We start from the raw sequence: 130451 nt of genomic DNA on the forward strand, positions 1-130451 counted from the left end.
GCCAACAGCAAAGGCTCACAGTTTATCAAGTTATACAAATAATTGTGATGTTGATGATGATGATGATGGTGATAGCCATCAGAAAGTTCATAATGTGATACTAGTAAAACATGCAAAAATGTATCACAACTGTGTGTCTTTGTTTATTTTTGGCACGTGACCCTGAGGAGCCTGAAAAGCGATTTGATGATAGGTTTTGCACAGATACAATTCTGTTCTCATTGCAAGAATTAAATGATGCATTGAAGCCTTTAATAAGGGAGCTCCCACAAGGAAAAGACTTGCCCTAAATAATACAAACAAGAAGACCTTTACCATAAAGGCTTACTTCATTTACATAAGTCAGTGGAAAACTTAGTGGCACGTTCTGAGATGAACTGACTCAGGGACTGTTAAGTAGTCTTCACCATTTCTACTGATTACGGGGCATCTCCTCCCCTTAAAACTACAGTCCTAGCAACCCACAACGAGAAGGTAATTACTAGCTTTGCAAGTGGGAACATTTTCCTCCTGTGGCCTCAGACCTCCGAGTTCACCCTTTTGGAATGTTTGCTTTTAGTCACCCACAACATACACAAAATGGATGAAAACTAAACTTGAGATGTCTGTTATTGCAGCCTGTGTCCCTCTTTGTGTGGAGTTGGGGACATAGGGGATAATGTGCCGTGTACATGTCTGTGTATGCAAGTACATGTGATTGAGCACACACAAAGGCCAAAGCAGTATTTTGATTGACCAGCTCAATCTCCATCTTATTACCTTGAGACAGGGTCTCTCCCTGAACCTGGAGCTATAACAGAGGCCAGTAAGCCCCAGAGAACCTCCTGTTCCTGCCACTCCCCTTAAGAGCACTAGGGTTACACTAGGCCCTGCCCAGCATCTTCAGTGAGTGCTAGGACCAGAGCTCAGGTCCTTATGCTTGCAAGCAGGTGTTTTTCCCCCACTGAGCCTTCTCCCCAGTCCACTGCTTCACTCTAGGTAGCATTTAGAAACACCATGCTAGTCAGGAAACCTCAACAGGCCCTATAGTTTACAAGCACACGACAGGAAAGCAAGATGGGGAATAGATAAAAGCCCAAGGAAAGCTAGGGAAGAAGTAAATGTATGGTCTCCCCCCCCCCCTCTCCCCGACACTTGCCCTGGTGAAAAACAGCCTGCAAAGCATTGAGAGGGAGCCAGGACTCTTCTTCCCTCACTAGGGAGCTGTTTTCACCATGGAATTTTCCTTCCTGACTCTCACACTGCATTCCTCCTTTCAAATACTGTATACTCTCCCTGCTTCTAGGCCTTTCCTTGCTAACACAAGGAAAACACTCATCTTTACAAGACCTATATAACTTACATGTTTGATAAGATGGAGGTTGCTATTCAATAGTGAGTTATAAAGTCGATTCAATGAATCATAGCACTTTTTCTCCTCTCTTTTCATTTTAGGGTTACTGCCTCACTATGTAACTCAGGCCTAGGATGGCCTGGAACTCACTGAAGAACCCCAGGTTGCCCTCAAACCAGCCATTCTGCTGCCTAGACCATCCCAGCATTCTAACTATAGACCTGCCCCACCATGTCCGCCTTCACTTCAGCATTTCTATCTCAAACAAAATTACACTTGACTGAGTGAACAAGCTCAGGAGTCTGAAACTATTTCTATCAAAAATCAAAATCTAAGCAGCTTGAGGAATTATGCTGCTGGGAGAGTAATATTTCTGCTAGGAGAATAACAATATGTTATTAAGTCACAGTCCAAGATATAATTACATTTGAGGCAGTCTCACAGAGTAGAACCCAGTTAACAAAACACTGAATGCTATGGATAGTAAGCACTATGGAGGCGGGGGCAGATTTTATCATTCCAAGTCACCTGACAAAAATCCCTGGGATTAAAGGGACTTTTAAAGTAGGGACCAGGAAGCCTGGACTAGAAGAGAGCTCAAGAGGAGCTAGAGTTAAACCTTTTAAGGTTCTTTTGAACAGAGACTGAAGAAGCCATTGTAATATAGTACAAGGTGGTAAATCTTGGAAATATAAAGGAGGACATAGAATACAAAGTAATTGTGGTCTGAATGATTGGATTTTGGTGTGGATGTGAACATGAGTTAGATAATTCCAACATTTCCAAAGTAGAGTCAGTTGGAAGTTTGTGCCAGTAACTCTAATGCCAAAACAAACAAACAAACAAAAACCTCCCAGCAGTCTTAGCAAGGAGAGCTAGGTGATAGTATTAATATTTGTTATTATTTTAGCCTGTTCTGGATACTGACTGTTCTGTTTTCCTTTTCTGTTGCTATGACAAACACCATGCCCAGAAGCAATTAGGGGACAAAGCAGTTTTCCATCTTATACTTCTAGTTCACAATCCATTGTTGAGAGAATTGGGGCAGAGATCAAGGTAGGAGGGTAAAGGTAAGATCTTGAAACAAAAACTATGGAAGGAGGTGGTGCACGCCTTTAATCCCAGTACTCGGGAGGCAGAGGCAGGCAGATCTCTGTGAGTTCGAGACCAGCCTGGTCTACAAGAGCTAGTTCCAGGACAACCTCCAAAGCCCAGGGAAACCCTGTCTCAAAAAAAATATATAGAAGAATGCTGCTTCCTGGCTCACTACCAGATTTATTCTTAGTAAGCTTTTTTTATAGAGCCCAGAACTGTGTGTCTGTGAATGGTACCCCCACAGCAGGCTAGGAGTTCCCACATCATTCAGCATTTAAAGGCTACAGACCAAACTGATGTAGGTATTCCTTCAGTTGAGGTTCACTCTTTGAGGTAACTGTAGGTTGTGTCAAATTGACATTAAAAACTAATCAGGACATCAATGTTAGAGGAATATAAACAATATCCTACCTTTAAAATGCTGACTACTTGGGGAAACCAAAACCATTCTTCATCAGGGTCTTAAAATATTGAAAGGCTTCCATGCCAGTTGGCAAATAACTACCTGCACACCCTAGATTTTGTACACATACACTATACTTACACACACACTCACTCATGCGTGCACATACATACACACACTTTCACTCATGTATGCACACACACACAACCACTGAAATGTACTCAGTAAACATGAGTTCCTTCCTTTTTAAAGAGCAGCCATATTTTAGACAATACAAAGAGGCAAACGAAAATCCTCCTAGTCTCTATTGTCCATCTGCGCAGCTTGGTATCATTTAAGGTCAATTGTTCAAGGGAAAGAAAGGAAACCCATCAGCACCAAGGGCAAGAGAGCTGTCACCCTGTATTTCTGTATTGTGTCCCAGGAGCTGTTCCCTTAGAGGAAGAAGCCATCAATGCCTGGAAATGGCAGAGGTTTCCGAGTGTTTAAAAGGACAGTGTCTGCAGCATGACCCTGCTTCAAACTACATAGAAATAAAAATTGACCAAGAATAACAAGTACTTCCTTACTTTCTTATCTGATAAGTCAGAGTCATTGTCTGGCTTGTGGTTCCTTGTTTAAATTGGGTTATTAAATCACAATGTAGTTGGCCAAACTTACTGGATGTAGACAAACATAGCATTTTTTTTATCATATGTCGACTCCCATGGAAATTTTCTATAAGGTGGCTCTTGTTTCATGGCTCAAACACACACACACACACACACACACACACACACACACACACACACACACACACACACACACACACACGAGGTGGGGGTCAGTTCCTGTGATACTTAACTAAAACTTGATGTTATTATCTTATAATTTTTTTTTATTTTCAAGGTACTATTTCCTCTTAGTCAACAGAATAATACAGCCAGGATTCTAACAAGATTTTTTGAGGAAACTAGCTGAATTTTTCAAACTAATATCTTTTTAAATTATAGCACATTCTTTAAAAGATTAGTAGAGTCACAGCCGGTCAAAGTATGGAGAATAATTGGCAGTGGAGCTCTTAGCCATAAATGATACATCCATATCATGTCTTCCCCCACAAGGCCCAGTGCAGTGATTTGAATGAGAATGCCCCTAGAGGCTCATAAGTTTGGTCATCAGGGAGTGGCACTATTTGAAAGGATTAGGAGGTGCACCCTTGCTGGAAGACGTGTGTCAATGGAGGTGGGCTTTGAGGATTGAAAAGGCCATGCCAAGCTTTGAGTCCCTCTCTCTCTCTCTCTCTCTCTCTCTCTCTCTCTCTCTCTCTCTCTGCCTAGGCATCAGGATGTGGCTCTCAGCTAATTCTCTAACACCTGTCCACCTCCTGTCATGCTCCCCACCATGAGATAATAGACTAAACCTCTGAAACTGTCAATCCCCTAATAAAATTTTTTTTTCAAATAAGAGTTGCAGTGATCCACGAGGGTGGGCCTAGGCCCTATCTCAAAGCATAGGACTCTGATGACACCCTATGGAAGGCCTCACCATCCAGGGGGAGCAGAAAGGATATATGATAGGTAGGGGAGGAGGGGAGGAACAAGGGAACTGGAATTGTCATGTAAAACAATCTTGTTTCTAATTCAAATAAAAAAATCTGAAAAAAAAGAGAGTTGCAGTGGTCATGGTGTCTCATCATAGCAATGATCAAGACACTCATAGAAAATTGCAAAAGATAGGATGGGGTGGAAAGATTGTAAAATCAGAGGTTGTGGTGAACTGGGACAAAACAACATCTTCTGGACAGGACAGGACCATGTACCAATGAACTTACAGCAACTGTGGTTGTCTATACAAAACCTGCACAATTTAAAACCAGTCAACATCCCAGTATGGAACAGGAAGAGGCACCTGTGTCCCACTACCAACAAAGGGCTATTAACAGTTGATGACTGCTAAGAGAGCATCAGTATTTTTTTTAGGGGTATTTCCCCTAGTAGGTTTTACATTCTTCACTGGATGACGGCTCATCAATACATGTATATAGGCAGTGTTAAATGGACTCAGAAGTTTTAAAGAGAGAAATTTTTAAAAAGATGTCATTGAGTTGGGAAGAGGACATAATGGGAGTTGGAAGGAGAAAGTGGTGGAGAAAATAACCAAATACATTGTCTGTATATATGAAATTCTCAAAGAATGAATAAAATATTATGCTAAAATGAATAATTGTCCTTAAAATCATGAAGTTAAGACCATTGTCCCGACTGTTAACAAACACAAAATGCCTGGGTATAGTTAGCTGGACCTGACTACTCAAGATACACATTTGAAAGCAGAACATAAGTAGGGGATGTGCAATAAATAAATAGAAATAGCCAAGAACAGAGGCTGGGCATGGTAGTATATGTTTGTGATTCCTGCACTCAGGAGGTAGAGGCGGGAGGATCAGGAGTTTGAGTTAATCCTCTGCTACATGGTAAGCTTGAGGCCAGCCTGGGCTACATGAGGCCTGGTCTCAAAAGATTAAAAAAATTAATTAAAAGTACTAAAATAATTACATTTTTCAATTGGAGAAGTGTTTTGTTAGTAGAACAATAAACAATTATCTGTGTCGATTCCATGGTGGTAATTTTGCTCCTTGATTAGTGCTCCTTAGTCCTGACTCACCCCTTATTGTGATAGCAACAATGTGTTTTACATTTTATGCTTTTTTATTCTTAAATGTGCAACAAGGCTCCAAGAAAACACTTCAGCTGTAAGTGGAAAGCGACGTGATGGCAATGATGATAGGGATTTTAATGGTGCCAGTGTAATCTCACACATGAGAAATGACTGACTTTTCCCCAGATTTCTTATTTCCTCCTGTATCAAGGGTGGGATGGAAAATGTCTCTAGCCTTTGATTTTTATCTCCTTGCATTTATTTCTGCATCTCCTCTTTCTGTTGCAGCTTGAAATTTCTATCTGCCCATTCCTTGGCCTGTTGCTTTGGCTATCTGGAGGGCTTTTTCTCATTACCCTTGTGGCTTATCATGGCACTCATCACCTATTTCCCAAACTTCCTCTCAAATTGGAAATGGAAAACACTTACACTTTTTATAGGCTCTTCTACTGGAGTACCAGAGGATGCTATCAAGCCAAATACAGAATACTAAGAATACAAAAGGGAAAAAGACCAGCCAAATTGCCCTAAAGTCAAGATTTCACAAAACAGGCAGCATTTCGAATTAGATAGGTAGACATGGACATGTCTTAAAAAAAAAAAAGATGGTAAAGATGGAAAATATGGGTGATATTCCCAAAAGGACCTCTCAAACATTAAAATGCATGGGAGTTCATACTCCAGGATGCTACACCAGCAAGGTGTGGCAAGAACAGCAGCCTGGAGGAGAGCATAAAGCCAGAATTGTATGGTGAGGAACAACAGATTCTAGGCCCAAGAGTTTGGCCTTTATCATACAAGCAATCAGTGTTGTAAAGAGGATGCAGAGACTATTCATCAGTTAAGAGCACTGACTGCTCTTCCAGAGAGAGGTCTTGGGTTCAATTCCTAGAACCCATATGTCATTTTACAAACATCTGTAACTTCAGTTCCAGGAGATCTCATGCTCTCTTCTGGCTTCCTCAGATACAGGTACATAAATGGGACACAAACATACAAGCAGACACAATGCCTGTAGCCATAAAATAATGTTTTAAGTTATGAGGGATTTCTAAGCAGGAGAGGGACAAAGCAATGGGTTATATCTTTCCGGGGCTACTCCAGAAAACATCCTTTCTAAGTATATAAAGACCTCCAGAACTAGCTTGGTTTACTGGACTGACATAATTACAAACAAAGACACCATTTTCAAATTTGATAAAAAAACAAAACCTTAAATAGAAGCCAAGCTTTAACTATAATGATATTTTTATTATTAAAAGGCATAAAAAGAGTTGAGAAAGGCAGTGTATGCCTGTAATTTCAGAACCCAAGTAGGGACAGGAGTGGGAGGCAGAAAGATCTGGAGTTTGAGGACACACTAGTCCACCTTTGTGGGGAAGTCAAGACAGGAACTTCAAACAGCTAGTCATACCACACCCACAGCCAAGAGCAGAAGAAATGAATACACACATGTTCATTTGCTCATACTCAGATCAATTTCTCCCATCATATGCAGTTCAGGATTCCCTGCCTGAGGAATGTTGCTGCCCACAATGTTCTGTGTCTTTCCTATCAATCAATTAACTTTACTAGGACAATACCCCACACCACAGATAAGCCTATACACCAATCTAATATAGACAATCCCTCATGGAGACTCTCTTCCCAGGTGACTTTAAGTTGTGATATTAGACAAAGTTAGCTATGACATTTTCCTAGCCTGCTCAAAACCTGAGTTTAATCACCAGCACTGCCCCAAAAGGGGATAGAATAGGTAAAGAGATAACTTAATGTATTTTGTGTGCTCTATTAAAAAGATTAACACGCCAGGCATTGGTGGCTCACGCCTTTAATCCCAGCACTCTGAAGGCAGAGGTAGGAGGATCTCTGTGAGTTCGAGGCCAGCCTGGTCTCTAGAGCAAGTGTCAGGATAGGTTCCAAAGCTACACAGAGTAACCCTGTCTCGAAAAACCAAAAAAAAAAAAAAAAAATTAACACAGAGCTAATTTCTAACCCCATAGCAGTTCTAGTTAATATAGAGACCTACTAGTAGAAATAGATAGCTACTATGAGTATGCAATAAATATATGTATACGAGCTTTTCTTTAAAATGTAATAAACCTCAATTATAGTTAAAGAAAATTTATTCTAAGATAATAGATATATGGAACCTATGACCTGAAATATAAACTACATCCAAACTAGTAAGTAAAGATTGCTGAGTTGAGCCAAACAGATTTTGCAAACCACCAAAAAAGGAAACTGACACAGTATTAAATTACATTTCTAAAGAGTGAAGTCTCTGACAAGGAAATTACAATGAAGAAATATAAGTAGAAGTGCATTCTACCTCTTCATTCTCTTCTTATAGCTTCTTTTCATCATTCCCAAAGGGATTTTAGAGATGATCGATTCCAACAGTCTTCTTTTAGTTTGACTTTTAGTGTTTTAGTGATAGGATGCTGAACAGACAACCCCACGCCCATAAAATGAATAAATGCTCCTAATGAAAAGAGGTCTAAGAGAGAAGAGGTTCTGGGTCCCCTAACGTTCACCACTTACCACTTCCCTTGGGGCTGGCTCCCCCAAAGAGTCCTCTATTTCCTTAACAACATATAAAACACACTGGAGTTTTACAAAGACAGAAACTATGCTGCTTAAAGGTCTGAAACAGTTGCTCCAGGAAAGGACTTCCATTTCTTGATATTTCCTCTCCTTCATCACTCCCAAGTTTTTGATTAAAAATCATTTCCCGTAAATCATTCTGGAAAGCCCTGGCATGCCTCCATCCCACATGCATCACAAACTTAACTCGGGTCTGTCCCCATTCATTAGTAAATGCCTGTTTAAGAAATGTGAATTTCTTCCGGCATTGGTGGCACATGCCTTTAAGCACTCGGGAGGCAGAGGCAGGCGTATCTCTGTGAGTTCGAGGCCAGCCTGGTCTCCAGAGCGAGTGCCAGAATAGGCTCCAAAGCTACACAGAGAAACCCTGTCTCGAAAAACCAGAGAGAGAGAGAGAGAGAGAGAGAGAGAGAGAGAGAGAGAGAAGAGAAGAGAGAGAGAGAGAGAGAGAGAGAGGAGAGAGAGAGGAGAGAGAGAGAGGAGAGAGAGAGAGAGAGAGAGAGAGAGAGAGAGATCTGAATTTCTCTGCTTAGAAACACATCAGCTCTTACTTAACCAATATTAACCACCACAGCATGTGAGCTGTCCGAAGTTAACAGAAGTAGCAGGCTGGATTCTTGATCTGACTCTTCACTGGCAGCACCTGACACTCTTTCTAATCCCAATGTCTTCCACATACATGCCTGCCTCTAATCTGACTCCTAGAAATGCAGAATTGTTAGGACTCCTTGTCACAGGACCTGAGTCCTCTTCCATTCAGACTTGTGAAATAATGCTCCATGCCTAAAGCCAAGCACCAAGCATCCACAACGCGCTTTTCGTGAAACTCTGGACTCAGGTTATAGGCAAGGGACCTGAACACATCCACCTCATATCTGAGCACAGATCTTCAGCCCCCATGAGGAGTCCTTGTGTTCAGCAGTAGAAGGAAACATATCCTGTCAAACATCTACTAAATGCCCAGAAAGCCAACTTAGCCCAGATACAAAGATGACAGGCATTCCAGACTTGATTGCTATTCTGCATTATCTCAAAGGTACAGGCATTAGAATTCACCTTTAGGGGCTGCCACGGGGCAAAGGATGATTGCTCTGTTAAGCTAGGGGCCCCGGGCTGGCACCCAGCGATTTGAATTTGGAGAAAGTAAAGTTCGGGTTGAGGCCCTTGGCTGAGCGCAGGGTTAGTGGTGGCCAGCTACAGATGAGCAAAAATTTAAAGTATTGGGGGGCCTGACCTCCAGAACTGGGAAAGAATACATTTCCGTTGGTGGGGGAGGGGCGGTATTAAGTAAGTGGTCATGGGAGGAAATTTTGAATGCCTGGCTTCTGTGAACGGTGAGCGAAAGACTGAGCAGGTCCTAGGCATTAAGAAGTCTGGGTTTCAGGGTGGGCTCTGGCGTCTGGTCTCTGAGATTAGATGATCTAGTGGTTGGGATCTGGGACCTTGAGCTCCCAACCCCTATTACCTTCTGTTCGAAGTAAAAAACTGAGTAGTTATTGGCCTCATCTGGTTGGAATGTGGGGAAGACTTCCAAGTTTAGGCTGGCAAGGGCCTTTAGGGCTGGATTGACAGCTGTGGTGGCCATAGGTGCCAGGAAAGGCAGGAGCAGGAAAGCCAGGCCGCCCATGGCTCAGGCTGGCCAACAGGGCGGGTGGCAGGGAGAGAAGGCCACCGGCAGAAGCGCGCGCACCTGCCCAGCCCATAGCTCCCGGCTGCAGGCTCTCTTGAGAAACCAAAAACCAGGCAGCTCGATTCCCTCTCACACCGTCTATCCTCCTTCAGCCTACCTTCCCTTTGGTCGTACTCCAAGTCAGCCCTTATGCAACCAGGACTCGCCTACGGCTTCCGGATGCCTACTGCTCCTTCAGTCAGGCTTTAAGATTGCCTCATTGAGCCGGGTGGTGGTGGAGCACGCCTTTAATCCCAGCACTCGGGAGGCAGAGGCAGACAGATCTCTGTGAGTTCAAGGACAGCCTGACCTACAGCATGAGTTCCAGGACAGCCAAGGCTACACAGAGAAACCCTGTCTCGAAAAATACTAAATAAATAAATAAATAAATAAATAAAAGATTGCCTCCTTGTTGTCACCACCAAGTCGCTAGCACCACCATCTCAGCCCCATTGCAACATCTCTGCTTTGAGTAAATCCTACATAATGGCACCAATAAAGACTCCAAGGCAATTTACTGGCAATCATCACTGGGCATGGTAGCATAATGTGACATCCCTTCACTCAACCAATCGTGTGCACCATGTATGATTGTCATTTCTACTCACAAAAGAGGAAGCAGGTTAAGAGAAGTGAAAGAAACTTAGCATGGCGGCAATGCAGGTAGCAGGATCGAGCAAAGCTAGACAGATGTCTCTGCCCTCCTGCAGGCTGTTCCAGCTCTGCACCTCCATTATGCCTGCCTAACTGGATCCATAGTACTCTGCTCTCTGGTCATCCCATCCTCCTCATTGCCCACACAACCCATCCTTTCTGAAGTAGCTGGGTCTTCCATGCGGACCCTGCCAAGCCTCTCTTTTCCTTCATCCACCAAAAATGGCAGATCCCTCCTCCAACAGTGCTTTCCTTCCTTCCTGATGGCACCTGCTTCTATGCCTTTTTCCTCCTGTCACCAACCCTTAATCCCTCAGCCCCTCCTGTCCAAGAGGGTTCTCACCCCTTCTGGTCCTCCTTCCTAAGCCCTTCCTTCTAGCATGTCACTGGTCCAGAATTGCAACTACGCAGATGGAACAGCTGCTCCACCAATAGGGGAAGAGCATCCCTCAGATCCTGTGTCTAGGCCAATTTGACAGAAAATGATCAAGGTGCCCTTCTCTTCTACACTGTCACCCTCAGAAAGCACCTCGTCTTGGTTCTTTCATGGTACACTCAAATCTTCACTTGTCAAGAATCTAGATCATTTATCATGTTGCCTGGATTGCACTGTTGTGATTTCCCACTGACCTTAATCACAGGACATCGTAACACCAAGAAATTCAATAAAATACCTCCTGTACTACAGACACACTTTTCCTTACCTCCATTGGTGGAGAAGCAGCCCAATTTCCTTTATATAGTCTGAACCAACCACTCCTGCTAACACTGTAACTCCTTTATTAGTGTGTTGACTTAAGCACACCAGGACCTCAAAGAATCCATGGGATGGGTGGTCTTAGTTTTCAGTTCAATGGATTCTTGGCTGTGCCTCCTGATAGAAGCACTCCCACCTCTGAAAACAATATTTCTAGGCCATGAGAACATAAGGTCACAGGAACAAGAAACAAAAATTTAGCAAGTTGATTATTTTTCACCTCTTCATTCTATTTCCATCCCTTGGTTTTTAAACCCACAAGTCCTGGCTATGGGGGAAGCAATACAATAAATTGGATTATAATTCGAAGAATACACTGCTTTCTGGAGAAACTTCCCCAGTCCTCCAGATCACTGACATCCAATTGACACTGTAACTGTCATTATGAAACCTACTGTCCTATCTAGTCAGCTGCTTCAGAGCCATAAGGAGTATGGTAAGACCAGTGGATTCCATGAGCATGAGACCACTGCCACACTTCTTTGGCTATGAAGTCAATTCTTTAGTCAAAAACAATGCTGCATAGAACACCATAATAGAGGTTAAGGCAGTCTGTACATACATGGATGGCAATTTTGACAGAAGCATTATGTGTAAGAAAGGTACCTTTATACTCAGGATAAGTATCTATTCCATTCAAGATAAAGCATTGACCTTTCCGTTATGGAAGTGGTCCTATGTCCCCAGGTCATTGGCTGGTCACCTGAAGGACTGGTGCCTTGTTGGGAGGTTCAGTATTGCTCTCTCTGCTGATAGTTCTGGCACTCAGCAGCATCTATAGCCAGGTCATCCTTGGTGAATAGAAGTCCATGTTGTTGAGCCCATTCTTAACCTCTACCTCTGCCATCATGATCACTTTGTTTATAGGCCCATTAAATGACAGGGGCAACTGGGCAAATTTACTGCTTTCTATGCACAGAAAGGGTCGTCCTATGTACTTGATTATTTTGGTGAACATTTAATATGGGACACAAGTGTCTTCACATCTGCTGCTCACTTTGAGATATCTAGTTATGTACCCCCTCCCCAGATGTCTTTCTCACCAGCTTTTCAGTCATATTGTTTCCAAGTCCCCAGCCAGCCAGTCAAACAATTGATTATAGCCTGCAAATCAATAGTTAGTCATATATCTGCCCGTGTGTCCTTCTAAACAAAATGTATGGCTATGTGCACTACCCAAACTGAGAGGCTCCCTGGAGATTGTAATATCCAAAGAAAGATGTGGAGGATGAGAATAAATGTGTGAAAGAAGGCAAAGAATGCACTGGATAAAGGGAAGCATGTATTCAAAGGTGCCAGAAATATCATCACAATTGGGAAAACAGTGTGTGCCTCTCTCATTTGGAATAGCTGGAGGGTGAGACTGGAGTGATGGGAGAGCTTTCTCTGCCTTTTCCTTTCACGTCATGCTATGTTACTTACATGCACAGGCATGTTAGTAGAGTGTGGCAGCTGTGAAAGAAAGGTTGAAATGTGTTGGAAGGCAGGTGCTAGCATGCCTGGAAATACTGAATGACTACAATGAAACAAAAGCTCAAAAAGGTGCCCTTCCCAGGTCACCAGAGCATCTCATTGACCTAACAAGCAGTCTCCTCAAAAGGGCTATTACTCACCTCTTAAACTTTGGAGGATGAGGGAAGAGAGGAGGTGAAGAAGGAAAAGGAAGAGGAAAAAGAAAGGAGACATCATTATCATGAGAGTAATGACCTGAATGCAAACCAGACAAATGAACATCAGTGCAGCAGGAGGGGAGAGCAATAAGGTGAGCAGGCCAGAGTGAAGCTGGTAACCTGCTGAATTCCCAGATCATGGAGTAATTTACTGGTTGGTCCTAAACCACTACATAATTATCCTCACAGCCCCCACGCTGATGTGACGCCTCCTGTGTGTTATTAACACTGGCAGCAACCAGCAGGGAATGGTGGGAGCAGAGGGGAGAAAACCAAGTTCTCAGGCTTCTGAAAGAATGTGAAGGCCCCTGGCAGGGCCTTCTGAGAAAAACCACATTGGGAAAATAGAGCAGCTTCAGTCTAAAGCTCTTGGCACAGCCATCATATGAGCCCCATAGAGAGTATCCAATGAATGGTAACTTGGGTGGGAAAAAAAAAAAAAAAGCAGAATCCAAGCCCTGGGATTTGATTACTTTGTATCAAAAAGCTCTGCCCTGACCTCTCCAGAAACTGAAATATTGTGAGACCTCTCCAGAAAAAAGTCTATGGATCAATGTAAAACACTTGGTATGCCAACTGGATTTCATTGTCCAGAGTGTGGCTAGGGAAACATATAGTCAGGTTCTCATCCCTCCTGGTCGACCACAGAAGCCATTCCACATTACCTGGCTAATCCCAGTCTGTTCCAGTTGCCTCTCCTCCTCCCTGTCCTGCCCTTCACATTGTCAGTCTGATAGAAACAAGAAGCAGCCACAGCCTTCCAGGCCTTCACTTAAAGGGGCCAATGGAAACTAAGGAACAGACAAGGAAAGACATCTCCAAGTTCTACCTCCTAGGCAAGCCTGATTTCCAGTTTGGCCTCGGCTGAAACACACCAGCACCATTGGAGAAACCTTCCATGTCTGACAGTTCCCAGAGCCTGAACAAATGACTCCATTCCCATTTCCTGGAATTACTAGTTACATCTCTCCCCTCCCCTTTCAATTCAAGCCACCAATTTCTATAAATGCATCTCAAGATAATCCTGTAATTCTCATTTAATGTTCACATCAACTGTACCATTCATCTAAAATGCACAAGTATACTTGTGCAATGGTCCCATTGCCTACACAGAAAGCTGACAGACAAGTATTAGATTCCTAGGTTAGCTGGCTACACTGGTTTATAATCTTGATGACGACATTCACAAACACTCAGCCTGATTTCCTCTTGAAAAGATATGCCCAACAAATCCTAAGAGACTCCCATCCTCAAATATTTAGAATCCACAGTTGAGAACATATTCATCAAAGATAAGCTATTAATCAGACGATTAAACACTTTGCTTACTTCTTCCACAAAGGTCAGTGAGGGAGATTATAACCTGTGCATGCTATTTTTTTTCATTGCTATAAAGACACCCTACAAAAGCAACGAAGGAAAGAAGAGGGAAGGAGGGATGGAGAGGGTCAGAGGGAGGAAGCAAACGTACATTTGCTTTGGTTCAGTTTGAGGGTAGAGCCTATCATGGTTGGGGAGTCAGGGCAACGGAAGTAAGGCCATTGGTCCCATTGCCTACACAGAAAGCTGACAGACAAGTATTTATGATCAGCTGACCTCTCGCTTTTTATTCAGCCCCAGGACCTCAAGCCCATGGAATGGAGGCACCCACATTCAGAATGTGTCTTGCCTCTTCAGTTAAAGCTTCCTGGAAATACCTTTATGGACACACTCAGAGTTGCATTTCCATGATGATTCTAAATCTAATCACGTTGACAGTGCCTATTAAGCATCACAACCTCACCCTAGATGTCCACACAGCTGATCTCAAACTGTTTCACATTGCCCCCCACACAAGAGTGTCTCTGACAATGCAATTCAACCTTGTTGTTCCTTCCTGGAAGGCCTTTTCTCCTGAGTACTCAGTGCACTTCCCACTCTACCCTGCAACCTGCCTGTGGTCACCTCCTCTAAGAATTCTTTTGTAACTGGGATGTACTGTGGGCAAGTTAGGCTGGGACTCTATTTGTCTACCTCTTACTAGCTATGACACTGGGAGAAAGTGACTGTGCTTCAGCACCTATGAAATGGGAAGAGAAGAGTTACCACCTGCCACAGCTGTGGATTGAATGAAGAAACTCAAGTGAAGCATTCGGTTCCATTCCTGGGAAACAATGAACACTATTCTAAGACTTGGCTGTTATTGTTAATGACCCAAGTGAACCAATCACTTGCAATATGCATTTTTCAAGATGTATGTCATGCCTCCTTGCCTCCTCCTTGCAAGACTGGGACCCTGTTAAATTAGTTATTCAAGTCTGTTTCCCAGACCTGTGCATTTTGCCCAGCATGTAAGTCTCAAAAAGAAAAAAAAAAAAAAGCATCACTGAGTTAAATTACACATCTAGAAAAAAGTATATTTCTAGAATAAGAAACTGAAATTTTAAATGAAATAAAAGGAAAGCGAAAACATGCATGTCACATGGGAATGCTTCAGATAACCGTCATGTTTTCATGTTGGTTCCCCATTTTAATTCTCAAAATTGTGTCCTGTGACAGGGCTTATCTCTAGCGTATGAATGAAAGAGCTGATATTTAACTGTGACCCACTCACGGACCAATGTGACAATTTCACCTCTCTGTCACTTTTTCCCTTCTCATGCTCCCCTTCTTCATCTGCCCTAACAGGGAGTAAGTAGCTAAGCCTTTCTTCCAACTCAGGTATGAAAAGCTAAATGTCCACAAATGCTGTTACCCACTGCTGAGAACAGTGCTTTCCGAGATGCTATTCCTTGTGGTAACCACAGTCCTCACTTCCAGGAAAGCACAGGAAAAGACCCACCCTGTACAGTGGATCTGCTCACAGTACTCAGGAGAGACAGGGATATTTCAGAGGGTGCTTCATGCATCTCTAGGCTTCTCCTGTGTCTTTGTGCAGCTGAGAAGGTGAAGCATACAGCTGCTATCAAAATCTCCAAGCAGTCCCTTCCTCTGGAGACAGGCATTTACTAGAAGAAAGAAGGACCAATAGCTTCCCAGAGCATTGTTCAGCCACATTAGAAAGGGGATTAAGCAGATACATTCAGCTATTCTAACAGATTTTCTTTAAGCCTTGAATATGCCTCTCACACTCAGATAATCACATTAATTTTAGCATTAAAAGATCCCTTTTATAGAAGGTACCTAAACCGTTTAAACCACCCAGAGAGGGCGCATATTTTATCAAGCACCAAGACAAACAAAAGAGATTTGCATTCTCATGTTTCCCTTATTCAGAGAGGGGAAGGAGAGAGGGAGGAGAGAGAGAAGAGAGAGATCAAGGTAGAAATGACTTTGCAAATGGCCAGTAGCTACATAGCCAGTCCCTGGGCAATCAGAGCTGGGAAGGCTAATTGAAAACTCCCTCAGTGTAACAAAAGCCAAAGGTAATACAGAGGCTGAGGTGGAAGTGTAAGGAGAAGGTGGAAAGCCGGTTGGCTTTCTGCTTCAGGAAAACTGCATTTGGAAACAAGGAAAAGTAAAACAGCTCAACACTGAAATCAGCTGCTACTTACTAGCTCTGTGGCCAGGGTTATAATCTCTTGACTCTATAGACACTATAAAGAAGTTCTCTAAATTTATTTATTCCAATTGAATCTGGGTAGTTAAGGTAAAAGATAAAGTCATTTGAATTCTGTATGATTCACATTTCCTATGTGTCAAAGTAGTCACATGATTAATTATAAAGATATTTTAAATATTTTTGTTGTTTGTTTCTACAGTGGGGTCTTGCTTTGTTGCTCATAATGGTTTTTGAATTCTTGGGCAAAAGCTATCTTCCTGCCTGAGCCTCTTGAGCATCAGGGTTTACAGGTGGATCTGCCACACCTCGGATAAAGATTTAATAGGGCTTATTTTATATTTTGATTCTCTTTCAAGTTAAAATTAAACTTAAGGACATTTAAGTAAGGTTAATATAGGTTAAGGCTGTTGTTGTATACATAAAATGTACAGAAGTAGAACCAAATTATACTTGCATAAATTTTTTGGCAATTTTCTTCTTCAGAAATTGCAACTTCAACTTCACCTAACAGCTAGCATCAAATGTCAAAGTATCTTAAAGTTCCCAAACTAGTAAGAAGATTTTTGTGGAAAACAGCCTAAAATCCTAAAACAAAAGTAGTAATGTCCTCCATTAAACCTTGTCCAAGCCTAAGCATCGGTTGGACCACACCAGGACCACACCAAAGTGGATGGGAAAAATCCCACAAGGCCTTGTCCTATGCAAAAAGCTACAGACAACTAAGGAAAGTTGAGAGATGGAGAAAGTCTTCCCCAAGGAAGAACACAGCAATTGGTTACTCAGTACCAAATGGTCAACCCTGAAAACATTCACACAAGTAACATTATACAGACTGTGAAGGCTACATTTAGGAATATATATGTATATAAGCATGTGTATAGAATAACAATTAATTTTTAAAAAGAGGCCATGAATTTGAAAGAGAGCAAGGAAGGGCATATAAGAGGGTTTGGAGGGAGGAAAGGCAAAGGAGAAATGTTGTAATTGTATTATATTCTCAAAAATAAAAGAGGTTTAGTAAAATACAACCTTGTTGAAGATCTGGGAATTGTGTTTAAAAAGCAAGAAATATTTCCAAACATATGGTAAGAATATGACTGAGAAAATAGTAAGATGCTAGATGGAAGAGATCTTTCTGCATACAAGAAACAGTCTCTCTGTGTCCCTGAAAGGTCTGGATTCAACCTTATTTTCTATTCTAGAAAAGCATTTTGGGAGAAAGGTCTCAGTATAAGAATCACTTGAAAATTTCAACCTCTTAGAAATGGGAAAAGCCCATCATTTATTAATGTCAAATATGCTGCCTATATGCATTACTCTGCTTGTCTTCTGGAAGCTGTACAAGAAAGTCCCCATGCACCTGTCACTTGGTGTTCTGCCACTTAGGACTCTGATACCAGTAATAATGAGTAGAACATAAATTTCCTTTTCAAAATAAACAGAAGTACATTCTGCTTTCTCAATAGCTGATTTGTCAATTTTTAGAGGATTTTTATTAACAGAATTTGTTCAGTTCTAACAGCACGTTTGGCAGAATTTAGGCAGATCACCACAAAACTGACCTTAGAAACAAAGAGAAATGGAGCAGGAGAAGGCCAGATTTCTTCCTGGCAGTACCACAATAGCAAATCTCCCAGAAATAAGGAAAGCTGCCAAAGGGGAAAGAGAAAAAGAAAGGACTTTCTGAAAGCAGCCAGCCCAGGCACACTGCCTTCCCAACAGCTGGAGGAGATGGGAGCAACACACAGGTAGGTCTGCCTTGTTCTTTATTGCAGCCCAGTTCAAAGGCAGTCATTGAGCTCAAAGGAAGTGGCCCCGTTTCCTGGATTGGCATCACACATCCTACCAGCTGCAACTGCAGCATTTTTGATCCAGCTTGTGCTTCTCATTTTGTGGCAGGAATAGGGACCAGAGACTTCAGTCTCAAAACCAAGGAGACATCCCTGCTTGAAAAGGCAAGAAGTGGCTCTCCCTCTGGTGAAAGTCAGGAACCAGTTCTGATTGCATGCAAGCTGCCATGATGACAAATTCTTCCTGGAGATGATACAAAGACAAGGAGGACAGAGCAATCATCTGGGTGGGATGGCTGTGCCCACCCCTGTCACTCTTCTGTCTCAACCTTGGTCCCCAAAAAATATGACAAAAGAGGGAAAGCAATTCCATACAGAAAACAAAGGGGTGGGAATGTGAGTGTAGTAAACTTAAAAGAAGAAAACAAAAAGGTTTTTTTTTTTTTTTTAAGGTTTGGCATTTTTATAGAAATCTGCGATCCATTTCTTCATGTGTTTAACTTCCAGTGATCGAGATAACAGCACAGTGGAAGGATCAAAGGCAGTGCTGGCTCGGAGATCTAAATGATGGGCCCCATTGGGGATATTGATAGCCACCAGGGTATCTGTAATGTCTTTGGTCACTCCACCTCCTGACCATGGGTCTAAGTCACCATTGCTGCAAATGAGGGGAAGAGGAACAATTAATATACCTTCATATTGCTTCCAATTTTTCAATTTCATAAGCATTACTCATTTGAACACTGTATCACTTTCAAGGTTTCATGTATAAGTATATCTTAATTTCCCCTGAGTATATCTAAGAATAGAATTTCTGAGATATGTGATACAACTTAACTTCTTCATGAATTTGGATTTTTTTCAATGTGGATCTAAACTGGGATTAGAGGAGAGTGTTACCACTAGGGGGCTACATATCAGTATTCACTGTGGTCTTGATTTTCACATACACCCCCAATTGATATTGATCATCTTTTCATGTGTTGTTAGGCCACCTGAATATAACATTTGGAAATTTTTCCATTAAGATTATCACTGTTTTCCCTTGTGGTCCTAATTCAGCTCATGAATACCCCCCCTCCTTGCCTGCATGTCCAGACTTCAGAGGTGCCATGTACCCAAGTTCTAGAAGTACTAAAAATATTCCTAAACTTTCACATTGTTGTTGTCACTGAAAAATACCTGTGTACACAGACCCCTGTGGCTTTAGTAGCTGCTAAGGGTAGTGACTAGGTAAGCTGATGGAGAGATTCAATGAGCTTCATTCAAAACACTACCTTAAAAATGTTATCACTGGGCATGGTTGCACACACACACCTGCAATCCCAGCACTGGAAAGATGGAGGAAAGAGAGTCAGGAATTCAAGGTCTTCATTGAACATAAGGAGTTCAATGTCAGTCTGAACTACATGCAACCTTGTTTCAAAAAAACAAATGAACATCATCTTTCCCAATATGAGAACATAAAATGTCTTCCTGTTAAAATGGATATACCTAGATAAGAGTTGAGAGATTCATTAATCTATGGGTATAATGATATGGCAACTCATTAGGAATTGGTTTAATATGATGTCTATTTAGCAGCAGTAGTAGGTTCTTCCATGTAGTCTAAGACCTGTCTAACATAGGTTCTCAGCTAATAATGGTACTGGGTATGGTTTCCACTTTATGGAGCCAGCCTTAAATTCAGTGAGAAAGTGGCTGGTTATTCCCATGATGTTTGTGCCACCATTGCACCACTGGGCAAGTCTTGCCTACCCAGTCATTACTGTAGCTCACAGGGTTCATAGCTGGGCATGACAGACAATTGATTTCTTCCTCTAGTAGCTTGCATAGCACTTTCCAGCATTATGAAGGTAGGGACGAAGCTTCCAGGTCCATACAGCTTGATTTTGCCATGTCTATTTACTCAAGTATGTGGTATCTTACCATCAAGTTCTGGAGGATAACCAAGAGCAATGGCAATAGCCTGTTAACATCTAAGGGCTCTTTGGGACCTCACCAACAACTCCAAAATAATTAACTAATTCCTGGATTGGGATTTTTATTATTAGACTTTGACATCTAACAGGGGCATTGCTGCCCAATTATAGGGAAACTCTAATTATTATATGTATGTGTGTGTGCACAACTCTGTGTGTGTGTGTATGTGTGTGTGTAATTTTATAGTAGTAATTTCCACAAAGCATTTTTGAAAGGTCTTTAGTGGTTTTTTTTCTTCCCATACTTAACCTCCTCTACCCTACCCTTATGTCCTTTGTGTGTGCACGTGCATCCATGCACTCAAATGCCTTTAGCTGTGAGTAGCAGTGAGAAGAACAATGAACTAAGCCAGAAAATGCAAGTTTTATATCCTTACTACCTGCATAATTTTCAGTAAGAACCTACAAGAACCTCAATTCTCATGTGTACTATAGAAAACAAAAATGTTTACAAAGACTGAGAGGCACAAACTATATATACTACATATACCACAAAGCATAAACACTACAATCAACAAATTTTTATAATTACTACCATATTATACAGAGATAAAAAACATTAATATCACTAAGGGATGAAATACTAATAAAAATAGATGTAAAGTATTTCTGAGAAAGTTAGTCAAAACATTAATTCAATCAGCATATGTATTTGTGTGTTCTGGTAGGGGTGTGTGTGGTGTGTGTGTGTGTGTGTGTGTGTGTGTGTGTGTGTGTGTGTGTGTGTGTGTGAACACGTGGGGGGGGGCATGTGTGTGTATACAGAGGCTAGAAGTCAATGTCAGGTGTTTTCTTCTGTCCCTCTCTTTACTCTTTTGAGATAGGAGCTCTCGTTGAACTTAAAGCTATTTTGGTTAGACTGGCTGACCAGAGATCTGTCCTATACCCCTACAGCAACTAGGGTACAGGCATTCACCACTCTGCTCAGCTTGTTACATGGTGCTAAGGAATGGAATTGAGATCCTCTCACTTGTACAGGAAATATTTTCTAATAGGAGAATTACCAATACAGAGTCAGGTAAAAATACAAGGGTATTTATTAGGGAGAAGCCTTACTTACAGAACGACCTAGCCAACCGGCAGGGCAGGAGTAAGTACAGCAAGCCGAAGATGAGAAGGAAGAAGGGAAGTTCCACATGTGTGCTCCAGACTATTAAACCTTCCCTCCTTCACCCTGGCATACCTGTAGCCAGCCCCTAACAGGCATGGTTACGGTGTCCCCTACAATTTTCCACACTGAACCATCTCTCGATCCCATCAACCAACTCTCTCTAAGCAAATGTGTAAATAAATATTCAGGTATATTGAGTACATCTGTATTGAAAATATATATATATATATTTATATATATGCTGGTTTTTTTGAGGGACTCTAGATACCTGGGTAAAATTTTCAACAACTAGCCTCACATAATCACTAGTAATCATTAATTTGCCTGGGAAAGGCTGTTAGTTATCCAGTTCTTCATGGGGTCCCTTCTTGAACTTATACTTAAATAACCGAAAATCACTATTGGAGAAATAATCTATGGGTTTTAGAAAATACAAATCCTCCCAAGAAAACCACTGTGCAATGAAAAGAATTGCCAAAGTAGGACTATAATGGCTACTATTTATTAAGGCTTCAGCTACCCAACCTCAGCAACCCAAGGTGGGTTCAGAGTACCCACCTTGTATCTGGCACTCACGAGCAAAGTGGAATGGCATCACTATTAGATTCTATGTTACTTTATTACCTAGCACTTTCCTAGTTCTATTTTCTCAACCTTTCTGCAAGTGTCTCCATCAAACAACAAGCTCACCTGAAAATGATGTTTGAGTGTGAACTGATGTTTTTGCCACCATACAAAGTAATTATCCAATTAAGCCGTGGTTTCACACCCCACTGGTTAAAACAGTCATTAGAAAACTTGTCGAAGTCCCATATATAACTTTCAAACATGTCATCAACACCATTAGAACAAATGGGCATGACCAATTCTGTGCAGGACTGAAAAGCAAAGCAGAAAAGGAAACAAAGGGAAAATGAGGTGAAAAAAGATAAATTATGCAAATTTATTCAGCTGCTAAGTTGTAGAGCTAGGGTCTGACTTGCAATTGAACTTCAGCCCCTATCCCACCCCCAACTTCCCTGTCACACAACCCCTTATTTCTCATAGAAAGACTTGTCTGAGACATCACAGAAGTCAGTACTGTTTTCTTTCTTCTTCCCTCTTTTCTTCCTTCCCTCCCTCCCTTCCTTCCTGTCTGTCTTTCTTTATTTGTCTTCCTTTTTTCCTTTCTTTTTCTTCTTTCATATCTTTGACCATATTCAACCCTCAATACAACCCTGGCGGTCTTACTGTGCGGAAGACAGAATGGAGCCTCAGAGTCAAGTTAGAGGCCCCATCTTTTATAGCTTCCTTTTCTGGACTTCTCAAGGTCTATTATAGTGTTAATTTATCTAGCTTTCTCATCAGGCCATATTTTATGGTAAAAATCATACAAATTATTTATTTTTATATATTTGAAACATAAGAGAATGTGATCAATGATAACCATTCATTATATATTTGCTAATGATTAAATATAGGAAGAAAGGAAGGAAAAAATGAAGGAGAAGGAAGGAGAGAGTCATGTTGCAACTTCACAGTGGCCAGACTTGGATGCAAGTGAGGTAGCAAAATGACTGGTAGTATATTACAGTGCAATAATAAAAGTAAAGAGCAAATTGAACTCGGGAAATCATGCATGCTCACCTGATAGCCCCAGCCAGTGGCACCTAGACTGCTAGTAGCTGTTTGTGAAATATTCAGGCATTGTGCTTGGCCTGAATAATTATAATATATATTCAGAGCTTGGAAAATATTCTGCAGCAGCACTGTATCAGATACATTAGGATTTTTCAAATACTGGCACACTACCTAAGAGGTAAATATGGGAAGAGTCAGATATAAATAGAAAATTAGTTTAATAACAAAGAGGAAATATTATCTCAATTTTATCATAAACCATTGATAAACATCTTAATGCATTGCTTAGCAATTTCTACCTCTGAAGAATTACTTGCTCTCTCAAAGAAAAAAAAAAGAAAACCTTTAACTTCACCATAGGGTAATGAAATAAATCAGTTATTTGCATGGCATGCAAATGCATAGTATGCAAAGTGACCTTTATCTCTTCTAGTTCCTTCTTCACTGCCTTTGCTCCAGTGTCCAGTAAAATCATTCTCCACCACACCACGCTCTTTCCCTCTTTCCTCAAATCTCTTTTTCCACTCATTAAATCTATGAATGTCTGGCCAATTCATCCTTCGTAACACCCTGAAATATCTTCTCCTCTCTGAGGTAACCCCTGCATGTGTTTGCCAGCCTGGAAGAACTAAACCACTGTCCTCTCGATGCTTCACTACAATCTGCATCTGTTTGGATCTCAGCCTCTATAATACTGTTTGCATGCATCTGATATCAGAATGTCTCCCTCAGTGCTTAGCAAAGTCTCTAATAACTAAATCTTTGCCAGGTGATGGACTATATTTTCATAAGAATGCAAAAGTTTTAAAAATTTCATTTGTGTTTGTATTTGTGAATGCATGTGGGTGTATATGTGCAAATGTAGGCCAAAGGGCAACCTTGGGTATCATTCCTTTGTTGTTATCTACCTTGTTTCATTGCCTTGGACTATCAAGTAGGAAAGGCTGGCTTGCCATCTCTTATTTCCTTGACAATGGGATTATAAACATGGGCCACCATATACTGCTTTATCACTTTCATTTTATGACAGAAGGATCTCACCATATAACATCCAATATTTCATTTTTTTCTAATCATTTTTTGTTTTCATTCTCTCTCTTTTCTTCTGTTGTTGTTTTTACCTTTGTGGTTTTTCCCTTTTGTTCATTTTCAGTGCAATTATTACTTCATAGTATTTTTACAGTTTTTGTTGTTCCCTTCCTATATTTATCTACTTTTTTTCACTATTGGGCATTTTTTTTCTTTTCCTTAGTTTCTTTTACTTTTTTTGCCTCCTTGTTTCCTTCTTCCTTTACTCTTCCCTTTCAGTATATTCTGAATTTACTTTTTGTTTTTTTAAACACATTCTAATTAAAAAAAAACTTTATTTCCCTTTTTATATTTACTTAATTTGGCTTTTTTTGTTATTTTTTGTTATTGGGAAACCATTTACTGTTTTTCCTGTTGTTCTCTTTATCCTGCTCTGTTCATCAAGCTCTTGCCCTTTTCTCTTCCCACCATAATATTATTTTCCACTCCTTCATTTTCCATTTTTATTTAACTTTACTTTCCATCTATGTCTACCCTTTCTCCATTTCCCTCCTTTATCTCACTCTTTTGTTATTTCTGCACTTACCCTAAATGATTTTTAACTTTATACCTCATTCTACAAGAGTCTTGCGATATTCAGTTTTATGGTCATTAGTAACAAAGTGGATTTCTACATCTTGAATGGTTTGATGTAGCAATACACATTCTTAACCACAGAGCCATCTCTCTAGCCCCTTTCCCCCTTATCTTTAGATAGAATCTCTAAACTAAAAAGTGCCAAAGAAGCCTCAGAGTTCAATTACACCACAGTTAGATGGACTTAACATAAACTTATAGGCCAACAAATACATCTAATAAATACAGTGTTCTTACCACCCATGAAATCTTCTCTAAAAGTACTATTTTCTAGGCTTCAAATCCAATCTTATAGAATATTAAAGATTCTAAATAATTTCTTGTATATTACCAGATCATAGTGCAGTAAAACTAGAAATCAATAGCAAGAGAAACTACACAAAAACATTCAGAGAGAACATTACACTTATGGATGACTAGAGGGTCAAAAAGAAATTAGTATTAAAATTCTAGAATCAAATGAAAAAGAAAACACAACTTAACCAGAATCTTCAGGATATAACTAAAGCAGTTCTAAGTGGTCCTAGTTATGAGTGATTATATTTTAGTCACAAATCTTTCACATAAATAACTTAATGACATACCTTAAGGTACTAGAAAAATGAGAGTATTACACATCCAAAAGTAGCAGATAGCACGAAATAATAAAGATCAGGGCATGAATTAATGAAATGGAAACTAAAAGAAAACCTCATAAAATCAATCAAGGGGTTGAGAAAAAAATATAAGCCAGATTGACAAAACACCTAGCCAAACTAGGCAAAGAAAAGAGGGAGGGGTATTAAGTTAACAAAATTGGAGGTGAAAGAGGGAGGTTATTACATATGCCAATGAAATCCAGTCATTTGTGGTTTATCTTCATTGTCACATTAATTAGGCTTAGAATCACCATGGAGACAAATCTCTGGCTAAGGATATAAGGTGTATCCAGTAAGGCTTCATTGAAGAAGGAAGATCACCCTAAATATGAGAAGCACCAACCGATAGGCTGGAGTCTCTACTGAATAAAAAAAGAGGAGAAAGCTTCCTGGAAAGGATACAGTGTGACCAGCTGCTGCTGTGCCTCCATGATAGATGCATCCCCAGAATGTTAGACAAAATATAGCCCTCCTTACTTAGGTTGCTTCTTGTCAGGTAGCTAGACACAGCAATACGAAGAGTAACTAGCATACTTCAAAAGAAGAAATGCAAATGGCCTATATATGTGTGTGTGAAGAAAGGATGTGTGTGTGTGTGTGTGTGTGTGTGTGTGTGTGTGAGAGAGAGAGAGAGAGAGAGAGAGAGAGAGAGAGAGATGGGAAAACAAATACTGAGAGCAAGAGAAATAGTCTACCCCAGGGAAAAGCATACCAACTGGAGAGGTGGTGCTTTTGAAAACTGCTCTCCCATGACTAATTCTAGTTTCATCTTCAATACCCACTTTGGAAATATCATCAATTATATCCTCAAAACTTAACCATGAATTCAGCCAGGCTTTGGTTTTAAAACTAAGACAGACAGTCTTAACAAAGGAATATTTAAAGGTGAGCATATGTAATACATACTCTTACCATGAAAAGAACTTTAGCATTGTGAAAGATCAAAAAATGAGTGTGATATCTTTTCACACTGGAAAAATAATATCATAAAGTTATCATAATTTACTACTCCCAGTGTCTTCAAATCTAACATGTTAAATGGTCCTCAGCAGAACTCCATGCATTTACTTTTGTGCTACAATACAGAGGAGACAGGGGGCCTTGGAAAACAGGCACCCTTGTTTAGGATCACAGGGCAGTAAAGCTCCAGGCCATGCCCTGGCCACCAGCATATGAAAAGATTCTCTTGCATGCTGCTGTTTGGCATGTGGGTCATCATTTATGGTAAGTGTAGCATTTAGAATGCCTTTAACAGCCCACTGAATCATAGTACGATGACAAAAGCTACCACTTATTCAGCTAAGTTAATGTAGTTTGGATCTAGGCATGATAAATATATCACAAAGATGAGATATACTACACATATAAAGTACAGCACAGAATTTGGCACATAGTAGTTATTCCATTAACACCCCAACTATTGGTCTTATTTCTTATTCCTATGATGCTGTAACTGATGGGATTTATCTCCAGTTCTTGAATGAGAAAACTGATGTCGAAGACATAGCTAGAATGTCTAAGTTCACATATCAGAAAGCTGTAGAAACCAGGATTCCAGCATACGATCATTAATCTCACAAAGTCGTTAAGTAACAGGAATTTTTTTCTGATGTTGAAAGTAATAAACTACATATAAAAAGAGAGAGAGAAATATTTTATAAAAACAACAAAAAAAGACACTTTTTTGTTACCGTGACAGGCCAAGCAGGCAAGGGCTGTAAAAAGCTGGCTTCGTAAGGGTAGTCTACCATGGCCAGGTTCACCCAGGTCTCAGAGAGCCACTCTTTTAAAGTTGTGATGTCCTCAAAATTCAAGGGGCTACACAGGTGAAAGGTTTTTGTGAGCCATTGGAGATCACTACCTGAAAATAGAAGAGGACTGTTAATCTAGAGATCCACCAATCATTTATTCTTTTCTTGGAATTACAGAAAAAAAAAAAAAAACAAAAACAAAAACAAGTTTCTACATTACTTCTCCAAGAATTTTTCCAACATTCAACAAAGTATTTTAGGGCAACTAGATAGAACCATATAGGATATACTAAAATTAACATTACTCCCCAGTTAAACATACTATTGAAATAAATAAGAATACTAAACAATGCATAAACTACAACTAAATTAAACATAGATGCACTTAATAATTAGAACAGTGATTTCAACCTTCCTGATGCTGTGATCCTTTAATACAATTTCTCATGTTTCGGTGACCTCCACAACCATAAAATTATTTTGTTGCTACTTTATACCTGTAATTTTGCTACTATTATGAATCATAATGTAAATATCTGATATGAAGGACAACTGATATGTGACCAGCGAAAAGGTTGAGACCCACAGGTTGAGAACCAATGAATTAGACTGAACACAAGACAGCAAACAAAAAACTAACAAACAAAATCCCACATACTGTGTAACTCTCATTACAAAGATGCAAGAATCAGAAAATCAGCCTATGGTTCAAAGTGAGATTCCCTGTGCAGGTTGAGGATTACTGAGGACAGCAGCAGGGGTGTATGCGGTGCTGGCTTTGTCTTTTCTGGATCTCGATACTACTGATACCAAGAACTTGCTTTTAAAATTTTATTCATTCATATGTTTTGATTGGTATGATTCTCTGTTAGTATAGCGTGTGTGTGTGTGTGTGTGTGTGTGTGTGTGTGTGTGTGTGTGTGTGTGTTATGTTTAATATGTGGCAGTATTTGGCTAGGGAGAGCCCTCAGTAGGTAGACTGCCAGCCACACAAACATACATACCTGAATTTGAATTCCTATAACCCATATAAAAACCCAGAAGTGGTGCTATATGCTGGTAACTCCAGTAAGGCCATAAGGGTAAAAGATTAGCATACCCCTGAAGTTCATTGGCCAGCCAGCCTAGCCTATTGATGAGCTTCGGTTTCAGTGAGAGACTATGTCTCAAAAAGAAAATAAAGGGGAGGGGGGCTTGAAGACAGGCATCAAAGGTGACCTCTGACTTCCACACCCACATACATGCATACCCACTGCACATATACAACAGTGATCACATATCATACCAAAGGGAACATACCAAAAATACACATCATATATACACACAGAGACAGACAACACAACAAAGACATGACTATTTACAAAAAAAGTTTTTAAAGTGGCAGTGTTTTTCCCCCTGGGGGCAGGTATCTAAGACAGAGCTTCTCTGTGTGGCCCTGGCTGCCTGGGAACTAGCTCTGTAGGCTATACTGGCCTCGAATTCACAGAAATCTACCTACCTTTTGCCTCCTGAGTGTGGGGATTAAAGGTGTGTGGCACCATCACCCAGTAACAATATGCATTTTTAATAAGCTAAAGGTTAAAGAAAAACAAACAAACTGCAAATTCATTGTCTTAATGAAAGCTTACCTGTAGTTGAGTGTCGGTTAATGGCTTTCCAGGATCTGCGGATGCTCTCTGAACACTGTGGACTACTTTTCCTAAAATCTTCAGTTACAATCTTCATAAACACACCACAGGGAACCAAATCATCAAACTGCCAGATAGGGGCAGAAGATGCAAGAGCTCTTAATGATAAGAAAATGAGAGGAGAAAGAGAGAAATGTAATTCATCTACTCATTTTTTGTTCATTTATTTGTTTTGCTTTTTTAAGTGTGTGTGTCTATGCACATATATGTGTTTGGCGTGTGTGTGTGTGTGTGTGTGTGTGTGTGTGTGTGTGTATGAATGTATGTCACAAGTGTGAAAGTCTTTGTGGAGGCTGGAGAAGGGGTCCCAGCATGCAGCATGCTTTACTAAAAACAAATTGCTAATTTCTTCTTGGCTGTGTCAAGCATAAATGCACTTACCCAACTACTAAGTGAGGATATTTCATCCTGAACCAGGCTGCAAGCATGCCACCATAAGAGCCCCCGATGGCAATAACAGGTTGATTTTTAGCTCCTGGGACAGTTCTTTTCAAGTGTTTGATTAACTCTGCAAAATCAGCCAGAGCTTGTTCTGATGTCAGAAAATCCAAGTGTTGGGCATCCTATATATATATATTTTTTAAGAACAAAGACAAAGGAACCAGGTATAAATGTGCAGATAATGGCAGCTGAGGTACAACATAGATTCACAATAATTTTTATTCCTTGAAATAGATTTCTAGACAACTGAGTTAAAATCCTGCATCATCCACATCAAAGCAATCCAGGAGAAGTAACTAAGTTCATTAAAGAACATGATATATTTTCTAATCAAATGAAATTTTATTGCTTTTAAAGGTTTTTTTCAAATGAAATACAGAAGGCAAGGCCTAACACACATTTAAACATTGAATATACTGTCCTTAAAGGACAGAGATCTCACTATGACCTCCTTGAACATTTAGGCAGTTTGATTCCTCTATCACAGCTCTGATTTTTGCTGAGAAATGTTATATATATATATATATATATATATATATATATATATATATGAGACAGGGTTTCTCTGTGTAGCTTTGGAGCCTATCCTGGCACTCGCTCTAGAGACCAGTCTGGCCTCGAACTTACAGAGATCCGCCTGCCTCTGCCTCCCAAGTGCTAGGATTAAAGGCGTACACCACCAACGCCTGGCCAAATCTCCTTATTTGTAATCAAGATAATATGTTTGAGGAAGATTTATAAAAAGAATCATCCTAGAAAGGAGATCCTAGGCAGGTATTTCCCAGCACCATACAGTAGCAATCCTCAGGTCCAAACTGCCTCCATTGTCCCCAGCAGCTCAGCATCCTCCAGAATAAACAGTGATGGTTTATGGGAGTCCCCCCTCCACCCACCCCCGCTTTTTTTTTTAGGACACAGTTATTTTTATTGTTGTTCTTCTGAGATATAACCACATTGTGAGGGGTGCTTTTGAAGGATACACACAAACACACACACACACACACACACACACACACACACACACACACACACAATCAAAGCAAAGCCAATACCAAATGAAACTACTCTGGAGTTCAGTGTCCAGGTCCTGGCAATACATATTGGTAGCAACTTGCATGGCACTCGCCCTTTTGCAATTTAATTTCTTGCTTCATTCTCAGGATAAGGTGGGGGTGTTTGAGGTAAAAAAGAAGACAGTATTGGGCTGGGCAGATTTCCTTGGTCAATAGCATTTCTTGATCTTCCAGAGAACCTGGGTTCATTTCCTATCACCAACATGGCAGCTGACAAACTGTAACTCCAGCTCAGGAGATTGGATCACACACCCTTAAAGGACGCTTCTTAAGCCCTTAGCTTATGTTTTATGGGTAGATGTCAATGATCTTCTGAGGTTTGAGGTTATTTTTGTTTCTGAGTAAAATAAAATTGCAGTAAGAGTTATCACTACAGTGTGTCTGAAACTTTTAAAACTTACTGCCAAGTCTTCAACTCTAAAAACTTAATTTTCCTTCTTGCCTGGAGTTCACCAGTTCTACCTGGACAGAACCTGTTTTTCTTTACCACTTTCACACAAACACACAACTACAAAAAGGAACAGAAACAACTGCCAAACCCAAAGATCTGTTGGAAGCCAGGGAGAATAGAGGAAGTGTCTTGAAAGGACTTTCGAGATCTAGTCTGTCAGACAAAGGCAGCAGAGGTGTGAGCTGGCAGCATAAATGAGGGATTCCAGGCCCCAGGTCCAAGCTCCTCTGCTATGGAAGCCCTGCAGTGATCTAGACAGTGAAGAATACTTGGAACACTGACAGACATGTGCCCCTCCCCTTCTCCAGCCCCTTAGCCCAGAGTTTCACCTCAGTGGTCCCCATAGCTTCTTCAGCAGGACTGCTGGCTGTGGAGAAGTGAACTCACTCTATCTGTTTCCTTGGATGAGCTTAAGTACTAACTTGTCATTTGCCTGGCAATACAGCCCTGCCTTGGCCCTACCCTGAAAGTGTCACCATTTGAAATATCACAACACAACTTGCAAGCATGTTCTTCCAATAGGACAACAATATTCTCTGCCCAAGCCTGTCATGTGTCCTGTCTTTGTTTTCTTTCCCAAATGTCATTTGCTGTAGATGGTATTTGCTCAAAAGCCTTGTTGAGGTTGTAGAATTAATAGAAACATTTAGCAATAAAAGTGATGGAATATGAAACTAAATACGCAACTGTTATAATTTTATTTCAATTCCTGACATGTTTCAACAACTAAGATGTAATGGAATACAAACTAAATCCTGAGAAAAGGATCCCAAGCCAAAATAAACTCTCTCCTCCTTACCAGAAAGATTATATATTTGCTACAGCAATAAGGGGAAATAAACTCAGCTGCCAATCACAGACAGCTATAAGACTAGAAGGGAAACAATATATCAACGGAAGACAATGATCCCTGAGTAAAAGGAAACCCACTCAGCAAGTTCTATGAGGATTTAGCTCTCTGTGTGGGTCCATTTTCTTCTGCAAGATGAGGAAGTGCTGAACTCAACAGGCTAGTAGATATTGTTCAAATGCATCTATAAACTTTTCACACTCCTTTCTTGTAAATATATAACCTAATTCATTACTTTGGACTTGGGCTATACTTTAGTGACTAAGTTCTAGTGAATAAAAAGTGGTAGAAGTGGTGGTCGTGACTACCTTCTAATGACCTGTTCACTTCAGCTTCCATCTTGGCTTGCAGTGTTGAGAAGTTAGCAACTACATCACAACACTACTCACACAGGCACACTGGACAATGTAGGTGAGCATCATAGGCCTCTTGCCAGTGTCCATGGCAGTTTATCATTGCTCTGGTGACCTTCTATGAATGGATTCAAACCTACAGATACTTACCACTTTGACATTTTAGCCTAAAGAGACCCTGAAGCAGAACCTCCCAACTAAGCTCTTCCTAATTCCTCACTCATATGAATTGTGAAGTAATGAAAACTTTCCACCATTCTGGTGTGTTTGCTCATGCTTGTGACTCCAGCACTGGAATAGGAGACAGAACAAGAGGACTCTGAGTTCAAGACCAGCCTGCATTACATAACTAGACCCTATCTCTACACAATCCAGCACAAACAATAAGTTTACAACTTTTGAAGTCAGGACAGCTTCATACACATAGCACTAGATAACTGACACAGCTATACACTTTTGTCAGACCTCCAATCTAGGTCTCACTCACATGACACCTCAGTCAATTAGCATATTTCTATGTCACAAAGTCCCTAGCATTCCTTTTCTCCTGTATGCTTCACCTACTCCATTAACCTTCACCATCCTCCGAAATTATGCTGACTTCTCATCTCCTATCTCTGTTATACTTTTATATGACACTACATATAGTTGAGTGCAGTTGCTTTCAAGAGCAAATACTCACACAAGAAGCCGATAACCAGATTTACACTCTGAGAAACCCAGTCTCAGATGCCTGAGACCTGGCCTGAACCCGGGGAGAGAGAGAGAGAGAGAGAGAGAGAGAGAGAGAGAGAGAGAGAGAGAGAAAGAGAGAGAGAACCTCTCCTCCTCGCTCTTTGTCCTACCCTTCCACATACCTGTGACCACAACCAAACGGGCATGGTCAGTGGTACAGGTATCCAGGATCTCTCCCTACAGACATGGTTTTAAAGGCCTTGGAGTATAAGACTGAGAGGAGAGCTTGGCAGGAGTGTTTGCTCTGTTCTCTGCCTTGGATTTGATTCTCAGCACAAAAAGGAAAAAGGAAAGAGAAATTTTCTTTTTTTTAAGAAAAATTTTCATTTCACCCAAATTATATATATATGAAGGAAAGATAAAGTACAAATTATTGAGTTTTCAACCAATTCAAGTTAAACTGATCTCACACTTTGTATAATTGTTCCAAACTTGAACAAATAACTACCAAAAAGGGTACCCAAAATCTTTAACCTTAAATGAAAAATGTGTACTTACCTTGAATGATTCCTCACCAAAGGGAAGGGACTCCCCATAGTATCGATGTTCAGCAAACACCAGCATAGCTTTCAGCTCCTTAGCCACATCCCACATGAACCCCTGGGAAGAATTCACAAATTCACAAGTAAATTAGGCCATGAAACATGACATTGAACCTTTGCAAACCATATGAGATAGATGTTAAATCAGAGTAGAATGAGCTCTGAAAAACTGTGCAATTTATGTGTGTTCCACAGAAAAACCCACAATAGCTGTATCACACTGTATAGAGTGGAACAAAGACCAATGTACTAGTCACTTCATATCTTCTTATTCTGACCCTCTGACCCTGGGTCAATACTAGAATGTCAGTCTTCAAACAACATTGTGCTTAATATTCTAGGAAGGAGGTAAAGATATCTAAGCCGCCCCCCAAAGACATTCACAGACAACAAAAAGGAATTAACAGACAAATAAACATATTAAACTCCCTGGGGATTTTAATCTTATATATTAGGAAATCAGCTAACAGCAGCTGTTATTAACTCCTGCTTCCAATGTGTCAGATACTGTTCTACCCACTGCATATAATAATTCACCTAATTAGCACAATAAACAGGAATCAGGCACTGTGGTTTTACAGACAAGGACACTGACACACAAGCTCAATATTCACGTAGGTGGCAGAGCCAAGACTAAAATACAGGCTGTAATGCAGAGCAGTCACCAAGGGCCACTAGATTCCTTTACTCCCCTTATACTGATGGCTCCTCACCAATCATTTGCTGCCTCTTTCCCTTCTACTAGACCTCTGAAACCTTTCTAAGAAAGCATCCCAGGCACACAGCATCAACTGATTAGACATTTAGCATGGATCAGAACCGTGTCTTTCCTGTGAATGCTGTTGGTGTTTAACAAGTTACTATTCCCTAACAAGGCAGGGGAACCTCAAAATGAGCAATCTATAAGGAATTAAATGAGCTACCTGTGGGATAATGGGCATGTTAGCCTGCTACCTACGGTTTTCAGGACCCCCTTCTCTTTCACAGAGCTGCTCACCCCTGGCACATAGCCCAGGCCCAGTCACACCCAGCTCAGGCCCACCCTCCTCTGCATGTGCAGGCCCAGCAGAGCTGTCCATCTCCCCTCAAACCAGAGTGCTTTAGGAATTCCTCTGCTGCTGCAATAGGAACTCACATGTACAACTTCCACCACCAGACTTCGAGTGTCTTAAGAGTAGGAACATACCTCTGTGGAGCTTTGACAGGAAGCAGATTAACTGAACCGATGGATGCATGAAGCAATTAGCCGTTAGTTGCTTGCATTCATTTCAAGGTTAATTTTTGTCTTTTAAGACCAGAAAGTTCCTTAATCTTATTAATAATTAGTCTTTATAACTCTAGGAGCTAGGAATTCTTACTATAACCACTGAACAAAAGAGAGCTGAAGCTGGAGTTAAAAGCTTGCTCAAGTAAAATAGCAAATTGGCAGTCAGAACTGAAACCTCCTCAGTCTGCTTACTGCTTCTCAAAAAAAATAATGTCCAGAGGTAAATATGAAATTGAAATACTATAGTTTGAAGGAAGATGCCAAGCACTGGGGATGTCTAGGATCTGCCCTTCTAGGATCTGCTTCTGATGCTTATATATAACTGTTCCTCTCCTACATGGCCCTTCCTTTCCACCTCTCTGAGGACATGGATACCCAGCAAGTGTTCAATAGGGTTGCAGAGTCTGAGGAGCACTGGGTTCTGAAGACTTAGCATCTCTCTTCCTGTATTAACACAGAGGTACTGGCCAGGAGAAGTTGCCTATGGGTTTGCAGAGAAGAATAGCTAAAGAAATGAGGATCCTGCAAGATGCATAACTTTAATACTAACACTCAGGAGGCAGAGACAGAAGCAGGTAGATCCCTGGGTTCAAAGTTAACATGGTCTATATAGCAAGTTCCAGGACAGCCAGGGCTACATAGATAGACCTGCCTCAAACAAACAAAAACCAAAACAAAACAGAAAGAGAAAGGGCAGTACCATTTATACAAAATAGCCCCAGGAATCTGGACACTTAGTTCTCCTGACATCATTTCTCAGGATCTATTTTATTTTCAGTATATTTAAATTATTTTATATCTTTTTTTCTCTTTTGGTTGTTTGGCTTTCCAGGTTGGGTGTCAACTATAGAGGCCAGGCCAGGATAGGCTCAAATTTACAGTCTTTTGTCAAACCTTCCTGAGTGCTACATAAAGTAGTGCACCCCCATGTCCAGGGGATTCAATTCTTGACAATCTGAAGAAAATAATCACAAATGAGTAATGCAGTAACAGCATAATTAAATTCATGTCTTTGCTGTCAACTCAGTTCAGCTCAACAAACATTTACCAAGATCCCCTGAGTATGGTGCCATGCCAGACACTGGCACCAGAGTCTGCACTATTCCCTACTTGACAGTAGTTCACAGACTAGCTTCTTGGTAGAAATCTGAGATTTTCTAGTCACAGCACTCGCATACTGTAAAGGAGATTTTCTTAGTTCTGCATTCCTTCCAAATTAAGTTTGTTAATAGATACACTGTTAAAAGTTGCTAGAAAATATAGTTAATGAAACAAGCTAATAGATTATGCTATTTTAATTCTTACAAACTAAAAACCAGTAGAACAAGAAATTAGATGAAAATGCAGCTACTTTACCTCTGCCCTTCCAATTTGACAGTCAAACTTTTATATTTTTTTTCTTATTTGCATTGTTTTGTTTCAGTCTTACTTACTAACTAATAAATATTTATTGAACATCTATTATATATATAACACAGTTCTTCACTTTAAAAATTCAATATTAACAGATCCAGTGGCTAATGGAAGCAGAGGCAGACATCCACAGATATACACTGAACTGAACTCTGGAACTTAGTTGCAGAGAGGGAGGAATGAGGATCGAAGGGGTCGGTACCAAGCTGGTGAAACCCACAGAGACAGCTGGCCTGAACAAGGGGGAGAACATGGACCCCAAATTGCTGTCTGGGAGGCCAGCACAGGACTGATCCAGATCCCTGAACATGGATGTCAATGATGAGGCCTCCACACTCTAGGGGGCCCCTGGTAGTGGCTTAGTATTTTTCCCTAGTGTAAGAAGGGACTTTGAGAGCCCATCCCACGTGAAGGGATGTTCTCACGGCCTGGACACATGGGGGAGGGCCTAAGCCTGGCCCAGATGGACTTTGGGGAACCCCCATCAAGGGCCCTACCCTGCCTGGGGAGGGGAGGGTAAATGGGGTAGGGGGCAGGTGGGGATCAGGGGGAGAGTTGGAGGAAAGGGTTGAGGTGGAGGGGAGGGAGAGGAAGAAGGGATTGACATGTGAAGCAAGCTTGTTCCTAATTTGAACTAATAAAAAAATTAATTACAAAAAAATACAATATTAAATAAACATACAAAAATTCCTACCCTTACATTTACATTCTATAGGTCATAATCAAACCAACTATACACAATAATGTCCCATGCCTGCTGGCCTTATAATTAAATTCTCCCAAAAAAGTGGTTTTGTCTATTTGTCCATCTGTGTGTCTGTGTTGAGAGAGGAGGGCTTCACGAAGTGAGGTCTGGCTTTGAACTACAGGGTAGCACAGGCTGGCTCTGAGTTCCTAGCTGAAGGCCCTATCTAATTCACATTGTTCATTCACTTTTGAACCTCTGCCATCTTTCTATTTGAGTTTAGTTTATTGTATTTCCTGTTACGTTTATTTACTTATTTTGGAGAGGGTACATGCCATATCACACCTGAGGAAAAAAGAATGTGTTTGAGTTGGTTTTCTCCTTCCATCATGCAGGTCTCAGGGATGAAGTCAGGCCATGAGCCTTGCCAGCTGAGCCATCCTCCTCAGTCTTTTTACTTTTAAAGAACTTTACAATTAAAAATGGTAATTCTTGGTCATGTATACTGCTAAACATTTTCTCCCATTTATCACTATTAAAGGTACTATTTCAGCAGAAATAGCTCACCAATGTGTACATACCGTATTATTGCAAAACCAGACAATGTCCCCTTCATTACCAGTGTAGAAAAGTATTGTGCCACCATTTGCCTTCCAATGTTTATCAGCTATTAAGTACCGCTGTTTAAAAGTTCGTGAGTTATAAAATCCAAAGTGGTCAACCTGTGGTAAAAACAAAACAGGCAAGGCATATTTCAAGGAAAAGTAACTGAAATTGACATTAAGGTGACTCACTCTCCCATTGAAATCAACCTACACTACAAAAATGATCAAAAGAAAAGTTCATTTGGTCTTACTTGTACTAATGTCATTAATTTTTGAAATTACTTTTCTTATATACTAGGTAAGACAGTATTTGTTATTGTGGTCAAGATTTTTCAGTTAAAAGAAAAGATATAATTACAAAATCAAGTGGTTACTTAAAAACATAATAATGTCAAATTTAAAATTTTTAACGATTTATTTTATGTGATTAATTTTAGTGGAGAAATAAAAACTATATATACTTGTGGTATTATAACATGATATTCTGAAATATGTATATATTATAGAGTGGATAAATTGAACATAACTATCACCTCTCATACTTATGTGCTGATGTCATAACCAATTATCTTAGTACTTTTCAAATAGTCAATCCATGCCATTAGTTTTCAAAATGCCTTACTACCTGAATTTTTTCAGACTTTTAATATAAAAGTCAAGAACTAATTTGACCACTGAAAACATCTATGAACTGTGTGATTCCAATACTAACAGACATTCTAAATGTTGGGATTTTGATGTCCAATACAACTTCTGAGAAAAAGAGCCAATAAAGGAGCTATGGCTTGTTACCAAAGTGACTAATAGACATTTGGGACAAAGAATTACAAGAGAGGTCTATGTGTCCTTCTGCACAAAATGGCAAAGGCATGCTTAAAAACAACAGAGTTGTAGCTGGGCTTTGGTGGCACACACCTTTAATCCCAGCACTCCGGAGGCAGAGGCAGGCAGATCTCTGTGAGTTCGAGGCCAGCCTGGTCTCCAGAGTGAGTGCCAGGATAGGATAGGCTCCAAAGCTACACAGAGAAACCCTGTCTCGAAAAAAAAAAAAAAAAAAAAAAAAAAAAAAGGAGGCTCACATTTTAATAAGCTTAGCATAAAACAAATTGACCATAAAAAGAATAAAGATAGTAATTGAAACATTCAATTCATGAAAATCATTAGTATATGTACTAGGGATTCTGAGTGTCAACTTGACATAGCTAGAGTCATCCGAGAAAGGAGCCTCAGCTAAGGAAATACCTCCTTGAGATCCAGCTGTAAGGTATTTTCTCATTAACTAAAAGTCAGTTAATGCAGAAAGATGACTCAGAGACATGATAGTTCTGAAAAGTTACTGATTCAGGAAAGAGTTTTGAATGGCATTTACAAACACCAGGAAAGACAACAGACAACTAATTTTCATATGATGTAACAACATCACAAACAAGACTCTTGTCACAGGAGTTCTCATCACCTTAATCTAATGATCAATATTGACATCACAGATGGCCGGGCAGGCAGGACATATATGCCTTCTCATTCAGACAGCATAAAGCACATATACCCTATGATTCATTCTTGCCAAAAAAAAACTTCCATTTTTATCTTAATCCTGACTTTAGAATTACTCCAAAAGAGGATATACAGAGAATGGATGGCAGAGTAAACTGAAGTCTCTGAAAGGCAACTGGGCAAATCTGAGGGTGGTACATTTTACAGGGCAATGGTTGGCCAGAGGACTGCTTTAGATTAAGTGAGTTTTAAGGAACATAATTACCAGGGCAATGCAATCTAGGATTGGACCCTAACTTGAACAAATAAGCTGCAAGTGATAAACTGGAGTGATTGTGTTGATTTTAATATGGACAGCAAATTAAATGATATGAAATCCTAGACAGAAGTAACCATATTATTCTGGATGTATGAGAAAATGTTTTTATCTTTTACAGTTGTACCATGGAAGATTTAAAGGATAGAATGTAACACTATCTATCACCTTGTAACTACTCTAGCATGAATAAGCAACATGAATTTACATGAACTGAAGTTTCATCTACACTGAAAGAAATAACATACTTAAGGTACCTGGACTTTGCAAAATAGCTAAGCCATGTCAAAAATTTTTTAAAAAGACAGAAAGAACACTTTGGAACTCTGGATATATTTTTAAGGTTTTATTTTTTTTTTACCTTTTGAAATTGTGAGCTATCACTTAAATATAACTATCAAAGCTGTTAAGATGGTAACATTCAAATACAACTACAAGGAAAAGATATATATATATAGATATATATATATATCTATATATATATGTCCTTTAGGATGGTAGGATGGTGAGGCTGAATATCTCCATGATTTGAAGGGATGATATTAAGGACGCTGTGCCTGGTCTGAAGCACACTATTCCCAAGAGGGAATACTGAAGATGAGCAAGAGATAACCAATTCCAAGAACTATTCTTACAGTGTCAAATGCTCCTTTTGGGAACCCCCCAAAAAGGAGCCAGAAATACGCTGTGAAATGTCCTTTGCACAACATGAATTTCCAGCATCCTCCTGGCTCCTTCCCATCATCAGAACACCAACTACAGGTACGGACCTGTGTTTTCAGTATTAAGAGGACACACACAAACACACACACACACACACACACACACACACACACACACACACACACACTATACACACACAGGGGACAGTGTGCCCTCTGCTGTCCAGACTAAGATCCACATGTCACTTTCCGAAGCCTACAATGGGAACTTGAGAAATCACAGCATGAAAGAACTGCAGAAGCAATCTGACCTGCACTGCCCTAAGCAAGCTGAGCTCAGAGGGCTCAAATGCCTTGGTCAGAGTCAGCAGAGATGGAACATCGGATCATTTCTACAACTGCCTTAGTGACATAACAAAAGTTATGCCATGAAAGCCTCACAGGCATGACCTGGGAAAGGAGGCACATTTCTGGTCACACACAGCAGTTCTTTCTAAAATACAAGAAAAGAGAGAGAGGTGGGGTGAGAAATTCAAAAGATGTTTCCTGCTTTACTGTGTGGAAATATGGAAAGGATCTTCAAGCAAGGAAGGCCAGAGGGAATGAGGACATCCTCTAAATAAAATCTGTGGATACATGTTTGCATTTTTAATTGGTCAAGAATAAAGCATACATTCAGAAATAATACTACATCTATTAAGCATAGTTGGGTGACAATTTGGGAACAGCGAGGATAGAAAAAGCACAGAGTACCTGCTTCATGCTATTAATAATGTCTTATGATAGGATCATGACCCTCAGAGAGGTCACATAATTTCTTAAATAACACATTATTTCCCACAAAAACTCTTTGAGGATATTGATAAAAAAAGAGAGGGGTAAGTTGTTCTTAAATTTTTTGGTTCCTGTTCTATGCTGATGAAACAATAGACACCATGGGCCACAGTCTTCACTTTGTTATTTCTGAAGAATTAAACTACCTTTCAGACCAGTGAGATGGTTCATCAGGTAAAGAAAGTTGCTGTCAAGGCTGATTACTTAATCCTATTTCCAAAACCCACATGGTGAAAATAAGGAACTGATCCAAAAGGATAGCTCTAACCCCAAGCAAACACACACCCACACACACCCACACACACACACACACACACACACACACACACACACACACACACCATAGTCACAAAACAATGAACAAAAATATAAAACATCAGTTTAAATAACCAGAAAACTCCTTTTCTATAATGCTACACTTCTTTCATAAACATTAGAATGTAAAATGCCACAATTTGCCAAAATTTGTGGGGTTTTTATTGATAGCCATTCTGAGATGTAGTCCTCATGTTATTTTGATCTGCATTTCCATAATTTCTAAGGAAGTTGAACATATTTTCATATATTTATTGGTCATTTGTGTTTCTTTTAGGAACTGTGGCTCTAGTCACAATAACTAAGACATGGGCCAAGATGTCCATCTACAGATGAATAATAAAAATGTGGTATACATACACATGAAATTTTACCCATCCATAAAGAATAGAATTGTTTTTATTACTTGCAGGGAAATGAATAAGGATCATTTGGTTAAGTCAGTAGTTTTCAACCTGTGGGTCATGACCCCTATGGGAATTGTTCAACCCTTTCACATGTGTTAACTAAAACCATCAGAAATATCAGTCATTTACATTATGATTCATAACAATAACAAAGTTACAGTTAAGAAGTAGCTATGAAAATAATTTTATGGTTGGGAGACACCGCAACATGAGGAATTGTATTAAAGGGTGGCAGCATTAGTGGAAAATCACTGGGTTAAGTGAAATACATTAGACTCAGATAAATGTCACTTGTTTTCTGTCATATGCACAACTTAGTTTTCCATATAATATATGGAATATGTCACATATATTTTATATTATATTATATGTTTTATGTGCCTGTTTTTTACATGTTTATATATATGCCTGTTTATGTTATGACTATTTCATTATGTATTATATAATGAAAGAGGGATTATTTGGATAGATGAGAAAGATCCAAAGAGAATGGAGAACAAGACAAGTTTATGTATACAAAAAGAAACACAAGGACTAGAGAGATGGCCCAGGGGTTAAGAGCACTGGCTACTCTTCCAGAGGACCTGGGTTCAATTCCCACCACCCACATGGCAGCTCACAGCTGTTTGTAACTCCAGTTCTAGGGGATCATGCATCCTCACACAGACATATGCAGGAAAAACACCAATGAAATTAAATAAATAAATAAATAAGAAAGACAAATATTGCTTGCTTTCTCTTGACTGCAGAATCTAGATCAAAATATCTGTATTGATAGGTGAAAACAAATAACATGACAGCAACAGGGAAAGTCTATGGGGACAGGTAGGTGCCCGGCACAGTGATATACTTTATTTCAGTATGGTAACTAATAAAATGAAGATGGGGACTGGGGATCAAGCACAGAGCTTCCATGAAAATTGCTCTACCACTGATCTTTATTCTCAACCAAGAAACTGCATGTGTAAGGAAAGAACATCAAGAACAATACTATGTCATGCTGCTAAAATATGAATCATCCTCACCCGGGGAGAATTCTCTGCAAATCACACTTGTGATAAACACTAATTTAGAAAGCATGCAATGCTCTCCTTGTAGATGATTGTACTAAAAAAACATTGCTTTATTACACTGAAAAAATGCATGATTTTTAAAGGACATGGGGAAAATGAACTTTACAAAAGTCCCCATGTGAACAGTATCCGCCAAAGGAAGCAACTAAAGAAAGCAATCCTAAGTTCTTTTCCTCCTGGGGAACTCCAATATCAAATTTTCAATACTGATTCACTATAAAATGACCTCCCGGGAATTCTTATCATCATCTTAAAAATATACTCTACAGGCTACTCATTGTTCAGAGCACTGTAAAAAAGATAAAGGAAGGGGAAAGGACATCCTCAGCCAAAATCAAAACTTGGAACAATAACAGCAACTTCAAAAGGGATGCTGTGGCTTCCTTTGATTACTTTCAGGTGCTCTGGCACTACATCAACATCTTTGATGAAAACTACCCAGAGTCAATAGGATGTACAAACAAATGGCTGTCACTGGCTAAACACACTGACAGGACAAGCAAGTCTTGAGTCACCACCTTAGGGCAATTAGCAGAAAGGTAAGGGTGAACAAGACACACATGGTCTTGTGGTCACAGTGCTTAATGTCTGGTAGCAGATCACGAGAAAGGTGAGCACACAATCAAGTACACAGTTTTATTCTCAAAGAATCACAGAGGGACAGGCTAGCATCAAGCCCTGGGTTTGAGTCACTGCACCCTAATAAAACAAAGCAAGCATGTCTTCCAACTACGCTATTACAAACTCCATGAGAGAAAAAACAAAGTGGCACTTACTGAGGTAACCTGACTAAAGTACAATCATTAGTCTGCCATTTATACTTAATAAAGGCATCCCCTCCCTTGAAAACTACAGGGCTGACAATCCACAATGAGAAGGCCATCATCACCATTCACAAGTGACATTCTCCTCCCATGCCTCAGACCTCATGAAGCTCATCATTTTGGAAAGACCATTTTTAGTCATCCTCAGATGAGATCCTGCTTTCTTCTTGCAGAGTGCAAGTCATGTGCAGGTAAACAAGCACATGAACACTGAGGGAGAGCAACAAAGAAGAAACCAAAAACCTGAGGAAAGCCAGAGGGTGGAAATGTGTATTATACCCACACACACTTGTTAAAACAAACAGACTTCATTGTCAAGGAAGAAAATCAGTAAGCTATTAAGGTCGGTGGGAATATGGAGCAAGAGACACAGCCCTATGTGCCACTCAGCATCCTGAAGAGGTCTTTCCAGATACTTCACCTCTACACAGGCAAGGCTAGGATTTACGACTTTGTCATAGAAAAGTTTTATCCGAAGTTTATATTCAGGCATTAAAGGAGAAAGGTACCTAGGGAAAAGTCTATACATACCCGAGAAGGGTGTGGGGGTTCAAAGAGAGTCTTGCCATTAAGTGTCTTACCAATAGCCATACACGTAATTTTCATACAGTATATGCAGCATCTGTATCAGTCACTTCTATTACCTCTCCTGTCCTATACTCACTCCACTGACCCCTTCCTATTTCCAATTAGTACCCCTTCTATTTTCACACCACATATCTGGAAAGGGGCATGCATATGCCACACAGCTCATGTATGGAAGTCAAGGGACAACTGTGGGTAGTAACCCTCACATTCCATCTTAAGACAGGGTCTCTTTGCTTTCCAATATTATGTGGACTTGGCTACCTGGTCCATGAGATTGCAGGGTTTTCCTGTCTCCACCTCCTATCCTGCCATAAAAGCCCTGGGACTACAGAGGCACTACCATACCTGGCTTTTTGTATGCTTAGGGGATTCAAACAAAAGTTTTCATGTTTGTGTGACATTATCTTTGTAATGATCCAATGTTTTTCACTAGGGCTGCTTACAGGAACATAGGCACCTTTTCAGCAACTACACTACTAAAAAAATGTTTCTCCCTCTTCTATAAACCATTACTACTTATGAATCCACAGGGAGGGTGGGACTTCAGGAGGTTGTACATGTCCATCTTGTGCAGGTAATCAGTTTCTGTGAGTTCAGAAGTCCAATTGCCATGCCATGCCCAAACTACTCCAATTCTTTCTCAGGCTTACATTCTTTCCACACCCTCTACTGCAATTTCCCTTGTGTCTAGGATAGGGCAATACAGATATCTCATTTACAGCTAAGCATTCAATCGTCACTTATTCTCGCCCCTTGACGAGTTATAAGTCTCTGCAGTTACTGTTTTCCCCTGTAAAAAGAAGCTTCTCCGAGCAAAGCTGATGGCAACATTATTCTATAAGCATAAACATAATTATTGAGGATACAATTTGACAGTTACATCATGTCCATTTAGCAAAACAGCATCAGTAACTTCCCTACCAGGGACTATGACCTTCCTAGACAAGGGCTTTTCACAGGTTTTATAGTACCAGACATGCAGTCTTTCCTTTGAACAAACCCATCGGAAAGGTTTCCTTCTTCCATAGCAGACTTGCCACTACTAGACTAGAGGACCTGGCCAACTGGCACAAAGGGTCCACAGCTAAGTAAGACTCATGATGACAATGCTCCCCCAGCAGCCTATGACACCTCTGTCACAATGAAGGCTTGCAAGCTGGAAGGAAGCCTCCATCTAGTTCCAGTTTGCTTTCTCTATGTCCTGTAACCAGTGGTTCATCAACTATAGGATCTTATAATCTAGTTGTAGTGGGCAAACAACATCCATGCCATTTACCTTCAATGTTTTGAAAGCTTAAGGGGCCGCCCTGACCAACTCATAGGGAGGCAGCCCACTCCTAACACTGGGATTTTCACTTAATAAAAGTTAGGTTCTAAGAACAGCATTATCTACTTGTCCAGGGTACCTCCATTCAAACTTTTTTTTTTAAGTTTTAAATTAACTTAGCAAGTGTCAGGATTGTTTTTGGCTTTTCATACATCTTAGCTTTGGCTAAATCTCCCTAAATTTCATCCTGTCCTCCCTTCCTTGTCCCTACCTCGCCATTTAAACCTTAGAATTCTTATTTAAAATCTCTTTATAAAAATACTGTCACAGCGGGGTGGTGGTTGCACAGCCTTTAATCCCAGCACTCTGGAGGCAGAGACAGGCAGATCTCTGTGAGTTCCAGGCCAGCCTGGTCTACAGAACAAGTTCCAGGATAGGCTCCAAAGCTACAGAGAAACCCTGTCTTGAAAAAAACAAACTACTGTCACTATGAAGGCAATGTTTACAGTAAACTTGGCTAGTAATAACAACACACTTGATTCTTGGATGGTGAGAAAGTCCACCTAGAGGGGCTCTTTCTGCTCCTGATGCCCCCTTAACTTTCCTTGTGGATCTTGTCTAAGAGATAAATACTAAAATCTCTTTTCCTCAAACAGAACCATCTTCCTGCAAAGGAAGTTGTTTTCACCATAGAATTTTGTCTCCTCTGAATTCCCAAGTTCACACATCTCTTTTCCAGTACCTTATGCTCACCCTGTAATAGACCTGTTCCTAGCCTTATTTTTCTATTATGAAAATAATTTATCAGGCTGGAGTTAACAGTTCAGTGGTTAAGAGAATCATTTATCTTCATATGAGCTAGACAGTGTTTTATAAAATGGAGGCTATGATTCATTAGTGAACTATACAATCAATTTTGTGGGTCATGTCATCTTTTAAACAAAACTCCATGCCACTGAGCAACCAATGTACAGGTTTACAAATTATTTTTATCTTAATAGAAAGTCCAAGTACATTATGCCCCTGTGAGTGTAACTCTATATAAAGAATAACTACCTGTTAAATCACATTCTAAGAAATAATTACAGTTCAGACAGTCTCATAAATTAGAGCACATTTAACAGTAAAATGGATACCACAGACAGTAAATTCCAGGGCAGTGTAGGGAAGGATAGCTCCTACCTAACTGGATCAATTGGAGAAAGTCTTGTAGGAGAATTAAGATTGAAGCAGGGTTCAGTAAGGCTGGACTAGAAGAGAGAAGCTAATATGAGGCTGAAAGAACAGAGAGACTGAAAAGCTATTACAATGTAATCCAGAATTACATAGAACAGCAGGTAACCCCAAGTAATGTAAAGCAGTGGCATGGACTAGGCTGGGGTGTGGCTTGGTGGCACAGCACTTGCCTAGCATGCAGAAAGGCCAGAACAAAGGAAGGCATCGACCTGAAGAGGATGGCATAAACCCAGAGGAAATCATGAAAGGTTTTAGTGACTGGATTTGACTAGGATAAGAGAGACATGAAACATAGCAGAGTGGTTTTAGAAAGGAATGTATCAACACTAATAGTTGTTTATCATCTTTACTAGTCTGGGATACCTATATCTGAGAAGGATGCTAGAAAATATAAGCCTTCAGTCTTAAGGTGTTCAACCTGAAGAACCAAAGTCAGTTTTCATCAAGGTCTTACTTGTTTAGATAGAGTTTAAAAATCACTTGCATTAGTATTTCAGGTATCCATGAACTGAGCAAAGATGAAGAGTCGAGACATCTTAGAAGGCCAAGGAAAGATGATTCAGAGCTTACAATCAAGCCATGGAATGCATGTCATCACCTAGAGTTGCCTGTGCATGTTAAGTGTGTGTCCAAAAAGATGAGCCTTGGTGCTACAGAACTTCCAGGTACACAAACAAGATAGAGGCAGATGCACTCAGGTTCAGAAAGAGGCTCGGTATGCATGGGCTCCTGCCTAACGAAGAGTGTTCATGCCTTAGAAATTAGAACACACACTTGGGCAAACGCAAGTCCCCTCTTAGCAGAAACTTCTCATTGTCATGAAAAGCCAAAGGTCAAAGGAAAGAAAGGAAGCCCATCAGCACCAAGGACAAGAGAGCTGTCACCCCTGCTTTTCCTGTATGTATCATGTCCCATGAGCTGCTCCCTCGGAAGAAGCCATCAACATCAGGAAATGGCAGAGGTTTCCGAGTGTTTAAAAGGACAGTGTCTGCAGCATGACCCTGCTTCAAACTACATAGAAGTAAAATTGACCAAAAATAACAAGTACTTCCTTACTTTCTTATCTGATGAGTCAGAGTCATTGTCTGGCTTGTGGTTCCTTGTTTAAATTGGGTTATTAAGTCAGAGTGTAGTTGGCCAAACTTACTGGGTGTAGACAAATATAGCATGCTTTTTATCATATGTGGACTCCTATGGAAAACTTCGATAAATGACACAACACACACACATACACACACGGGGGGGGGGGGAGATATGAATTAGTAGTAATGGTACCTAATAAAACTTAATAACTTTTAAAAATATTTTCTCAAAACCAGGAATGTTCTGTAGCATGATGGGAAGAGAGAGGAATTAGAAGTCACTCGAGGGCATGAAAGACCTGCCTGGACAGAATCTCCACTATTGTTTCATCCCCCAGACTCCCACCTCAAATCCCATTATCTATAACCAAAGGAAGACTGGGAAATGGATTTCATCACAAGATAATGTCTGTCCCTTAGGCTCCATTCCAAAGAGAAACATTTAGAAGTTAATTTCTGTCTTCAAAATTAGGAGCCCTCCAAATTGTCAACATTCTCTCACATCCGTTTCAGAGTAAGCACCTGAATCACACTGAATTATCAGTGGCCAAATTCCTGATATTTCCCTGTGCATGTTAATTGATTTGTGTATATTTTTTCCAATTTAATCTGTGTTCTAATTTGTTCCAATGGACCTTCAGGGAGCAAAGAAAAATTTCTTTTTCACATCTCCAAATAGCATGTCCTAAATGCAGCAGTGCTCAAAGAAAGTTCCCAAGGAAATCTGACATTACAACCTGTTTTTTACCTAACTGATGTGTCAGTCTATAAAGCCTGATTGGGAAGAAGCATAACACCATGGGCTTGGCCAAGGCAGGGACAGCAGGAGACATTTCTCACCAGTGTTAGCACAGCAACTTGAGTTAGGAATACATGTGAGGGAAAGTGAAGATTTGTAGTTAGCTTTGGTTTGCAAATAAGAAAAACAAAATCATGTTTCTTTTAGCTCTCTAGTACACTTGAATGGGAGAAAATTAACCACCATATAAGTATTAATGCATACATGCATTAATATGTATATACACATGCATGCCTTGATCATGCTAAATACAAACTCCACCACTGAGATACAGCCCTTCCAGCAGTGACCTTTAAGAAGACATTTTTCTTTCTTTTTTTTTTTAAATTTTGTGTATAAAGACATATGTGTGTACATTCATGTGTGGAAGCCAGAGAACAAACCTCAGACGTCACTCCTCAAAACCTATTCACCTTGTTTTGAGACAAGGCCTTTTACTGGCCTGGAGTTAGCCAAACAGGCAAGGCTTGGTAGCCAGCACCTCAAAGGACCCACCTGTCTCCACCTCCCCACGCTGGAATGACAAGTGTACATCATCACACTCAGGTTTTAAGAAAAAAACATACAAACAAACAAACAAAACGTGAGTTGCAGGGATCAAACTCAGGTCCTCATGCTTCCAAGGCAATCACTAAGTTGACTAAGGTATCTCCCCGATCCACATTTTTCTTAATGTTTTCATTTTTACCCTATCAATTAGCCACAATCTATATACCAAACCAAGAAAAGCAGGGAATATTAATTTGTTACTTTCTGAATCTGGGAAGAGGATTAAAATAAACTTCTAGCTACAGCTTGCCAACTACTAAGAACAGATAAAGATATTTATCTGATATTTCAATTTGCTCATCAAGAAGAAACCAACACTTGGGACATAAATTTACATAACTATCACTATACCCCCCCATACATACAGCTCTTTCCTATTTCAATGTATATTGAAGTGGACAAGCAGGAAGGTACAAGATACAGATTAACTAGATGTGTGAAGACAATATATGCTAAGTACAATAACATTCAGTGTGGCATGGAAGAACATGGGTACTGTCAAGACAATGGACCAGTTTTTAAAAAGGAATGAGAAGGCAGGTGTGGTGGCACACCCTGAATCTAAGCACTTTGGACACAGAGACAGGTAGAGCACAGTTTGATGCTAGCCTGTGGCATGCACTGAGAATCTGTCTCAAGAAGAAAGAGGGTGGGCGCTAATAGAAGGATACAAAACAAACACCCTAACATAAGGCAAGAATAAGACACCTGCCACCATAAGAGTTCAGAGCTAGCCTGCTATACTCTACAGATTCTGAAATGACTGGCAGTGGCGGTGTCTGCCATGGAGCTTAAGACACGGATGAATGGATGAGGCTGATAAAGGCAGGAAAGGCTGAGAGACAATGGAAGGTAACAGTGTGGGCTGAGGAACAGAGACGGGAAAGGAATGAACATGTGTGGAGAACAGATTAGAAACTGGAGCCACAGATTGAAAACCTGTCAACACTACCAGATTCTATTCTACCCCATCTTTCCCTTGGCCTAAGACAGGGTCTCACTATGTAATCCAAGCTGTCCTGAACTCATGACACCCCTCCAGTCTTAGTCTCCCAAGTGCTAGGATTACAGACATGAATCACCAACCTAGGCTCAGGATAGTCTTCTTAATATAGCAAACAATAAGGAACCATGGCAAATTCTGAGCAGAAGAGTGACTTGATTTAGATGATTAATGTAACCCATGAAACAATAGCAGAAAGGGATCTATAGGGACAACAACTGGTCTTGTTTTCCACAAGTTAGGGTGTCACAGCAATGGGGTTTTGACAACAGTGGGGGTACACAAATGAAAATAAAAGACTACAGATGGAATCAACTCAAACAGCACAAGTGAAAAGATTACAACAGAAAGGAGAGCCCAAAATAACTGACACCTCAGACTCTAAGATCTTCTTTCTGCTCAGGTCCAAGGTCCTTTCCTCAAACTGTCCTCATACACAAGCAAACTGAACATTGTTGTACTTAGCTTTTCTAACTGCTGTACCACACACACCACCACCACCACCACCACCACCACCACCACCACCACCACCACCACCTTCTTCCCAGCTACTTGTTTCAAGATAACCATTTTAATTACTCTGTGTGTATAGGTGTTTTGCTTTCTGTGCATTATGTGTGTGAGGTACCTTTGGAGGCTAGAAGAGGGCATTAGATCCCTGAAGTGAGGTTAGATGGCTGTGAGCAGCCATGTGGATTCCAGGGATTGAACCTTGGTCCTCTGGAAGAGCAGCCAGTATATTTAACCACTAAGCTATTGCTCCGGTCCCACAGCTATAATCTCCTTAATATTTATTTGCTTGTTATATTTTTGTTGCTCAGGCAGAAAAATGAGCTCATTGGGAAAAGTCAAATTGCTGTCTCCAAAGCTATGTTTGATGTATATAAACACATCGTAAATGTTTCATAATAACTGTCCTGAAAAGAGAAAGACCTACAAGAAGCTTCACATAGAAATATCAAAAGGCAGACTGGAACAGTGATTAAAACAGCTAACACTCTGTGGTTCAGTTTCCCCATGAATAAATTAGAGACATTAGTACCAAGATGTCACAGATAGGGTCACTTTGAAAATGAGTAAGTCAATATGTATAAAGTGCTTGGAACACTGCCTGGCACACAGAAATAGCTCAAATAGTATCTATTATTTACCACTGGGATTACTAGGAGGGTGAAGATGGGGAGGAGACAATTAGACTGAGCACAGAACAGTTGAAGTGAGAGACCAACTAGAAAGGGTTTGACAATGGCCTAAAAGCAGTCGAGGAGGAAACAGTGGGATTAAGTGTATGGTGTCTTCCTACTGCAGCCAGAAGGGACTAAAAGCAGACAGATGGGAAAGGTCAAAGGGTTGGAGCAAATGCAAGCTCTGGTCTGATTTCTGTGGTTTTAACTCCCTTTCAGAGACACCCAAATTCCTCTTGGAAATCTTTCTTGTTCCTTTCCCCCCTCTATTCCTCCTATAGTCATATAGAAATGAGGTAGGAAAAGACACATTTTTTTTCTCTTTTTTTAATTCTTGCCCCAAATGTAAACAGAAGGCAAGGATGTAAAATACTAAGGAAAAGTACAAAGTAGCCATGGATGCACATTAAAGGAGAAACAAGTGTGGTTATATCTTCCCAGGCCAGTGCCATGGTACTGATGGTCCTCAGAGTGCCCAGGCTTAGACTCCAATGCTATCATACTGCCTGACAACCAAAACAAAGCCAACTTTTTTTTTTTTTTTCGAGACAGGTTTCTTTGTATTGCTTTGGAGGTTGTCCTGGCACTCTCTCTGTAGACCGGGGTGGCCTTGAACTCACAGAGATCTACCTGCCTCTGCCTCCCGAGTGCCGGGATTAAAGGCGTGCGCCACCAACACCCGGCTAAAGCCAACTTTTATTATACCTTTTTAAACAAATTATTAAATGATTCAGGTTCTTTATAATTTAAAAAAATAGAGAAGTAGAAAGTATAAAATGAGATTTCACCTATTGCTGATTCTCCAACACTGCTAAAAATTACCCTTCATTCTCTATGCAGTTATAAAGATAATTGCAAACATATTGAACCCTGTCAAGGAATGGAGTGGCTCCCTTAATATCATCCCCTTACTGCTCCTTGAGGTGGGGTGAGTTTGCTATTTGCTATTTGCTTCTAAGTCTCCCTTCTTCCTCCCCAACTCCTGTCTTAAAAGTCATCATGGAGCTAGACAACCTTGCCAGCCCTCTTGCACCATCACTAGTGACCCTGCTCATTTCCTCTCTTCCATGGCAAGTTATCTCCTTGCTTACTACCATTCCACTATAACACCTTTGAATTTTTTTTTCATTTATCTTGTTGCATTTTGTTCCATCCTCCAATAATTTTGTCTTCTACTTGGTCACTACCTCTTTTTCAAATCCTAGATCTTGTCATTCCCAATTACACCAATCTTGCAGTACTGTGAAGTTCCTCTTTTCATTACAATTCACTATTTCTATCACAAAATCCTTCAACCTCATTAATGTCCTTTTCCTCACTCATCCTCACTCCCCTGCTTATATGGCTTAAATCCCATGGCCAATCATGTCCTTGTTGTTGGCCTATGGCCATGCCCACTTAGTTAACTGGGCTGGCCTAGATCAAGTGATCCTCTTGCCCCTGCCTCCAGAGTATCAGAAAATGCAAACACACTTCACTATACTAGCTAAGATGAGCATCTATAAGAAAATGTCTTCACTAAGTCCTCTGTTGTTCTTCTCCATCATGACTTTCCAGCTTATCTGCATATTGACACAGGTTCAAATATGTTTCCTGCTCCACCTTTTTTTTCTGAACTCCTGACTCAAGTAGCAAGTCTAGGAACAAGTTCTTCATCTCCTCCCATCCCCAAACTATTTCCTCCAAAGCCTTCCCCATCTTAGCAAATGACAATTTCATCTTCCAATCTCTTCAAGTCAAGAAACCATGAAACGATCCTCAACTTCTACTTATCACTACACATCTAATTAATTCATCAACTATACCTCTCAACTATATCCTAAAAAAAATTCCTGAACTTGAATACTTCTCACATTTCCACTAATACTCTACTAATTCAAGCCAACACTGTGATCTGATTTTTTTTCAGTGGCCTACTCTTCCTGCCCCATCCAGTTCCCCTCCATAGTCCATTCTTAACACAATAGCCAGATCACATCTGTTTTAAAACATCAGTCAGAATGTCACTCTTCTGCTATTGATACTCAAAAGGCTTCTCACCTAATTCTTAATACTTAATTATTTACACAGTCAAGGTTCCCATGTAGTCTGTCCCCCTTTTCTACCTTACTACCCTGTCTCCTACTTATCCTTCCCTTACAATGTACCCTAGCCACACTGGCCTTAGAATTGTTCTCACCAGACACACACTTATCTCTGAATTTGTGTATTTGTTCCTCCCTATGCCTAGAATACTGCATAGAAAGTTCTTCTCCCAGTCACTAAAATAGTGCCTAGAATAAAACAGGCACCCAATAAATTTGAAGACACATTTGCTGTGGTCTGGATGTAGTTTGTCCTCTCCAAGAATCCATGTGCTGGAAGTTTGGCCATGATCAAAGATGTTGGTAGTTGGTGAAATCTGTATAAGGTGGAGCCTAGTGGGAGGTAATTAGGTCATTTGAGGCACTCCCCTCTAAGGGATTAACTCATGAAATGAGTCTTCCTGAGACTTGTTATAAAATAATGGTCTCCTCCTCTGTGTTTTCTGGCTCCCTGTGTTCTCATATATCTCCTCTTATTAGTTCCTGCCATGATGTGATGCAGTCACCAGAGTCAGTGGCTTAAAATATCATACAGCATAAACTATCAGCTCAAACTATCATACTCAACATGGTTTAATTACAGCTTCAACTATCAGCTTAAAGTATCATACTCAACATGGTTCTATCAGTTATAAAGTATTCACCTTCAGGTACTTTGGTATAACCGTGGGAAATGGATTAGTGTAATACTGTATACTCATTTTGTCAGTTTTCATTTATCATTAATGCATGAACATTTTTCCTATATTGTCAGATATACCCTAAAACCATAATTTTTAATTGCTGATAATACCCAATTTTACAAATACACCACAAACTAGTTACAATTTTGACTTAAAAAACTAGTTGGTTTACAAATGGGATAAACTGGGATGTGTCTGTCTTTGATTTTTTCTAAATTTCAAAAGTGTCACTTGTAAATGGGCATCTACCTTAAAAGACAGTTATGGAGGCTAAATAAGAATGTGGAATATAAGCAGAGATTCACCAGATCTTTTATTATTATTATTATTATTATTATTATTATTATTATTATTACAACATATAGCCATCACAATGTAAATGAAAGACCGAAGACATTGAAACAACAGAGTAAAAAGTGACAAAATTATAGTTCTTTAATAGCTTGATCAAGGCAACTTATACAACTTCAGTTAAATCCTGTATTTCAAGAAAGAGTTTTAATAATTCCAATAATTCCAATGAAAGACTAAGAGTTTTAATAATTCCAATGAAAGACTAAGCATGCAGCTTACTGACAGAGCACTTGCCTAGCACAGATAAGACACTGATGAAAAAAAGAGGTACATAATATACAGAACATATATTCAATAAATGTTAATTCTTTACAATTACCAAATAATAACTACAACTTTTAAATATTGTGAGCTACAACAAAAATATTTTTATAATTCTCCCACACACATATATTTCTTAAATATAATAAATATTATCAATATAGAACTATTTTTACTTGTAATTATATGTATGTGTGTCTCTGTGTAGGTGCCTGCTGAAGCCAGAGACATTAGATCATTGTGGATCTGATGTCACAGGAACTGTTATGAGCCACTTGACATGGATGCTGGGAACCAAACTCCAGTCTTCTGCAGAGGCAGTACTCACTCTTAACTTCTGAATCATCTGTCCATCTCTCAGAAATTACCTTTTTGATGAACAATTATCAAGCAATAAAATTTTGTATAAATCTCTATTTTTTTATTCATTGAAAAAGATACGAAAACTAACTATGTATACCCGACAGGTCAGTGAGCCATTACAATGATAAGGTGAGCAAGGAAACACTAAACAGACGTCACTTCACAGATGTCTTTTGAGGCAGACTGAAGCCACATGAGTGCTACCAAAGCACATTTTGTCAGTGTTTTTAATTTATTTCAGATACAAATTTGAGTATGTACAAATTGAACAGTCAACAACCACAATTTGAGGACCTTTAGAATATAATAATTTCCACTTCTAGGAACTTCCCCATGGCATGGCCATACCTGATTATGAAAGATACTGGTATGTGCTCAGTATGAAGACTGGTGGGTAGGCAAATGACTAAGTATAGCAGTCATGAGTACTATCTTTACCTCAAGGCACTCCAAAATTCTTGTCTCTCTACTCTGTCATTCAGTACAATTGATTAATGTGGGGGGAAAAATTATCTGTGTCATATTCACTTTGAAGCATTTGTTTGACTTCCCATGCTTCCTTTTTATACTTTTTTAGTCATCATGAAAACATATGTTGAAAGGAAGACTTAGTCAGTCTCTTGCTCATTACATTGGAAATACAGTAAGATGGAATATATTTTTCTTATGTGAGGTCACTGAAATTTTGAGGTTTTATTATAGCAGCACAACCTAGCTTATTCTGACAGGTATTACAAAATAAGAGAATGACAGTTATATTAGAAGTAGAAACTCATTGGAGTTTTTCCAGAAAAACAAAATGTTACAAATACATGGTGTAACTCAGTTTTTTCGTTTGTTTGGTTGTTGTTGTTTTGTTTTCATGGAGGGCAAAAGGTCCTCGAAGAAAAGCAGGATAGTTCAAACACATGATTGTCTTCACCCTGGTTCCCCCAATCTTCCTCTCTACCTCATTATCATTTTCTCAGTAGGTAGAACCCATTGGTATGGGAGATGTAACCTGTACTTTACTTTACAACAACCTAGGTGACTTCTGTGCTATTGGTAGGTCTAGTCCTGACTCCCACAGACTATTAGGTTTATCTCAGTCATTCTCCTTAGACTCTATTCTTCAGCACTGTTTCTGAGTCAACAGTACCCATCTTTATAGAAGAGGCCATATGTACTTTGCAAAGAGTTTCAATGTAAATATGTCTTAAGCTTTGTTATACACATGGGATTAAGTTAATTATCATCAAGAAAATTGTGCTGAGCTTAATTTAAATATGACTAAAATAAACTGCCCAGTGTCGGACTTTGGAAGTTTGAACCAGCACCAGCCAAGTCGTGTTGAACCAGACTTCTTTCTTGCCTCATGTGGGTCATTACTCTGCTGGCCCTAGAGTTTGCAGAGATCCCCACACTCAGTCCTGTGACTTAACTTTTTTGAAGGCATATTCTTCCCTATAAAGTAGGATAATAGAATCTACCTCATAGTATGGCTATCAGGATTAAATAAGTGTATGTTTGAATATTCACCATATTACCTAAAACACATAAAGCTTTCAGTAAGTATTAGCAGATTTTTACATTACCAATATATTAGACACATGCTGTATATTTCATTTTACTCTTCTGCTTCTTTAATTTATGGTCTATGTTTTCATTCAAAGTTTCTTATTAAGATGTACTATGTAAATCAAGTCTTTGTCTGTAGTCTTAGAAGGGAGTCTGAGGGAAGAGGATCTCAAATTCTAAGCAAGTATATGATCAGCAGCAGGACTCAGTCTCAAAAGGCAATGGGGGTAAAAGCCTACCTACCATGTAGTAGTACTGTGTGAACATTAGAAGTGAAGATAAATAAGACATATCATAAGGACACCTCCTTTCTGATACTTTCTTCTCCAACCTGCCTATAACCAAACTGAAGTTACAAATATGCAGTAGTAGAAATGACAAATGTTGAATTGAAATGTACTTTGTAGTTGTGGCTTGTTTAAAGTTAAGATGAAAATACTGCATAGGAGCAACTCACCAAGGGAATTAATGTTATGGTAAACCCTGGAATCTGTACCACACTACTGCTCCTAATGCAAAGCACTACAGACTAGAGGCACTTGATGAATGAATTAAAGGTGCATGGGAGATGGGCACAGTCAATCATATTCTAAACATTAGTAAAGCTAATTGAGAAAGTTAAGCAGCTGGCCAAGGTCATGTAACAAGTTAGTTGAAGGGCTGATTCTAGAACACACACTGAAGTGTTCTGTATCTAAATCCCATAGAGCACAAAATATGCTAACAACAGTGAAAACCCTAAAGTTAATTTGTATTTAGTTACATTTTAACATTAACTGATAAAACATTAGGCACTCAGCTACTTGAAAGAATTACTATTTTTGTAGTCTTATTAATAAAAGGTCATTCTAACAACATCCATTACCAAATTTTTCTTCCACATTTTGTGGAGGATACTCAAAATAGAAGGAAAAAAAAAAACAGAAATGGTTTGGTATTCTTTTTACATCTCTACATGAGAGAAAAAAATCATTTCAAGAAAGAAAAACATTAATTCCTATCTTAGCTTGTAAAACAAGGTTATTAAAATAAAATACAACAGAAAAGGTTCAGAGAGATTTTCATTTTTTCCAGAATAACAATTTTAGCTATAAGGAATTATTAAATATATTATTCTGAATGGAAAGAAGTAAATTAAAGCATTAAACAACAGAAAGATGAAAATAATTGTTGCTTAACATTTACTGACTACCCAATGATTTACACTGTGCTACATAAGCACTTTGCACATATCACCACATTTCCTAACAAACCTGGGACATGTGGAGTACAGTTATTACCATTTTGCTAATTACATAACTGGGGCTACATCCAGGCAACTCAACAATTTACTCAGATAAAGCAAAACCAGAATTCATTCTCAAAGCTGTTTATCTCTAGAACCTGTGCTCTTAATTATTAACATATTTAACTTCGACTCAGTTCTCCACTCTCCACCATGTAGATCAAAGTTAATCCATCACATCTAAGAGGCCAGCTCTATAACCTTCAAGACTCTGTCCAGAAACGACTCCATCATCAAACATAGCAATAGTTAAGAATTCATAAACACTAGTTATGCTCCAGGCCTAAAGGAAAGGTCATCAACAGAAACCAATAATGAGAAAGAAGAGGGAAAAGATAATTATCAATATCCTCTTCCAAGTAGCTCCTTACAGCTGCATTTCAGTGGACATCAGACCACTGAGACAAAAGTTGGGAAGGGGAACCCCAAACAGGAACAGAAAGCAGAACTGAAACAATGTACATACATCAAAATACCCCAGCTCACTAATGCCCTCACCCCACAACTAAGGAAAGAGATGTGTAAGGCCTGCAGGAGCCAGTGGCCCTGAGATCCATGCTGGAACAAGGTACAGACTAACAGAAATGCTGACCAGTAGTTAAGAGGAATAGCTGGGTGCAGATGATCAGTAGTTCCCAGAAGAGGCCCAATCACTGCAGTCCCAAATTAGGCCAATGTGAAAGGCATAACCAATCCAATGGCTGATTAAGGAGATCATATAAAGTAACCAAGCAGAAATAAGAATGAATAAGAAATTCAAAGGTTGGAGAAAGCCCTCATGAGCACAGGTAGAATTAAGAAATCTGGCCGGGCGTTGGTGGCACACGCCTTTAATCCCAGCACCCCGGAGGCAGAGGCAGGCGGATCTCTGAGTTCAAGGCCAGCCTGGTCTCCAGAGCGAGTGCCAGGATGGGCTCCAAAGCTACACAGAGAAACCCTATCTCAAAAAACCAAAAATAAAATAAATAAAATAAATAAATAAATAAATAGAAATAATAAAATAAATATTTTATTATTAAAATATTTATTAAATATTTTAAATTTTAATAAATAAAATATTATTAAAATATTATAAAATAAATAAAATAATAAAAAAATAAATAAAAAGAAATCTGGCGGAAAGAAGCTGTTCGTTGTGTTTGGGATCATGGTGACCCTTGATTCTATTCCTTGCTTGGTAAGACATCTTTTGCCACCTATAGCTAGAATGACATGTTGTCTTGAAGCTTTGTCCTCCACTTAAGAATACACTTTTATTAAGAATGTATCAGTGGAGGCTAGGCAGACAGTTGTTAGTAAAGAGCCTGAATTCTGAATCTCCCACATACCCACATTCTCTAAAACACTGGATATGGCTTTTGCCTATAATCCTAAAGCTGAGGAGGCAGAAACAGGAGAAGCTCATTGGCCAGCTAGCCAAGAGTGAAAAATCCTGTCTCAAAAAGGATTTTTGAGAGCAATTAAGGAAGAAAACCCTCTGCAAACATCCACACATATATACATATGTACCTGTATGCACATGCACATACCCACACTAACATGTACATATACTACACAAGTATACACACACACAAAGTATAAACAGGATAGAGATGTAGCTCAGTTGGTGCTTGCCTAACATTCTCTGTACCACATAAACCAGACATGATAGTAAAAGTGTCTAAAAGTATAAACTCAGTACAAGCCTAGAGTATGAAGTTTTACTGAGCAAAGCCAAACATACTTGCCAACTACTGAAAATGTTTTTGTAAAAAAAAAGTCTTAAATTATATTAAAAGGAAGAGAGGGTGGGGGGATGGCTCGGTGAGTAAGAGCACTTGTGTGAGCATAAGGACCTGAGTTCAGATCAAAGCACCCACATTAAAAAGTCAGCCATGGCCCCACACCTGCCTGCAACCCCAATGGATGAGGACAGGGGGATCACTGGGACTAACTGCCTGCTAAACATCCAGGTTCAATGAGAGAACCTGTGTCAAGGGAGTAAGGCAGAGAGTGATAGTGCATTCCACCTGACCTCCTCCTCCCCGATTCACTAATGCAACACACACACACACACACACACACACACACACACAGAGGAAAACAAAAGACAAAGGAAAATAAATTAGCATCATTCTATTCCTCTACCTTTCCACTCCCCTTGATGCATTATTCCCAAAGAGATATTGGAGATCATATGTTCTAAAACTTCTCCCTCTAACTTTACTGTTAATAACTAGATGCTGTAAAAAGTTAAATATGTGTAACAAAAAATTCAAAAAGTTCCAGTACAAACATTAGAAATAGTTCCATGGTGAAAGGCCCTGAGTTCAAAATTTTTTTACAATAAATAAAAAAAAGTGTTTGCTTTTAAATCCCAATAAAAAGAAAGTAGGCAGAGGGGCGTTGGTGGCGCACGCCTCTAATCCCAGCACTTGGAATGCAGAGGCAGGTAGATCTCTATGAGTTTGAGACCAGCCTGATCTACAAAAGCTAGTTCAGGACAGCCTCCAAAGCCACAGAAAAACCCTGTCTCGAAAAACCAAAAAAAAGAAAGAAAAAGAAAGCAGACAGAAGCAAAACACCTCAAGTGTGCTACTAGGGTTCCTAACATAGCCTTCATTTCAGTTAGACTCAGCTAGCCTCCACAGCAGCTGGCTCCACAGAAAGGGATTTCTAGGGAAAGTACAGGATGCAATGGTGCTGACTCCAGCTTCTCGATTTACAATGAGGAAACTGTACCACAGGAGATTAGAGGAGCTGCTTCAGAAAGATTTCTGCTACCTCAGTGAAATTTAAAATATTTTTTGATAAACCCAAATTTAAATTTCTAGGTTGTTTTTGGGGGGAGGGGGCTTCTAAATTAAATTGTCCTACAACCCCATGCCATCCCTCTTCCCCAAATCCCTATTCAAACTTCACATCAGTAACCAGGCATCGATAACTTAGGACAGCTACTCTGCTAGGGGTACGTTACCTGCTTTCATTTAATCGTCACTACAGTGTTCAGTAAGTCAAAAAACGGGCTCAGAAACTAACTGTAACCTGTTCAAGATTACAAAGTTAGGCCGGATCTTGCTGTGATTTCTAAAGCCAAGCTCAGACTCTTGCACTCTTTCTAATCCCAGTGCCTGGCACATTCATGTTTACAGTGACTCCTAGAAACACAGAATTAGAAGGGTTCCTTGTCATTTCAGAGAACACAGGTACTTTTCCATTCAGAGTAATAGGGTAATGCCTCATGCTGCAGCCAAGTACAAACAAAGGCACTGGAAACTCTCAAAACTGACCAGAGACCTGATCCTTGCACTCACCTCAGGTCTGGATTACAGACCTTCAACCTCTAAAAGTAACACTTCAACCGAGAGAAGCAGTTTAGAGAAGAAAGCAGGCTGGCGCTTTACAGTGCTAGTGTTCTATAATAGGTACATCAGATTTCGTGTTGAGCGAACTAGAGGTCAAGGTTAGTCTCCACACATTAGGATTAGGGTTCAGAGACCTGGGGGTCAAGGTTGCTCTCCATAATTTGATTTTGGCCAAGATTAAAAAATAAATAAATAAATAAAAACAATTTAGACTGAAGCATCCTCTGAGAGCTGGTTGTGAAGAGTTAAAAATATGTATCCCGAACCTCCAGAACTGGAGAAGAAATTTCTCTTGGCCTTTGTTGGGGAACGTGGGAATATTTTTATTGATAAATTTTAAATTAAGGCTTAAGGTCACCCTCCAGAAATGTGAACTAAAACCAAAGCAAGTCCTAAGTATTAAGAGTTAGAATTTGAAGTGGGGGCGGTGCTCCATCCAGCTTTACGAGCCAAGCAAGGTATGGGCGGTTGGGACCTGGGACTTGGAACCCCCAACTTCCCAGCCTCCGCTTACCTTCTGTTGGAAGTAAAGAACTGAGTAGTTATTGGCTACAGCAGGGTCGGATGTGGGGTTGGTTGGAAAGTACTCGCTGCCGAAGGACTTTGGCCCAAGCTGGATCATCATGGCGGCCCCGAATGATAGGAAAGGTAGGAGCAGGAGAGCCCGGCAGCCCATGGCTCGGGCTGGCAGCCAGTCTGGGAAGCTAGAGAAAGAGGGTCACCGGCAGAAGCGCGCAGCCTAAGCCGGGCCCAGCTCGTAGCTCCACCCGCTGCAGAGTAGCTCCTCCCCGCGGGAAACCCAAAGCCTGGCAGCTCCTGGCTCCAAAGGCATGGCCTCCTCCCCGCCCACCTCCACTGCGGTCACCCTCTGCGTCGGCCTTTAGCCCGCAGGGCTTTGCCCCATCCTTATCTATGCCTCCCCGAACCCTATCGTCACTCTAGGTCACGCCATATCCCTGCCTTTACTGACTCCACTACACTGTCCCCACTGCAACACCCCAGCTCTCCGCAAAACCTACATAATGGCGAGGGTGGGGAGAGGGAGGGAGGAGAGAGACTTACTGACAATCTTCACCAGGCATGACAACACACGTGACCTCTCACTCAACCAGAACAGCAACCCTGCACACCATGTGACTGTCATCTCTACTTAGATGAGGAAACAAGGACCGGGACTCGACACTGGGTCTCTCGGGCAGGCAGCAGGAAATAGAAGATCCCTCTGCCCTCCTGCAGGCTCCATAGTGCCCGCCTAGCCACAGCCCCACTATACTCAGTCCTCGGGCCACCCGGTCGCCCGTGCAGACTAAGCCTAGTCCCAGCCGGAGAAACTAACCCATCCAGGCCCCGCCAGGCTGGCCGCGATGGCGGCTCCCTCTCCAACAGCGCCCCCTCCTGTCCACCCCGCGGCGCCAACCTGCACCCGCTCGCACGCCCTCGGCGTCCGCCTGAGGGGCGCTGTCACCCCTTCCCACGCCTCGCGCCTTCCCGGCTTCCCCCGCACATCGCGGGAAGAACTACAGTTCCACCAGTCCGAGAAGAACGTCCCTCAAAACCCGTCTCTACCCACGGCCACACAAGAAAGCTCGTCCGCCCAGATAAGCGAAACGCCCGGCAGAGACTTTTCTGATTGGCTCTCGGGAAGCTCTGTCAAGGCGGTACTTCCGGCGGAAAGGAACGCGGGAGATTCGGTTGTTGGCGTTTGGTGAGCGGCTGGTTTTGAGTGGCCAGCGTCTTCTCATGGTTGCCCGGACTTGTCCCGATCCTTTGCCTCAGGTGAGACGCTGGAGAAAGAGGTTCTTGAGGGACTCTGGGTCGAGAGCTTCCTAACGAGGCGCTGTAAACCTTCGCCCCACATGGATTTATTTCAGGACCCGTCTCCGTAAAGGGCAGATACGAGGGTCATATGTTCCTTGGCGAATGTTTATCAACATTTCCTGCAGAGCCCCAGAAGCCCAGAGTAAAAGGCTCGACTTTCTTCTGGTAGTTGTAAAGCTGTGTCTTCTAGCTACCATGCAGATTAGTGCGAGGTTTTTTGTTTGTTTAGGTTCCCTCGAATTGCTTTGGTTGCCTAGAGAAAATGTTTAACTGAATAATGTGTGCAACCCAGACATTGAAAGATTTCCAGACTCCTTGATCTCTCATCCTCATCTGAAATCCATGTCCCGCTCTCCACTCAACACTGCCATTACCAAAACCTGACCTGTGAGTGTTGCATAGCTGTGGCAGTAGTCTTCCAGCTGTTTCCCCTGCTAATCCATTCCCCATATGACCAGACAAATAGGTGAAGATTTTGACCAAGGTACTCCCCATTTAAATTCTTCTAGATGCTCCTGTTTCCCCTATGTGTTAAGTCCAAATTCCTTAACTTAGGTTAGAAGCCCTTTGGCCTTGCCTGCCTCTCCAACTTCAGCTCTAGACCTGCCATACACACACCTCTCAGTGTGGGAGATCAAACCGAGAATATCACACTCCGTTCATGCCATATGTCACTGAATTAACCCCAACCCCAGAGATTCTTTTGTGTTCCTCAAAGGCACCATCCTTCTAACCCCCCCACAAAAAAAACATTTTTTATTCCCATTGACACCCCAGGCTTGTTCTGACTCATTTGTTATTTCTTAGTTTGCAACGCTTTTTTTTTTTAAGATTTTATTTATTCTGTATACAACGTTCTGCTTCCATGTATATCTGCACACCAGAAGAGGGCACCAGATCTCATAACGGATGGTTGTGAGCCACCATGTGGTTGCTAGGAATTGAACTCAGGACCTCTGGAAGAGCAGTCGGTGCTCTTAACCTCTGCGCCATCTCTCCAGCTCCTGCAACGCTTTTTTGTTGTTGTGGTAACGGGATTTCATACCAATGGCTGGCTTCCAAAGCCTTTTGAAAAGCTGTTTCCCAGCTTTGGAAAATTGGATCACAGAGCAATCTTTATTCATTCTTCAGATAAATTTTTAAGTGCTTCCCATTATGCCAAGAACCACCAGGTATTGGGTGACTTCAGTTAACAAGAGAGATTGTTGTCCTAAGGGTAAGTACCATATATGTATGTATGTATGTATGTATGTATGTATGTATGTATGTATAAATAAAGTTAACAAACAGAATAGCAAATTGAGTGTGGTGAAGTAGATCTATAATCCAGCACTGTAGAGGCCGAGTTATGAGAATCTCTAGTTTGAAGCAGCCTGGGCTACATAGAAAAGTAAGGGCTACAGAGAAAACTATCTTTTAAAAAGGAGTAAATAAACATGAATCTGGAAAGTCCTTTCTAAAGGATTGATATAAAGCTGGTGGATATGATGTGACTTGTGGAGGAAGGGAACGAGAGAGGGAGGAGTCCTAGGTATCTGGCCTTAATGGATTTGGGTTTTTTTTTTGAGACAGGGTCTCATTATGTATCCTTGGCTAAACTGAAGCTTGCTGTGTAGGCCAGGCCAGCCTCAAACTCAGAGATCACACTGCCTCTGCCTCCTGGTGGAATTAAAGGCATATACCACCACACCCAGCTTTGGTGTTTGTTTGTTTGTTTGTTTGTTTGTTTGTTTTGAGAAAGAACTTGAAGTTGGGCGGGAAGGAAAGTGGGAGAAGGGAAAGAACATGATCAAAATATATTGTATGAAATTCTAGAAGAATAAATATTAAAAGTAAAGAATAAGCTGAGCAGAGACACGCAGATCTTTGTGAGTTCAGGGCCAGCCTGGTCTACATAGTGAGTTCCAGGACAGCCAGAGCTACATAGAGAGACCCTATCTCAAAAACAAACAAACAAAAAAAGGAAAAAAATGGTGGATATTATGTGGCATGTGAAGAATGGGAGTGGATGAGGGAGGGAAGAGTCTTCAGTATCTGGCCATATGGCAATTTACTAAAATTGAGAAGATTTTGTGGCAAGAAAGGCTTAAAAGAATTCAAAGTTTGCTACTTACTAAACTCTGAATTTGTGAGACTTCCAAATGCAATTGGCTCATATGTAAGAAGTTACATTATGGAAGTCTTTGCATTCTTTTATTGATACACATTGACCTATAAAACACATTGTCTGCTTGATCCACACATAACTTCCAGAGTCTTGAACACAAAGTCCTGTTTGTTTTGTTTGTTTGTTTTTTTCTTTTTTTTTCCTACCTCAAATGACCCGAGCTTCTCCATCTCTGTTATTAATATCCCAAAAACGATACCAAAAATAGAAAAGCTGTGTTGTACACCCTGAGGCTTTCCTGGTTAATGTTTTAACAGTAGTTTTCAACAATATTTTGCCTTCTGCTGTAAATTTTGTTTCTTTCTTTTGCACATTTTGTTGTCAATGTCCTTCCTGCTTCTCATCCCTTTCTAGGATTTTCATGTTAATACCAGTATTTATTAGGAAATCCTTTTGACTGCCTTTTGAAAGTTGGATGTTGTATATGTTCTTAAAGGAGATCTGCCTGCCTCTGCCTTAAATGCTGAGCTCAAAGGTGTGTGCCACCTTTCCCAGCTTCCATGTACTATTCTTTTTCATGATAAATTAGAAGTATCTTTGGTTGTGGTATAGTTCCCCCATATAGATTTAAGACTAAGCCTGTGCCTTCCTTCTTGGACACTGACCTAGGAAATCTCTGGAAAACAAAGAAGGGGAACAATTAGTTCTCCTCAGTGTGCCGTAACACTTAGACTTTCTCCCTGTCTCACTCCCAGTCTTATTTCTACTTTTATATGTATGAGATTAGGAGGAGCTGATGTTTCCTTGTGGGTTGTTGCTAAGTTTCCTACATAGTATTTTTATTATGTTTTTTCTTACTATAAAAGCTCTACATTTAGGGGAGAAATGGTTTAGCTGTTAAGAGACCTTGCTGCTCTTGTAGAGGACCTGGGCTCAGTTTTCAGCACCCACGTCCAGAAGCTCATTACCACCTGTAACACCAGCTCCAGGAGAGCCATGGGCACCTGCACACAGGTACAAATACACAGAGACAAAACATACACATAAATAAAAATCAAATAAACATTACCCCAAAGTTATACATTTAGAAAATATTTTAGATGTGTAAAAAAGTTTAATGATTTTAATACCATCACTCTGACAGAAAATAGTTTTTAAACAAAAATTATATTATCATAGTCCTGTCTCTTTCCTTATCCCACCCCATCCCCAAGCAAAAACCTGATCAGTCTCTTTTATATTTTCTCATGTTATTATGTGTATTTAACTTATATAATTTGTCATGGTTACAGAGGTGGTTTCTTTCTTCATCATTTTCTGTCATCTCTTATACTAGAATATAAATCTAGCAACTAGGAAAGGACTATATCTAAATGTCCCTAACTTACATATAGCAACAGTTGGCATTTAGCAAATGTACAGTAAGTAAATGTATTGAGCTAAGTTGGAACATGGTTTGCTGATTGATGGAGCCGAAAGAAATACAATACTGTACCACCATCCTTCCCAACAAAATAGAAGGAAAAATTATACAGTGAGCCACATATAAAGTTGTTCTCAGGTCTATATTGTTTTCCTAATTTTAATACTTATTCAGTCCTGGTACTTCATCAAACATGCATTCATCATAATCCATGCCAAGTAGTAGAGATATAAGATAGGAGACATTTATCATGAAGGAAACAGGCTATGAAAACAAAGAAAAACAAACAAACTTGTGTGCTTAAAAGGAGCTTCCTATAGTACTGTCTTTTTTCAGTGAATGAAATATCTTTTTACGATTTGGACTTGCCAGGTGAAGCACCAATAGTGAAAATAATCAAACAAAAAAATGAACTCTTTTATTTTAATTCTTAAATTTACCTGTAAATTAGGGTTTTTTTCTGTTTGTTGTTACATACATATTTCATCCACTAGAGGGCAACAAACCCTTAAATATAAGGCAGCAGCTAACCTTAAATAGTGAGCAATTTATGCTTGAAATAATTTATAAGTTAATTCCAAAATGTTGTGCTCATATTGCTTTTCTTGTATTGGTAAGTTTATTATCTAGGCAGGCCTGGTGGCACAGGTTTGTAATCCCACCTACTCAGAGGATGAGTCAGGAGAATCACAAATCCCAACCTTGGGAAAGCCTTGAAGTCCTCTCTCAAAAAGAGATTGAAAGTGTAGCTTAGTAGTAAAGTCCTTGCCTAGTACATATGAGGTCCAGGGTTCAATCTCTAGTGCTTCAGGGGAAAAATAAAAAATGAACCCATGGTAGAGCACAGTGTCTTAGTTAAATTACAAATCAATTCTTCTAAAATTCCTATGTAATAAAATTCATAAAGAATTTTTTGCTGGGGAAGGAAACAGTTTATTTGGCTTACAGTTTATAGTCCATCACAGAGGGAGGCCAAGGCAGGAACCTAGAAGCAGGAATGAAACAGAGACCATGGAGGAACACTGCTCACATTTGGCCCCCACTCTCACATTCATTTATTTTTCTTAAACAGCACAGACCTCCCTGCCAAGGGATGATACCACCCACATAGTATAAAGAATAATTTTGAATGTCCATGTAGACTATAGAATTCTGTGTTGGACCCCCTAAAGATTGGCCCACAATAATCTTTTGCCTTCTCTATTTTATTTTTTATTATCCCTTAGAAGCTGTTGGAACCAGGAGGTATAAAGAGAGGAAACCATAATCAAGATATATAATGTGAAAAAAAATCTATTTCCAATAAAAGGGAAAAACTGATGGGAGGGGGAAAAAGAAACAAGCAAATAAAAAGAATTTTAAAAAGAAGAACACAGACACACACAAAAACAAAATCTTAAAAATTCAGAAACTAGAATGTACAAGCAAAAGATCAGTTAAAAAAAAATCCCAAACAAAGAAATATGGTACCAAAATATCATTAATTTGCTTTGTGTTGACTGTCTACTGCTGGGCATGGAGTCTACCCTTAAGTGTAGTTTATACACCTAATGAGACTTCATTGGAAAAAGCAGTGGGAAAATCTTATTTTCATGGAAATGTTATGTCCTAATACAGAATTTGTATGAGCCTCCACAGTCAACACATTTCTGTTGATGATACTTGAAAAGCTATGCCTAACTGAATCCCAAGGTTGAAGCAGGTCATACATTTTTACAAGTTGATGTAACTCTCTGAAACACAGAGTTCTTTATTTGAAAACATTCATTTTTTTAACTTATTAGCATAAGCTAAGCAATAAGGAAAAATGGTAAGCCAATGTACAAGTTAAAGAATTTAAAGTGAAATTATAAAAGTAGAGAGTATTGCTTTTATTCCTTTGATAGGCTTATATAAACAAGGATTATTTATTAAAAGAAACAAGATCTCGTAGACCTTGTAACATTTTTATTTGCTAGATATAAGTCCCTTTTCTATCCCCAAACTGTAAAACTCTACCCAGTGAAATCTACTAAAGCAATTTTCAGCTTCTATACAAGTGAGTTCAAGACTAGCCTGGACAAAATAGGGAGAACCCTCAAAAGCACAGGGAGGAGGAAGAAAGAAGTTGGCTCATGGGATATCCTTCCCATTACAATTGTGAACACCACTTCTATATCTTTTGTTTAAAAAAAAAAAAAATGTGGACCCTACTCCTCATACTGGGTTGCCTTGCCCAGCCTTAATACATGGGGAGATGCTTAGTCTTACTGCAACTTGATATGCCATGTTTTGTTGATACTCAAAGGAGACCTGCCCTTTCCTAAACAGAAAGAGAAGTAGTGGATTGATAGGATGGGGGGAGCATAAGGGGAGGAACTGAGAGGAGAGGTGGGAGAGGAAACTTCAGCCAGGATGTAAAATAAGTAAATGAATAAAATTACTTTAAAAAAATGTGAACTAGCTAAGTGAAGTGTCTCCTGAATTACTAGAATAGACTACTTATTCAGAAGAAGTAGTGCAGTTTTTCAGTATGTCATTATAGGGCTTTGGATGTAATTCAGTAATGGGGTACTTGGTTACCATATACGTGGCCCCACATTTAATTTCCCAGTACTTTAAAAAACAATGCCAGTATATTGGCACTTACAGCCTTCACTTTGATAATGAAACAACAGATAATATTGACTGATTGGTTTTCATAAGAATAATAATTCACATGTGATTTAATATTTGTATTGAACCCCATGCTTGTTTTCTTTTATAGGACAAAATATAGACTCATGAATAGAAGACGGAAATTCCTTCTTGCCTCAGTGCTTGCTCTCCAGAATTCGAGTTTTATATATCCATCATGTCAAAGGTGCTTTTCTCGGATAGTCCTTGACTCCAAAAGGTAAAATTGAAGACTGTGTGAAGGGAAATACAGACACTTTTATGACCCACAGGCAAATACACACTGAACTAACCATACCAGAACATCAGATTCTCTCAGGAATTCTCAGGGTTGGTTCTTCTCTGTTAATCTTAGAATAGAATTGGGTAGTAATCTAGTTTCTAGGGAAAGTTTTGAGAGTATTTTTTTTCATGGCCCTAACATCAGGTTTTTTTTTTTAATATATGTAAACTCCATAGCTGGTGCCATGCTTACTATTATTTATAAAATGCATGGAACCAGACATGTTTCAGATTTTAGAACTTTGGAGACTTAAGAATATTTGTATAAACTTTGTTGTTTGAGTATCCCTGATCCAAAACTGAAAAACAGATGCTTCAAGATGGTTGTATGTTTGTTAGTGCATGGGTTTCTGAAGCCCAAGCTGATCTGGAATTCACAGTTCATGTACTCTGAAGTTCAGAATTTCAGATCAGATATGCTCAAATTCTAGTAACCTATTGTACAACAACAATGTTGTTTGGCTACATCTGAATACCATGATAAAATCATTGTAGCCAAGTATAGAGAGAACTCAAGATATACTACCTATCTTTGTAGAGTAAAAGTGAAAAGTTGGGTTTGGAGTTCTTCTACAACTTTGTGTCTAGATATTAGATGAAAATGTTAGTATCACCTAGTAATATGTAAATAAAAGTAGTGAGCTAATAATGCCTACCATGTGGAATAACTGTAGAAATAATGCACAGAAATCTAGCCCAATACATGATATGTATGAGCATTTCCAAGATGGCACCCATTTTTACTGAAAATCTTTTACAAGTATACTTGTCCTACTGCAGTATATCATGATGGTTAACAGCATTATTCTATGAAACCAGAATGCCTGAGTTGTTTAATCTTAACCTCTGCTACTTCTTTGGGTGTCAGAGAATTGAGACAAGGTCTTACTCTATGACCCAGATTGGCCTGGAACTCACTGTATATCACAATATAACCTCAAATTGTAGCTTCTGTCTAAGCATCCCAAATAGGGAGATTATAAACATTAGCCACAATACCATTCCCCAACTCTCTCAGATATAGCTATATGGTCTTGCACAAATCACTTACATAGTTGGAGCTAAAACTGGAGAAACACAGTTAGAATTTTTATTTGAATCAGGTAAGTTACTATATATAACATACTTAGAATATTTGTATAATATATAAAACCAGCTATGTAGATATAAAGTATTTTTAAAACTTTGTCGCCTTTTCCAAGTGAGATAAGAGTATCACTATATATCCCAACTGACCTTGAACTTGTGATATTCTTGCTTCTGCTTCCCAAGTACTAAGATCACAGGCCTATATTACCATACCCAACAGATCAAGAATTTATCTTGAAGATAATCTTTCACAAAAATTTGGGTTGAACAGTAATACCACTGTTATCTCTTTAGACTAGTGTTACCAATATATACCATTTATAGATGTTTACTGTGTGCTAGGCATGATGCTAGGAGCTTTGCATTGCATTTGTTATATCCTTTTAATACAAGAGATTTTTATGAAGTGGGTGCTATTGTTGATACCAAATTTGGAGACAACTGAAGCTTAGAAAAGTGAAGTAACTTGCCCCAAATCACACACCCAGCTAGTTAGGGGCAGAAACAAACACTCAAGGCTAAACGATGTGACTAGGGTCGACAGTCATTCTTGCCATATTACCTGTGAACTAACAGTGCAGTTTATGTTCAAATTCCCACTTAAAGTCCTGTAGGAAAAGAGCTCCAACTGGATTGTTTAGATGCATAAAACCCCAAAGCACATTGTCCTTACCTGTGGAAATTGAATCAACTAGAAAGTAGTAACAATACCATAAACTCAATTCTGATGCTTAATCTTTTCTATTTTTTACTTCTGCTTTTCTTTTTTTCTTAGTAGAAATCAGCCAATATAGAAAATAGAAATTCTTCTTTTCCATTGCCCCACTACTTAAACAAGTTTGTGATGAGCCCCCCACCACCACCACCACTGTTTTGTGTCTTACTGAGATAACTTCTTTTTTAACCTCCCAGGGTAAGCAATAGATATATTTAAAGTATATCCTTAGGGCTAATGAGATGACTCAGTTAGTGAAGTGTTTGCTGTGCAAGCATGAGGACGTGAGTTCAGAACCTCACACCATGTTTTTTAAAACACCAGTGTGTGCCTATAGTGCCAGGGCCAGGGAAACAGAGGCAGGATGATGCCTGGAGCTTGCTGGTAGGTAGTATTGCTGATCAGTGAGTTCTAGATTCAGTGAAAGACTCTTATCTCAAAACAAAATAAGGTGATAAGGTGTTCCTCCTAGGGACCTAATATGCAGTGGCTATAAACATCAGCAACCTTGGTGTATTTGGCCTCTTTCTTATATGAGTTTCCCTAAGGAAACTTGAAGACAATTTTATGGGATAGTCATGTCTTTTATCTCAATGCTTTCCCTAGTCTAGCCTCCAGAAAGGTATGGTGGGGAACCTTTGGGAAACTCTGGAGCACAGTGAGTAGGGTTCACCCTGCCCAGGTCATCATGTATATCCACACCAAGCTGAAGAATAAAGAACATGTGATTGAGGCCCTGCATATAGCCAAGTTCAAGTTCCCTAGCCACCAGAAGATCTCGAAAAAGTGGGGATACAACAAATTTAATGCCATAATGTTGACTTGATTTGTTTGGTCTTTCCTGTGTGTTGGATTTTACAAACCCAGTCCTCAGGATTTCAAGCATCTAGTAATTATCCCAAGACCAAGCAGTATATAACAAGAGATTTACACTTGATGGATATTTTTAACTACCCTTTGGTTATAATTGCATATTATCTTATCATCTTGGCAAGTTAAGTTCTATGCCTTTGAGATCTAGTTTTTATAATCTAATATTCTTAACATATCCTGGTGAATTAAAGTAATTTTTAGGGATTGGAGAGATCATGACTAGCCCGAGGGCACCTGTTTGCCCAAATACACATGCAGACACATGCACACAGTGAAAAATAAATCTTTTAAAAACTGATAGATTTCAGGACATTAAGAAAATATGAGTAAATTCTTTTTTAAAAACATGAAATTTTATTTTATTTTTATTATAGTTGATTTGATTCTTCAAGACAGGGTCGCTCTGTGTTGCACCTCCCTGGCTGTCCAGGAACTAGCTCTGTAGACCAGGCTTGCTTCAAACTCAGAGATCTGCCTGTCTTTGCCTTCCAAGTGCTGGAATTAAAGTGTCCAGCACCACCACCTGGCTTACAAATAAATTCTAGATGTATAAATATGTCAAGATTATTTTGTTACACTGTTTCACATCAGTTTCTTAGCAGTTTGGTACATGTTTCTTTCAGTTTGGTGGTATTAAAATCTATAAAGTTCACCAAACTGGTTGTAGTAGTGCTTGACTATAGTCCCTTCTTCCTGGTGGAAGAGGTCAAGGATCTCAGGAGTTCAAGCCCAGCCCTAGCTAAGTAACAGTTGGGGCCAGTTATGTCACATAAGACCCTGTCTCAGGAAAGAGAAAAAATAGTTGCTGATTGTATATAGTTTAAGAAGATTTAAATTCACTATTGGTATACAAAATATTGACCTAAATTTGGATAACTCCATGATGTCTCCCCAACTTTTCTAGGTTTACTTGTCCCAAGTGTGGCTCTACGGGTGAGGCTGAAAGTTCCAGTTACAGGTACAGACTTTCCTTAAAAGTGGCAGAATCAAGCAAACTGTATGTCATTACTGTGTTTGGGAGCTGCTTAGACACATTTTTTGGACTCACAGCCACTGGTTTGAAGAGGTAAGAGTCTTTAATTCTTTTACCCTACTGCTCTTCTAGCATGCCCGTGGGATTTGAAAATACATATGTTGAAGGTATTTGTAGTTACTAAAAAGAAATTGTTTAGCTCAGGCCATCATTTTCCTTAAAAGGTAATCTACTGGAAAGGGAAAATTTCACATAAATACATGTTTGTGGTAACTATTTAAAATATCATAAAACTCTAATCCAGGTTAATCAGTTCTTTCAGTCATTTTGCAGATTTATCACTTGAGTTTGTCTTAGTGTTTCTATTGCTATGAAGAGACACCACAGAAACTCTTATAAAGGGAAACATTTAACTGGGGTGGCTCATGTACAGTTCAGAGGTTCAGTCCATTATCATCATGAAAGGACATGGCTGTGTACAGGCAGACCTGGTGCTGGAGAAGGAGCCGAGAGTTCTATATCTCATCCATAGACAACAGGAAATGAACTGACACTGGGCATAGCTTGATCACAGAAGACCTCAAAAGCCTGCCCCCACAGTGACACACTTCCTCTAACAAAGCCACACCTCCTAATAGTGCCACTCCCTATGAGCTTACCGGGCCAATGACACTCAGACTACCAATTGACCTACTAAGACACAGCCTTGAGACTTTTCTCATTGCCAACTATCTTCCCTCTTTCCCTAGTCATTTTTCAGAAAAAACATATGCTCATATCACTGTACCTGAGAGCAGATTCATTTGAAGGAAAAGGACACTAGAAGGACCATATCTACAATTGCAAGGAAAGAGAAAAGACCACAACTGCCACTATTGCTTTTCCTTTCCCTTGGTATAATAACTTTGGGGTCTGAAAATGAAGTGTGTACATTTTTTTTTTCCTTACAGTGCTATAGATTGAACTTAGAGCAAACTTATACATGTTAGTCTACCTCTAAGCTCCTTCCCCAGACTTTGCAGGCATCTTGTTTACGCTGGCTAAGTAGTGGTTTTTGTGGAGCTTTAAATGATTTTTCTCTTTCTATACTATGGAAACCTAGTAGGGACAAAATGCCAAGGTCATAGTGTGTGTGTGTGTGTGTGTGTGTGTGTGTGTGTGTGTGTGTGTGTGTGTGTCTGACAAGGTTCATGCCATATTTTAAAATAATTGTATCTTCTGATTTTACTGCGAAGGTAAAATGTCAAAGCTCATCACTTTATTTTCTTTCAAAGGCACCTTGAGAATTCTAGTGAAATCCCAGAACCCCTGGACAGTGGTAGAATGCAGAGCCTATTGACCACAGCAGTGGAAAATTGTTTTGTTGGACAAAGCTTTGTGTTTGGAGTGACGGTAATTGAGAACAGCTTCCTTTTGAATGTCTTCTTGATCCTCATTGTAATAAAATGATTGTAATTCTCCAAGTTCTTTTTAGAAGTTATATAGATATTAGAGTTTATAGGAGTACTTGAAACTATAGAAATAGCTTACATGTGATCTATTTAAATATTATAGGTTACATACAACTCCCAATTACAAAAGCCAAAGTAGCCCAATTCAATGTTTTCAGAGCTTTAAAAGGGGGAGTTTATTATGAATTGCAAAAAGTACTGAAATATTTGGTTTTGAAAGATTTCTTTTATACCAAATTCTATACAAATTACATAGTAAAATTCTGCCTCAAAAAGAATAGATTAAGAAGAATATTCTTAAATTAAATACATAATAGTAGAAAAAGTTAAAATGTACTACTCTGAAGGACTAGTAACAAACTATTTTTTTTAAGATTTTATTTATTTATTCATTTATTATGTATACAACATTCTGCTTCCATGTATATCTGCACACCAGAAGAGGGCACCAGATCTCATAACGGATGGTTGTGAGCCACCATGTGGTTGCTGGGAATTGAACTCAGGACCTCTGGAAGATCAGTCGGTGCTCTTAACCTCTGAGCCATCTCTCCAGCCTGTAACAAACTATTCTAAACTAAAAAAAATGGAAATTTAATCACACTCTAAATGATATAGTAGAGAGAATATGGTAGTACCAGATGGGCACTAAGGAAAACCTAAAGACAGAAACCAAGAACTGATGAACTATTTTTTGTTAAAATATTATATAATTTAGTTTTCCTCTTTCTGTTCTTTCTTTCACAAATATAATAGTACCAGCATTTATAGAATAGACACTGTTTGCTAAATATTATACAATTTTGTATATTATTGTTAATCAGTGATTTTTATTTCACAAATGAGAAAATAAGGCACAGAGGAGTTAAGTAGCGAACCCCAAACCCCAGCATTCCTAGTAACTACAGAACAAGGATTTGAAGTTAAGTCTCTGTGCCCAAGTTCATAGGCTTTGGTATGTGCTATTCTTTCAGTAATAGTACAGAGGTTGGAGTTAAAGCAGTTATCATCATATCTCATTTAACCTTTAAATTCCTGTTTTCTCCTTGACCTAAGAGAAAGCCATTTTGTTCTCATTTAAATCCGTTTACTTCTTTCATAGAATTTTGGAGATATATGTGGACATGATTCAGACTCCAATAACTTCTTGCAGCCATGCTGTAAATGCAAAGGAGAAGTCAGAACACTAATAGCTTCCCAGATTGTTCTGCCTGACCCACATATTACAGGCTTTACTGTCATTGACTACTTAAATCAGCTTTTGCACACTTCCAACTTCAAGAAACATCATTGTGACTCTCAGGAGTATAGCAGCCACTCCCTCACTTTAGATCACTCAGACAGTGATCTTGGCAGCCTACATGGCTCTGTGCAAACGTCCTGTTTTCTGGAGTCCTGCAGCAGAGATGATCTTCTCAGATTCTGGCAGCCATCACTTGAACTGACTTCAACTGATTCACAAGTAACAGCTAATGATGACTTTTCAGCTTCAGAACAAACCCTGATCAGTGGTACTCCTGATCAAAACAAACAGTGCGTCTCCTTTTCCGAAGCCACTTGTTCTAAGAACTGTCAGGATCCCTTTCAGAGTTCCCAGAGCCTTGTTTCATGTATGGACAAGAATAATACAACAGGAAAGCAGGGCAGAGAATTTGGTTTACAGGCTAATCATCTGAGTCCAATTTGTCCCAGTTTTCATGAATCTAGGCTGTCTGACTCTAATTTATTCCCTTCACAAATGCAAGAATGTTTTCAAGAAGATAATGCAGAATGCTACAGTGAAGCAGAAATTAAAAATGAATATTCCCAATATGACATCCCATGTTATCAGCATCGTGACATAAATACTACCACAATCCTTCAAGAGAGACCTGCATTTTCTTTGTCATCACTCAAACCTGAAGAAACAAGTGCTTCTCAGAACTGTGACTCCTTAATTTGGGATGATTTACCATTCTCTGAAAGCCTGAGCAAGTTTCTGGCAGTTGTTGAAAGTGAAATTGCTGTAACCAAGACGGATACTAAGGACAGAAAACAGGTTACAGATAATGACGTTGATAAATTCCACACAGACCACAGCAGATTATCTGTGACTCCCAGGAAAAATACTGGAACATTGAATACACTGCCTTTGCGCTTAAGATCATCGCAAGCAATGGTGAAAGAAAACTCCAGGAAAGAGACCTTTTCCAACTGTGAATCTAATATAAGTCCTCAAATTCAAAGAGAATCCAAACCTGACAAGACAGCAGAAGCTGTCTCCATAGGCAGTGATAGTAGTGGTATCTCAGAGTGTTTTCTACTAGATACTTGCCTTTCAGCTCTATTTACGTCTTCAAAAGATATGGACGCATCCGTTCCCCATAAGAGGACTGCTGGGATCCTACAACAAAGGGATGTGATTTCACTCAGGTCTAGTACCTCAACAAATAACTGCTCTTATCTTAGTAACAAATCTTTTAATGGATGTAGAGAAAAGTCACATTCAGAAACAAAAGGAAAATTGACAAGCTTATGTTCTAAGAAATACAGTAATGTTTCTGATATTCACAAATTAGAAAATAAGCAATATTATAGATGGTCAAAGAACCAAGATGACAATTTTACAATATGCCGGAAACTTACGTATCCTTTAGAGACTCTTTGCCATAGTCCAAATAATACAAATACAGCAAAAGAATTACCTCACAGGCCTATCAATAATAACTTAACACAAAGTTATTCTGCTGATCATGAAGGTAGCTACAATGCTTCTGCTGATCTTTTTGATGATGTTGCTAAAAATAAGGACATTGGAACAGAAATTACCAAAATACCACAGGATATTTTGTTACCATGGGAAGCATCTTGCACAGAAAACCATCCTATAGATGAAGAAGGCAGCCAGCCTTCACAAAAACTACCCTTGCAAAACATAGCAACATCAAGGTATCTGAGAGCAAGTTCTCAGTCAGATTCAGAATGTGATTTTGAAGAAAGCCAAGACTTTGTTCCCTGTTCCCAGTCAACTCCAGTTGCAGGCTTCCACCAAAGAATTCATGGCTTACACAGACCTTTCAAAATATTGCCTTCCTTATATTCAAATCTTAATGCTAACTATAAAAACACAAAACTTTCTCCCGAAAATGGCAAACATCAAGCTACCTCAACCTGCCCAAAGAATGTAAAAACACCTAGCCAGAAATCCAGAAGTCCTGACATACCTAGTTTGACAAAACCAGAGATTTCCAACCCCTGCTCCACTGCTGAGTGCCTTGAAAGCGATGTGGATGAATGGTTCCCCCCTACCACCCAAAAAGTATTTCTTTCAGATATCCTTGGATTCCAAGTCACACGCTTAAGGAAATGCCTTGCTGTCTATCCTTCCCCCGACCAAAAAGAGTTACCAAGAAAGAAACCAAATAAAAGTTGCACATAAAACCAACGTGTTTAATTAAAGTTAAGGAATATATTTACAGCTACAGTTGCAAAAACAGAAGCGTCCTAAACATAACTATAAATGGTCAGGCTGAAAATAAGAAAAAAACATTTTGGGATGTTTTTCAAAATATGTTGCCTTCCATTTTCAGAATACTGCCACTTTAGTGTCTGAAACAAAAAGTACTTAGTCATCAAAATTATTTTCATATAAAGTCCTATGAACCCAATTCCCAGAAATTTTAAATAAAGGCAGATCTGTTTGAAATTTTTGTTTTCACTGACATAGAAAGCAATCCTTATACTTTGAACACTTAACAGAAAATTGGTCATGAAGAATGGACTGTACTGAGTGCTATGGGATCTTTCAAGATTTCCTCGAGGCTTTTTTTTCCAGAATACTATGATTTAGATAACTGAGCACTTTATCTTACATTGACTGTACTAATCTGTTGTTCTTGTATTTAAAAGTATTTGTTAAAATATAGACATCCAGAAGTAAAGCATTTACAAACCAGAATGTCATTAATAATTGTTAGCTAAGATAAGATTGTAACTGCTGGGCTGAGGTTGTAGCACAAGGCTAACTAAAAGGTCACTAATCTCAATTGATTTTGGTCTATTGGATAAGACAGTGTCAATACTGTACAGGAAGTGCAATGTTACAGATGTGTTTCTTTTACATGAAGGTTAAAACCTGACTGAATCTTTGGTACTACAGTACAAGAGCATCTTCAATGTTTTTCACAATTGATTAATATTCTGATCTAGGAATTATTAATGGTGAGAATACTGCTTTGCATAAATGCATAGTACAAAATGACAAGTATTTTTAGGAACATTTCAGAGATGGTTGGAAATTTTATACTTATTCCAAGCTAAAATTTGTTTAACAATCTTTAATGGAACTCAAGGCACTGGAGAAATGTGACAGTGGCTAATATCACTTGCTGCACAATTATGAAGACCAGAATTCAGATCTTATCACCCATATAACAAGCCAGGTTTCCTGCAATACCTATAAGTTATGTGTAGTAAAAACACTGCAGTTCATAGCATATTGGCATTACATCCCATAACATGCACAGCTCAAAGTATATGTTATATTTTCAAAACCAAAACTTCAGTGAAGTCACACTGATGCAGGGCAAGTGCTGTCAGAAACACCTTGGATTCCTTGTACATTGCTTCAGAAACCTTTTGTTGCTACCACCATGGGTATTTTTTTTTTAGCTCCCAACATTAAATTGTGTGACTCATTGTTTAAGAAGCTGGGCCTAGTCAAAAAATCTGAATCTGATATGTGTTATGGAAGGAGAAAATAGCCAAAAGAAGAACAATTCCCAGACTCTGGAGTCAGCCAGCACCTTTGCCATTCCATTCTGGAGTTATTCCACATCTTTGTCCTTATGTCACCAACAGACAGCTTTTCTCTTTCCTTCGTTTCATATGTAATATTCAGATCACTCGTGGTTGTTTGAATGGGATGTCTCCCATAGTCTTAGGCATTTGAACACTTGGTCCCCAGTTGGTGCTGTTTCGGCAGGTATGGCCTCACTAGAGGAAATGTGTCACTGGGGAGAAGCCTTTGAGATTAAAAAGCCTCTGCCATTTCTAATTTGCTGTCTAATTTGTGCTTGCACTTCACAGAGTAAACTCACAGCTTGCTCCCATCACTATTCTTGCCTGCTGCTATGCTTCCCCACTGTGATGGTGATGGACTGTTAGCCCTCTGAAACCCTAAGCCTAAAATAAGCCCTGTGAAAGTTGTACTTTGTCATGATGATTTATCAGAGTAATAGAAAAGTAGTTGGTATAACTTACCTTGCCACACCTCGATCTGTTCAGTTTTCTAGGTTTGTGCCACTCCATGTCTTAGAAAATGATGCACAGAAGTATGGCAGTAATCTTTCTCTGTGGGCTTTTAATTCATTATACCTGTCTTTTTTGGATCTTGTACCAAATAATGCCTCCTATAGTTTACTGTGTCTCTCTCCTTCCTAAACTCCTCATTTTGACAGTATACAAATGATAGAGAAGAATAGTACAGTCAAATAGCACCTAATTGTATTGCCTAGATCCATTTTCTTTATGTGTGTATATCCTCGTAGTAAGGCCATGACCAAAAGCAACTTGTAGAGGAAAGTGGTTATTTTGCTTACATGTTCACATTACAGTGCATCAGGGGAAGTCGGGGTGGGAATGGAAGCAGGGACCACAGAGGAATGCTGCTTACTGGCTAGTTCAGCCTGCTTTCTTATATAACTTAAGACAACCTACACAGGGTTGCCACATTACTACCCCTATCTTACCCCCACAGGATACGTCCACCTGCATCAATAATTAATCAAGGAAGTATACTGTAGACTAGCCTACAGGCAATCAGAAAGAGGCAATTTCTCAATTAAGGTTCCTCTTCCCAACTTATGTTAACAGAAACCAACCATGATAACGTAATTTGCTTTCTGTGTCCTATTTAGAAATAAATAAGTGGTTTTGCTTTTGCTAAACCATTGAAAGGTGTCAGAGAGGATATTTCATCCCTAATATCTCTGCATGAGATACTTCTTTAAAGAAGAGTTTCTTTCTATAGCCACAGTGTCATCACATGAAAAAATAACAAATTCTCCAGTATTTTCTAACAACCCTTATTCGAATTTTTCCATGTATATTCAAGCTACCATATAATGAGGATTTTATCAAGGTCTGTCCATGATGTTTGGTTGTCTCTTTGGTGTCCTTCTAGTGCCTTAGCTCTTACTTTCCATAACACTGTCTTTATAAAAAGATGATGAAAATACTTTTTGCATTCTAGATTTGTATGTTTGATTCTTTATACTCTTTTGTCCCTCTAGTCCCAGTATTTACTGTAGATCAACTCTAATGACTTGATTAGATTCTGACTTTGCACAGGACTGTTCATGGTTTATGTTGTGCATTTATCTCATCAGGAGACATATCAAGATGCCCCACTATATGACAATAAGGCTCAGGTTTTGGTTAAGAGAAATGGCTCAACAGCTTAAGAGCAACTCCTCTTGCAGATGACCTGAGTTTGGTTCCCAGCACGCATATTAGACAACTCATAGCTACCTGTAACTCCAGCTTCAGGGAATCTGATGCTGTCTTCCAGCTTTGCAGGCACCTGCACTCAAGTGCACATACAGACACATGCACACAAGCATAATTTTGAATAAACTTTAAAAAGAAATTTGGTTCACCAGGATCTCTGAAACTGGTAAGGATATTCAGTGGTTTCACTGAGGTCCATGGTGGGACAGAATTATTAGATGGGATAGACTGTGGAGGACCTGAATGACCTAGACTGGCATGCAAATTGAGTTTGTCAAGGCCTAAATCAATAAAAGGGGGATAAGAGAAGGGTGAGAACAACAAAGGAGTCTCTGAGTTACTCAAAAACAAATTTGGTGATTTCCCAGTAAAACGGTATACTACAGGGTGCTTTTCTGGAAGCTGGATGATAATAATAGTCTGTCAAAGAGGGAAACAGTAAAGGGTGCAGAAATCTATGGAGGAAGAAAAGAATATTAGGTCAGTAGGCTTAATGCCACCTCATCTGACCAGTTTCCTGGTTAGGGGACAGGACCCAGAAACTGCTACTAAAAAGGTAAGCCATATGAAAGCCAGGCAATCCTTTCTTCCTCACAAGCCTCAATCTTCAGATCTACTTGTGGGTGTGAGTAAAGCAGTTATCCTCCAGCAAATGGGTGAGCAGAGGAGCGAGATCCCATTTGTCATACTCTGTTACTAGGAGGACAGTGGCGAAGCACATCTTGAGATTATTGTATATAATGACCTACCAGAGTTAGGAGCCTCCATGTGACCTATCACAGATTCGGGAAGACCCAGATAGGCAATTTTAGATTGCAGGAATCCAAAGGATACCATCAGGCAGCAGAAAACTGGCCCAGGCTAAGAGCATAAGGAGCTAGCACTGTCCTTGGTGTCAGGGAACAGATCTCATCAAGTTACTATGAAATTTGATAATTCTGATCCTGAGGTGACAGTTGGGTCAAACCCTGGAGCTATCTATTCTGTCATTTGCTGCTATAGAGCCTGAGAGAACTCTTGAAATTTCAGGGGTATATGTAATTTTTTAACAGCTGGATAATATTGCATATTGTGTGCTAAGTTAAAATCAAAGTACACCTGCCTTGATGGATTTGCACATTCTATACTTTGTGCCTACAACACACTCCACCAAGAGTTATACACTGTTCTTTCCCTTCACTTTTCTCATGTCTGTTTTCAAGTGACATGTTAAAATCTTCCTTTGTCCATCCTACATAAAATAACAACATTGCACTGTAACTAACTTGCTTCCTTGTCCTGGCTTACTATCTCCATAAAAGCTATCAACATGTGGCATACTATTTATTTCCTTATTTTCTACCCTGTTGCATACTGTGCAGATCCTGAAAGTAACTAAATTTTCATTCCTGATATAGTCCCAGGGATTAAAATGTGATTTGGCATATGAAAAGTGATAGATAAATAAAGCATTATTGATTTTGTTGTTGTTATTCTATACAAGAAACCCAAGGTTCCATTGAGTTTCTGTCTGCAGCAACAACCCAGAATAGATCCAGGACATAAGTTGAGAAGGATCAAGATACTGTTTCCCCTTTTTTGCCGTCTTGAATCTGCATGTTTCCGCAGTCAGAGCGTGTGTTTCTAGCATTCCTGGGGAGTGTCCCCTAGGTATAGATTCCCAACCCTGTATCCTCAGCTGAGACCTCCTAGTGCCTGGTGTGTGCCTTTTCTGAAGGTCACCATGACTAGCCATACTCTGACCTTCATAAATCAGTTTTATAAAAATAAATGTATGAGAGATAAGCTTCCAAGGGAAAGAAAAGAAAGCTGAGGGTCAAAGAGGTTAATTTGTTCAAAGTATTGCTTTTACGGAAAGCTTCTGCCTAGAATTCTATCTTTATCCTATCTTTGCTTAGAATGTGTGCTCTTCCTACTCCAAAGATTGCTTCAAAGTGTTGAAATGAAGCATGAATGAGCATCAAACTGTAGGCCTTAAGCTCCAACAGTATAGATCAAAGTAAGAAAGACTAGTTTTCTTTGCTTATTTTTATATAGATATGAAAATGCAACTATTCTCTGAAAACTTGAATGTACATTAGGTGTGAAAACTGAGAATATCTTGTATTATTATCATGGTTTCCTGAAACTAATAAAAATGAGATTTCAGTTCCTGAAATGGGCTACAGTTCTTGAAATGTTCAGTTGTGAGCACCTGACCAAAAGCACAGCATGGGATTGTTACTATAAATGGAGATCCAGATTTCAACCCGAGACTGGATCTGTTAAGGGTATGTAGACCGAAGTCAGTTATTGCCTGCTAGCTACCCGAAATAATTACTATAATAGTTATCCTCAAAATTTTTAATCATGGTTTTCCAATTTATGAGATACTTGTTTGGAACATTGCCCCATGAGATGCACAATGATTTTTAACATGGATAGGGGATAAGCTATAATTATACCTTCCTTATGGTGACCAATATTGATGTATTTATGAATGAGCATTTTTAGGATTTTGCTAATGGGGAAAACAATGTGTGAAGTATAGTAACTTTCTAAAGACCATTGATGGGAAAGTGTGATTAAGGGTGTCGAAGGGTTTCTGTTGCTGTGAAGAGATACAATGACCACAGCAACTCTTATAAAGGAAAACTTTTAATTGGGGTGGCTCACTTAGAGTTCAGAGGTTTAGTCCATTATCATCAGGGCAGGAAGGAAGACAGCATGCTGCTTCAAACATGCTGCTGGAAATGGCAACAAGAAGTGGTGTATCTCGTTGGGTCTGGCTTGAGCACATATGAGACCTCAAAGCCTGCCTCCACAGTGACACACTTCCTCCAACAAGGCCACACCTCCAAAAGTGCCATTCCCAAATAATTGTACATGGAGACATACTTGACTTATTTCTAGCCAGCTTTCCTTAACTTAAATTATCCCATCTACCTTTCATCTCTAGACTTTTGCCTTTTCTCACTTCTGTAATCTCACTTTCTCTCTTACTCTCTGGCTAGCTGTGGCTGGGTAGCTGACCCCTTCTTTTCTCACTCCTAGGTCAAGATTCTTGCTTCCTCCTTCTTTTTCTCCTTTTATTTTAGTCTCTCTGTCTGTCAGCCCCACCTATCCTTTCTCCTGCCTTGCTATTGGTTGTTCAGCTCTTTATTAGACCAATCAGGTATTTTAGACAGGCAAAGTAACATACCTTCACAGACTTAATCAAATGCAACATAGAAGAATTCAACACATCTTTGCATCATTAAACAAATGTTCCACAGCATAAATAAACATAACACATCTTAAAATGATATTCTACAGAGATGGAGCGATATCTCAGAGGTTAAGAGCACCGGCTGCTCTTCCAGAGGTCCTGAGTTCAATTCCCAGCAACCACATGGTGACTCACAACCATCCGTTATGAGATCTGGTGCCCTCTTCTGGTGTGCAGATATACATGGAAGCAGAATGTTGTATACATAATAAATAAATGATAAATAAATATGTAAACACTGATCTCAAAAAAAAATCTACAACAGCGCCCCCCAAAGAGCAAAGAGGAAAAACAACTGTGTGTGTGTGTGTGTGTGTGTGTGTGTTTCCCTTCTTTGGGGATTTTACTGGTCTGAGGTTATCTACTGCCTGTGTTTATATGGGTGTAGTTAATTTTCCGGGGTGGGGTTTTCCTTCTAGTACCCTCTGTATGGCTGTATTTGTGGATAGATATTGTTTAAATTCCACTTTGTCATGAAATATCTTGTTTTCTCCATCTATGGTGATTGACAGTTTTGCTAAGTATAGTAATGGTAGTCTGGGCTGGCCTCCATGGTCTCTTAAGAGTCTGTCATTCTAGGCCCTTGTGGATTTTAGGGTCTCTATTGAGAAGTTGAGTATGATTCTAATAGGTTTGCCTTTAAATGTTTCTTGGCCTTTTTCCTTGGCTGGTTTTAATATTCTTTGTTCTCTATGTTTAGTGTTTTGATTATTATGTGGCAGGGGATTTTTTTTTTTTTTTTTTTTTGGTTTTTCAAGACAAGGTTTCTCTGTGTAGCTTTGGAGCCTGCCCTGGCACTTGCTCTGTAGACCAGGCTGGCCTCAAACTCTCACATAGATCTTCCTGCCTTTGCCTCCCAAGTACTGGGATTAAAGGCATGCACCACCACCACTCAGCAGGATTTTCTTTTCTGATCCAATCTATTTGGTGTTTTGTAAGTTTCTTGTAGCTTTATAGGCATGTCCTTTAAGTTGGGAAAATTTTCTTCTATGATTTTGTTAAGTATATTTTCTGGGCTTTTAAGCTGGGCTTCTTCTTCTATTCCTATTATTCTTATGTTTGGTCTTTTTGTAGTGTCCCAGATTTCCTAGATGTTTTGTGTTAGGAATTTTTTAGGTTTAACTTTTGACTGATGAATGTCTTCAATGCCTGAGTTCTACCTTCCTTTTCTTGTATTCTGTTGGTGATGCTTACATCTGTAGCTCCTGTTCACTTACTCTGATTTTCCATTTCCAGGGTTTCCTCAGTATCTATTTTCTTTGTTGCTTCTATTTCAGATCTTGAACCTGAATCATCTGATTTTTCTTGGCTTTCTTTTGGGGATTTATTGATTTCTTCCTATTTTTTTTGTCTTTTCCTCAAATTTGTAAAGAGATTTTTCATCCTCTTTAAGGATCTCTATCATCTTCATAAAGTCATTTTTAAAGTCATTTCCTGTGTTTCAGCAGTGTTGGATTGTTCAGGTCTTGCTGTTGTAGGACAGCTGGGCTCTGGTGATGCCATATTGTCCTTTCGGTTATTGTGTTGATCTCACTATACTATTCTTTTTTCTTTATAAAGTAGAGGTGTTTCCTTAGCTCACAGCTCTTGAGGTTCCAGGATAGCACCAATACTGACTAGGGCTTTTATAAGGTAGGTTGTCATCATTTGGTAAGATAAGAAGCTGGAAAGGATCCTCCCCCCCCCCTCTCTGTTCTTTCCACTCTCACTCTTTATGTCTCTCCTTGATGGGGGAAGTCCATCTGTGTATATGTTTGTCTTATTGGTTGATAATAAAGCACTGTTGGCAATAGGAAAGCAAGATAGGTGGGGCTAGGAGTCGAGGAAGATTCTGGGAAATGTAGTAAAGACAAGGGTTGCCATGTGATCGCCAGGAAGAGAGGATGCATAAGGTAGGCATCCTCAGTAAGATAATTCTTTACAAAAATATATATGGTTGATAATTAAGACTGAGCTAGCATATAAGAAATCCTAGTCATTGGCCAGCAACATCGTAATCAAGATAAGACTCTGTGTGTTATTTGGGAGCCATAACGTGGTGGGGGAACTCAGGCAGCTGATGGGAAGAATTATTTTTACATCTCCTCTTTCTCCTCTCCATCTCTTTCCTCTCTCTCTCCCTTCTCTCCTCTCCTTTCCCCTCTATCTCTCTCCTCTCATTCTCTCCTCTCTTCTTTCCTCTCCCCTCACTCCTCCCTCCTCTCCGTGTTTTCTCTCTCTTACTCTTCTCTGTCTCTCTCCTATCTCTCCTCTCATTCCTGTTTTATCTTTCCTCTTTCCTGTTTTCTCTCCTCTGTCTCCTCTCCTGTGTCTCTTTTCTCACTCTCCTCTCTCTCCCCTTTCCTCTCTCTCCTATATCTCTTCTCTCTCCTCTTTCTCTCTTCCCTCTCTCTCCTCCTCCCCCCCCCCCGTTATAAATTAAAAAGTGGCACAGGAGACAAAGACACCATGCAACAGAGCTTGGGTGGAAGTTTTTTGTTTTGTTTTTTATTGAGGGAAATCCAATGGGAAAAAGAGGGGAGGGGGAGGGAGAAAGGGAGACCAGCCTCTGGGGACAAGAATGGCAGGAGAGGGAGATAGAGAGAGGGGGGGACAGAAAGACAGACAGAAAAGCAAAAAGAAAAAATGGGAGGTGGGCAGGGCCCTTTTAAAAGGGAACATAGTGAATGTGCACAAGTGATGCTTTTAGTGTCTGCAGCTGAGGACATATCCTGTCAGAACCCCAAAAGCAGGCCAGAACAGATGCCTGAATACTAACACACACTCTCTCCACTCTCCCTCCTCTCTCAGCTGTCTCTCCTCTTTCTCCTGTCTCTCCTTGTCTCCTCCCCCCTCTCTCTCTGTCTCTGTCTCTCCAGGGCTTCTCTGTGTAGCCCTAGATGTATAACAAGCTGTCCTGGAACTCAGAGATCTGCCTGCTTCTGCCTCCCAAATGCTTGGATCAAAGGTGTGGGTCACCCAACAGGGTCTCTCTTTTAATCCTTCCCATCTCCTGGATTTTGCACCACCCATCTCTATAGTGTAGGGTGCTCAATGGATTTTCATCACAGTCACTTTGTTGAGCCATGTTGGGTTCTCAAGGTGGTTAAGCACTGAGCTAATGGCATAGACTGTGTAACATCCCAGGAATTGTATATGCAGGGGTTTTCAAGATGGCTCCTCACTACAGCTCATGGTAGATTTGCTGGGGAATGATACGAAATCCTTTTCCAAAGCAAAGCTACTAAGTAGATTTCAGGCTTTCCATTTACACAAGCCTACAAGGGTTGCAAAACCTTGCAGTATCCAATATTGTAAGTAGCCTTGCTGGCAGTTCATTGAAACTATTATTTTCCTCCCTTATCCCACCAGAGGGGCAGTAGATGGCCTGGCAATTTCTCTTACTATACTGTTATCTCAAGACTGTGAATCTCACAAGGTTCCAGCTTCTATTCTGCTGATTACAGGGATTCTTCATTGCCACTCATCTCAAAATGCAGCTAGGTACCTGTTGCTCGTGTTTTTTGTTACAATAAAGCAGGTGAGTGCTGGGTGCTTCTAATCACCTGTTATATTCAACCAAGCCGTGTGTCTGTCATACAAATGTCACAAGACAGAAGGTGAGAGCCAAGTATTGGAGATGGAATGAAATTTGAGAAAAGGTACATATCGTTACCTATTGCTGTAGTAGTGGTAAGGGACAGGGTGATTCTAAAAGGCTTGCCTTATACCATATGCTCAATACATGGTAAATATATACATGAATGTATGAATGCCTCACTGGTGACTATGTAATATATTTAGCTAGAAAGAAACTTAAAAGAAATACCCATACTTAGAAATGGAAAAATTAAAGGCTGAAAAACATGATTACCCTTATGTCACACTGAGACAGAAATACAGTTTATAATCCTGGTTACCAGTGTATTACCCCATCTAATGCAACACAGGATAAAGTAACTGTCTCCTCATTATCAATAACTAACATGGATGATTTTCACATCCTGAATATGACAGACTAGTCTCATTTAGTGTTCTAACCTAAGGAAGCTTTAAAGATGATTTAATATAGGCTCTCTCATAGAGGAGAAAAATACACAAAGTGTTCAATGACTTGTCAAAGTTCTGCCAGCTAGAGAATCAACACTCAGACTCAGACCATCTGTAGCCTCACATGCTGGGCACATTCCATATTATACTGAATAAGTATAATATTAAGTGTACTTGAAGCTGATTTGGTTTTGACATCTTGACATGGCATATAACCCTCCAATCAGGGGCAACAGGAAATGTTTATTTATGTACAGGTACATGGGAAATCAATTTCCATTCAGCTTTTTAAAAAATCATTACAAATAAAAAGACTTTGTTAAATACATTCATTCTTTACACACAAAATACATTCTTTACACTTTTACTCTCATGGTGAATTCTTAATAATAAAAACTTAAACTATAATACTCTGTAGTTCTGGCAATTTCTTGATCATTTTCCCAAGAAGGAAGATCCAAATGTTGAGATAGTTGATAAATAAGAAACCATACCTTTAAAATGTTTCTTCATTGATCATACAAGGTTTAATAAATGCCCTCTTCAGCATGATTGGTAGCTGTCTTTAAAGGAATGCTGAACACTTTGAAATTCTCAGTGATGACAATGGAATTTCTACAAAGACTGAAGTTGATAACCACATCGAAATGACATCCTCACACAAAGATTCTTACAAACATACCTGACAGCTAGGCATTATTCAGGGATCCAGTTAACCAATTTAACCAAGATCTTAAGTTTCATTCTCCAAGCAGGACTTAAGAGATTCTATTTAAATAAATATAAATTGCTTGATTTGTTAGTCTAATAGTTTTTGAGATATGTAAGGAGCCATGTGACCATGTACAAAGATTACATGAATGTTCTAGCAGCATTACTCATACTAACCAGAAAGCAGAAACAATCTAAATGTCCAAAATGTAATTAATTCAAATGAAATACACACACACACACACACACACACACACACACACACACACACACACACCAGAATATTACTTAGCCATAAAAAGAACGTACTGACTCATGCTACAACATAGATGAGCCTTGAAAACTTTAACAGAAGCCAGGTACAAGAGGCCACACATTGTATGATTATAGCATTTGAAAGGCGACTCCACAAAGACAGAAAGCAAATGGATCCTTGCCAGATGCTGGGAAAGGAGGAGGTTTGGCTGCTAATGGATACAGAGCCTTTTGGGAATGACATGTTCTGAAACTAGACAGTAGTGACAATGTACAATATAATGAGTATACTAAAAACACTGAATTGTATACTTCAAAGGGGTGAGTTACTGTGTGTGAATCTTTAAAAGATACAATTTAACTTTGAAATGTGTTGTTTGGGTTCCTGGTTCCTCTTTGTCCCCTTTTTGAAGCTGGATTGAGTTTTTTATAAATCTTTTTTCTACACAATGTATTTAACTAATTGTACTTGGGTTGCCAGTGGCTTAGATTTCTAATGGCCTTTTTGTTAGGTAAAAATGATAGTATGTGGACACATAATATATATTGTACTGTTAACATTTGCATATTGACATTTAAGACCAAGAACTATACTTATATTAAAGTAGATTATCAGGATTTATATAGTGACTATATATATGTATGGAGTTTAATGATTAAACTATGCATAAAAGCAGTAGCCATCTATTAGGAATTGAGTTCATAAAACTCACTGATCAACCTCTTTGCTGAAACTGTATATGTAAACTGTTTTAATGGAGAGATAAGAAAATGAAGAAAAGCAAGGATTTTCTAAGTCTTTACAAAGCAGCTTCTGTAAATATTTTAACTAGCTGCTGAGATCTCCAAAACTAAATATTTTGCATTTTATTTCATCCCTATGCTAAAAGTCATGCATTAAAGTGTGTGCAATAATATACAGGGCATACTTTTGTTCAAATTCTTGCCTTAGTTCTTCATTGAAATTTTTAGCAGAATTTTTTTTTTCTGAAAATAGAGATTTTCCTCATACACTAGTTAAGACAGCTTTGTGTATCTTGTTTACACACCATCAAGAGAGCTCCAACCATCTGGTATGCCTAGATGGACACTCCAATGAGTAGAAGTTAGAAGCCAGCATCCACTCATTTGAAATGCTTTATATCAGGGACCTGAAAGTCCCAGCCAGTCCTTAAAGGATAAAATTACTGTAAAAAAATTTGATTGTGTAAATCAACTGACATTCATTGTCAAACAGTCTACAAGAAAAGTTCCACTAGCATTGTGTAATTGTATAGAACATGAGAATATTTATTCCTAATGATTACATTCCAGAAGCAGTAAGCTTAGCAGCTGTTTTTCAGAGGGCTTTATCAAGTTTATTATTATTATTTTATCCAGGCATAACTGTGTAATCTTAAACAAGAGCTATGTGCCATTCAACAACTAGTGAATTATTCTAACCAAACAGATTCTTTTCTTACTCTATATATGAATTTTTGCTCTGTTGGGAGATTAATACCCCAATTTTTATTTCAAAAGGTAGCACACACATAGAAAGGGGGATAAAAACATTTTGGAGTATTAGTTATACATTCATCAAGTAATGTCATATATGGAATTAAATTCTAAAAGCAGATCACATAACTGGGATTTATGCTTCCATTTTTGCCTACAGATGGAAAGAAGAGCCACAGAAACAGAATGACTCTTCCTTGGTCATCCACTATACATTATTAGTAAAGGGAGAAATGCATGAGTAATTGAAGAGCTAATCAACAGTTTGATTATCTAAATCTGATCCCAGTAAGAAACTGAGAGTTAATAAGTACCCTGATGTTCACCAAGAGGACAACAATAACCACCTCAACATGCTTTTGTGACTTAGTTTTAAAACACAGACAAAGGGCAATAATAGACAGCATATGTGACCCCTTAAAGATAACAACCAAGCCATTTTCTTCCCATGGAGAATGAGATCAAGAAGAGGTTTGCATTGCACTGTGAGGTATTTCAGTTCGAAGAGAGTTTCCTGATAATAAGGAATTTACAACCCTGGAATCGTCTGTTGAGACAGAATGTCTCTCAAGATGTATGGAAAGAAACATGGGTGACTGACATCTAAAAGCAAAGTGAATCAGAGATTTCCTTGTAGAAATGGAATTCTTTCTTTGTAACAGGCTGCCCCAAACCATTTCTTAAAATCTTGAAATGGAGTCTCCCTATGTGGCCCTAGCTCCCACCTCAGCTTCCCAAGTACCTGGGACACATGTCACTGTTCCTACTTCCAAAGTCTAAAAGAGAGAGAGAGAGAGAGAGAGAGAGAGAGAGAGAGAGAGAGAGAGAGAGAGACCAACAGACAAAATTCCTAATATTTGTGTTCTTCCTATTTGCTGAGCAACTTATTTTACATTTATCTCATCTAATTTCCAGCTTATTTCTAACGCCCACCTCATAGATGATAAAACTCTTGTTCAAACTTTGCCTAAAGCCTCCACTTTTATACCTCTCCCTATACATACTCTAGAGTCACCACTGACCAAAAATTTCATCAAAATATGGCTCAGCATCTGCCATTCTGCTTTAAACCATCGGGAAAGTTAAAAAATTAAAAAGTTAACTAATATACCTGATGAGGCCAAAAGAAAAACTGGCAACCATCCTTGGTCTTCCAATTTTTTATCCAAGGAGTCAAGTATGTTTCTCCCCACACTGATTCAAGCACAAAAGTTTCCTTTGCTAAAGCCTAAGGAAGAGCCACCTGTCAGATTAGAAAGGGTGCCAGCTATTTTACAAATTCAAGCTTATAAATTTTAATTATAAAAAATGCTTTTAGTTGTTTTATTTTCAAGTTAAAGGCCTGTTTTGTTACTTTGTACATGAAGCAAATTGGCCTTCACCCTTTCAAAGTTATTTTCCCCAGAATCAGGGAAACCTATCAAATGTCATTTGCGATTTCCTCAAGCAGACCTTCAAGATGGATTTCTGCTGTGACCCTCCTGTCCTCCTCCTCCTGGGTGACTCTGTAATGGAGGAGTCTCCTATACTAAAACATTTCCAAAACCCTGAAGAGAATACATTGTTTATTAAGTCAAATGAGATGAATAACTTCTATGATTTCACATAACCAGGGCCTAAAAGATACTTCTTCCATTTTTAACATGGAAACCAGTTTAATTTCTACAGGGACTGACAAGGCATTTCTAGTTTTGGACTTAATGGCAGATCAGTCTCTTGACCTAAGGACATATGGCCAACCTCCTCCATAGAGAATAGTGAATTTGTAACAGAACAAAAGCCTTTTATTTTTAAAATATCATTAGCTATTGATCAACATATATTTAATTGAGCATAAGAAAAGGTACTGCAGCTTAGAAATTTGAGCATCTGGTTCAATCTCAGTCAACAATGTAGGTCATCTTCGCATTGTCTTTACACAGTTTGTATCGACCCTTTGCTTGACACAAAGGTAGCTGCTACCAGAGGGTTCCTTTTTTTTTTTTTTTTTTTTTTTTGAGAAATTCTCCATGACACAGAGCCCAGTCGGTGGCTCTGTGGCTTCCATGTGGTAGGCTTCATTCTACCTCTCTGAACTATGAGGAATAGCTTCTATTAATTCCTCTCTCTCTGCCACAGCCCACAAAATTCTTTCAGATAATTCTCAAATGTCTTAACTTTTAAATTCATTTACCAGCTAGTTATTCTTCCATTTGTTTTTAATTTCAAATATCATCAAGCAAGCCATGATGGATCACATCCATACCCCCAGTAAAACCAAGGCACGAGAATGAGTTCAAAGCCAGCCTGAACTACATTGTGATTTCTATGACAGACTGATTTCTGGAGCTGTAGACTGAGATCTGGTCTCAAAAATAAAAAAGACAAAATGTAAAAAGCAGTGCCTCTCAGGAATAATGATAACATGAGTATCCTGGGATTTAAAGATGAAATGCCAGCTACATTATGCAACATTAATGACTTATCTGAAGGGATAATATCCTAAACCAATATTGCCTGCATGTAGAGTATAAGGGAAGGCAGTGTTCCTTTAAAACATATATAAACTCAAGCCACAGGAACAGTAAACCCAGAAAATATACCTTCATTTAGTGTTTGACAATAACTGCTCATGTGGAATACATTTTTTCAGAAGGATGAGACATGAAACATACCTGTCAAGACCATGGCTGAAGGAAGAAAGTAAGCCATTGCAGTTAAAAAAAATTCTTAAAAAAAAAATGAAAACAAAGAAACGTCCAAATCTACAACTTCTTCCAGAAGCTAATGGGAAAGTGAACCTTAGTGTGTATGTCCATGAGATGCACAGCATTCTGTAGGAATCGAACGTTCCCCTATCTTTAAGGCCACTGGTATGATACATGGGGGGGGGGCGGGGGTTGTACAGAACAAGTTCAAAATCATTTGCAAATTTTTTTTCTTTCAACTGAAAGTTGATGCTGTGAGATATCTCAAAGAAAAGACTGGCAAATCCTTGATCTAACACTGGAAGGCACTCAGGTCCTTCCAAGGTATATGTTCATGAACAGAAGATAAAGACTCTGCTTCCTCCCTCCATCAAGCTATCGCTTGGAATCATACTAGTCCAAGCATCCGTGTTTTGGTCAGTGGTTTCTTAATAATTCACAATCAGAACTTAACGTAGTGTCATGTTAATACATTTGTTTCATTTTTAGTTATTGTCTTGCCACTTAAAGAAAGATGCTGGCATCAAAAATGACTAAAATATGGGGCAGAAATAAAAGCCAGAAAAAGCCAATGGTATAATTTAGAAGTCTACACACACACACACACACACACACACACACAAAATAACTGGCTCTATATAATTAAATATTAATGTAATCCAACAGATCTAATAAAAAGAATACAAAGGAACACAGTTTTGTGCAGGAAAAGGAGAAACTACTAAGTTCTTTGAGGATACCATCTATACAAAGTCATACCAGAAAATTATATGATTCCATAGATCATTTCCAAGCGTGACTCTAGAACCTGAAGATGTCTTTTAATTGGAAGCTACAGAAGATTGCCATATATTTAATAATTTTATTAAAAGAAAAATAATCACATCACAAATAGAAAAAGAGATGGTCTTGTCAGGATAAATCTTGTTTTGTTTTTTTTCTCACCAGTAAATAGTTTTATGTAAAAGGGGCTTATCAGAGCAGATATTGTCTATCCAATAAAAATTATTAGTAAAATAATATTTATATCCTGGCCTAGATTAAGAGAATTCTTTAAGGACTTTCATTTTAAAAAACAAATAAACAAACAAAACTTACGGGTAATGAATCGTTTAATCAACTGGTATTTATTGCACCTATATTTTCAAGGATTGTTCTCAAATTTGAGATACGTCACTGGACAAATATTCAAAAGGCCTAATCTGAAATTCACAGAACTATGGAATGTAAGGGACTACCAGCTTCTCAGGTGTCCACACTAATGGGCCAAGGATTGATGCCTATGGTCTATTGAATGTCTCAGAGACCCAGGGGAAGAGGGACCTGGAGTAGAGCTCCTAAGCTGCTGCTTAACCCAGAGGGACACATGGAGGTGCTGAAAGCCCAAGGAATAAGAATAACATAAAATAAATATGACCCCAGAAGCTGTTATTCTGGAACTAAATTAGTCCATTCTAACAAAGCCCTTAAAGTTCACAAAGCAAGGTTATTTTTAACACAGCTGTGAGACAAGGCTGAGTCATCATATGCTGGGGAGATCAGGACTTTGTGGTAAAGAAAAGTAATAAATTTAAATTTAGGGACATTCTCTAAGCAGAAAGATAAATTCTTCTGTAACCTTGATTAGTTATCTTTTGATGCCTTTGGTTGCTGGCTTAATAGGGAAGTCAAGGTAATTATAAACGATTTTGATTTTCAATTAAAGTGATTTTTCTCCCCTTCCTGTATAACAAAAGGCAGTTCAAACTTTTAAGAAGCCTGTCACTTTCTTATAGAATCAAGAAAAGCATAGTGAGTCAATTGCAATACCAATGATGCGTAATAATACACACAGTTCCATGTGAAGGAGATGGGACATTATAGAATCTGCTAGAGAAACTCTAGAAATGTATTATCAATATCCTGCTGTGTTGACTCACACTGCTTTACAATTCAGTAGCTTCCAAGAGTCAGGTCCAAGACTGTCACCATCAATACCAACAGCAGAATAACACATCATATCCTCATTCAGTGATTATCACTCGGTGATGTATGCTAGACAGCAAGCCACAGAAACACCTGACAGCACCCACGGCATACAGATTTAATTACTGTCGCAATCTGCATTCATGAGAGGAACAAATTGGAAGGTATCAAATCATGGCACTGAAGAAACAGGAACTCAGCAGCACATCTTCCAATTTGAAACCTGTTTTTAAATTAGCTAAGTAAAGGCATATATACCTCCCTTGGATTGGAGATTTGCAGTAACATGCATACCAGGATGGGAAGGAAAGCAAAGAAAAGGGAGTAGGAAAAGGAAAGCTGTAAGGTGAGACCAGGGGAAAGAAAAGATAAGAGAAAAGAAAGTATGGTCATGAATCTGAGATCAACATTAATATAAGATGGTTAATGACAACTCGTAGGCCTTTCCTAAGTTTATTGAAGATACAAAAATTATGTGAAACTTTTCATCCGTTGCTATTCTCACTTGTCATACTAAAAACGTCTACAAAATCCTAAGCCTTGGTCTATCCAAGGATAGTTCCAGAAAGGAAAAGGTGTGACTTGTTATCAAGGACTGTGCTCTGTCTGGAACCCTGCTCTGCAGTCAGTCCATATTCCACAGTATTTTGGTCATATCTGCTCTGTTTTCTCATGCTACTCAAAATGTCTTACAATGAATCTTTCTATATTATAATGTCATCATCCATTATATTTTTCCCCATTTTTCTTCAGACTTTGATTTTACTTAAGGGCAGGAAAGGTTTGAAACAAGAGAAGAAAGTTAAGAAATTTCAAGGAGAATATGAAAAAAAAAAAAAAAGGATTCTCATGTCCAAACCCATCCTAGAAAAGGTGGTAATGAAGCTTTGAAAAAGACTGCTGATTCATGGATGTCCCCCATTTTCATTTTATTTCTAGGTAATACATCTAAGGGTATCAGTGTAGCAAAACGTTTGGTCTGTGAAATATCATAATCATTAGCACCAAAAGGAGTAATGGAGCTTGTATATGTTATTAAACAATAATTTTTTACTGTTGGTCATGAGAAGAGTTTTCGTTTTTACATCCCAAAGGTTTTTGAAAGTGCTTGTTGTGGACAAAAGAAATAACACTTTTCAAAATCTCCATGGGGTTATCAATAAGTACCACAGAGACAGTATTGGCCTTTCCAGTTTTGGTTTACCTTGTAGACAAGAAAACCATGGGCACCAGATTACCACTTAAGCCTAAAGAACAGCCCCACATGCACCCGCTGACACACAGGAGGGATTCCTACAGTACACAATCCCCTGCACTGTGTTCAGGAATGCACTTTTTACTTGCTTTTTTAAAAACAAAAGCAACATGCTCTGCAGATCATGGAGCACGTAGTGCAATTTTCTCCTTGCTCCAATGCCAGATTGCAAAAGGATGAAACCATTCATTATGTGTTCTGCTAATGCTGGCCTGCAGTCGAGGCCCTTGGCCTGCATGCTTTGTAAGCTCTGGAGCCTACAGGAGTCAGAAGGTCCAAGAGCGGGAGCCATAGTCATTGCCAGATTCCCTAGCAACATACGGCCCACCAAGGCAACTACTGATTCCCTTTGATTCTCTTTGCCTCAGCCTTTAGTTGAAATTACAACAAGTCAAATAGCTGATGCTTTTCCCCTCTCCGGGTAAGGGTGAAGATACATTGTTCACCAGTGTGTTCTGTCTTGCTTCACTGATGAGTCGGCATGCTAAGTCAAGGAAGAGTTTCTCCACATTATCAGATTCCTTGGCTGATGTCTCCAGGTAATACATGTCCTGAGCCTCTGAGAATTCCTCTGCCCTCTGCTGGGAGACCTCTCTCCTTTCAGCCAGGTCAATCTTGTTGCCTGTAACAATGGTAAATTAGAGAAAGAATCGTCATTTGACTTTGTTTAGGCAGAGAAGCATTGAGATTCAATTCCAGACCTGAAGTCAATGGGCAGATTTGACGGATGGGCAGGTGAAGCAAAGTAAATGTGACCATGCTTGCAGGAATGTTTATGCTAAAATACCAATGCCATTTGTAATGACAAAGACCAGAAACAATGCAAATTGCTTGCATAAAGTGCAATGTATGTATACAAGTATTGAACCCAGCAAAGAAAAAAAGCCAAGTAGAGAGCATAGGGGCAGAAACAGATTTGACTTTAGAAGCTTACATTTTACATAATTGAACAATACAATTCTGTAATTAGTACAAAATTAAAATTTAAAAGCAACCTGTAAATATTAAACATGTTTGTCATATAGTGACATAGGTACAAACAACTATTTCAAGTAAATTTAAAACATGATTTCACCCTGCATCCTTAGGTGTATATACACTAAGGACAAAACGGAGTTTAAGGACAAAGTCTTGAGTTCACTCAGTAATCATCTTGTGATGGCAGCCCTGCTATTAGGATTAGGAGACTGTTATGTGTGTATTAAGGGATAAAACAAGTCATTAATTATGCTGATGTCACATGGAACTGGTATTTTTGACATGAGAAAGATGAAATACAGCTATGAGATTAATGATATTAAGTAAAAATTTTGCAGTTTTAAATTCTAGAGCTAAGTAAGTACCTGTAAGAATAATTCATGGTATATTTTATCTTTTAAAAGTTTTCTACTCCTTTTTCTAGGTAGGCTGACAGTCAACTATTCTACCTGGTAACACTGCTTAAATGAGCCAATTGATAAATTATTCTGTGTATGAATGATAAATACCTAATAGAATGCCATAACATTCCTGACTGCTGATTCTCCATTGAAAAACTCCCATAAGTTATGTTCATAGAGCTGATCCTATGGGACACAGAGACTTCTTAGCCAGTGCATCTCTTGCACTTGAAGCAAGTGAACTTTGTCTCCTGATTCCTGAGTTGCCAAAGCCTGACAAGAGAACTATGATACCCAATGCCAACCTGCCCTCGAGTCAGGTGAACGGTCCTGTATCTTTCTAAGTAAACACTTAGAAAGATTTCACATGTGGCTTAAGATTGGCCTGTGAGTCAGAACACAACTTGTTGAACCTAGTAAGACAACACAATTTACCATATGCATGCATACATGTTAACTTCCAATAAGAAAAAGATTAGAAATGGTGACCTACAAGTAAGGACGATCCAATACTGTGGTTGGGGTTTCTAACTATAAACTTCCCATTAGAAAGAAATACCACCTCTTAAAGATGTGGTCACTTCTAGGTCTGTGGCATGAAATGACATGCCTGAGAATTTGTCATATCAGAGATCAGCAAAATTGTCTTAAAGACTCCTGGAGTTATGTGAAAAGGACTTAGGGGCTCATTTGAAGAAGCTTCCATTGTCAATGATGGAACAATGGGGATATGGGTGGTAATAACTGCACAGGATATGCTGAAGGTACATTTAAGTTCAGAAATCCACAGCATATTAAAAATACAAGTGAGCCAGGCATTGGTGGCACACGCCTTTAATCCAGCACTCGGGAGGCAGAGGCAGGCAGATCTCCGTGAGTTCGAGGCCAGCCTGGTCTCTAGAGCTAGTGCCAGGATAGGTTCCAAAGCTATAGAGAAACCCTGTTTCGAAAAACAAAAAACAAAAAAACAAAACAAAACAAAAAAGTGAATTTCAGTGGTTGTATTTGGAAGATCCTAGGAAAACAACTCATTACATTGGAAACCACTGAACAAAGGGAATAAAACGCCAGCCACAGTGATTCACATCTTTAATCCTGGCACTTGTGAAGCAGAGGCAGGCAGATCTCTGTGAGTTTGAGGCCAGTATGGACTACATAATGAGTTCCAGAACAGCCAGAGCACATCCGGGGAGGGGCAGGTGGGGGGGGTGGCACTGATCCTTCTTCTAACTCCCTTCAAGTCTTCCTTTATCTTCCTTATTTAAAATGTCCAACAGTAAGGTTTTGACAGACTCAAGTTCTCAAGGGTTTCCCATGGAATGCAAGGACAGTTCAGAGCCACAGGCTTTCAAATGCTTCATAGCCAAAGTCTTCTTAGGTATGGGGGTTTTCAGGACTGGGCCTGAGCACCAGCTCTAAAGGGGCAGCTACTTCACCAGGAGCCAAGAGGAAAAATAGAGAGGATAACTACAGAGTGTGGGGAATTGACTTTACATTCTGTTCAATGTCAGACAGAATTTCTCAGCATCATTTTCCTCATCTAAAAATTAGAGTCCTTCATATGATTCCTGATACTTATACACCAGTCATAATGTTCATTATAAAATGTTTGTTCCAGCAAAGCACACTGTCATTCAGGCAACATGGCAGCCTACAGAATGGGAAAAGATATTTATGAACTACACATCTGATTGAGGACTAACATCCAAAATATATAAAGAATTCAAGAAACTAGATATTTAGAAAACAAATAACCCAATTAAAAATGGGATACAGATCTAAACAAAAAATTCTTAATAGAGAAAACTCAAATGACTGAGAAACACTTAAAAAAATGTTCAACATCCTAAGCCATTGGGGAACTGCAAATCAAAACTATTCTGGAGTTTCATCATACACTGGAAAGATGGCTCAGCCATTAAAGGCTAGGCTCACAACCAAAAATATATGAGATTTCACCTTACACCTATCAGAATGGCTAAGATCAATAACACAAGTGACAGCTCTTGCTGGCAAGGATATGGAACAAGGAGGACACTCCTACATTGCTGGTGGGAGTTCAAACTTGTATAGCCTTTATGGAAATCAGTTTTTGTTTTATCTCATTTTATTTTATTATTATCCCTTAGAAGCCTGTTTGTTTTCTAATAAAAGACAGAAAGGGTATGTATCCAGATGGAAGAGGAGGTGGGGAGTAGTAGAGGGAGGGGAAACTGTAATCAAGAAAAGTGAAAATAAAATCAATTTCCAATAAAAGAAAAAAATAATAAAATGTTTGCCCAGCTTACTGTTAGCCATAATTTGTAACTTAATGATGCTTTCTCTAGTTTTCTCTCTTTCTAAAATTCAAATCATGAGAATATACAGCAAAATTCCTTCCCAAGAAAATATTTTAATAAGCGGGTAGTTGATGCCACTTTTCATTCTCAACCAGAAGAGTTTATAATGATATGGTCCATGTTTTGGCTGTGTGTGTGTGTGTGTGTGTGTGTGTGTGTGTGTGTGTACAAACATGCATTTGAAGACCAAAGGTCTAACTTGTTCCTCACCTTGGTTTGGTTTTGTTTTCTGTGATACAGTCTCTCAATAAGACCTGGGACTCCATGATTAGGCTAGGCTGGCTGGTCACTAATGCCCAGGGGTTCTCCTTTCTCTGCCTTCTCTGGGATTATAAGGAAGGGTCACGGCACCCAGCTCTTTACATGGATAGTCTAACTCCAGTGCTCATGTCTGTGCAGCAAGCATTTTACCAACTCATTTATCTCCCAGGGCCCGGTAATTCCATTTTTAATGAGTGCATTTGTCATCATAGAAAACCAAGTGTTATTTTCTGGTTTCTCCACATTAAACAGGCCCCCTCCTCCTACAAGATTAAACAAACTGCAGCATTTCCCTTAGTGGATTCTGAAACACAGGAGGGATATCTTAAGTCAGCATAAAGAAAGAAGAGAAAAATTCACGAAAGTATTTGTTTTAAAAGACTAACTGCTTCGGGGTTGGAGAGATGGCTCAGCGGTTAAGAGCACTGACTGCTCTTCCAGAGATCCTGAGTTCAATTCCCAGTAACCACATGGTGGCTCACAACCATCTGTAATGAAATCTTTGTGTTCTCTTCTGGGATGAAGGCAGAACAGTGTATACATAACAAATAAATAAATCTTAAAAAAAAAAGACTAACTGCTTCAATACGAATTCATTAACTTGATTTATTTTACTTTTACACCAGCATTACCCACCATCTTGTAGCTCTTTCACCTACACTGATAGGAAAATCAGCAATATTTTTGTTTATTTTTCCAAATTATCACCATGGGATAGAACTTACTTCATGTCCTTCTCAGTTGTACAACTGAACGTTGATTATATAACTCAGGTATCTATACAGTATGTTCTTGGAAGGTACCAGCATACAAGCATTACATGATTATAGATTTTTTGATGATCTCACATCATGCCCTTCCCCATTAGCCCATTCTTACCCACTAACACAGTGATGACCTTATTGCTAGCATACTGTTCTATCTCTCGCAACCACTCAGGAAGGCAACGGAAGGATTCCTCACAGGTGATGTCATAGGTAAGGATCAAGGCATTGGCGCTGCGGTAATAACTTTGGGTGATTGAACGAAATCTCTCTTGACCCGCAGTGTCCCAGATCTGTAACTGTAGAGGCAGAAGACAGGGATCAGCTTGAAAGAGTAGGAAACAAAAGAGCATCACCTTGCTATAGCTCAGAAATGGGAACATCACCCAAACAATTTCATGGTTGTTTTCTGCCCTAAAGTGTTTCTGGTTTGGGTAAAGGGCTTATTCTCTTTCCTGGTTTTGTTTAGGAGTTCTCTTTGATCTTAAAAAAAAAAAATCCACTGTCCATTTATAATATTGCAAGCTCTATTCTACTCATTTTATATGTAAAAGCAATTTTCACAATGATCCTATAAAATAGGTACTATTATAATGCACCACTTTCCTTATCAGGAAACTAAAGTACATAGAGATCTGTAATTGGTTCAAGTCTCATAGACAATTCAACACTCACTATGGACTCTGTGTTCTTACACACACACACACACACACACACACACACACACACACACACACACACACACAGCAACAGAGAGCAAGCTATTGCTCTGTGGTCATTGGCATTTCAGTCAACAACCGAAAGAAGGAAAGTACAATATCCCCAACTTTTCCAGTTTAAAATTCTAACGTACATATCAAGACATTATCATTGATAATGGAAATAGGAATGATGCTATTACAGCCATGCCCTGCCACCATCACATTAAGCTCTATGACCTTAGCTCACTTTTGGACTCCACTTGTGTTAAAATGGGTTTTGATAAGTCATCTACTATTTCTAAACATAGCAAACTGATGGTTTAATAAGTAGGAAAAATACTTCCCAAATTTCTTCCCTCAACCTCTCTGCAGACACAACTCTTTATAGAGCAGAGTATTTGGGGAGATAAGAACATCACCATCAACTTCCCTCCTCACTATAAATCCCTAGGTCACAGGTAAATTAACCTTTACTGTTTCCTGAGGTAAGGCCTTCCAGAACCTTCTGCCACCACAGTTTCCCTTACAATACTTCATATTATTTTCCCCCAGAGCAATTGATATATCTTAATCATGTACTTGAAATAGTTTGTTTAATGCCTGTCTGGCCTACTTGATTTAAAAGTTCATACAGGAGGAAGCAGGACCTTGTTTTCCTCACCAAATACAGTACACCTGGGACAAACAGTAGATGCTTATGTTTTGAACTGATGGTCTCAATTGTTCCTTATCCCTTCCCAGTGAGGTAGGCAAGCTGAATGAAAATGCTTTCTTCCACCCAGATACCCACAAAGCTCGGAGTCAAACTCCAGGTCTTCTATTACCAGTTCAGAGCTGAGTTGAGCACACCCTGTTGCTTTTGCCATTGCAAGCTCATGTAAATGTACGTCTACATCCAGCAGTCACTTGGTGTCACCCTGGCCCCATAGTAATTTTGCTGAAGACACTGAGTAGTAACCAGTATCTCCTGCCACGAGCCAGTGCACACATTCTCCTTTGATTTGAAGTTGCATCAGCTCTTTGATGATATAAACTAAAGTCTGTGTGTGCTAAATGCAAACATACACATGACAGTTTGTGCTAGAACAAAAGCTGTTTCTCTTCTCTGCCTCAAAGTAGGGCCATGGTCCCCTTCTGCCAAGATGTGCCTTCGAATAGCAGACTATTGTTTTAAAGCCCCATTCAGCCTCTCAAACACTTTTGACTGGATTTGGGTACTATCAATCATTAGAAAATGCTATGTTCATGACTGGATATCTTGGGAACTACTTAAGCATCAAAATATTTTCTTAAGTAGTGATTTATGGCCTTGCTGAGATATATGCCACCGTCTCATAGAGTACTGCCTGTGTCTAGCCTAACAGTTGATTGTTAAGGATGATTATATTCCATCATCTATCACTCAAATTAGTTTCATCACCTTTCCCTATGATCCCTTGTCTCTTTTCATCCTTTGCAGAACCTTAGATGACTATAACACAAACCCTGATCTAAGAGATCATGGTCTACAAAGAACCCAAATCCACAACTGATTAGCAATGTCCTCTCAAAGAGGAACCAAAGAGCAGAGTGTCTCTAAATGTTAGTCTATCGTCTATCACTATGTCATTAACACTGCAGTCATAGATTTCCTTGCCACTCTCACCTAGAGCACAGGGCTACTACACTGCTCACCTGTTCTCTTACTGCACCGATATTGCCTGCCCATCACAGCAATGTCTTGTTTGCTAGGCTGTCCTTCTAAGTAGATTAAGTTCTTTGAGGACCACGGTTATCTCTTTGACTTCAAGCCTTTGTTTCCTTCCTACCACAGTTGAATGGTTAACAAGATGAACATAGGATTGTGAAATCACAAAGGAGGAATTGATTAGTTATTCTTAGAAGATTAGTGGAGCGGGCAGTGGTGACATACACCTTTAATCCCAGCACTCAGGAAGCAGAGACAAGCGGATCTCTGTGAGTTTGAGACCAGCCTGGTCTACAAGAATTAGTTCCAGGACAGCCTCCAAAGCCACAGAGAAAGCCTGTCTCACAAAAAAAAAAAAAAAAAAAAAAAAAGAATTAGTGGGGTTTGAAATATCTGACAAAAATGTTCTCAGAGCTAGATATCAGTAAGTTCTAAAAGTCAGCAATGTTTCACCTACCATGGTGCTCTGCACAATGCATCTATTACAACACAAGATGGACAGACAGATGGATCATCAAAGAATGAACATTCATACCTATGTTCATGAATCTCCTATCTGTGTAACTCAGGTGATTAATGGTGAAACAACCTCTTGTGTCAGTTGGTGGTGGAGCAAGTCTTCAGTACAAGCACTCAGGAAGCACAGACAGCTGATCTCTGTGAGTTCAAGGCCAACCTGGTCTACAGAGCTAGTTCCAGGACAGCTCTGAAAAAAATCCCTATCTCGGGGGTTGGGGAGAACCTCTTCTAATCAATCTAAGGTTAAAAAACAGGCTTAACTTACATTTTTATCTATTACTCATTAATTTGTAATGGGTAAGATTGAATATCATCATTCTACATCTTTTTCTCCTTATGCATAGTTTTTATTTTTATTTCTTATTCTACATGTTGGGTTACAAATAAATCACAGGCATCTTGAACTGGACTGGCCAACTCCCATTTTTTTAAAAGATGTATTTATCTATCTATCTATCTATCTATCTATCTATCTATCTATCTATCTATTATCTATAGTGTCCTGCCTGCATGTGTCCCTGCAAGCCAGAACATGGCACTAGTTCTCATTTCAGGTAGTTGTCCAACCATCATGTGGTTGCTGGGAATTGAACTCAGGACCTCTGGAAGAGCAGTCAGTGCTTTTAACCACTGCGCTATCTCTCCATCCCCCAACTTCCATTTTTTTTAATGAAATTCTATAAGTCTAAAGAGGTGTTAATGGCAGCAATTGAGCTGTGGATTTAAGATGAGTAAGCTGAAAGACCTGCTTGTAATGATAAATCTTTCCAAGCCTCCTGAGCCCCGCCACCACATGGGTGCCCAAAATAACACACAGAGATTAATATTAGGTACAATGCTGCTGGCCAATGACTAATATTTCTTCTTATCTTCTAGCTCAGTCTTAATTATCAACCATAACTACTAAATCTATGTATTTTATAAGAACTTGTCTTATTGAGGACGCCGGCCGTATGTTCCCTCTCTTGCTGGCGATCACATGGCAACCACAGAGAAGAGAGGGAGAGGAAGAGAGCGATTTCCTGCTTGTCCCTGCTTATATTCTGAGTCTGTCGGCTATGTTACTTCCTGCCTGGATCACAAGACTTCTCTTTACTACATTTCCCAGAATCCTCCTCGACTTCTAGTCCCACCTAACATTTCCCTATTGGCCAACAACACTATATCAACCAATAAGACAAACATATACACAGAAGGACTTCCCCCCATCACCTGCTCTTGGGAAGCCTAGGGTCTTGTGTTGGACCCAATCCCCCACCCCCAAAAGATGGACTCTTATCCATGTAATAAGCACTTAAAAATGAGGTCAGGACTAGCAAAATGGCTCAGTGGTGAAGGGCCAAATTTGATCCCCACACTCCACATGGGAGAGAGAACTCTTAGAAGTTGTTCTTTGGCCTTCACATGCATGCTGTGCTCATAATACACACCTACATACACATACATACACTCAGAGATACAAATTAATAAAAACAAATATTTAAAATTGAGGCCAGTGTTTTCAAAAATAGAATAAACGGAATACCTAAACTTGAAATTCATGGATGGGAAAGACCCTGTACTGTAACCAGGGGACCATTCCTTATTTTCCCTTGCTCTTGGCCCAAGCTTGGTACATGATAGGCACTAACATTTCAGGTCAAACAAATGACCTCACAAATACATATGCAAATGAGAATTCATATCCAGGAGGGAAAGACATAAAAAGGTAGTTATCATTTCCTAATTCCTGAGGTTGGCAACTACCTTCTCTAGAATAAAAGAAAAATACAAAAGGTTCTTCTGCCAGTATCTCTTCAGCCTTCTCCTGTCCCTATCCCTCGCTCCTTCTCTTCATTTCAAATAGTTTTTTTTTCTTTTTTTTTTCTGGTTGGCATTTATGTAGATTTTTTTTATACCCAGTATCCCAGCTTTCTGTTCACCATTATACTTGCTATACATGTCTCTATGGTAAGGAACCATTTTAAAGAGCCAAGACATTAGGAGATAAAAAATGATTCCTGCCTCTCATCGGTAGTTTCATGTCAGCCTGTTTGTGATGGTATTTATGAACTGCTAAAAGAATGCCAGGGAGCTTCACTTACCCGTCCAAAGACAGTCATAAGACGTGAAGTAACAATTGATTGGGAGAAGGATGCAAATAACACAAACCAAATGTGGAATGCTTAGGTTGAGACTTGGCTACCATTCTAGTACCACTATCCATCATGCTACAGATGACTAGGATCTTTATAGGGATTTGACTCTGAAGATATGACCAAGAAGTTTCAGTAACTGAATGGCAGTGCTAATCATCAGTATCCTTACATCTTTCCATGTAATTTACTTTCACACTTTTAAAATGGTTTTTAAAAATATGTATGGTGAGTGTGTGTGTGTGTGTGTGTGTGTGTGTGTGTGTGTGTGTGTGTGTGTGTGTAGGCACATGTGCAGGTTAGTATAGGTGCCTGTAAGTGTAGCCAAAAGAAAGTATTGGACAGTTGTGAGCAACATGGATGGGTGTTGGAAACCAAACTCAGGTCATATACAAGAGCAGTATATGACCTCTAAGCCTTCTCTCAGCTCTTCACTTCAAACTTGCTTCCATCACCTCCTTTTCTTGCTGCAAGGTGATGGGTCTATTGTGCCTTCACTCCCCTCTTATCCCACAGGAGACCCCATGGAGTTAGAATACAGGTTAGCAAGTGAGGTTTGTTTGTCTCCCTTCCAGGCTATAGCCATGATTAAGTAAATTAATTAATTAAGTAACCTCTAAAGCTTATATGGTAAGGACAATACCATGTCCTTCCCAGAGATCATACTAAGAATTAAAATAACAATGGTAACATATGTAAAAGCATCAATCAGAGACACTAACTTATAATATGTACTCAATGAACATACTGTCTCCTGTTTCTGGACATACTCTACTTCTTCTAAGTACCAAGCTATCTAGAAACCACCAAGTGAAAGACAGAGTAGAAGTCAAAGGTCCTTTCTTGGACACAGTGGGAAAAAGGATAATTTTAATAAGCAATTCATGTGACTGAATTACCTACCCTCCCTACAAATGAAATGTGGGGATCAGGAGGCTTTGCCAAATAGAGCTTTGATTTAGAAGAGAAACATTATTGGTCCAATTTTGAAATATAAAAAGAAATCCTTACTTTGTTTTCACATCACTTCAGACATGACAGGGAAATGTGTTTGTTCCACTGTCTATAAACATATCATCCCTAAATTGCTTCTGTATATTTTTTTTCTTTTGGGACAGATTCTTGTGTAACCTAGGCTAGCCCACAATTTGCTAGGTTAAGGATGTCCTTGATTTTTCAATCACTCTACCTGACTCCTAGGTGGGATTATCTAGCTTTGTGTAGCTGGTGGCTTAATACAGAGCTTCCTACATACTAGACAGACACACAGACAAGAGCTCCACCCCACTGTATCATTTTCAATGTAATTTTGACTGAAGCAGTTTAATAAGTATTAAAAAAAAAATGACTGCACTTACTTCCCTAAACACTTAGAGAACACATCAAAGGTTTACTATAAATTTAGCTTCTTACCTTTACCTTTTCACCATTAATCTCCACTGTCTTAATCATAAAATCAACTCCAATTGTGGCTCCTTGACCTGGGGGGAAAAGACCCTAAGGAAGAAATAATGGCAAGTAACATTTGAGCACATCTTCCAATTAAGTGGATTCTCCTCCCCACCCCACCCTTTGAGGGAACTAGTAGAAAACAGTACTTAGCGGCATGTTTGGAAGAAAGGAGGGGGGGAAGAAAATGGAGAGAGAAATGCTGACAGAAGCAAACACAGAAAAGAATGACAAAGCAAGAGGCTGACTGTAAAGGAGAGAATATTGAAGGGGCAGTGAGAGGTGCTGGTTTCAAAACAGAAAACTCAGACAGGAGGATAAGAGTGGGGAGGAATGAGTCACCAGAATGACATCAGGACTGTTAGGATTCGGGAAGAAAAGGTGAGACTGGTTAAAACAAAGAGGGAATAAGGCGTGGAGAGTTCTGAGAGTGAGAGAAAGATATGGAGCTTTTGAGTTCTCTTGGGCCTCAGGACAGTCGCCAGCCTGCGGTCCACTGTACCACACACAAGTTCAGACACACACACACACACACACACACACACACACAATTACACACAATCTGGACGGACTCACACAATTATACACAGTCCAGATGGACACATACACAATTATACAATTATACAATTATACACAGTCCAGATAGACAGACACACACACACACACACACACACACACTCACAATTACATATAGTCCAGATGGATACCTACACAACTACACAGTCCAGATAGACACACACAATTACATACAGTCCAGATGAACACACAATTATACACAGTCCAGATGAATGACTCTGGGAAAAGAAGTCCTTAGAAAGACAGCAGAGTAGAGGCAGCAGCACCAGAAGAGGAGGCAGTAGGTGACCCCAGACAAAACACTCCCCTTCTCTAGACCTCAAAATCATTGAGTTTGAGGTTGCTGTAAGCAAGAAATAGGAGAAAAGTACATTACCTTAAACTGGAAACATAAGATTCAAGACAATCAGGACATTACCAAATTTGCACGTATAATGTAATTAACTTTTTTATATTTCCTGTAAGCTTAGGAGAGAGGGTTGAGGTAGCAAGGACTTCCATGAAGAAAAAGTCTTTACCTAGTCTCTTCCCTCTTCAGATTGCAGAATTCCAGGAATAAAGCAAAATGGACTTTATTAGCTCTTGCAGCTAAGACTGGGACATCTTTAATTAAATCCATTCCCTAACAAGAGAGTTCCTTAATTAAAGTTTGAACTCAGAACACTGAGCTTCAAACCAAAAGCAAAAGCTTCACTGCATATCTGCAAATGATATAAATATAAACTTGCATTATTTATAAATATTTAACCAATTTTCCTTTTTGACTTGGCTCAGACAGAAGACTGCCAAGCTTCGTTTATAGTTCCAGCTGTTTGCAGACTAACAAATGCACCACCCCCCACTTTGTTCCCCAAACCTTCCTATCTCAAAACCAGCTGAATCCAATTCATTGTAACTGCTTACTAAATAATAAAAACATACAAAATCCTGCCTATGAAATATGAAATATGAACTTTAGGGAAAGTTCAAGGGATAGAGATAAAAAGTAAATGGAAAAGAAAAATAAGAAAAAAAATGCTGCTTGTTGGTAGATTTACTGATCAAAAATAAAAACACTTCCTTCCTTTTTTTTATTTTGGTTTTTCGAGAGAGGGTTTCTCTGTGTAGCTTTAGAGCCTAGCCTATCCTGGCACTTGCTCTGGAGACCAGGCTGGCCTCGAACTCACAGAGATCTATCTGCCTGCCTCTGCCTCCTGAGTGCTGGGATTAAAGGCGTGCTCCATCAACACCTGGCCAAACACTTCCATTTATGATTTTTAAGGAGAGTGGTTCCGAGGTTAGAGAAATACGGAAAGATCGCTGGACCAAAAAGCAGGACCTCAGGGCCCCAGTTTTGCCAGCTATATGCCTCAAGATCACAAGCATGTCACTGGGACCCTCTGGACCTGTACGAGGGGACTGGACTGAATAATCTCTAAGTGCCCTTCAGTAAAAAGACACCATCAAGCAAACGCTAAAAAAAAAAAAAAAAAAAAAAAAAAAAAAAAAAAAAAACCCTAAGAAACAAACCTTTCTCTATGGAAAATACGTGGGCATGTCCTCCTTACAGAAGCAAGAAAGACTGCTAAGGTTCGGTGGGTGTGAAACCAGCTGGAGTTTCCAGTATCTCTCTGTGATAGGTGACTGAACTCCAGGTGCTGGTTGGCTTTTTACTTTTGATTTCATCAGACCAAGACTGGGTGAACACATGAGCTCCTGTCTGCAGTCACTCAGCACGGGAGAAACCTTGACATTTCCAGCAACCATGAGCCCTAAAGCTGCTTGGGCTTCCCAATCTGCCGCTCCTGTTTTCCACAGACTCACAGGCTGCAGAGGATTTGGAGCTCACCAGCCTGTCACATGCAGTGGAGAGGCCTGGAGAGGGAAGGTGGGCACCAGGATCAAGAATAGCACCTGGTCACAAACCTTGAGTCAGGGCTCTTTCCCTGACACCAGGGCACCTTAAGCCTTAGAAGAGCCTGTCTCAATGTTCCCAAGGCACCTGTCACAAAAGCATGCTATATGCATGATGATCCAGAAAACGGCATCATTTGGGTTTCCAGTGGAAAACAAAATCAACTTGAGAATGGTTTTACACTAATTTCTGTACAAAAACAAATATATAACCTTGGCCAGTGATTCTCAAGAGGCCACCCATGGAGGGGACTCACACTTAGATCCTATGAGAAAGAACCAAATCAGAAAGAACATTCAGTTCCGTTTAGGTGAGTTACTGCCCTCAGTTTGTTCCTATTTAAGAGACTTAGACAAGCATACCGTTTGGTTATAAACCAAGGGAATTCACTGTGATTTTTGGATGAGAATGGCCATAGGCAGGAAAGCAGAGGTTTAATCTGTATTGGGTCTTTTCAAAAATGAATATTTGGACTCGATTTAATCCCTAGATTAGTTTGTTTCCACCTTTAGATGATTATGAGCTACAGATCTATTTTGTAAACAATTCTATTTTTGATACTACACACTGAAAACAAAACCACCTGCCCCTTTCTGTATGAGGAAGCAAGATGAGGTGTGGGAGAAGCCCTCAGCATCATCCTCCTCAGGCGTTTTAGAAAACCTTTGGCTTGCCGGGCGTTGGTGGTGCATGCCTTTAATCCCAGCACTCAGGAGGCAGAGGCAGATGGATCTCTGTGAGTTCGAGGCCAGCCTGGTCTCCAGAGAGAGTGCCAGGATAGGCTCCAAAGCTACACAGAGAAACCCTGTCTCGAAAAACCAAAAAAAAAAAAAAAAAAAAAACCTTTGACTATAAACTTGATGGAGCTGTCAAAGGGTGGCTTAAGAACCCGAAGCTCAGGGGTTAGCACTAGATCCAATCACCCCTCCCAGCAGATCATTGCTATAAGAGAAGCGAGACAAACAAACCCAACCCTGGATTCCAGATTTCCCTTACCTGAGTGAATCGTCGGACTAGGCACGTCTTTCCCACTCCAGCGTTGCCAATTAAAACAATTTTGAACAGGAAATCATAATCTTCCATACTCATTTACACGGCTGCAAGCAAACACAGGCAACAGTGATTAAGGCCCGGCAGACTTCCCCAAGAGCTTAGGTTGCACCAGCCTCTACTCCACAGAAACAAGAGCTCTGATTCATTTGAAGAGCAGCTTAAGGCTCCTCTCTAGTGATGCTGCCAGTGAAAGAGGAACATTAGGTGTTTGGTCACAGATAGACTTCATTCTCCCTAGCTACCTTGTGCTGCACAAAATAAATGACACACATGCCCTTTCACCTGGTAACCTTTATTCCTCCAAGCTGTCAGGTCATAGGTCTTCAAGTGATAAACTGTGTTTTCTTTTTGTGTGGAAAGTCAGGCTAACCAGGAGTGCAGACAAGTAGGTAGAAAGGAGAGCCATCCAGAGGTTAAGACAGTTAGTAGGCTGTGTGAAGAAAATGATAGCTGCCAGGAGACCACATGAAAGGGAGGAAATTATAAATGGCCCTTCACTCTCATGCAAGTCCTAGGTTCTTGGGGATTCATACCATCAGGAAATCATTTTGCCTTTCCCATTTCTATCTACCTCCAATTTCTATCTCCTATCCCATTTCTTTCTACCTCCTACCAACCACGGTGGTGCTTACCATCCACCTCCAGTGGCTCCCATCTTCTAATTGCAAGGAGCAGTACTAAATCCTTTCCTCTACTGGGGATGTCCCCCTTCCGAATTTTTCTACAAGATCAGAGCCCAGTGCAAGCCACTCATTTTCTCTGAATCTTTCACTGGTCTTCCTCAAATGGGTGATAAAAATAAAGTGGTGACTTTTTCCCCATTTCTCCATAGCAGAACTTTACTTGCTATACATATTCATTTGTTCAAATGTCTGCCTTATCCTTGAGGAAAGGGACAATGTCTTCCAGCTCTGTTTCCTAGCCCTAAAGCAGAGTCACACTTAGTAAATGTCTACTCTGTAGACAGAATGACTTAATTAATAGGCATACTGCTTAGATGTGGACATCTGCTTCTCCAATTGTGCTAAGAATATTACCATTGAATAACTTAAGAGGGTCATCAAGATTAAAATCAAACAAACAAAACTGAAGTCTCCCATAGACCTTGGTACCCACCAAGCCCCATTCTTATGAAACGAATCATAATCTGAGCGCCTCCTGTGCCATTCCTCTATCACCTGGAGACATCTGCCCCAAGACCAACATGAGAAAGCGTAAATATCAGCATAAATATCAACTAGAAAGTAGAGTAACATCTAACACTCAGGAGGCTGAGGCTAGAGTTTGAAGCTAAACTGGGCAATAGAAGGAGACTATATCTCAAACAAAAACAAACAAAAGAAGTTAAGGAATAATTCTAGCTAACTGCTGAAGATCACTGTGTCTTAGGCAAAACAGGAATAGTCTCTGGAGGGAGAAGAAAAGGACAGTGAATCCTGGAGACAAGGTTCTTCAGAGGTTGGGGGAAGCATCAGGCTTACTACTACCAGGAGACCTAAATCTCATTAACAACGGATTGCAGGTAGAGAACCCAATGTGCTGAACCTGTCAAGTAAGGTGATTTGTATGTGGATTTCAACAGCCCTTGAAAGATGCAGACAAACAAATATGCAGGCAGATGCTCATAGGGTTCTGCCTCATGTCACTGGAACTGTGAAGGAAGAGCACTTCTCTCTGTGTGAGAATCTGAGCCCATATATAGTGGCTCCGATACCTATATGCCTTGTGCTATACTTAACTCTTTATGTATATTTCCTTATTTTCAATAGTCGATGAACGTAATATTGATTAATATTGAATGTAATTTGAGCAAACTGAGGTTGAGAGAAACCAAGGTTAGCACCAAATCCTAACTAAAAGGCATTAGTGATCAAAGAAATTCTAACTGTAAAAACCAAAGAGAACAGGGTTCAAATCCTGGCTGTTGTATTTTCTTTGTCTGTACCTTTGGGACATTAACAAAATGGAGCTCACAGCGCCGGTATCATTAAATTGTGGTGGCTGATAGAATCAGAAGTCTTAAGGACAGTACTTGGTCTTGGTAAAGCAAACTCCTTAAGCTCATTCACAAGTTTCCCATCATCTACTTTCCATCTCTATGGCTAGAGTCACATCTCACTACCTCCTCGCAACCCTTACAAGGTACACTGTTTTTTCCCCAGCTTCTGAAACACCACAGCTTTGCTTTTCTCCTCAAACCTTTCTGCCTAGAACAAGAGTCCATGGCCACCTGTCACCTCCCCCAACAGCTAGCTTTCACTTCTGCTTTAGATCTCAGCTGAAGCATCACATCCTTTAGTATGTTTCCCTGACCGGAGAGGGGGCCTGGGCCCCTCTGATTTCTACTTTCTTTCTTTCTTTTTTTTTATTTTTTTATTTTTTATTTTTATTTTTTTTGTTTTTTGTTTTTTGTTTTTTCGAGACAGGCTTCTCTGTGTAGCTTTGGAGCCTATCCTGGCACTCGCTCGGGAGACCAGGCTGGCCTCGAACTCATAGAGATCCGCCTGCCTCTGCCTCCCGAGTGCTGGGATTAAAGGTGTGCACCACCAATGCCTGGCTGATTTCTACTTTCTAATGCCTTCTTCCTCTTAGACAGTATTAGGCACCATAATCTACTTAACTATGTGTATCTACCTTCACTCCTCCACCACCCCTCAGCATCTCAATGCCACTTAAACACAAGAACTCACAATGTTTGCACACTGTGTCTGGCTAAACCATGGTCCTGTAATCAACACCATCATTACCATCATCTCACAATACTAATTACTTAACCTCACAACAGTCCTGCTGAATTTTTAACGTGGCAGATATGGAGACACAAGAAAAGTTAAAGAAGAAAAATAACATGATGTATTCCTAGATTTTGTTTCGTGGTCAATGGAAACTTAATACAAAAACTCTTCTATGGAGGAAGGGAATGGGAGATGAGAGAGGGGAAACTGCAGTTGTAATATAAAATAAGTAAATAAATTTTTAATAAAAAAAGTTTCTAAATCATAAAAAAAGAAAGCACTAAGTTTCTATAGTTCATAATTAGAGGAGCTAAGAATCTAATTCAACCTTGGCTCAGCTGTCCCAATAGTGACTTTCACCAGGCCTGGTGCACAGGAAGAGCTCAAGAAAGATGTGATGAATTGAACAACACAGGGTGGGCACTTTTTACACGAGTCTTCCCTTTTCAATTGCCCCCGCTAGTTTCAAATGCAAAAGCCTTTCTTATTGTATCATGCTACCTAAAACAGAATCAATACTAAGCTCTTGATAAATGTTAGGGAGATAGCATGCCAGTTAAAAACCTGCTGTTAAAACTGAAAAGAAGGCACCACACTGGTAATCCCAGAACTTGGGGAGGTGAAGGCAGGAAAAATAGCAAATTCAAGGCCAACCTGGTCTACACTGGGAATTCCAGGCTAGCTAGCCAGGACTACATACAGAGATACTGTCTCGAAAATAAAATTAAAAAGTGAAAAGAAAGTCAGTACTAAGCACAAGATGGCAGGGAAACCTGAAGCTGTGTGGACCAAGACTCATTGTCCCTTTCGTAAGTCAGAATCAGGAATTGTGGGACTGGGCAGCATCCTTTTCCTGGGCATAGATGGTTTGACACAGTTTTATTTCTAATTTTTGCCATATGTCAAAGAAACAGAAAGAAATCCAGAACAAAGTGTCCAGATACAGAGATCTAAGAAACCAGGCTCTTAAAGAAGAGTTATCACTGCCCAAATTATACCTTTGATATGAAGGAAAGATAGAGGCCCAATCACAAACAACCTGGGCCCGCATGACTAACACCTGGACCAAACTACAAAACAAAAGATAATCTTTCTATAAGAAATTAACTTTAATACTTCCTTCGTTCAATGTTTTTGTGTAACTATATTTGAACCCAGAGTCTCCCACATGCTAATTACATGTTCTACCACCAAGCTACTCATGAACCCTGAACATTTTGTTAAAACAAATTTGGTCTCTGTACAACTGCAGGCTTTGTGTGGTTAAGATAGGACTATGCACTCCAGGTTACATGACAAGGTGGCTGTTCACTTTTAAGAGAAAACACATCACATCCGTGGGGAAGTCCTTCTGTTTGGGCCATAATGTAAACAGCCCAGACGTTGCCAATCACTGTGATGAGACAGTATCCCAGGAGGGGGCAACCGCAGAAAGAGATTAACCCAGTTCTACAGTGACAATAACACTCATACCTTGCTGATTGTTGCAAGCTGTGCTACTGACCAAGCATATTATAGGACTTTTCCATTCTGGTTACAGCAGTAATAATAGCTGACACTTGAGGCTTATTGTGTCCTGGGCCTTCTCCTACATGTACTTACTCACAGGGTACTCACAACAATGCTATGATGTAGGTACTCTTATCACCTATGAGCCATTGTGACTCAAAACAGAATATTGCCACCTCCAGCCTTGTGACTGACAATGTCACTGTCTGAAGTTCAGTTGAATAGTCCCCATGCCCTTTTAACACAGTAGTCTAGAAAGCTCTTGCTGCTAAAGCATCAAACCCATACTGATGGGTTTGCACACTGGTTGCAGGCCATCTGAGGCTGTTCACTATGTGGCCCCTCCCCCAGCACACTCTCTTTGGGGGCCAGACTTAGATCCCCTCAAATACCACTTCCATAACTCATTGTCATTCACCCATATAACTAAGTATCAGGCACAGAGGAATGGGGGAATAAACAGGAACATGAGGTGAACAAGCGAAATCCCAAATACTATAATTACCACAGCAGTTCTAATCAAATGGATGTTTGTGAGATTCGAAAAGGAAATAGATGAGGAAAAAAGAGGAAGGAACTGTTTAAAGATACAGGAAATGAAATTGAGTATGTTTTTAAAAGCTTTAAAAAAAAAGAAAACTATCAAGAAAGAGAGAGAGAAAGAAAGAAAGAAAGAAAGAAAGAAAGAAAGAAAGAAAGAAAGAAAGAGTAACAGATTTGGCAACATGTACCTTTTTTTAAAGGTATCCTTTAAACCCCTATGTTCCCTGTTATATCCATATACTTTCCCCTTGTCCTTTGGGGTTCACTAAAACAGACAAGCTCAGAATCCATGTCCCCTCCTCCACGTTCTGAACCCCAGTTGTCTCCAGAAATATTGAGAGGACTTGTCTTTGCTCAAAAACTGTTCTTAAAACCACCATGGTAGATCCCTGTAAGCCAGCACTTGTGGTGTTGAGGCAGTTGGTACACCAAGAGTTCAAGGCCAGCATAGGCTACATAGTGAGACACTCAACAACTGGAAGAAGAGGAGGAAGTAAAAGAGGGAGAGAGGGAAGGAAGAAGAGGGAAGGAGGAAGGAAGAGGAAGGAGAAGGGAAAATGTGGATCACTGCCGGTGGTGGTGGTGGTTCACACCTTTAATCTCAGCACTCAGGAGGCAGAGGGAGGCAGAGGGAGGCAGAGAGAGGCAGAGGGAGGCAGAGGGAGGCAGAGGGAGGCAGAGGGAGGCAGAGGGAGGCAGATCTCTGTGAGTTTGAGGCCAGCCTGGTCTACAGAGTGAGTTCTAGGACAGCCAAGGCTACACAGAGAAACCCTGTCTCGAAAAACAAAACAAGCAAAAAACGAAGAATGTGGATCACACCTATAACCTAGCACTGGAGGGCAAAGGCAGAAAGTTGTCAAGAGCCACCCTGGGCTCCATAGTTTAGGGCTACCTTGAGCTAGAGTGAACTTCTGTCTCGAAGAGGAGGGGGAGGAAAAAAGGAAGGAGGAGGGAGGGAGGCTAACTCCCTATCATCGAGTTGCAGAGTAAAATGTGGGAATGTATCCCTTTGAATATATAATAATCAAATGTTTGTGTTAATTCTTCAGACAATGCAAACACTACAGACAAAAAAAGGAAAGGAAATTATAATCTCTTCTGGGATTATAATTTCTAGTTTACATTTTTATAAACACTTTTCTAATCTTTTAATTTACATAGCCTTATGTCTAATGTGTATGTTTTATTGTCAAATTGTGGGCTTAAAAAACAATGGTATCACAATGTTATAGAAAGATCTTTGTTGCTGTTGTTATTTTCTATCTGAACTCACGGTCTGCTGATGGGAATGACCACCAGAGATGCTCAACACTTGTTCAGTATCACAAATATTAAAGACGAGTGACAGTGTGTGTTAAGGTGGCTTCACAGTGACACCACTGAAAAACAGTGGTGTAACCAAACCTAGGAGCTTTAAATATACTGCCATAATTTTAAAAAGCAACAGTAAACAACATTGTTTAATCCTAGATTTACCAAACATGACATAAGATGGGAATTCTTTCTTCACAAAAACCTTTTAATACCCTCTGCTACTGGGGTACCATGAAATATTAGGATGGTCAATGCTGTCTATAAGATGGTCAGGACTGCCAGGTAGGGTTGCTAAACATGAGAAAAGAGAATTCGGCAGACAGCAAAGATAGAATTTAAATTTAAATTTCAGATATTAAGTATGTTTTATTATTTTTATACACATAATCTAATGTATGCCTACCAACAAATATTGTAGGAGACACATGCAAAAACTTTTGTATGTGGTGACAAGAGGAGCTCAGAGCCCTGTACATCCCAAGCTGAGCTACTTATGAATATGAATAATGTTTTGAATATAATGTGGCCCAAATGTTATATGGGACATACACTAAACATGTTGTTTATCTGAAACTCAAAAGTAACTGAAAATCCTTAATTTTACTACCCTGGAAAGTGTGAATGGTCAGGTCATACTAGAATCAAGCCTGTAGGTACAACACTCCCACCCTGAAGCTGTAGAAGAGATGGCTAGGGCATGATAAACAAGAGCTCTCTGGCAGATCCAAAGGACCAAATATGGAATGATAAAGGTAATATGTGGAATTTCAAGATAGCATTTAGGCTGGAGTTCTTTAGAATCAAGATGAGACTCCAGCAGAGATCAAACTGGTAAGCCAGCTCTGCAGGTAAGGCCCCCTCTCCAACCCCAGCCCTCCAGTGTCAGGGCCATCACCCTGCTGCCCTTAAGGACAAGGACAATTCTTCAACACCTCCCTCTCCTTTGCTTAACCTGCTACTGTGTTCAATAAGTATACATTAAACTGAAAGCTTTTGATACATCTTCCACTCTAACAAGGTTCTGTCCCAGGGAGCTCATTATTGCTTAATCACAAGAATGCAATTACTAACCATTACTATAATCAGTGTTGCAATCGAGCTTGCTTTACATCGGATGCTAATTTCGTATTATTGCAAGTTAATTATTCTCCTCCGACATAGATGTCAGCCACCCACCTGTGCTAGGTTATTCCTCTTGCATCAGGATATAAATTCCAACATTTTGTTTACATATGATCTGATCAGGACTTCTGTCAACTTCATGATCTAGACCACATCATTCATCAGGTTAGAAAACCAGAAATTAGATAATGTGTTACTCAGCCTGAGTCACACCAGTGAGTCACAAGGTAACTACTTCAGCCACAGGGACTTTGTTTTACCAAAATATAGTAGGTTTTCCCAGGTTTCTGGGCATTCAGATCATGATCTTAACACACTGGGTCAGGAATGATGCTAAATTTTTCCATACAGAGTTTTATTTAATCTTTACAACAGCCTATTAGATAGGCATTATTATTCCCAACATAAAGATAAGAAATTGAAGTTCCAAGGTTAAGCTGTTAAAAATCACAGAGCTGAGAGATGGCTCAGTGGTTAAAATTACATTCTACTCTTCAAGAGAACAAAGGTAGATCTTCAGAACCTACCTGCTGGGGTGGCAGGTCAGGGGGAGGCTGGACACAGAAGTCACAGGACACACAATATAATTCTAGCTCCAGGGATCCTGTGCCTACTTCTGGCATCTGCAGGTACCTTAACACACCTGGCATACCTACACACACACACACACACACACACACACACACACACACACACACTTTAAAAAAAAAAAAAGCTTAAATTACATAGCTAATGAGTAAAAGGACACCTATAGCCAACACAGGTCTTAGCTGTGCATGGTGGTTCCAGCACTCTAGAGACTAGCCAGGAGGACGGTTCCAAGTCTGGGGCCAGGATGGTCTACATATTATATTTGTGACAGTAGTTATATGAACAACTAAAAGTCCATTTGCACAGAAATGGTTATGGAAAGCATGGCAATCAGACATTAATGGACCACATAGTTTCAGACATCTTTCTGTAAAAATCTATTCAGTAAAGCAAGGTGAAGAAGGGAAAATAGTATATGAAGAGGGGATCGAGATATGGTTCTACATATGAGTATGTCATAAAATATTTTTAGAATGTTATAAAATAAACTGGCAACAGCAGTTGGCCCTGAAGAGGCTATGAGAGTTAGCTTTCTCTAGACAAGAACAAATTATATCCTCTTCTATTCCTTGAAGGCTCTAGAGGCACAAGGAAAGCAAGGCAGTTTTCCTAATACAATGGGAGATGATCCTTTAAAATATCTGCTTGGAGGCTGAAGCTATAGCTCAGTGAAGTGCTTGCCTACATTCAGGAAGGCGTGGATTCCATCCCTGTCGTGGCTAATCTTGGTTGTCAACCTGACTGCATGGAATCAACTAAAATACAGGCTGTTGGGCACTCTTGTGAAGAATTTTCTTTTTTAATTAATTTTTATTTAAATTTAAAACGATCTTATTTTACTTACCGGGAAGGATTTTCTTGATTAGATTATTGGAAGCAGGAAGAGCCACCTTAAGTGTGAACAGCGTTGTCTGGTGGCAGCTCTTAAAAAGACATGAAGGAATCTTGGCTTTGTGTCTGTTTGCCCTCACTCTCGCTGGTAAGTTCATCTATTCTGCTGGCACAGCACTTCTTCACTGTTATTAGGACCTATTTCTTCAGACTCCAATATCACTTACAATCAACAGCTCTCCAGGAATCCTCCAGGCCTTCAGTGCCAGATTGGCACTGCTGATATATCCAGCAAATGGATTAAGCAACTACCAGACTCTCAGTCTACCAGTTCAGCCACTGTTGGACTAACTGGATCACATCCTGTAAGCCAATCTAATAAATCCCGTGTGTGTGTGTGTGTGTGTGTGTGTGTGTGTGTGTGTGTGTGTCGATAGACAGATAAGGTTGGAGAGATGTCTCCGTGGTTAAAGGCACTGGAGGCTCTTCCAGTGGATCCTAATCTAATTCCCAGCACCCACATGATGTCTCACAACCATGCATAAATAACTCCAGTTTCAGGAGATCCAACACCCTATTTTAGCTTCCAAGAGCACTGGGCATACATATGGTACTGTTTCTTTACAGAACCTTGACTAATATAGCTCCCAATACTGCATAACACTTAAAATCAACTTATAATCAACTTATAATCACAACACTTAAGAGGTGGAAACAGGAACATCAGAAGGTCAAGACCACCCTCAGATAGGGGATACATAACACATTTTCACCAAAAATAGGGCAGAAGTAGCAAGATGGCTCAGCTTATCACCATGTCTGATGACTAGAGTTTGACCTCTAGGACCCAAGGTAGAAGGAGAAAAATGCCACAGGTTGTTCTCTGGCATCCATACACATCCACACACATACAAACACACAACAAAAATTCTAAAAAGAACCTGAGAAATGGTCTAGTAAGAATGCTTGTGGTGCAGGCATGAGGACCCTGGTTCACATACCAACACGTGTAAAAAGCCAGATCTGTCACAAGTGCCTGAAGCACAGTGCAGGGAAAGACACAAGGACCTGGGGCTTGCTGGCCTCCAGTACAGTGAGAGACTCTGTCTCAAAGGAAAATGGTTGTCCCATGTCCCTCTCTAACCTCCACGTATGCAAACATGGCATGAGAATATATACACCACAAACATACAACTCCTTCTTTTCTTTGTCTACCATGCACTATCCCTTCATGTGACTGGGCTCGTGGGGCACATCACAGCTGTCTCTGTTAAACTGAGCTGAACTGTAGCAGCCTCTAAAAGAAAGAGTTGGGTATTTTTTTTTTTTTTTTTTTAGACTAACGGCCCTTGAAAGCAAGCATCTATCTGAAAGCCAAAGCCAGGATCAAACTATTTTTGACACTAATAAGAGTCAAGCTCTCACATATTTGTATAGTTTAGGAATTAATCTGGCTACACTCTGTCATGGCATCTTCATGAAGAAGGGAACCACTAATTTCTCTCCACTTTTTTTTTTTTTTAAGATTTTATTTTTTATGTATACAATATTCTGCCTGCATGTATGCCTGCAGGCCGGAAGAGGGCACCAGATCTCATTACAGATGGTTGTGAGCCACCATGAGGCTGCTGGGAATTGAACTCAGGACCTCTGGAAGAGCAGTCAGTGCTCTTAAGCTCTGAGCCAGTTCTCCAGCCCCTCTAAGCCCCTCTCTCCACTTTCTAAAGACAGTGTTGGAATGCAAGGAGTGACTCTGCTTGGGCCATGCTACACCTAAGTGATGTCACGATGATCCCCTGACTCTAAACCACAGCTGCTGCCCTCCAAATATAAATCCCCACCAGGCCAGGGGCAACTACAAGGGCTGGCTTATGTGGATCTATATTTTGAATTGATGTGGGATAAGGAGAGTTCTAATGCAGACCTCAGAATATGAGGATGGGAATGTAGCTGGGAAGACACCAAAGAAAATCTGGGTTTGATACCCAATATCACATAAAACAGGGCATGGCAGAGGTCACATCTGTAATCCTAGGACTTAAGAAATGAAGACAGAAAAATCAAAAATTCAAAAGCAATCTCTTATACATAGCAAGTTTGCGACCAGCATAGATTATATGGATCTGCTGTCTTACAAATAAATTAAATAAATAAATAAATAAAGCCTAATAAAAATGAAAATGAAGCAGGCCTAAGGTCTCCACAACATATTTTCAAAAGTCAAGGCACTATATCTTCTTCACATGCTGTATTTTATACTTTTATATATTAGAAATAGCAAGTAAAGAACTGGGTGGTGATGGCACATGCCTATAGTCCCAGCACTCAGGAGGCAGAGGCAGACAGATCTATGTGAGTTCAAGGCCAGCCTGAACTGGTCTACAAATCGACACAGAGAAACCCTGTCTCAAAAAAATCAAGGAAGGAAGGAAGGAAGGAAGGAAGGAAGGAAGGAAGGAAGGAAGGAAGGAAGGAAGTAAGGAAGGAAAAGATCCACAAGTTACCTCGATGAGGCACAAATAAAAATGCCATGAGGAGACAAACTTCTACTCTTACTCTATTTTCAGAGTAGTAGTTCCAAGTGTTTCCATTGTCTATTCTTTGTTATCTTTTTGTCATTTAAATTTCCTGGATTGTATGTTCTTTATGCTACTCAAGTAATAAAAGAAGTTAGTGTGCAAAAAAAAAATTAATCCACAAAATTGCATTTGGTCAGCATCAAAGCAAGCAAACCTCTGATTTGTCTCTTGGTGCTCCTTCACCTGCACTGTGACAGGCTGGAGGGACCCCATACACGGATTTCATTTGCCACCAACAGGTGGGAAGTGGGGGCGGGGAGTGCTACTGAGAAAGTCCTTGGGCCCCCAAGTGGTTAACTCAGGCAGAACTCATTTGTTTTGTGCCATCTGGGGGCAGGTGCTTGACGAGGCTTTCATGCACCTGCAAATCCTGGCATTTTGTTTCCTGGGGAAGAGAGAAAACAGCCCTCCTGCTCATTAATCCTTGCTGAGGCAGGAGCTTCTGTCTGCAAAACATGTTTGTTGAGCAGATCTAAAAAAGGTCTTTCCAGCCCAACGTGCTGTTTCCGGCATTTGTACAGGCAGGCTCCCTCTGTTGTCCTCCATCCTCAAAAACAACGCTATCACCGAGGTCTGGGGTTTGCCCCACAGTCGTCTGGTTTGTGTCTAATCTATTCTCTGCAGAAGCCTTCCAGTGCCTGGCTGAACAAAAAGGGCCTCCTTATCTACCTTTTCAGTCTCCTATCTCACCCTCAAGGCAACCCTCAACCCCCACCTCCCACTGCCACACCCTACCCCACTCCCACCTCCTCACCCCTCCAGGGCTACTCATACAATGCGGCTGGTCAGTCAGCGGTAGGTCAGAACTATTATTATCCAAAATGGGTCCAAGCATTTCCCTTGGTGTTCCTCCATCCCAGAGACCAGAGACCCACCAAAGACAGACATGTCTCCTCCCTGCTGGAAGACTGCACGTCAGGCTGGACCCTGTTCTCAGCTATTGAGATTCCCTTTTCACTCTGGATGCAGGAGCGGCATTAAAAAAGAAGTGCCTCCATGCCCTGGGAGACACATGGATGAGGATAAAACACGGGAGGGGGGAGGGGGGATCTAAGTCCGCCTCCCAAGAACAACTTTTGCCTACTACCTAGATGCTCTATACCCTGGCCTATTTCATTCGTACAACAGTCCTCTAGGGAAGGAGTTCTTAAACACCATCACTACCATCACTATCAATAAGTTTAATAGCTGGGATGGATAAAGAAAATATAATGCATGCACAATGCATGAGTTTTAGTCTGCCATAAAGAAGAATAAAAAGTATGATATTTGCAGGAAAATGAAGAGCACTGGAGATGATCACGTTAAGCAAAATAAACCAGAAATGAGCAGGGCAAGAATTGACTCCCCAGAGCTGTCCTATGCCCCGCCCCCACACATGCAGTAGCTAATACCCACCTGTGCTTCCCTCTTGCTTCTGCATACTTGTTGTGCTGTATACTTCAGGCTACCTAGCTTGAGAGCCCCAGGGAATTGCCCATCTCCACCTCCCAGCTTTCCACAGGAGTACTGCGATTATAGCTGCCAACCACACCTGGCTTTTACGTAGGTTCCAGGGAAGAAAGTCAGGTTGTCAGGCTTGCCACTATAGCGCTTTCACCCACTGAGCCATCTCCCTGGTACTGAAGGAAAAAAATTAAGTTTCTACATCTGTAGAGCATTTCTACATTGCAAATTCCTATGGAATAGATAGGGTACAATACACAGAGAGAGGGAGGGGGAGAGATTGCCCTAAGCCATATATATATATATATATATATATATATATATATATATATATATATCACCTGAAGATTTTCTGTCACAAATGTATCTTGAACACACCCCCTCTGCTCCACCCTTGTACCTCCTACACCATGTGGCTCAGGCCTTCAACAGCTCACATGCAGCAGTCTACAATATACAACAGACTTCAAGCCTGTCTCCCCATTATCTCTCTACTAAGCATTTTTTTTCTCAAGGAGCCTACTAATCCTCAGCCTTACAGATGGGTTGAGTTTAAATTCCTTAGGTGAACATAAGAAGACTCTTAAAGTCTGACCCACATGTACATCTCTCCAGTGCCCACAGAACTCAAGCCACCACCACACAGGTCTGTGTGGTGATATATTGTTCATGACTTATTAAAGCCACTGGAGATCAAAATAGCAAAGCATCCAAGCCACTAGCACTTACCTCTACCTCAGGCTAAAGGGGCTGATCCTGTCTCCACAAATCCTCAGAGTCAAATCTCTCAGTTCCTGTCTCCTCCTTTTACTCCTTTCTCTGCCCAGCCATATCATTCTTGTCTCCACCTCCCTAGTGCTGGGATTAAAGGCGTGTGATCCCAAGTGATAGAATCAAAGGCTTGAGCTCTGTTACTCATTTAGACTGTTTCAATCTCCTGTAGCCCTGGGTGGCCTTGAACTCAGAGAGCTCCACCTGCCTTTGTCTCCTGAGTCCTAGGATTAAAGGTATGTGTCTCCACTGCCTGGCTTCTATGGCTAACTAGGGTGGCTGCTTTGCTATTTTAATCTCCAATGGCTTTAATAAGTCACAAACAATATATCACCACAGGTTTGTCTCAAATATCTGCTGCCTTTTGGCATTCATCCTTGCATGTGCCTTTCCCCTCAGAACAGCCCTCCTCTTGCTGAAGAACTGTTTCATCTTCCCAGATGAAGCACCCAAGTCCTGACATGCCATGTCTTCGGATTCCCCCAGTCCTTACAAGGACAAAGCACTATCATCCAGCACACTGTAAATATTAGCCATTTTCCTTAAACTCTGAGTTTCTCAAACTAGAATTCAGTGAGCTAAATCAGATGTTTCCAGGAGTTCTAGACTTCAAGACATCTAGTTAATCAAGAAGCCCAGCAAAGGGCTGCAGGACACAGACAAAGGTCTGTATGAAAGATGCTGATGAGTAAAAATCACCAAAAGATGACACCTGAAGAAAATTCTGAGTAAAAAAATAAAATAAATTCAGATCTTACCCCAGAACAAGATGTCTAGGACCCAAAGGCACAAGTCCAAACATCTTTTAAAATAGATAAATAATTGCCCACTGGCATCTAATTTAGAAAAGACAGGGATGACATCCAAACATCAACAAAAGAGGAAAAAAGAGCACAGGTTCCCGACACAAACACCACTTTTTTAATATTCATCAAACGCCCAAGGTCCATCTTCTGACCCTGAAATTCTGCTTCTAGGAATGATCCCAAGGAATGATTCCAAGAATGCACAAAGGTACGCTGATGAGAAAGTTCATTCCAGTAACATTCCGACTAGGGATGGAGGGAGAGTAATCTTATACCCTGCCTTACATAAGTAGATCCACTTTCGGAGAGTCAAATGATGTAACATGTGTGGTTCGTAATATTGACAGGACCTGGTAGCAAAACCTCTGGGCATGCCTGTGAGGGAGTATCTAGATCACTTAATTGACCCACCTTAACTACTTAACCAAATCAAAAGGAAAGCTGAGTACAAGCATCCATCACTCCCCGAAGAGGCTACATGAGTATTATCTCAAGGCTCCTGCCACTGTGACTTCCCAGCTGTGATGGATATAGTACCTTCAAACTGTGAGCCAAAATAAGCCCTCCATTATCTTTAAGCTACCACTGTCAGGTATTACATCACAACAACAGGACAAGTAACTAATATATTATCAAATATTTACTTGGGAAGGGACACATTTTAAAAAGCGTTACCTCAAAGTGATGGTATTAGGTAACTTAGCAGGCATTATCAGGCTGGGAGGCCATTAAAGATAGACTTCCCCTTCACTGTGGGCTTTGGACCACACCTCCCATTTCCCAGATAACTCTAAAAAGGGAAATATCACAACTCCCCCAGTTTAAGATTTAAATTATGATATGAATGGGTAAAGGTCTCAGGGCTTTGGTAAAGTTTGCTAAGGGAAAGTCCCAGTCAAAAGAACAGAATGTTAAGTTCTGCCTCTGGCCCTTGATAGAAAATGGCATTATGATCTGCTGCAGAGATGACATAAACATACTATTGTCTCCTCCCTAAAGAGTTAACCCAGCTAAGCCTGTCAATCACCTGCTCAGGAAAGCACTCCTTAGGAAAGCTGATGCATGTGAGGACAAGCTAAGGAGATGGGAGGAATAACTATCCTCTTAGTGAGATAATGCACTTATCCTTCCCAGAGTACCCTCCCTCTGAACAGCCACTTACAGTCTCTCCCTGTGTGAGCCTGATTGCTTTCTGGGCTCTAACTCAAAAGGTGTGACTTCTTTTTGTTCTTCCTACTTCTTGTTCTTTTGGATACTGGTCAACGCCTTATTGTGTTTTCCCTGACACTGGGCTTTTTCCACTCTTTCTGAAGCCCCTTCCCCATTATGTCACGTAGCTGCTTGCCAACCTCCATTACTGTACAACTGGCATTCTCAGACCCTAACTCAAACTTCTCTTGTCCTCCATCTCCCTCCTCCTGGCGGCTGCCAAGATTTACAGCTTGCCTACTCTGTTTTTTTTTTCTCTCTCTCTCTTTTCAAACTTTAATAAAATTGTTCTTGAGCTTATTTTAGTTCATCCCCCCTCCCCCCAAGACAGGGTTTCTCTGTGTATCCCTGGCTGTCCTGGAACTCTGTAGAGCAGGCTGGCCTGGAGCTTTTAGAAATCCACCTGGCACTGATTACCAAATGGTGGAATTAAAAGTGTGTGCCAACACTGCCTGGCCTGAGTCCATTACTAAACTGCTTTATGACCAATATTAAGAACCCAGAAGGGGAGGAGCTGGGCGATGGTGTTGCAAGCCTTTAATCCCAGCACTTGGAAGGCAGAGGCAGGTGGATCTCAGTGAGTTCAAGGCCAGCGTGGTCTACAAAGTGAGTTCCAGGACAGCCAAGACTGTTAGACAGAGAAACCCTGTCTCAGGGAAAACAAAACAAAACAAAACAAAACAAAACAGAAGGTAACCCTGATTTCCCTGGCAACAGCAAGATTGGGAATAACTTATTTTTTGTTGTTTACGCATTTATATATTTCTCATGTTTTCTTCAAAAGATGACTCCTTGAATAAACAGGACTCTTTTAGAAAATATGGACATTATTAAACTACCATGGGACACAATGGTGGTAAAAGAAACATAGGTAGGTACATAAATACAATGCAAGCGACCATTCACATTCAAATGGCTCTCTAGGACACTATCTAACCAAAGTCTAGAAGGCACACCTTTCATGCAGGGAGTTTACTGCTGGGAATTCACTTTAAGGGAAAAACTGAACAAATGGAAAATGTTAACTGAACAACAACAACAAAAAAAAAAATGCTCATTACCTCTTAGCTAATTGAGAAAAGAACTGGAAGCAATACAAATGTCCAAGAAGTGTTAGTTCATATAGAACACACACCATGCTATGCATGGCAGCCATTGAAAATGCCAATTATGAAAACTATGTAGTAATAAGAAATAATGTGATCAATAGGAAACAAATGCACAGGGCTGCATTGTTAGGACTGCAGTTATGTATGTGAACAAGGGAATTCTGAAAGTAAAACATACCCTGTGCGAGGTAACCCAGTCACAAAAAGACAAACATGGTATGTACTCACTCATATATGGATTTTAGACATAGAGCAAAGGATTACCAGCCTACAATCCACACTGCCAGAGAAGCTAGGAAACAAGAAGGACCCTAAGAGAGACATACTGGTCCCCTAGAGAAGAGGAAAGGGACAAGATCTCCTGAGCAAATTGGGAGCATGAGGGGAGGGAGGAGGGAGCTAATAGAATGAGAAGGAAAGAAGAGGAGGAGTGAGGAGGACATGAGGGAGAACAGAAAAGTTGAGTCTGGGGAAGAATAGAAGAAAACAAGAAAGGAGATACCATAATAGAGGGAGACATTTTAGATTTAAAGAGAAATCAGCCACTAGGGAAATGTGTGGAGATCTACAAAGATGACACCAACTAACAATCTAGGCAACAGAGAAGAGGCTACCTTAAATGCCCTCCCCTGATAATGAGATTGATGACTGACTTATATGCCATCCTATAGCCTTCATCCAGCAGCTGGTGGAAGTAGAAGCAGACACCCACAACTAATCACTGAACTGAACTGAAATCCAATTGCAGAGAAGGACAAGTGAAGAGCAAAGGGGTCCAGAACAGGCTGGTGAAACCCACAGAAACAGTTGACCTGAACAATGGGGAGTTCTTGGTCCCCAGACTGATATCTGGGATACCAGCATGGGACTGATCCAGACCCCATGAATGAGGATGTCAGTGAGGAGACTTCAGAAATCTACAGGACCTCCTGTGGTAGTTCAGTACTTATCCCTAGCATAAGTGTGGACTTTGGGAGTCCATTCCACATAGAGGGATACTCCCTGAGCCAAGACACATGGGGGTGGGCCTAGACCCTATCCCAAAGGATATGACAGACTCTGAAGACCCCCTATGGAAGGCCTCACACTCCCTGGGGAGCAGAAAGAGTATGTGATAGGTAGGGTTTTAGTTGGGGGGGGTAGGGGAGGAGGGGAGGGAGAGGGAACTGGGATTGACATGTAAAACAATCTTGTTTCTAATCAAATTTAAAAAATGGAGAAAGAAAAAAAAAACATACTCTGTGTCTCTGTGTTAGAATTAAGGGATTCCAAGCATGTTGTATATTAAGTTTCATCTTTTTTTTAAAACACCAAATACACGTGTTTCTATTGTTAAGAAACAAAAAACTAAATTGACAATAGGAGCACAATCACTGTCAGAATACAACATGTCCCTCCATCTCTTTTTCCTCTCTTGTGGTACATACCTTTAGTGCCATCACTGGGGAGGCAAAGGCTGATGAACTATGCTGTGAGTTCACGGCCAGCCTAGTCTACATCAAGATTTCCAGTCCAGCCAGGACTACATAGTGAAACTGTCTTTAAAAAAAACTGTTTTTAAAAAAAAATCACACCAAGGAGCTGGAGAGAGCTCAACAGTTAAAAGCACATACCGTTCTTGCAGAGGACCTGACTGGGATTTAACTTCATTCCCAGCACCCACATCAGGTGGCTGACAACAGCCTGTAACTCCAGCTCCAGGAGATATGACACCCTCTCCTGTCCTCCAAGGGCACACATAGTGTACACGCCCATACGCATAAAGGAAAATAAAATAAATCATATAAAATTATATTTAAAAAATAGGGAATTAACACAAGTCCTAAATGAAAACATCTTGGCAATTTGTTTTAAGGTCTATAAAGAGACATCATCTAATGTTTGTTTTTAATGAAGAACAGTTAAGTACGCCATTGTGACAAAATACATAGCTTGGTTAATGTGTCTAACACAGCAGATGACCTCTAGATCTATGTCAATTTCGGTAAGCCAATAGCAATAAAGTACTGGTACTAACACTCAAGTAGCTGGAGAGCAGAAATTTTTACAAGACTCTGAAAGCACAAAGAGTGACATAGTAAATGTTCAGATCAGAAAGGGCTTGAAGGGAACAGATGCCTTGTTTGTCCAGAACATTTACCCTCCTGTACATGGCTGCTGTCATTCTGGTCTTCCCCTGCTCTGACCTTCTCTGAGGCCAAACTCTTCTGCAGGCAGCAGCTGCAGAGGCTTCTCCTCCCCCTGCCTCCCCCACCTTGCCTCTGCATGAAGCCCATGCTCTGCTCTGGGTCCTAGTGAGAGGACTCTGTGTGCAGTTGCCACAGAGGGAACCCATTTCTGCAGAAGTTTGAACATTTTATGCTTCTAAACAATGGGTGCCCCACAACAGAAAACTACTCTTCACCAACGGTATGCCTGTGTACATGACACTGCCCTCTGCTCCTATGGAGGAAAACTGTTTTGTTGGACTGGTGTAGTATGTCAACGTCCCTTATGGTCAAGGAGAAACAGAACTTGGCATTTGTTGCCTGGGATGCTGTCCTTAGGAATCAGTCCCTGTACAAGATGCAACATGACTCTACCGCAACCGGCTAATGAACTAATCTGATCCTGTCATTGCAACTTGCAAATCTCCATTAGGGCTCCCTGCTGCCTTCACAAAGTCATCTGTAGGAGGAAAAGCAGTACCCTGATTGAAAAAGAGAGGATTTTTACAAACTGTTTAAGTCAGGAACCCATCTTCCTCATGAGTTGGGTAGCCTTGGGAAAATTTCCTAACCTCTTGGTGTCTATTCTTTTATTATTCCTGTGTGTGTGTGTGTGTGTGTGTACATTTGTTGTACCTTTGTGTGTATGCATGTGTGGGTGGGGGCATGTACCTATGCATCCATGTGTGGAGGTCAGAGGTTGAGTTTAGAGGTCTTCCTCTGTCATTTTCCACTTTATTTCTTTTTTTCATTTTTATCTTTTATTTAAATTCTTTAATTACTGCTCACATTTACATATCTCTCTCTT

The 130451-nt window shown here is 39.9% G+C and overlaps 3 protein-coding genes and 1 non-coding gene across 7 annotated transcripts in view; 2 read left to right on the forward strand and 2 right to left on the reverse strand.

Annotated features, from left to right (window-relative positions):
* Window positions 1-17836: 17836 nt before the first annotated feature.
* On the reverse strand, window positions 17837-61923 carry LOC100752448 (lysosomal Pro-X carboxypeptidase). The gene is made up of 10 exons (XM_027407662.2): window positions 61656-61923; window positions 61108-61297; window positions 37006-37146; window positions 33016-33117; window positions 28996-29177; window positions 28555-28712; window positions 26867-27036; window positions 22879-23043; window positions 21943-22130; window positions 17837-18817 (listed from the first exon to the last, which is right to left on the reverse strand). The coding sequence occupies exons 1-10, from the start codon at window positions 61673-61675 to the stop codon at window positions 18607-18609; spliced, it is 1527 nt and encodes a 508-aa protein (XP_027263463.1). The 5' UTR covers window positions 61676-61923; the 3' UTR covers window positions 17837-18606.
* Window positions 61924-62027: 104 nt separating this feature from the next.
* Ddias (DNA damage induced apoptosis suppressor) lies at window positions 62028-83763 on the forward strand. Of its 4 annotated transcripts, XM_027407659.2 has the most exons (7): window positions 62028-62369; window positions 63543-63627; window positions 65385-65532; window positions 68688-68816; window positions 72460-72621; window positions 73803-73920; window positions 75082-83763. In XM_027407659.2, exons 4-7 carry the CDS (start codon window positions 68704-68706, stop codon window positions 77395-77397), a joined length of 2709 nt encoding a protein of 902 aa, XP_027263460.1. In that variant the 5' UTR covers window positions 62028-62369; window positions 63543-63627; window positions 65385-65532; window positions 68688-68703; the 3' UTR covers window positions 77398-83763. The 4 variants fall into 4 exon arrangements, with proteins under 4 accessions (XP_027263460.1, XP_027263459.1, XP_027263462.1 ...); XM_027407658.2 differs by lacking the exon at window positions 65385-65532; XM_027407661.2 differs by lacking the exon at window positions 63543-63627.
* LOC113834893 lies at window positions 71119-71247 on the forward strand. The gene has a single exon (XR_003483879.1). It is a non-coding gene; the product is annotated as a small nucleolar RNA SNORA70 (small nucleolar RNA).
* A 4204-nt stretch (window positions 83764-87967) lies between the features above and the next one.
* Rab30 (RAB30, member RAS oncogene family) overlaps window positions 87968-130451 on the reverse strand; it is a 95586-nt gene continuing 53102 nt past the window's right edge. The window contains exons 2-5 of the mRNA XM_027407655.2: window positions 110815-110915; window positions 107313-107396; window positions 100973-101156; window positions 87968-96736 (exon numbers count right to left, since the gene is read on the reverse strand). Of these exons, the coding sequence (XP_027263456.1) occupies window positions 96486-96736; window positions 100973-101156; window positions 107313-107396; window positions 110815-110907 (612 nt within the window). The 5' untranslated portion in view covers window positions 110908-110915 and the 3' untranslated portion in view covers window positions 87968-96485. The remainder of the gene's footprint in view (window positions 96737-100972; window positions 101157-107312; window positions 107397-110814; window positions 110916-130451) is intronic.

This window comes from Cricetulus griseus, chromosome 3 (assembly GCF_003668045.3).
Source record: "Cricetulus griseus strain 17A/GY chromosome 3, alternate assembly CriGri-PICRH-1.0, whole genome shotgun sequence".
In the NCBI taxonomy this organism is placed as follows: domain Eukaryota; kingdom Metazoa; phylum Chordata; class Mammalia; order Rodentia; family Cricetidae; genus Cricetulus; species Cricetulus griseus.

Excerpts from the sequence above, each read along its gene's own strand:
- LOC100752448 (XM_027407662.2), bottom strand. The coding sequence starts at position 61,675 with ATGCCTGGTGAAGATTGTCA. Across the intron at positions 37,147-61,107 it reads TTCTTTACTTCCAACAGAAG|GTTGACCACTTTGGATTTTA; the intron begins GTAAGCGGAGGC and ends TTTTTACCACAG. Across the intron at positions 27,037-28,554 it reads TAACCGACACTCAACTACAG|GTAGTGATCTCCAATGGCTC; the intron begins GTAAGCTTTCAT and ends TTCTATTTTCAG.
- Ddias (XM_027407659.2), top strand. The coding sequence starts at position 68,704 with ATGAATAGAAGACGGAAATTCCTTCTTGCCTCAGTGCTTGCTCTCCAG. Across the intron at positions 72,622-73,802 it reads ACAGCCACTGGTTTGAAGAG|GCACCTTGAGAATTCTAGTG; the intron begins GTAAGAGTCTTT and ends TTTCTTTCAAAG. Across the intron at positions 73,921-75,081 it reads GCTTTGTGTTTGGAGTGACG|AATTTTGGAGATATATGTGG; the intron begins GTAATTGAGAAC and ends CTTCTTTCATAG.